This window comes from Erythranthe guttata, chromosome 1 (assembly GCF_056151865.1).
Source record: "Erythranthe guttata isolate IM_541 chromosome 1, IM_541, whole genome shotgun sequence".
Classification (NCBI taxonomy): Eukaryota; Viridiplantae; Streptophyta; class Magnoliopsida; order Lamiales; family Phrymaceae; genus Erythranthe; species Erythranthe guttata.
Window position 1 is genome coordinate 5,280,592 of NC_142533.1, and position 106,335 is coordinate 5,386,926.

General features: G+C 32.9%; 12 protein-coding genes across 17 annotated transcripts; 5 read left to right on the plus strand and 7 right to left on the minus strand.

Annotated features, from left to right (window-relative positions):
• The first annotated feature begins 9,050 nt into the window (after positions 1-9,050).
• On the plus strand, positions 9,051-13,636 carry LOC105965681 (sodium/pyruvate cotransporter BASS2, chloroplastic). 3 transcript variants are annotated; one of them, XM_088818534.1, is made up of 15 exons: positions 9,051-9,222; positions 9,310-9,649; positions 10,171-10,259; positions 10,392-10,682; positions 10,871-10,988; positions 11,084-11,125; positions 11,197-11,310; positions 11,416-11,478; positions 11,567-11,694; positions 12,185-12,266; positions 12,416-12,467; positions 12,609-12,706; positions 12,859-13,017; positions 13,232-13,321; positions 13,437-13,636. In XM_088818534.1, exons 3-15 carry the CDS (start codon positions 10,192-10,194, stop codon positions 13,512-13,514), a joined length of 1,383 nt encoding a protein of 460 aa, XP_088674660.1. In that variant the 5' UTR covers positions 9,051-9,222; positions 9,310-9,649; positions 10,171-10,191; the 3' UTR covers positions 13,515-13,636. The 3 variants fall into 3 exon arrangements, with proteins under 3 accessions (XP_088674660.1, XP_012845705.2, XP_012845704.2); XM_012990251.2 differs by having other exon boundaries at positions 9,055-9,222; positions 10,152-10,259; XM_012990250.2 differs by having other exon boundaries at positions 9,055-9,649.
• Positions 13,637-14,323: 687 nt separating this feature from the next.
• On the plus strand, positions 14,324-17,284 carry LOC105965688 (glycine-rich protein). 3 transcript variants are annotated; one of them, XM_012990259.2, is made up of 8 exons: positions 14,324-14,521; positions 14,916-15,015; positions 15,164-15,683; positions 15,769-15,938; positions 16,042-16,122; positions 16,224-16,299; positions 16,384-16,476; positions 16,908-17,284. In XM_012990259.2, exons 3-8 carry the CDS (start codon positions 15,182-15,184, stop codon positions 17,030-17,032), a joined length of 1,047 nt encoding a protein of 348 aa, XP_012845713.2. In that variant the 5' UTR covers positions 14,324-14,521; positions 14,916-15,015; positions 15,164-15,181; the 3' UTR covers positions 17,033-17,284. The 3 variants fall into 3 exon arrangements, with proteins under 3 accessions (XP_012845713.2, XP_012845712.2, XP_012845714.2); XM_012990260.2 differs by having other exon boundaries at positions 14,368-14,521; positions 14,916-14,995; XM_012990258.2 differs by lacking the exon at positions 14,916-15,015.
• Positions 17,285-18,435: 1,151 nt separating this feature from the next.
• Positions 18,436-19,543, minus strand: LOC105965675 (ankyrin repeat/KH domain protein (DUF1442)). The gene is made up of 2 exons (XM_012990244.2): positions 19,382-19,543; positions 18,436-19,257 (listed from the first exon to the last, which is right to left on the minus strand). Exons 1-2 carry the CDS (start codon positions 19,439-19,441, stop codon positions 18,661-18,663), a joined length of 657 nt encoding a protein of 218 aa, XP_012845698.2. The 5' UTR covers positions 19,442-19,543; the 3' UTR covers positions 18,436-18,660.
• A 6,534-nt stretch (positions 19,544-26,077) lies between these two features.
• On the plus strand, positions 26,078-28,912 carry LOC105965671 (Glycine cleavage T-protein family). The gene is made up of 5 exons (XM_088818563.1): positions 26,078-26,765; positions 27,531-27,787; positions 27,874-27,972; positions 28,244-28,402; positions 28,483-28,912. The coding sequence occupies exons 1-5, from the start codon at positions 26,314-26,316 to the stop codon at positions 28,725-28,727; spliced, it is 1,212 nt and encodes a 403-aa protein (XP_088674689.1). The 5' UTR covers positions 26,078-26,313; the 3' UTR covers positions 28,728-28,912.
• Positions 28,913-28,936: 24 nt separating this feature from the next.
• LOC105965694 (uncharacterized) lies at positions 28,937-33,287 on the minus strand. Its single transcript, XM_088818560.1, has 4 exons — positions 32,443-33,287; positions 31,575-31,835; positions 30,624-31,481; positions 28,937-29,693 (listed from the first exon to the last, which is right to left on the minus strand). Exons 1-4 carry the CDS (start codon positions 32,882-32,884, stop codon positions 29,215-29,217), a joined length of 2,040 nt encoding a protein of 679 aa, XP_088674686.1. The 5' UTR covers positions 32,885-33,287; the 3' UTR covers positions 28,937-29,214.
• A 5,156-nt stretch (positions 33,288-38,443) lies between these two features.
• On the minus strand, positions 38,444-42,408 carry LOC105971427 (uncharacterized). 2 transcript variants are annotated; one of them, XM_088818574.1, is made up of 7 exons: positions 42,228-42,408; positions 42,015-42,177; positions 39,906-40,171; positions 39,592-39,819; positions 39,410-39,502; positions 39,151-39,315; positions 38,444-38,899 (listed from the first exon to the last, which is right to left on the minus strand). In XM_088818574.1, the coding sequence occupies exons 2-7, from the start codon at positions 42,019-42,021 to the stop codon at positions 38,876-38,878; spliced, it is 783 nt and encodes a 260-aa protein (XP_088674700.1). In that variant the 5' UTR covers positions 42,022-42,177; positions 42,228-42,408; the 3' UTR covers positions 38,444-38,875. The 2 variants fall into 2 exon arrangements, with proteins under 2 accessions (XP_088674700.1, XP_088674698.1); XM_088818572.1 differs by having other exon boundaries at positions 41,977-42,177; positions 42,228-42,348.
• On the minus strand, positions 40,001-41,992 carry LOC148772669 (uncharacterized). The gene is made up of 5 exons (XM_088818569.1): positions 41,583-41,992; positions 41,204-41,488; positions 41,021-41,129; positions 40,320-40,943; positions 40,001-40,141 (listed from the first exon to the last, which is right to left on the minus strand). The coding sequence occupies exons 1-4, from the start codon at positions 41,813-41,815 to the stop codon at positions 40,362-40,364; spliced, it is 1,209 nt and encodes a 402-aa protein (XP_088674695.1). The 5' UTR covers positions 41,816-41,992; the 3' UTR covers positions 40,001-40,141; positions 40,320-40,361.
• A 3,355-nt stretch (positions 42,409-45,763) lies between the features above and the next one.
• On the minus strand, positions 45,764-50,544 carry LOC105965690 (alpha/beta-Hydrolases superfamily protein). The gene is made up of 8 exons (XM_012990263.2): positions 50,293-50,544; positions 49,653-49,778; positions 49,060-49,158; positions 48,181-48,323; positions 47,504-47,612; positions 47,267-47,374; positions 46,845-46,985; positions 45,764-46,296 (listed from the first exon to the last, which is right to left on the minus strand). The coding sequence occupies exons 1-8, from the start codon at positions 50,362-50,364 to the stop codon at positions 45,874-45,876; spliced, it is 1,221 nt and encodes a 406-aa protein (XP_012845717.2). The 5' UTR covers positions 50,365-50,544; the 3' UTR covers positions 45,764-45,873.
• A 938-nt stretch (positions 50,545-51,482) lies between these two features.
• Positions 51,483-52,395, minus strand: LOC105965670 (uncharacterized). Its single transcript, XM_012990239.2, has 4 exons — positions 52,270-52,395; positions 52,032-52,107; positions 51,803-51,929; positions 51,483-51,713 (listed from the first exon to the last, which is right to left on the minus strand). Exons 1-4 carry the CDS (start codon positions 52,393-52,395, stop codon positions 51,515-51,517), a joined length of 528 nt encoding a protein of 175 aa, XP_012845693.2. The 3' UTR covers positions 51,483-51,514.
• A 22,885-nt stretch (positions 52,396-75,280) lies between these two features.
• On the minus strand, positions 75,281-77,070 carry GAE5 (UDP-D-glucuronate 4-epimerase 5). The gene has a single exon (XM_012990262.2). It carries the CDS (start codon positions 76,841-76,843, stop codon positions 75,530-75,532), a length of 1,314 nt encoding a protein of 437 aa, XP_012845716.2. The 5' UTR covers positions 76,844-77,070; the 3' UTR covers positions 75,281-75,529.
• An 8,074-nt stretch (positions 77,071-85,144) lies between these two features.
• On the plus strand, positions 85,145-88,747 carry LOC105965680 (amine oxidase [copper-containing] gamma 2). Its single transcript, XM_012990249.2, has 5 exons — positions 85,145-85,999; positions 86,499-87,172; positions 87,271-87,384; positions 87,504-88,048; positions 88,136-88,747. The coding sequence occupies exons 1-5, from the start codon at positions 85,357-85,359 to the stop codon at positions 88,344-88,346; spliced, it is 2,187 nt and encodes a 728-aa protein (XP_012845703.2). The 5' UTR covers positions 85,145-85,356; the 3' UTR covers positions 88,347-88,747.
• A 9,213-nt stretch (positions 88,748-97,960) lies between these two features.
• Positions 97,961-102,859, plus strand: LOC105953368 (amine oxidase [copper-containing] gamma 2). The gene is made up of 5 exons (XM_012977034.2): positions 97,961-98,732; positions 99,370-100,040; positions 100,373-100,486; positions 101,472-102,019; positions 102,276-102,859. Exons 1-5 carry the CDS (start codon positions 98,096-98,098, stop codon positions 102,487-102,489), a joined length of 2,184 nt encoding a protein of 727 aa, XP_012832488.1. The 5' UTR covers positions 97,961-98,095; the 3' UTR covers positions 102,490-102,859.
• Positions 102,860-106,335: the final 3,476 nt, after the last annotated feature.

A 106,335-nucleotide genomic window follows, 5' to 3' on the forward strand; every position in this document is an offset into this window, starting at 1 on the left:
CCATTTGTGAAGTTTGTGCATGTGAACATAATAAATGAAGCAATTGGAAAGAGTTTTTGTTCTTCAAATGTGGTAGACATACGCTCTCATTTCACGCCCACAAATGTTAGGGTTTGCTTGTTAGGGATCACGAGAATGTACGAAAAATTAGAAAATATTCGATACGATTATTTCCAACTTCCAAGTTTATATTTCTCCATCCAAATTTTCGCAAATCCGCAAAACTGTAAGTCGAATTTTTGTGACTTCACATTGTTTAGGCTTTGGAAAACGAGTTTCTATATTTGTTTTTGAAATTGTAATCACTTTCAGTAAGAAAAATTGGTTTCGACCTTAGAATTTGAAATTTCTACTAATTAGACCTTAAATGTTTTTTCGTCATTCTTGGTAACTTTTATTTTTATTTTTTGTAGTATATTACAGTTTTAATATGAATTTACAATTATATTAAGTTGATTTTTACAATAGATCGTGAAATTATGAAAATTTGTAATTTCGTGAAAACATGATAGTAAATTTATGAAATTGGTAATTTTCATAAAATACGGTAATAAACTTACAAAAATTGACACGTACTTTAGAAATTGAATATTTCAATGAAATATGGTTGTAAACTTCAGAAAATTGACAATGAACGTACGATAATTAACTAGCAATAGACGTCTACAATTTGTCTAAATATTGCGAGCGATTTCGGAAAATATCGATGAAAATTTACACTAAACTTCCGAAAATTGACTAAAATTCGTAATAAACTTTTGATAATTCGTGAAGAGTACTTACAAGTTGCAGGCTGGAAAATGATAGTGAATTAACTTTTGAAATTTGGTTGTGGTTTTCACATTAGACTTCTCGTCAATTAAAAGGCGCAGGTATTTTTGTAAAATGAACGAGCGAAGAACTTTTATCGACTCTTCACAAGTTGCAGGCTGGAAAATGATAGTGAGTTAACTTTTGAAATTTGGTTGTGGTTTTCACATTAGACTTCTCGTCAATTAAAAGACGCAGGTATTTTTGTAAAATGAATGAGCGAAGAACTTTTATCGAAGCCAGTGAATCCCTTATTATATATGAATGATTGACTCACTTCCTTAACTTCTATATAGTCCACCAAATACTTTAAAAGTTTAATATGACAATTTATAATATATGTCACATATAATAATTAATAACTTTGTTAAGTATTACTATTTGAGTACGTTTGAGTAGGTGAGCCTGACGTCTAACGACTCAACTTGTTTTAATTATTAACTTATATATTTTTAATATAAATGTATACTAAGATATTTTAATAATAAAGTTAATTTCAAACAGAATTTATCATAAAATCATTTACGCATACAGTTAAACCTCTATAAATTAATATAGTTAGGACCATCAAAATTTCATTAATTTAGCGAAATATTAACTTATTGATAAATTAATAATTATTAATTTATACATTAATTAATAACTTATTAATTTATGAAATTAATTTTATTATTATTTTCAGTAAATACATTTATTTTTTAACTTTCTTACGTGTATATTATTCATTGTATGGTTAGTTCAATGCACTATAGAGCCCGTCACGAACGAAAACTCTTAAAGCAGCAATTGTCTAGAACGATTTTATGTTGAGTTATGAGAAAATTATATCGAAAGTTCTAACTATGTTAAGAAAGGTGAGAGACGAGATTGATGGTAATGTGAACTTCAACAAGGAACAAACGACAATTAAATTATATTTTATTAAGCCTTCATAGGTAGGGGTGGTAAACGAGCCGAGCCGGCTCGCGAACTCGACGAGCCGGCTCGAAAAAAGCTCGAACTCGAGCTCGAGCCCAAAATTAGCTGTTCGACAGCTCGCGAGCCGGCTCGCGAGCTGCCTTCTAATTTTTTTTTTTTTTTTATATATATATATATATATATATATATATATATATATATGTATATATATATATATATATATATTATTAACTAAATAGTAAATAGTCTATAATAATAAATATATCTAGTATTTAAATAGAAACAAATCTATATTACTTAAATAATTCATAATTATATAAAATATAAAATATAATAATAATAATAATAAATTAATAATAATAATAGAAAAAATAAAAAATATATATACCTAGAGTTCATTATTTATTTTATAATTTTTTTTTATTTTCCTATGAATGATTTCTAATAAAAAAATAATTTTAATAAAAAAATTAAATAATAAAAAAAAAAAAAAATTATTCCTGAGCTCGAGCTCGCCAAAATTGGCTCGAGCTCGAGCTCGAGCCAAAAAAAATTGGCTCGATGAGCTCGAGCTCGGGAATCAGGACTCGAGCTCGAGCTCGAGCTGGCCAAAAGAGCCGAGCTCGGCTCGTTCCCACCCCTATTCATAGGTTTATAAAATATGTACTGTACCATGTAATTTAAGAATTATCTTTATGCATTATTAATTTATATATTATATGAGGCTTCTTAACATTTTCGAATGTGTATTATCTTATAAATTTAGCGAATTATTAATTTAGCATGTTGTCCCCGTGTCGGGACCGAAAAAATTTACTATTTAAGCGAGATTATTAATTTATCGGGTATTAATTTATCGAGGTTCTACTGTATATAATAATAATAATAATAATAATAATAATAATAATAATAATAATAATAATAATAATAATAATAATAATAATAATAATAATAATAATAATAATAATAATAATAATAATAATAATAATAATAATAATAATAATAATAATAATAATAATAATAATAATAATAATAATAATAATAATAATAATAATAATAATAATAATAATAATAATAATAATAATAATAATAATAATAATAATAATAATAATAATAATAATAATAATAATAATAATAATAATAATAATAATAATAATAATAATAATAATAATAATTATTATTATTATTATTATTATTATTATTATTATTATTATTATTATTATTATCTATATATAATATTAAAAGAGAATCTATGCCCTCAATGATTGACATGTGGCAAATGATGATGTCATTTGTCAAAATTGCTTAGTTGGAGTTCAATTGATTAGGTGGATTCTTCAATTGATTAGGTGTCATTTTTATTTATGGATGTTTTTAAGTTCTTTCCTATTTTACATTTACACAATCATTTAATAATTACCACATGTATATATATTATTTCCAAAGTTAATATTTTATAAATTCGAAATAAAAAAATATTATTTATATTTTCAGTATTTCAAAATATATTTATTGAAAAAAATTCATGAAACTCAATTTTTTTTACGAATATTCAATAATAATACTTCAGAATTTTTTTTGTTTTTTAATATTCAAATATCAAAATAAAGGAATATAATTTTTTTTTTAATTTCCAATATTTTGGAGTATTCGATTATTCATTCAATAAAAAAAATTATTTTGATATTGTACTGTTTAATGAATATATAATATTTTTTGTTAATAATAATTTGAAATTGTGTATTTCTATTATACGTTCAATCAACTATACTGGATTACTTTATATAAATTTGTTTTTTTAATTTTATTAATCTATATGTATCTAATATATAAAAGATGAATTTCACCCTTATTTGATTGATATTTGGCAATTTCAATTGATGACATGTCCTCAGTTTCATTGGACATTTCATTGGTGAAAATAAATCATAAAAAAACATGTCATCATTAAGTTATTTACATCCCATCATTAATTAAGTTAATTACATTAATTATGGCATATAATATTTTTATAATATAAAAATCTACTACTTTAATATGGAATATATTAAAATAATTTTATTTGATATATTTATCTCCAACTATTAAATATGCAACGTATATCTTTTTAATTATGCAACACATTATTTAATGTCAAATAATTTCAAATTCAAATAAATAGGTCTTTTCCTATTGCTTTTAATGTTATTGATTTTATTTCCATCCTTAATTCATATTTTCTTTTTTCATCATACAAATACAACTATATAACCCCTACAATTTCATTCATCGCACACCATTCTACTTCGTTCAAAAGCTTGATTTTTTTCTCTTCTTTTTTATATATTGCTTCGTCATTGTGTTGTTAGAATCTAGCCATTTCTTTTGTAATAATTATCGTATTTTTGTTTATGTGTATATTTTTTTTTTCAACTCTTGTCTACATTGTTGTTGACCAACAATTAATAATATTATGTTTTTCATTTATGATAAGTGTACTTTTTGTATTTATAACTCTTACTATCTTTATTAAAACACGAGCGTGTATTTTTTACGACCCCATCATTTGGGTCAATTCAGCCCCATTTTTTTATTTTTTCAATTAATCCTGTATTTTTCTGTTTCTGTCTTTTATTGCAGGATAAAAGTGAGAAGATATTCAAGGTGGGATTTAAAGATTAGCGACCTAATGCTCCAGTTTGAATACTTTTATGTATATAATTTCTTATGTGTTCATTTTTTTTATCATGCAAATCTTGGTCTAGCAAGTGGCAACCTATATTTTAGTACCAAAGACTAAAATACTCTTAACATTTAATCCATCTATATCTATATAATATATAAATTGAAACCCTCATACCTTAAAATTACGAAATGTGTCATCCATGTAAGCATCCATGTAGGAATCATATTGATCGCCCATGTGTCAATATAAATTTAATTCATTTGAATTAATTATTAAAAATCTTATATTTTAATATAACTTATTACTATCTTATATCCTAATTTTTACTATTTATTACATCCTATATTTACACCAATACATATCAATTATTTAAGGAAAAATATATTACTCATATATGTAATATATTTTAATATGAAGCTAATTATTAAATAATTAATATAATTAAGGCAATTATTTATTTAAAACATTGACAATATATTCATATACGCCACATTGATTCATTCTCAATTTAATTCGTTGATTTTTATCCATGTATCATTTTTCATTTTTTTTTTCATAATATATGATTTTCACAATGTATTTTTTCATTCGAACCCTATTTTATTTTTAATCTGCAACCTCCTTTTTTCAAAATTCTGACAATTTTTTTTTTTTTATATATATTAATGTTCCGATTTATGGAAATAATTTAATTAACATTTAAGGTACAATTCAATCTATTTTTGTTTAGTATTTTCTCACATTCATTAATTATGGAACATAATTATCCAATTATTTAATATATCTATTTTTAGGAATTTGATGATTATGCCACAACTATCATTGACTATATATTAATTATTACATAAACCACAATTTTTTAATTGATTTGACCATAATCAATCATCAATCAATCAGTAAAAATTCTCCATTAATTACTTAATTATATTAATACCAATAAGAATATAATTGCGTAATTTATCTAAATCTAAAAAATCTTCTTATATTCCATCCGAAACACTATAAATATTCAATCATTTGCATTCATTCACATCACCGACGCACCAAACCACACTATTGTTTACACGTTTTTTTTTCATCGTTGCTATTTTCGTTTGACTTTTTTCTCAGTCTGTTAAATATTTGATCTTCCTTCTAATATTATTATGTTGTTCATGTTGATAATGTTTACAATGTTATTCGTTGTTATTCTATTGTTATTATGTTGTTCTTCTTGATATTTTTAATTCACCATTGTTATTTCCGTTTGATCCTCTTATTCCTGTTAAATATTTGGGTCTTCATTATATTATTATTATATTATTCTTTTTGATAAAAATTTCAATATTATTCGTTGTTATTTATTCGTTTGTTGCACTTTTTTTCCCCTTTTTTGGTTGCTATTTTTGATTGATATTATCATTTGATCTTCGTGTTATATAGATATTGAAATTGTTATTTTGCTAATGCTTCTGTTGTATTGTCTTATTTTTTTTTTTTTTGCAATGTTTTGATACAATTTTTTGTTGTTTGTTGCTTTGATGTTGTAAATATATGGATATCATCAAGGTGTGTGTATGATTACAAGATTGTTTTCAATGAAGAAAAAGTTAATGATGAGTTGATTTATATGGACAGCTGAATCTAACAAATAATGTTATTAAATTGATGAATGTAACAGACACAATGTAATTCAAAAATTATATCTTTTATAATATGGTATTTTTATGTCTTTCGATACATGCCAATTTATTTTGTTAAATCTTATTTTGTTTATAGTGAACATTTGTAAAAACAATTGTGTTAAATTTCTGATTTCATTTTGTTTAGTTTTACATTTTATTATAAATAATTTAATATTACTTACTATGCTTATTCAAAAGTTTTTTTAATCTTTGTTTTTATGAGTAAGTCTTGGCATCATCCCATTACGTATTAATATTTGTTTAGTAATAATGAAAACAATTCAAACTACTTCATTTTTAATAATTTATTTTATTTCTCAAATAATTTATAAATCCTTCTTCAATCTTCCATTATATTGCCTACTTATCTTCTCATATTTGATAATTATTTACTTTCTTCCATTATATTTGACTAATACTACTTGTCTTAGTATTAGTCTTAGTATTAGTTTTAGTATTAGTATTAGTATTAGTATTAGTATTATTAGTATTAGTATTAGTATTAGTATTAGTATTAATATTAGTATTAGTATTAGTATTAGTATTAGTATTGATATTGGTATTAGTATTCGTGTTAGTATTACTATTAGTCTTAGTATTGGTATTAGTGTTAGTATTAGTGTTAGTATTAGTATTAGTATTAATATTAGTATTTTATTAGAAGTAGCATGGACTATTATACTTTGCAATTTGGACAGTTAGGAGTAGAGGTGGCATGGACTATTATTACGTCGCAATATGAAGAATTAAGATTAGATATGGCATAAAAATATCATCAAGCCGGAATAGACGACTAATATTACTTGCAATATTGGCTACTAAGAACTTTTTAAGGGAATATGAATTTACATCATAAAAATTGTATATTGTGATTCAAATACACATCTGTTATTAGTATTAGTATTAGTATTAGTATTAGTATTAACATTAGAATTAATATTAGTATTAGTATTAGTATTAGTATTATTCTTAGTATTAGTCTTAGTATTAGTATTATTATTCGTATTAGTATAAGTATTAGTCTTATTATTGGTATTAGTATTAATGTTAGTATTCGTGTAAATATTAGTATTAGTATTAGTATTAGTATTAGTATTAGTATTAACATTAACATTAATATTAGTATTAGCATTAATATTAGTATTAGTATTACTATTAATATTAGTATTCATATTAGTATTAGTATTAGTCTTAGTATTGGTATTAGTGTTAGTATTAGTATTAGTATTAGTATTATTATTAGTATTAGTATTAGTATTAGTATTAATATTAGTATTAATAGTATTAATATTAGTATTAGTATTAGTATTAGTATTAGTATTAGTATTAGTATTAGTATTAGTATTAGTATTAGTATTAGTATTAGTATTAGTATTAGTATTAGTATTATTATTAGTATTAGTATTGGTATTAGTATTAGTATTAGTATTAGTATTAGTATTAGTATTAGTATTATTAGTATTAATATTAGTATTAGTATTAGTATTAGTATTAGTATTAATATTAGTATTGGTATTAGTATTGATATTGGTATTAGTATTCGTATTAATATTACTATTAGTCTTAGCATTGGTATTAGTGTTACTGTTAGTATTAATATTAGTGTTAGTTTTAGCATTAGTAGTAGTATTAGTATTAGCATTAGTATTAGTATTAGTATTAGTATTAGTATTAGTGTTAGTATTAGTATTAGTATTAGTATTAGTATTAGTATTAGTAATAGTATTAGTATTAGTATTAGTATTAGTATTAGTATTAGTATTAGTATTAGTATTAGTATTAGTATTAGTATTAGTATTAGTATTAGTATTAGTATTAGTATTAGTATTAGTATTAGTATTAGTATTAGTATTAGTATTAGTATTAGTATTAATATTAATGGATGTATCATAAGAAAGAGCGTATTAGTGTTTGTATTGGTATTGGTATTGGTATTAGTATATGTATTGGTATTTATGTTGGTATTAGTATTGCTATAAGTATTTGTATTGATATTGGTATTGGTACTGATATTGGTTTAATAATGATATTAATATTAGTATTGATTTTTTTAATATTAGTATTAATATAGTATTAATAATAATGTTAGTATTAGTATTAGTATTAATATTAATATCTGTATTAGAAGTAGCATGGACTATTATACTTTACAATTTGGACAGTTATGAGTAGAGGTGGCATGTACTACTATACGTCGCAATATGAAGAATTGAGATTAGAGATGGCATAAAGATATCATCAAGGCGGAATAGACGACTAATATTACTTGAAATATTGTCTACTAAGAATTTTTTCAGGGACTATGAATTTACATCATAAAAATTGTATATTGTGATTCAAATACACATCTGTTATTAGTATTAGTATTAGTATTAGTATCACTGATTGCATTTGAACAATGAAAAATATGTATGTTACTCGCAAAGAGAGTTATAGGAGATGTCAATGGATGTGCTGTAAAACAATACTTTGATAATTAAATTTTGATAAAGATCCGAGCGTATTGGACGAGATAGTTGTACCATTTGGATCAGATAATGTATTTTATTTTATATATCACAATTTTTATTTTTTTATATTTTCTTTTATCATTTAGTTTGTTTATATTGGTACTTAGGTAAAATGGAATTGATATATGATTTAAATTTTTTAGATGATATCGTATTATATATCAACTATTGACTATTTAAAGTTTTCGTTCGATTATTTTATCTAAAATATATTTTTATTTTTTTATATTACCCCATGCATCGCATTTAACATCCTCTTTTCATTCATAAATGTGTTTGATTTACCTCATCGGCATGTTTAAGTCATTAAAATTTTGTACTTAAAATTGATCCCCGTGCATCGCACGGGTGAGTTACTAGTTATAATTAAAATAGCAAATAAACAAACCTATGGTTACTGATTTTGGAGAGACGATGGCCAATGGTTAAGGATCACCTTATCCCCTCAACAATGTAAAAAGAACACTCTTCTGACTTCTTCCAGCCCATTTTGTTCCCTCGTTAGATACTGCCAGAACTGAAATTGCTTCTACCAGATCACACTTTTCCATTGACCCCATTTTACCCCTTTGACAAGTTACCGTTGAACTGAAATATTTCGAACTACGAAAAAAATAAATTATTTGCATGCAGAACTTACATCTCACACTACCAGGTACGAAATTCCCCAAATTGGGGGTTTGTAGTGAAATCTCTCCCTCTTCCGATGATTGTCGATTCATCGATTTGCTTTATCGTGTAGGATTTCGATGTGTATTTGATTCGCAGATTGGGAAATTCAAATATTTTCTGTGCGTCTGCTATTATTTCGAGGAATTTCAATGGCCGATTCGTTTGTTCAAGGGACGAAAATGGCGGAAGCAGTGCGAAATTGAGGGAAAGGAGCTTTTTTTTGGGAAATTTTGGTCCGTTAGGGGTAAATCCGTCATTTAGTAGAACTTGACCTGGCGTAATCAATTTTATGCCTTGGAAATGTCGTCAGCATTTTCCCCTTTTTGCTTCAATCAAATCATCACTAGAAGAGAGAGAGAGAGCGCGCGGCTGTGACTGTGGGAGGTATCCATTTGCTTGGCTAATCTGAGGCGAGTTCTTCTTTTGCTCTCTCTTTAGTAATTTAATCCAATAATAGTATTCGTTTTTTAATTTCCTGATTGTTTGATGGATTTCCGGCTGATTAATTTAGTCTTTGGTATTTGTGCATTGCATGAATTTTTGAGATGTGTTTATCTTTTTTTTTTTTTTTTTTTTCTGAGCGCAGTTTATGGTTTTTATTTGTGCATTATGATATAACTTGGTCGTGACTCGTGGGTATAATCGTTATTTAGCATTATTCACCACAAAGATCTGTTTTAATCCTTGATTCGAAATCGAAACAAGCAAGAAAATGTATGACAGAAGGGATGCTGTTTTCGTATTTGTTTCTAAAGGATGATGTGAAGACGATTAGTTTATTAGCTTATGCACGAATAGTTTCGCTCTGTTGTAGTTTTATTTTTGTGACATTCATGTTTATTATGTATTGAATTCACCTGGTAAGCGCTTAATCGAAGATTACGAGTTGAATGATAATAAATATGATTTTAGATATTGGGAATTTCTGCAGTGTGTGCACGGCTTAACTTGGATGAGAGTGGAATTTGGAGCAAGTAGTCGAGCAATGGTGTCTCTCCCTAGTGCTTCTGTACAATCAAGGTAAGACTGCACGAGGAAGATACTGTTTATCGATTTAATTACGCTGACGCATTTTTTTTAAGTGTTGTTATATACTGTATGTGCTATACTGTGTGCAAATTTCGGATAATTGCGTATGTTTTTTTCTGTCAGTTACATGAGATACCCTTTCGGTGGGGAGGCAAATGGGACTCATCTATCTAGAGGTTCTATATATTCCACTGCTTTTACGAGAAAGAGTGTAGAATGGAAGGAATCAAGAACCATCGGGCAACTGAAAACAGTTGCTTCGACTGTGATGCTTATAAAGGAATGCCGATCTTTGAGAACAAATTGCTCCTTAGGACAGTTTGCCCTAACTCACCCACACGATGTCAAGGTTGATAAGGAGGTAAGGAAGCCGGTGGATGCAAAAAGATCCCTCCAAACGTGTAGTTTATTCAGGTAAATTTTCATTGTTTCCGATTTCTGCGGCACAATACGTATAATAACTTGCAAACTTATCGTTTTCAAATCGAGATTGCTTTGTAATTATCACTAGCACCTAGTCAAATATACAATTTTGAAAAGAAACGTTTAAATGGTCCTTAGAAGCAATTCGATTCTCCTTTTTTTCCCCCCTATTGTAAAAGGAATCCTAAAGTTCACTGCAACGCGTCAACCTCTGGAGATCTTTCCGGCAGCACCCCTGGTCAAATGAGCCAATACGAAAAAATAATAGAAACATTGACCACTCTGTTTCCAGTATGGGTATGTCTACACCATTTTATTGCTTGCAGGAATATTTCAAATCGGTAATAATTTTTGTTCACATTTGATATATTTTTTCTTTAATCCAATTGCAGGTCATTTTAGGCACTGTTATTGGCATTTACAAGCCTTCGATGGTAAGTCTTTTTAGTCCCACTTGCTAAAAATTGAATAGTAATTAACTGGTTGCGTTTTCAATCCGTTGCAGGTAACTTGGTTACAGACAGACCTATTTACCGTTGGTTTGGGTTTCCTCATGCTCTCGATGGGATTGACACTCACATTTGAGGATTTCAGACGATGCTTACGTAATCCATGGACTGTAAGTAGTAACTTATCTGTAAACCTCGGTTACAGTTTTGTCGCAAGTAGATAAGGTCTTACTTCTTTTTTCCATTTTCGAGGAAGTAATTTCTTTCTTTTCCAGGTTGGTGTAGGATTTTTGGCTCAATACCTCATCAAACCGATGTTGGGCTTTTTCCTTGCAATGGTATGTCGGGTTTTATTGTACCTCTCCAGTTGTGACACAATGTGTGATATCTGTTTGGTTGTACCTCATGCTTTCCTATGTTGTACAGACACTGAAATTGTCTGCTCCTCTGGCAACTGGACTTATCTTGGTTTCGTGCTGTCCTGGAGGTCAGGCATCGAATGTTGCTACTTATATATCGAAGGGCAACGTTGCACTCTCAGTTCTCATGACAACGTAAGCTTATATTTATGAACTAGTGCATGTTGCAAGGTCTACGTGTGATCTAATGCTTTGTCGTTACGAGTTTATAAGTTTCTTGAATCTCAACACAATGTTGTCTTTTATTAGACAAAAAAGACGATTATGTCGTTCAAATTGTTAGGTATAATGGCCGTTTGAATGTGTTTACTGAACAGTTTACACTTTCTTTATGGCTAAAGTTTAAACAGAATCAAAGGAAAGATAAAGTCGTTTCTGTTATAATTTTGTTAGGATTATATTGTTCATGATAATGTAAGATGTGATTATTTTATGTTTGGGATTTGTGATTATACAATCCTTGTTGTGTAATATTTGGGAATAAGGATTATGTTGGATTGTTTATAACACGTTCAAAATACCCCTAGTTCTTACACTAGTTATTAGCATTATCTTTAAACTTTAAGGCCCACATGGCAATTCAATTTGATAGATAATTGAACCCCGATTTTTTTTGGTGTTGTAGTTGTTCAACCATTGGAGCTATTATCATGACTCCACTCCTGACTAAGCTTCTTGCCGGTCAACTTGTTCCGGTCGATGCTGCGGTAAGTTTGGCCAATGTACATCGTAATTTAGTCCTGCGAGTCTTGTTCAGTTTTTACTGTAATAAAAAAGACATTCATATAACTCACTTGGACTTGCGATTTTCTGCCCTCGTTGCTTAACTTTTTGTGTTATTTTTGTCATTACACAGGGCCTAGCTATTAGCACATTTCAGGTTGTCTTATTGCCAACAATTCTCGGGGGTAAGCTGCAAAATATTGAACTTACAAGAATATCTGTCAGTTCACACACACAAAAAATAAAAAATAAAAAAATATTATACTATTGATTTCTATATTGATCCTAATGTGTTGATGAATGGTATCGTTTTCTTTGCTCTGCAGTTTTGGCAAATGAGTATTTTCCGAAGTTCACCTCGAAAATTATTACTGTTACACCTTTAATTGGAGTCATCCTGACCACTCTGCTATGTGCAAGTCCGGTAAGTCAACAATTTACGAAACAATCAAATAATTCATATTACAGTATAGACACAATATCTCAGTGGTCCCCATTCTTTTTTCTTTCTTTCTTTTTTTGGTTTAAATTTGTTTTTATTTTCTAAATAAAGATACTATGGTTTTATTTCTTCAGATTGGGCAAGTTGCAGATGTCCTGAAAACTCAGGGATTACAGTTGTTATTGCCAGTGGCTATCTTACACGCCGCAGCATTCTTTATCGGTTATTTGATATCAAAAACATCGTTTGGTGAATCGACTTCAAGGACCATTTCTATAGAATGTGGAATGCAGGTATAATATATATATATATATATACATATTAGTTTGCAAGATTGTGATATTTTCATTTCGATATATGTACGCCCTTTGTGAAAATGATCTTAGAAAAGAATTTGCCTGGAAATAAGATGTATTCCGAACTTGTTTACACGCATTTAGATTTAATAATCTAGTTCCAATAGGGACTCGGAAATCAGAAGCTTATCTACATATGTTTGATTTACAGAGTTCTGCACTTGGATTTTTACTAGCACAAAAGCACTTCACAAATCCCCTCGTGGCAGTACCTTCTGCCGTGAGCGTCGTCTGCATGGCGGTAGGTTCTTTAGCTAACTGCATTCGAGTCTTTTTAAAAAAATAAGTCTTTTTATTTATTTATTTAATTTACAAATTGATTTTTGTTTTATTTATATTTTATAATATTTGTGCAGCTGGGAGGAAGTGCTCTAGCAGTGTACTGGAGAAACCAGCCAATTCCAGCTGATGACAAGGATGATTTCAAGGAATAGAAAAATTGAGTTGTTTTTCGGGGTTTTTTTTTTTTTTTTTGAATATTTGTGTTTTGAATTTTGATATAAAACTCCTTAAACCTTTTTTGGGCTATGTATTATTATTCATTCGGAACGATTAATGGTTGCTTTATAAGTTACATTAGCTAATTCTTAGACAATTGTTTTTTTACTTATGGTGAAGGCTATTTGGATTCCATAAAAAAAATTCATTACACCTCACCGTTTTAATTATTTACAATTATACCCTTCAACTACACACTCCATCACGTCAAAAAAAGACCTAAAGTTCAACAATTTTGAGAAGAAAAAATGACTGAAGAAAAGAAAAAAAAAACTCGATGGTAAGAGAAAGATCTAACCAATTTTTTGGCCGCCGCTCGCCCGCCCGTCGTTTGCCCTTGCCATCGAAGACGACCATTTCACGAAGGAGAAAACGCAAAGCAAACGAACCAGGAAAAAATATATGTACTGAATTTTTTAGTGGAATCTTCTAAATTAGTGGAATATTCCCCAGTTTGTACCCATTTTACTCCATTCAACCTCCATATTTTGAATAAGATGATCAGGAGATGAGTCTTCTAGCTTGTACATATCAGATTGTGGTGCATCAGAAACTGTCTTTTCGCACAAAACAAGTACAAACTAGAGAAAATTCCTCTAAATCTAGAAGATTCTGTTGCATTTGACACCATAAAGATAGTAATGTAATAAGATTCATAGTTGAAAGTAGTTGTAATTATCCAAACATAATATTATTTTTTCGTAATTTAATATATGAGCGCCGTAATTTACCCAATAAATAAATCATAATATTAAATTGGATGAAATTGGACCAAAAAAATCTGGACTCAGCGAGGCCCAGCAACCAGAGTACCAGAACCTTCCGAATAATCCTCTCTCTCTCTCTCTCTCTCTCTCTCTCTACATTTGATCGTACTTTTAGTTCTCGTTCATTCCTCTACGCTCTGGTGGTTTATTGTCGATTTCTTCGTCGTCGTTATCAGGTAATAATTCTATTTTCCTCGATCAATTCGAACAATTTAATTCTTACTTATCCGAATTACGATGATATTTGTCTTTATATATTATATATTATCGAAAGTGATATAATTTCTGAGAGATGTTGCTGTTTAAAACCGTAATCGTTCGTGTTAGTGCTTGATAATCAATTTGTTTATGATTTTTAGGGTTTTATTTATTTATTTAATTTTACGGTGTTCCTCGGTGTTTTTGGAGGTGTTGATTGAACATTTGGAAACTCATAATATTGTCCACGATTTAGGGGTATTGTAGGAATTCATGCGTTTGGAAATATTAATTTTGTAGTCGATACTTTGCAATGTACTAAATAAAGCCAATGGTAATGTTTGAAATGAATTGTCACTTTCTTATTGCCAGAGAGGATTCCGAGGTTTCCGTTTTATCATCTTATGTTTGCTGAAAAGTATTAGTGAAAGGAAGCTCGTAGTCTTTTATCGGTAGGGCTAACAAGGAATAGGTATCGTTTGTTTTTGGCCAAGCTCGATTTTTCTAATCCTTTGTTCCGTGTGGTGTACTTTTGTTTTAGGAGCCTCTTTTTTCCCAAGTTTGACGTGATTATTTGCAATGTGCTAACATTTATCCGCTATTTGCACGTGTGTTTCCAGGGTAGAAGCAAATAAGAAATGCAGGGAGGTAGAAACCCGTTTGGTGGTTTTGGCGACCCTTTTGGTGGTTTTGGCGAGCCTTTTGGTGGATTTGGTGCACCTTTTGGCGGTTTTGGTGCCCCTTCTGGCGGTTTTGGTGCCCCTTCTGGTGGTTTTGGAGGTCGAAGGAGTCTAATCCCTAACTTTTTCGGGGGAAGGAATCCATTTGATGATCCCTTTTTCACGAGCCCCTTTGGAAATGTGTTTGAGTCAAGCTTTTTCAGCCCTACTGGAGTTCCATTTATGGGTCCACATACCCCTGGTTTTAATCCGCATACCACTGGTTTTAATCCTCATACTACTGGTTTCGAGCATCAGCCTCCACAACCCAATCAGTCGAGGGGACCGATAATTGAGGAGCTGAACTCTGATGATGAGAAAGACGAAGAGGAAAGTGCGGAGGAGAAAAAAGAGAATCCACGAAAACATGGAAGACCCTCCAAAGAGCCTTACGTGGTTGACCCAGACGATGAGGTTTCTGGTACGTGTTTTTTTTTTTTTTTTTTGTTTTTAATGTCAATATATTTTGTTAATTCGGCTTAACTTATTCCATTTTGTTCTTGTAGAGAAAAGGAGTAGACATATGACTCGCAGAAATGATATGAACCAGATGCATTATGCGAGGTCGCAGCCCCAAACGCGTAGCTTCACCTTTCAAAGCTCGTCGGTATCTTATGGTGGTGCAAATGGTGCGTACTATACTTCTTCTAGTACAAGAAGAACAGGCAGCGATGGGGTAAGTACACAAACTCTTGCTTGAATAAATTGCTTTCCTATCTTTCTTTTGGGCGTCTGTTTTATCCTCGTTCATCTTTTTCTTGTCCACTTGTGTAATCTAGTTGACATTTGAAGAATCTAAAGAAGCCGATTCGTCTACTCGTCAAGCCACTCATAGGGTCTCGAGGGGTATACACGACAAGGTATTGTTTCTACATTCTTTCTATCTCATGCATATGTGCGACAGTCGATTCTTGATTTTGGCACTTCGAAATGTCTGAGAGAATTTTTATTCACGTTTCAGGGTCATTCTTTCACTCGGAAATTGAATTCAGATGGTCATGTGGACACGATGCAGACTCTTCACAATCTTAATGAAGGTAGCCTGATACTTACGTGTTTATATTACCAGTCTTTTTTGATGAACTTGTAAGGTTTGTTTACTAATATATCTTCTTTCTTAGATGAATTGGGCGGTTTTGAGGAAGCGTGGAAAGGGAATGCTAGAAAGCATCTCCCCGGATGGAATGGAGAATTTGCTAGTCAAGATGTTTTAGGTATGTTAGTCTTTCCAATTTCTTGTATTTTTTTCATTTTTTTGTTCAATCATGAAGATACACAAGTTCCAAGTGAGATCTGGGAATTATTGAACTTCATAATCATTAAATTGACATGAGAAGCTAATTTCCTGCATTTGAGATGCCTTTTTTTTTTTTTAAATATTTATCGAGCTTAAAAGTTGTGTTTGAGCTTGGTTTGATACTCGAGCAGGAATGAACTTTAATCAACGAAACATAAATAGAGCTCGAGTAGCTTGATTTGTTGTACTCATTTTATTTTTCTAATCAAGCTCAAGCTCCATAGTTTATCAAGCATAATAAGTATGTTGATTGAATTTCAGTCCTTTATGTCGGTTTCTGTTATCATTGTTGTTGTTTTTTTTTTTTAATTATTTGTTAGAGTGATAGAATCTGTACGGAATTTTCAGGGCATAGAAGCGCCGGTCAGCGGCCTAATAACACAGGGCACCTGGCACTTCCTTCCACTGAAAGATCAACACGTGTTAGAACAAATGGACCTGGTTCGACTAGTCAAGCTAACAGGCGCCAATAATTTGGAGAGAAATTTCTTCGTCTTGAGATCTTACGTACGTAATTAAATTTCGAAATCAAATCTTGAAATAGGACAAGTTTGAGTTGGCATATTATGCAGTATCATCTAATATTTTACCCGTTTGGACACTTTTGTGGTATGAGGCAATTAGTATTTTATGTATATTCTTATTGATTTCAACTTTTGATCTTTTGGGTTTTCTGTATTTGCCACATTTTATTGGTTTAGAAAGAAGCTTATGAAATTAAGAAATGTCTGATTACGCTTTCATCGCTTTCGTTTTATCGTTATCACCAATTGGCTGCGGCTACTGAAATACTCGTTCCACTAAGTTGAAGACCAACTGAAAAGGGAGATTATAAAAGAAACACTATTTTGCTAAGATGAGGACCATGAAATAACAAATATGTCAGATTAATTATATTTCTCTTGTTTTGTTGTTGCAAAACTTAGTAAGTTATTTTTGCAAAACCAAAAAAAAATTAAGAAAATAAAAATGTTGACACAACAAGATCCATCACTGTCGGGCACAATTTGCCGCCAAAGTGCTGTCGGCAATGGTACCGAGCAATCCTTCAGTCACCAGAGCAAACTGTTCAACACCGACCCCCAAGCAAAACCTTCAACAATTATGGTTTTCTAAATCTCAAAAAATTATGAGAAGTCGAAAGGATTTTTTGTAATAATCGATCTTTTTCGAAATTTTTTTGTCAAAATGTCATTAACAATTATTTTTGAGCACATAGTTGTGTCATTATGTAGATGAATCTGTAATAATCGATCTTTTTCGAAGTTTTTTGGTCAAAATGCCATGAAAAATTGTTTTTGAGCACATAGTTGGGTCATTATGTAGATGAATTGACGATTTAAAGATACAATGGATGATTTCTTTTTAAGACTATCGGACCCAGAAAATCGACCTGCAAATGTCGATTTTTCGTATTGAAAATCGACCTGCAAATGTCGATTTTTCGTAAGGTTAGGTCCATTTTGTGGGTAATTTTTTGACATATCGATTTTTCTGTAAAAAAAATTGACATCTTGGTGTCGAATGTTTGCTACTTTCCTAGACATTAACATGTCGATATTTGACTTTTTTCTTTTTCCTTTTTCTTTTGGCAATATAATCGACATGCAGATGTCGACTTTTGCGACAAAAATCGACGTGCAAATGTCGATTCTGGTCTGCGCGGAATTTGTTTTAAAAAAACCAACAAAAACGGTCCTCTAGCTCAAAAACACACCTCAACACATACTCCTGTAGAATCTTTCATTTTGATGTCTTTTAACTTCATATTTGTTCTATTTGTAAGATCTGTTAAGATTTGAGGGTTTTGAATGTCGATTTCGATTGAGGCCTCCGAAATCCGATGATCGACGTTGCTCGTATTTTAAGGAGCATATTTTGTGATCGTGAGATTTTGAGGAGATTTGATTTCGATTGCATCAAACATTGATCGAATGAAAATCATAAATGATTCAAATATATATATACACATATATATATCTACAAGCAAAAAGATTAATATTAAAAAAAAAAAAAGAAAAAAAAAAGAAAAAAAAAAAGAAATAACAAAAATTAATTATACTGCTAGAAAATTAGATTTCATCAAATTGTAATTAATTCCTTATCTCCTGATGACAAACTCTTCACCAGTCTGCCGATTAATATGCTTGAACCACCGGCTCTGTCCTTTTCCGGCGGCGGAGCCACCACCACCACCAGCGGCGCCAACATGAGCAATATCCAACCCCTTCCCCACCGGCAAAAACACCGACCTCACGATCCTCGACTTCCCGTCGAGCACACTCCGCCACCGGAAATCTGAGGCCGCCCTCGAGCTAGCATTCTTGCAAATCAAAACAGCCCCCCTGTGCCCTAATTTCGCCACCCTCAATATCCTCGCGAAATCATTCCGCCGGCAATCCACCACCAGGAAATCGATCTCCTCCACCCCCTTCATAGCTTCCTCCGGCGGCCCCACCACCACCTCGGGCGGCGATTGGCTGGATTTCTCCATGGCCCCGACGTACTCCGACCTGGAATCCTCATCGGGAACCACGCAAATATGCCTGCCACCTGTATGATGAATTGCCACAGAGAGGCCGATGCTGGCGGCGATGGCGCCGCCGCGCGACCACGTCTCCACCACTAATTGAGCGTTCCATCCGGCCGCCATGGCCGAAACAAGCTCCGCTACACTCGATTCATCGAAAACTTCACACTGTCATAAAATCAAGAAACACGAAAAATTTCATCAGTAAGAAACTATATAAATATGGAAAAATTACTTTCAGGGTTTATATTATATATAATCATAATTCATATATACATACATATATACTTACAGATTTGACAGTATCGATATATGCTTTAGAGGCAGTTTCAGGAGACCAAACAAGCTTCATTTTTTTTTTCTTGTTTCTATTTTTTGGGTGTTGTGTTTATCTTTTTGATTTATAATATCAGAGGTGGAAATAAAAGTGGTTTATGATGCAAGAAAAAGGGCGTGTCAAAAATTGCCTTTTAAATAACAAAAGGCAACTTGGATTGGATTTTAGAGAGAGAAAAGAAAGAAGGAAATTGTCAATGTCAAACCCGTTGACTATTCACTCCCACCTTTATCCAACGTGGGTGTAATTTTATGTTATAGACTTATAGCATATCCGGTGAATTTCATCCCGGTAAAATGTTATCGTAAATTTACACATAATGACATGTATCAGACGTGTAAAATAGATCTATTATAGAAACCACGATAGATTAATAACCTCGTGTAAATAAAAAAAATTATCGGTCGATATCTTAAATTAATAATTTGCTAAATTTATGTGGTAATACTTATTTGGAAATTTTAAGAAGCCATATATGATATATAAATTAATAATGCATAAATTTAATTTCTAAATTATATAGTACAATACATATTTTATAGATCTATGTATGAATGCTTAAAGAAATATGATTTGACTGTCGCAATCACCAGCAATTTTTTCCCTTACTTTTCTTAATATGGTTAGAACTTTTGGTATTTCGCATAACACATCAGAATTGTTGCTTTAAGAGTTTCCGTTCGAGAAACGGGCTCTAATGATATATACGTACAAAAAATAAAAATAAAATGCATTTGTTAAAAATTATAATAAAAATAATTTTATAAATTGATAAAAATGAAGAAATATTAATTTATCCATAAATTAATATTTCTATTAAATTAATAGAATCTTAATGGTCTCAATCATATTAATTTATAGAGATTTAATTTTAGAGTTGATATTAGTTATTTTCGGATGCAACTGACGTCTAGTAGATTAATATTTAATTTGATCATTTGAATCGTGTACGGTGTACTTGGACATTGAAATACAAATGAATTAATATTTTTTTTTCTCAAGTGTATATGTAAATAGTGAATACTGAATACTAAACAAATTGTACACGAAAAGGATAAATAATTAAATATTGAGATAATTAAAAATTGAAAATGGACGTATATCAAGTAATTGACTATTAGCCTTACTAAATTACATCAATTTGCAGCCCACAGTTTTTTGATTACATCTCTAAAATTGTGGAAATGGTCCAATAAATTAGCACAGTTAAATAATGCAAAATTTACTATAAACATTAGGGCAAATTATGATGACCCTGAGTTAAGGTAAAATTATTAAACCACGCCTTCTGTTTGGTAATTACGGTCATTCCCTTCAACTATATATTCTCTTACAAAAAGACCCTTCTAGGGGTAAATTTAGGGATGCTAAATATGTAAAACCGAACAGAAATTTCGGTACGCGAACATTTCATATTGTTTCACCGAATTAAATATACGATTTGTTTCGGTAAATAACCGAATTATATAAATTTTATTTAAAAATATTTAAAAGAAAGTGTGGCTGTAATTACCCAAGCAAAAGGGATTTTTTTCGTAATTTGGTCATACCTAAGAGATGGCCGTAATTTGCCCTAAAAATTATAATTGCATGAAGAGAAAAATCTGAATTTTTCTTCTACTATTTTTTTATTTTATCTTTATTAATAGTTAATAGCAACAAATTTGGAATCGGACGTACAATAATTATAATTTTTTTCAAGTGACATGTTGTGATCGTAAATTTTTTTAGAGAATATATATTATAGTTGCAATAAACATGACAACTACTAATTATGCTATTTATATATTCAAAAGTTTAGGGTAGAGATGGCAATAGGGCGGGTTTTGCAATCAAACAAACAAATGTTTAATTATATTACTAATATGTAATTATATAATAAATATTATCATTTGTAGCTAATATTTAATATATTACTACTATTTAATTATTTATATTTAATATAATAATTAATAAATATATATTATATATATAAATAATGCGGAGCGGGTCTATGGACGGGTCCGTCCCTGTACCCGTACCCGATCAAAAACGAAAAAAAATCAATCCCCATGGGGATCCATCGGATCGGTTCAAATTCACATCTCTAGTTTACACTAATAATCAAGGGAAGTAAAAAAAAAAAACCAAATATTGGAATTAAAACTAAAACTCAGGTTTTTTATATTTTTTATGAAATTAAAATTTTAAAATGATAAAACTGATTTGAAATATTATTGAAAGAAAAAAAGTATTCGCACATATTCGGTTAATGATTGAAAGTGAGTTAAAGTTTTAATACTGAATTTATTAATGGACAGAGTGAGTGTGACAATCTCTATATTTTAAGTGTGCAAACTCTATTTAATTCAAAAATAAATTGAAACATATTATATATATGTAATAAATCTAAAGAAAAATCTAACCGAGACCGCGTTGAGTTTAGAACAAATCTAAGGGGTGGTTTGGGTGCCACGTCATATTCACATGGAATATTATCAAGAGTTGACCAACCTGATTACTAGTGTACGGCCCGTGTACAATAATAGTACAAAATATTATACGACCAAAAATTAAATTAAATTAAATAAATAAACAAAACATATATACGAGGCATGCATGATGATAATTGATAGTATTGATTAGGTTTTATTATTTTCTTTATAATATTTCAAGATAAAGTTTTTTATTATTTAATAGAATAAATATCTAAAACCATAAATCAATCAATATCTTGTACAAGAGGGTAACAAGAAATTAACGAGATATACTAATTTTAAAAGTGAGTAGGAGATGATATATGGGCATGTACATATAGTTGACTTTTGTTAACTAGACCAAAAAATTAAAAAATAAAAAGAAATAAAAAAATATTGTATTTAAAGATTAAACTAGTAGAAGTAAAAGTCAATGTAAATGGGCATTAAAAAAGACAATTTGTTCCTTTTAATTGTATTATTACAACTTGGTACACAACAACTTGTCCAGTTCTTATACATTTCTATAGTTAATGTGGATGATAAGGTTAGGTGAAAAATGAGAAAATCTATTCAATTTGTTACAACAAGACAAGCTATATTATTTATATTAAAAATAATAATAAATAAAAAACCAAGATATGCCCTAATATTTCTTTGTTAAAATTTACATTAATTCATGTGATACAATATCTTACTTTTTATTTTATTCTATGATTTAATATATATTTTTAAGTACTTGATAGCAATGAAAAACTTAATTTTGGGTCAATATAATCAATGTGCTAAAAGATTTCAAAAGTAAATTATCTTATTCCAAACATATTAATTGTTACTTAAAACATTAATTGTTACTTTAAACGATCAATTACTTTGATAATTGCTTGAAGTAGTTCATTTTTGACTAAATATAAATATATATACATACATTAAAAATGTAAGACCAATTATCAATTGTCAATTACTCCATTTTTCTCTTTGAATAATCTATATTTTTGCGTAAAACGAGTACAAACTAGAGAACATTCCACATAATCTGGGATATTCTGTTGAATTTGACACCTTAAGGGTGGACTTGTAAGGGCATCTCCTATGTGTTGGGGGAGGGGGTGGGGTGGGGGGGCTGAGGTGTTTAATGAGTAGGGGGGCCATTTGAGCCCAGGAGAAGCCCTGGGCTCTCACTCTCCTAAGCCTCATGTGTCTTTCACGTATGAGGTTTTTCTTCCATTTTTTTTTTCCACATTAGTATTTTCTTTTTTATTTTTTTCTTTTGTTTCTTTGTATATTTTCTTTATTTATTTTAATTTATTTTAATTCTTTCTTTTTTTCCTTTTTTGTTTCTTTCTTTTTTCTTTATTTATTTCATTTTATTATTAATTTCTTTTATTTTACTTTAGTTTGCTCGTTTTTTTTTCTCTAATTCGATCTTTTTAATTGAAAATAGTAATTTTATCGTAAATATTCTATAAATTATATTAACATTACGTGTTATTATTATTATTATTATTATTATTATTATTATTATTATTATTATTATTATTATTATTATTATTATTATATGGTGAGAGTGGTGTTGGAAAAAATTAGATGAAAGAGATTGGTCGGTTGAACGAAAAATGGGTTGGGGTCGGGGGAGCCGCCCCCCATCGACAGGAGATGCCCTAAGAAGATTTATAGTTGGTGGGTGATTGTAATTACCCAAATACGAGGGGTTTTATGGTAATTTAACCTTAATTTACCATTCTTTTATTGAAGTGCGTTTTATACCCTGAAAATAACATAGACTAGCGTACACCCTCGAATTTTGAAATTGGCAAATTGCACCATCAAATTGCATCTCTCTTAGAAAAATGCACCATACACTTGTGTCTTGTGATATTTTAACCAAAAGATCAATATCAATATTCTTGCATTTCAATATATTCTTTCTTGGTGGTATTTTTCTTTTGTAATTTATATTTTTAAATTAATATTTAACTATATTATTAATGAAACACAAAGGAATAAATAATTTTATTTTTGTGACTTTTTCGTATCAAAATCAAAATTATATATGACCTTCAAACAATTTTTTTTGATACAATGATATTTTTTTTAAACAATCAAAATATTATAATTTATGCTCCAAAGAGCATGCACATTATTAACATTAGTATTTATATTACATACTTTATGTGATTTATTCAAATTTTTAAATCTCTATAATTGATTAATTGTTTATTTATTGTTTGTACAAATAAGCTTGTGTTTGTCCTAAATTAAAGTCTCGTAACTTTTGTTAAAAACACTGAAGATTTTAAATGTTAAAATTCGCGATATATTCATCTTTTGGTTAAAATCTCACAAGAAACAATTTTAGGATGCATTTTGCCATGAGATATGCAATTTAAAGGTGCAACTTGCCAATTTCAAAATTTAAGGGTGCAAAACGCCAAACCATGCCATTTTTGCGGTGCAAAATGCAATTCACCCCATTTTTTTGACAGCTAAAAGCTGCTTACTTTTATTATGAGTTGTGTGCTTTTTTTGGGCCAAGGCCCATCATCTGTAATTATAATCTACATTTAGTGGCTATTAATAAATTCTAAAAGGATAAATTACTACTAGTACAAAAATAACTTTTTACTACGACTATAAATCGTAGCCAAAATTTATCAAATTTATAGTAAAAAAGCTTTTGCTATATATTTACTAATGAACTTGTCCCGTAGTATATACGGTTGTAACAAAAACTTTGTACGGTAAATAGTCGTAGCAAATATTTTTTTGCTACGGTAAATCCTAACATTTACCACGATTTCAAGATTGTCCCATAGTAAAAGTATATTTTGCTACAACTTTTTACCGTAGCAAAAAAAATCGTAATAAAAAATCATTTTCTTCTAGAGTACGACCACCCCTTAAGCCAATGTTAAATTTCAAAAAAATCCCTCCTATTTGGGTAATTCCAACCACCCCTCAACTATGAATCGTCTTACACGTTTACTCTTATGGTGTCAAATTTAACAAAATCTTCTATATTCCACGTAATGTTCTCTAGTTTGTACTCGTTTTGTGCAAAAATACAGTTTCTGGTGCACCACAATCTCATATTACAAGACAAGCGACACATATTATGATCATCTTGTTTCAAAATATGGAGCTCAAATGGGGTAAGACAGGTAAAACCTGTAGAATATTCTATATAATCGAGAAGACTACACTAAATTTGACACCATAAGAATAGGCATGTAAAAAGATTCATAATTGATGGAAATAATTGCAATTACCTAAACATGTTGGAGATTTTCTGACGCAGGACGGAAGCACGGTAAACAATTAATTTCTACGAATTAATCCTATAGAACAAAATAACATTCGGAATCCACCGAAAACTCTGGAATCCACCAGAAAAATAGAGAAAACTCTAAAGATTTTATTAAAATTCGAAATTCTTTTTAAAATAAAGTCCTAAGGCAGCTATTTATACTAAAAAACTGAAAACCCTAATTAAAATAAGAAAATACTAAAAATTACCAAAAACGGCAAAAACGAGTTAGAGTCTGATTCTAGTAGATCTCGTAATTTTGGGAACAATCCAATTTACGGAATCCTAATCCGATTTTTCTGTGATTTGATATTAATTTTCTAAAACTTGCCTAAAATAGCAAAAACAAACTTTTAGGAGTTTAAACGACGTTGGATTGCTGAAATTGGACGTGATTCATGAGCTTTGCTCATGAGTTTTGTTCCTTGCGCCGTTTCACTTGAGATAGAGTTCGTTTCGTACTCAAATACAATTTGAGTTCGTCGAAAACCCTTATTTTTCCATAATTTCTTTTCGATATTTCCACCAATGCCCATTAATAACTCTTCTCCTAATTAAATAGTTATTTTGCAACACGAATCCAATTTGACGTTCCTTATCATTTTCATAATTTAATTTTAGCCAAGAGATTGTTATAATTTACCTGTCTTTGAGAAGCTACGCCTGGTGAAATACATCATGTAATTATTAACCGTTGATGTAGTGAAATAACTTCCAACTCATACACATGAGTCTGCATGTAATTATGTGCAGACGAACAATTAATAATCACCCAATAATTTACCCATTCTTAAATGATAAATGTCATATGAATTTTAGTTAGTAAAAGTGGATTTCACAAGATATTACGAAAAGTGCAAGAAAATTAAAATTGATTAAGCTCTCATTAGGGTGTTTCACAAGACAAGACTTTGGCGCACTGAAATTTCTGTGACACATTTCGTCGAACAGTTTGAACACGCGTCCCGACAACGCATCGCCCCTGCAAAACAAACAAAGCCACACGTGTAGCCAGCCCTTCCTTTCTTCCTTCTCATGCACAAACCCATCACCTCCATAAACCCCTACCTCGGCCACGGCCGCCGTTCCCTCCAAACCCTCCTCCGACAAAAAATCTCAACAAAATGTTTGGCTTCAAATCCTACCTCAGATTCCTCAAACCCAATTCCTGCAGCCGCCGTCAGCTCTTCTCCACCACCCAGACGCCGCTCCAATCCGCCGGCCCAATGGCCAGCCTTCTCAAAACCCGATCCGTTATCCGGTTCAAGGGACCCGAAACCATCAAATTCCTCCAGGGTCTGGTCACCAACGACGTTCGGAGTCTAGACGATCCACAACCCGCCGGCGAGAATAACACCACACCCAATATGCCGGCGGTCGTCGCCCCGCCGGTGTACGCCGCAATGTTAACTCCCCAAGGAAGGTTTCTTTACGATTTCTTCCTGTACAGAGCGCCCCGCACCGATGAAAAGCTCGACCGGACCGGGTCAGGACCCGGGCCCGACCCGGGTGAGCTTGAGATTTACGCCGATGTCGAAGGGTCAGTGGTCGATGAACTCTTGGCAACATTAAAGAGGTCAGTATTTTGATCTTTTCTTCAATTTTTTATTTTAGTTTTATTTTAATTTAATTTGCAGATTATTGTAAATTGGAAAGTTAGGGATTTGGGGGAAGTTCAGTTAACGTTTTTAACAGTAGTTGAAGTTGAATGCTGATAAAGATTCTTATAAATTTAGTCGAATTGGAGCTTTTGTTCGGTTTTCGTATGTAAGAAAGAGATTGAGGGATGTTTCTATGGCCTCACACGAACTATATAAACCGGAATAGTTGCGATTCTTGATAAGAAATTGGGATTCTTGTTATAGTTATAGCTAAATGACAGATGTTTTCAATTTTGTTATAGAAAAACGAGCCGTTTTAAGATTTCACCTGTTAGAACCGATGTCTTCGATATTGTTCTGAGCTATAAAAAGTGGAGCCGATATTTTGGATTAGGTGGAGAAATAAGTTTCCTCTCGATAATTAACGATTTGTTTTCAGAGCCACTGAAAACACGGCTTTGAGAAGATGGTTTCGGAACAAAAGCCGTGTAAAAACACGGAAATCGGACTTATTGGCTGGAATTGTATTAACGAAAGACAACTTCGATTAAGTGCTTCGTTATGCGGTTACTATACGAAACCTGTTTCACTTATCTGAGAAGAAAATCAGTGCCGCATCTTTTAATCGGTGGCCTCGTATTTTAGTTAATTTAAACGCGTTTCTCGACTATAGATGTTTCAGCTTGTAAAGTTGTAAGCTATTTTTTAATATTTACGTTGAATTGTGACTTAATTGGCAGATACCGTTTGAGGTCGAAGGTTGATATCGAGAGTGTTGCAGAAGATTTTTCTTGTTGGCAGCGATTTGGTGGGAATATTACGGAAGATTCTTCTTCTTCTCAATACGAATCGGAAGCTAATTCTATTGGCTGGGGTGGTACTGTAGATCAATCAGGTGTTTCGTCTTCACAAGGAAATGGTCTCGGTTGGCATTGGAATAAAGATCCGCGATTGTCTTGCCTTGGTTATAGAGCCATTTTTCCGTCCAATACAACACGTACGTCTAATTAACCTATCTTTTTTTTTTTTTTTTTTTTTATTTTATAAATGTATGTAATAACACTATAATATCATCCGGTGCAGCACCGCTCGTAGAGGCTGATAAAGAAACTGACGAGGGAAATTATCTTTTGTGGAGATTAGAGAAGGGAGTTGCCGAGGGCCCCACCGAGATCGCAAAAGGTTTAGTATCAATCACTCTTGTCATATATATATATAGAGTTAAACATCTATAAATTAATACAATCGGGACTAGGGAAATTCTATTAATTTAGTGAATTATTAAATTATCGAGTTAATAATTTAACACGTTTTCACCGAGTCGGGACCGAGAGAAACTATTATTTAATCAAGGTTATTAATTTATCGAGGTTCTACTATATATATATATACACATATTTTTGGTGCTATCTTGGATTGCTTAAAGCCGTTTTAAAATAAATAAATGAATTAGGTGAGGCAATCCCACTAGAGTACAATCTTGCGGGTCTAAACGCGATAAGCTTCGACAAAGGATGCTATATCGGGCAAGAGCTCATCGCTCGAACTCATCACCGCGGAGTAATACGAAAGCGTTTGATTCCGTTGAGGTTTTTCGATGATAATGGAAAAGGTATACTTCCGTTCGTCATTCGATGACAGCTTTAGTGAATCATAAAATAAACATTTTTTTTTAATAAATATTTATTTCAGAGGTGGAGCAAAAAATATCTCCCGGTTCAGAAGTGATCGAAAGAGAATCCCAGAAGAAAGTCGGGACAGTGACAACTGCACTTGGCTCTCGTGGTTTCGGGCTTTTACGATTGGACGAAGCCTTCAAAGGGAAGGACTCTTTGTCTGTAAAAGGCTGCGATGATGTCAGCGTAGAGACCGTTAGGCCCGAATGGTGGCCTTCTGAGTGGTTCCTTAGTAACGAAGATCAGAGCGCAGCTGCTTAAAACGGTGCAAAATTGCATTTATTTATTTTACTTTTTAAGAAAGTAAAAGAAACATGGGATTTTGCTATCGGAAACTATTTTGTGTTACTTGACTATAAAATTCGAACTCTTGTGTAGTGACTAGTTGTTATAAAGGTGTGACGCTTGACGTTGTTAATGAAAATAAGAGTTTATTGCATTATCAATTGATACCCTTGTGTTATATCGAATTGCTACAAAAAATTCTCGTGTTATAAATATCAGCAAAAAATCTCGTACGATACAATTTCTTTTAGCACCTTATTGATATTAGTAAAACCCTACCTATCATGTTTTTTTAGCACACAACCCCCCTAAGTGGTGCATTTTTAGGGGTAGTTTGCCGAAAAAAATCATCATAGGGGGATTTTTGTTAATATTTATAACAGTAGATTTTTTTTAATAATTAGAGTAGATGCAGGGGGTGCTAAATGCAATAAACTCAGTTAAAATAATTACACCATTACAATCAATCATCGATCGACCCAGTAAGCTCTTGAACAACAGACACCATACTCGGCCGACTCTCCGGAATCTCGTTCGTGCATTCGAGGGCGATTCTCGTCAAACAGGCCGCCCCATTTCGGGAGAATCTGCCCGCGAGTTTCGGGTCGATAAATTCTTCGAGCGAGCCCGTTTCGGCAGCGGTTCTCGTGGGGCCCGAGAGTTTTCTTCTGCCGCAGAGTAGTTGGAGTATGATGACTCCGTACGCATAAACGTCGCTCTTCTCGGTGAAACGGCCCGTGGTTATGTACTCCGGAGCCATGTAACCCAACGCGGCACTCACTTTGAGGGCCGAGTAAACGACGTCGTCGGCTAGAAGCTTCAGAAGACCCGAATCGAGAATTAGGGGTTTGTGGTTTTGGTCCAAGAGAACTTTTTCGACCGAGATGTTTTGGTGAACCATCGGAGGCTTGTTTGCTTCGTCGCGATGCAAATACTCGATACCTGAAAGAATTACATAGTTAAAGAATGCTTTAATCTCAACTAGGTTAAATTACGGCTTTAATCTCGACTAGGTCAAATTACACTACGTCTGGTGAAATATACATCGAGTAGATCTTTACCGTTCATCATCTACATAGGAACATGAATTAATGTATATTTATTTATCTACAAATATTGTGCATTTCCTCAAAAAAAATATCTACAAATATTGTGCAGATCAAAGCAAATATTTATTAATTCATTTGTGGACCAAGGTATTTATAGCAAGAGCCTCTTAGGTCAAGAAACTATATTAATTGCTTTGTCTGAATAAAGCAGATAAAACTATATACATACATACATACATACATACATACCCCTTTTACAAGGCAATTGTTTATGCACACATCGATTTTCAATTTCTGCAGAATTGAACCTTATCAGATGTTGAGAACTAAATTATTTTTCCAAATCGGAAAACTCGTAAACACTAAAGGGATGTAAATCGGACGGATCGAAATTAACTTTTTCGGACAAAAAAATCGATTTATTTCGGGAGTGGAAATACTAAATCCAATTCCATTCCAAAAAAATCAGAAATTGAAATTTCGGAAATTGAAATGAAAAAACTTGTTTCGAAATTGAAATTTTTTGGTTTGGAGTCGGTGGAGTTTGGAAATTTCCAATTTTTGGTCACCTAAATAAAAAATACATAATAATATTGATATTTTAAGTGTAATTATCGGAATTATTTTGAAACTGAAAATCGGATTGGAAATAAGAATCTCATATATACTCCAATCCCGTGTCAAATAATTCCGGGAAATCGGAATGAAAAATATTGTTTCAGAATCGGAAAATTTTGGATCGTAACCAACGGGAATCGAAAATTACGTTCCAATTTTCATCCCTAATTATATATGATCAAAGTAGGATAAAGAATGAACCAACCTTTTGCAATTCCAGTGATGATAGAAACCCTTGTAGGCCAATCAAGAACATCACTGCAATCATCTTCAACGTCGAGATATCGAGACAAATTACCCTTCGTCGCGAATTCGTAAATCAAGAAACACTCACCCCTAGCATTCGACCAACAAAACCCCTTCAACCTAACAAGATTCTCATGCCTCATAGTATCCAACAACCTTAATCCCCTCAAAAACTCGTCCTCCTCCGCTTTGCAGCTCGTCTTATTAATACTTTTAATCGCAACCGTCGTTCCATCTTTCAACATCCCCTTATAAACGGCCGAGAATTTACTCCTCCCCAATAGATTCCCCTCCGAGAAATGCTGAGTCGCCGATTCCACTTCCTCTGAATTAAACCTAAACCCACTATCAAGACTCGGTGGGTCCCACCCCTTGGAGTACTCAAGAGAAACGAGAGGTGACGGACTCCTCTTGTAGAAATCCTTCGCCCCCCGGTCGACGCTAAGAATTTCGTCGCAAGAATCCGATTTGTTGCTAATTTTCTGTTTCCGTCGGCGCCGACGGAAAATAGCGACGAAAACAAACGCGGTTATTATTGTGGCGGCGAGTGCGGCTGCTCCGGCGACTATTCCGATTTGCGGCAACTTCGATGATGACGACTTGGCGCAATGCGATTGGTTGCAAGGTAGCGGGAAAGCGGCTGATTGGGGTATATTTGCAGGGGATGTTTTATTCGTTATAATTACCGACGAATTATTCCGAGTGATGTCATTATTAAGGTTGTCCCAAGGGGTGCAATTTCTCAAAGAAGAGAAGCCATTGCCACATAAACCAGGGTTGTTACCAAAATTGAACCCTTCACTCATCTTCCTCAAACCTTCATTAATTCAAGAAACGTCACTAATTATAATTATTATAATTTTTTTAAAAAAAATTGGAAAAAATCGAGGAAAAGATGAAAAAAGCTAACCGGAAGGGACGACACCGGAAAGTGAGTTGTTTTGGAGATCAAGAACTTGTAATGAAGGAAGATTGGCCAATGTGAGAGGAATTGGACCAGAGAGATAATTGAAGCTTAAATAAAGCCTTTTTAGCAACAACAAATCTCCTAAATTTGTAGGAATTTGGCCAGTTAATTTATTGCTTTCTAATGCAAGAACACTTAGTTTTTTCAAGAAGCCCATTTCTGTTGGTATTGTCCCTGTCAAATGGTTACAACACAGCTGCAACACTGCAAAAAAGTTATATCAAATTCAGTCAATAATTCAACTTTAGAAAAAAAGAATTTTTTTTCAGAAGATCTTGATAACTAATAAATAAATAAATAAAGAAATAAAACCTACGAATATAAGATAGGGTAAGTTACGGTCACCCCTGACGTAAGGTCAAATTACGAAAAAATACCTCATGTTTGAGTAATTACAACCATCCCTTAACTATGAATTTTCTTACACAGTCTACCTGGTGTTAAATCCATCATAATATTTTCGATCCCGTGAAATGTTTTCTAATTTGTATTCATTTTGTGCAAAAATGCAGTTTCAAATGCACCACAATCTGGTATTTAGAACTCAATATACACATCTTATGATCAACTTTTTTCTAAATCTGGAGCTGAAATGGGATACAACGGGGCACAAACTAAAGAATATTTCATATAATCAAGAAGATTCCACTAAATTTGACAATTGACACTGAACGGGCGGGCACGTATGAAGATTCATAGTTGAGGAAAATGATTGTATTTATCCAACAAGAAGGGTATTTTCGTAATTTGAAATCAATCAATCCCATCAATAATACCAAACGAGGACTAAAAGGAATGGGATTAGACAAACCTTGAAGACTAGCCATGCTTCCAATTTGAGAAGGTATAATCCCACTTAAATTATTAACATTCAGATAAAGATCGGTGAGCTCGGTGAGATTAGCAATCTCCTTTGGTATTCCCCCACTCAACGAATTGTAGTGCAAGTAGAGTCCCGACAAGCACTTCAGCTCCGCCACCGCCGCCGGCACTTTTCCGGCGAGCCCTTTCCCCTGCAGGGAGATATTGGCCACTTTCCTGTGCTCGTTGCAGGCCACTCCCTCGAACGCGCCGCCGCAAGGGTCGCCGTCGGCCGTCCACGAGGATAGGTACTTGTTCTCCGGGTCCAGAGAAGACTTGATCTCCATCAACGCCCTCACCTCTGCGTTTCCGAAAGCTGAGTTTATGAAGTAATTTGAACATGAGAGAGTTACCAGGAGGAGAGAGAAGAGAGATTTTTGTGGGTTCTGCATTTCTTTCTTTTTTCAAGAAACAAGAATATTGGTTTTTTTTTTTCAAGAATCAAGACTGGTTTTTTTTTTTCAATTTCTTGATATTTTTTCAAGAATCTAAATTTTTTTTTTTTTGGTAGTATTGAAGAGATGAATTATTGAGGTTTTTTTACTGGAAAATTGGAACTTGTTTTGAAATTTCCATTATTAGTGTGTGTACTGTGTGTTTTAGAGTGAGAGAGAGAGAGAGAATGTCAGTGGGAAAAGGTTGTCAGAATGTAAAGACTTTGGAGCGTATAAACACATGCATGCATACTACTACAGAGACTACAGTTGTATTTAGAATTTTAATTTGGTGTAAATTCGATTTTTTTTTTATTATTATCGTTTTATTTTGATTTTGGGACGATAAAAATAAGAGTAAATTATGAAAAACTCTCTGAGTTTAGGTTAAATTATAAAAAAACCCTACTTAATTATTTGTAATTACCAAAATCTGACATTTCCGTCTTACATCGACCTTCTTATGGTGTGACTCTTCACATAATCTTTTTGAGCCGAGGGACTATTTCCGCAAATGTCGATTTTACTCTTGGAGACGTGACATTTTTTTATGCTACTTATTAAAGATAAAAATTAACCTGTCTTTCGGAAAATGTCACACGAAAGACAGGTTAATTTTATTCTTTAATAAGTAGCATAAATATTCAATAAAAAAGATTCTGTGAAAAATCACACCGTGAGCAAGTCGGTATAAGACTAAAACAAATGTCTGAAGAGTTTTTATAATTACGGATAAATATGGGTATTATTCATTATTTAGCCTAAGTTCGTGGCTTTTCGTAAATTACCCTAAAAACATTAATCCATTCATTATAAATTAAATAAATTAATGGAGTGAGTACTGTAACCAATCAGCCTAGAATTGTACAAACTTCTGAGCACTTGTTCATTTTTAATTTAATTTTTATTTATTTATAATTTTCTTGTGACTGGTGAAGTTTGAAAATTGCATTGTGGAACCTTTGTGCTATTACAAAATGATTAGGCTTGACTTAAGTCATATCAGTGGATTTGTTGAGAGGTTCAAAATTCAAATTTATTTGAGTGCGTGCGCGTGTATTGTAATTTGTAAGGTCGCGTTTGCAAATGCTCTTTGAAAGTGATTATGAGTTTTTTTTTTTTTTTTTTCATAATCTATTTTCAGGTGTTTGCAAAATTAACTTTTGTTTTTACTTCTCTTAAAATGATCTGCTTTAAGCTATTTTTTAAAAGCACCCATAACCCTGCTTTTTCTATTTAATTTCATTTTCCAGAATATTTGCAAACACCCCAAACTTTAAAAAATAAGCACTTAAAACTGACTTAACTCACAATCACTAACTAAGTTATATTACGCAAAATCAATTTAAAAAATAGGGCAAATTCCACTTTCCTCCCTTGTACTTTGGTTCGGTATCAATTTATCCACTTCTACTCTTGATTGCATCGATTTAGCCCCATGTGCTTAAAAAATTGTCTCAATGTGGCCATCACTGTTAGTTGTCAAACATTTGGCATTAACACCGTTAGACCTAAGCTCTGAAATTACAAAAACGCCACATCTCCCAGTTTAAATAATTATAATTTCTTTTAATTTTTTTAATAATTTAAACTGGGAGGGTGACTATTTTGTAATTTTGAGACTTAGATCAAATGGATGTTAATGTCAAATGTCTGAAAACTAATGGCGAGGGCCACATTGAAAAAAAAATTCAAGTACATAGGGTAAATCGATGCAATTAAGAATAGAATGAGGTAAAGTGATATCGAGCCAAAGTACATGGGAAAAGTGGAATTTACCCTAAAAAATATCTTTTGGAGTTTAATTTTAATTAAAAAAATAATTAATTTAACGAAGGGTAAAAATTTAAAATCATCCCTTAGGTTTGCTATCAACTTCAAATCCATCCCTGAAGTTTTATTGAACTTTAATTTCGTCCTCCAAGCCTTTTTCACCGCCAAATGTGAAGGGATTTTCTGAAATACCAAAACTGCCGTTTACTCCTTTAGTCCTTTACCAACTTTATTTTGCTCCATCTTTTTCAAAAGGAAACTGATATTTGTGATTTTTCTTTTCAATTTATGATTTGAACTTTTTAACATGAACTCTTATTAAAATTATATATATATATATATATATATATATATATATATATATATATATATATATATATATATATATATATCGTTTGGTTCAACCAATTTCTTCTTCTTCTTCTTCTTTTAAGTATTTATAAAAAAAATCATAAACTGATTTATATAATAAGAATACATTCAAAATAAAATATCATCATTAAATATCAATCTAAATACTTCAATTCAATTTATCAATCATCCATAAATTTGTTTAAGCATATAAATAATAAAATTAAATATCATAATGTAAAAATACAAAAATCCATTTTTAATTAGATGAAACTTGATTTCATCTAGTCCAACCAATTTTACACTTGGTCCAACGCCAGTCAAATTCAATTTAATACCCAATCTGATTGGTTCAACACAGGTTGTGCATGCACCTCCCCGTTGTTTGCAATTTTCTTTTCATTGAACCATATTGGACCGACAATCGGATTACAGTCGAATCGATCGGACCAACCGATCTAGTCCGAATTTGACAATACTCGATATTCAATTGAATTCGTTAACCAACACATTTGCTCAAACGTTCATAAAAATAATTAGTATTTAAATATTAGTAGAGCATATTCCCTCACATTATATATTTTGAACCGTGTCAAGAAAACTTTAATATTGTTAGTAGCCCAAAATTTGAAACTTTCTATAAATTTAAAAGAAGAACATTTACGTTCATATATCAATTTAAAGGGGATGACTCATCTTGCCAATTTTACACGTGTCACTCATGCAAATGATTTGGGACCATATGATTAATCATACTTCAGATAATAGTGAAATATCAAACCAATCTTGTTCGTGTTGTGTTTGATCATTTTAAGTTTCATTTTATCAAACTTTTTGAATTGTTTCATGTTCTTATCTTATAATATTTTAATTTTTTTAATTATTATTTTTTGCATGTGCAACGTATAATCGATAATGGGCTTTTCTTAAATTCCGTTCGAGGGTTCTAACAACACATTTTTAAACCTCACAATTAATTTGCACGGTGATGATTAATCATTGATAAATTGATTTTTCATATATATATATATATATATATATATATATATATATATATATATATATATATGAACATCTTATTTTCCGACATAGTGGATTTTTTTTTGGAAAACGAAACAATTCCTAAACCGCTATAAATTCAAAACAAAAAGTTCCAATCAAACCATGAAAGAAATAACTTGCCTAACTCTAGCCTTGTGCCCTTGAGCATGTGTGCATCATACTTTTGGTACATTTTGGAATTATATGTTTGTTTTGTTTAGCATCATATACAGCTTCAAATTTAAATTTGGATTCGAATTCGAATTGTTGGCAACACATGGAAATATTCCATTTTAGAACCCTTACAACTACAAGGATAAAATTTTGGGGCGAATGGCAAAAAAGCCCATCACATGAGACTTAAATGCATTTTGGTCCACAAAAAAAACAGTCTCTCAATTAAACCCATCCCCATGTCTTTAGTCTAAAATACCCTCAATAATATAATTCTTATCAATTCCACCCATTATGCTCTAACTTCCTTAATATTACACATTGACCCCGGATTAAAACAAATATATCACATTAACCCCCAAAACTTTTTTTTTTCAGAAAATAATTTTTTTTCTGAAATGTTTTTTTCAGATTCCGGCGTTGACTTTTTTTTTTTTTTTTTTTTTTAACTTTTTTTTTTCCTGAAATTTTTTTCCGGCCGGTCAACCACCGTTGACCGCCGGTCTCCGGCGTTGACTTTTTTTTTTTTTTTTTTCTTATAAAAAAAATATTTTAATTAATATTACTGTTTTGGCTACTAAATTACTGTCTCAGACAGTAATATTACTGTTTGGGACAGTAATATTATGAATATTATTTTCCCGAACAGTATTATTAATATTATTGTCTAAGACAGTTAAATTACTGTTGGAGACAGTAATTTAGCATCCAAGGCAGTAATATTAATTAAAATATTTTTTTTAAGAAAAAAAAAAAAAAAAGTCAATTAACAGTTAAATTACTGTATGCGACATTTAAATAACGGCTGGAGACAGTAATTTAGCAACGAATACATTAATATTAATTAAAAATATTTTTTTAAGAATAAAAAAGTCAATTAACAGTTAAATTACTGTCTCCAACAGTTAAATAACTGCTGGAGACATTAATTTAGCAACGAATACAGTAATATTAATTAAAATATTTTTGAAGAAAAAAAAAATCAATTCACAATTAAATTACTGTCTCCGACAATTAAATAACTGCCGGAGACAGTAATTTAGCAGCCAAGACAGTAATATTAATTAAAATATTTTTTTAAGAAAAAACAAAATTAAAAAAAAAAAAAAAAAAGTCAACGCCGGAGACCGCCGGTCAACGGCGGCGGCCGGTGGTGGCGGGTCAAAATTGGGGTCAAAATTGAAATTATAGTTAAAATTGGTTAATTGATGAAATTGGGCTAAATTGGGTGTAAATCATGAAATTGGAGTTGAATTGAGTTTCAATGAATTTGGGGTAATTTGGTATATATAAAAGGATTTTCTTTATTTGCAAATAAGTTTGAATGGGCTGGATTTATTTGAAAGACAAAAAAGTTGGATGTCCCTATTTTAATTAAGTGCCCTTGTCATGGGCCTATTTGCCATTACCCCTAAAATTTTATAAGTCCGCGTGCTCACGTACGTATTCTTATACATATTTGAATTCAAATTTAAATTCGGGTTTGAATTCGGTTTCTCATAAAATGCTTTCATTATTATAATTTTTTGTTTATAACACTAGTAGAAAACCGGCCACAGGCGACGAAATATTGCGACGAAACGAGGACTTTTGCGACGAAATTAGGACTCCCGCGACGATTCATATTTCGTCGCAATGGGGGTAGTAATTCGTCGCCAATCAACCCGTCGCAAATGCTGCGACGAATTCTATGTTTCGTCGCTACATGGGCGACGAACAACGTTTTCGTCGCAAAAAGTCGATTTTTTATAATAAATTAGATTTTTGTTTTTGCGACGTTTATATCTACGTTATCGTCGCTATTTTCTGCGACGTTTTTCTCACTTTCGTCGCAACATAACAATTTCAACAAAAATAAAATAATATTAGTTTGCGACGAACTATATATATCGTCGCAAAGTATTGCCTCGATATTTCTTGTTCGTCGCCAATGATTGCGACTAATGTTAACTATTCGTCGCAAGATTTAGTCCTGCCAAAATAAGATTTACGACGAAATATAGTACATCGACGCACTTCATTTGCGACGAAAATTATTATATTCGTCGCAAATCTTACTGTACAGTTTTATATATATATTATATATATATATATTATTTTATATATATAATAAATTACCTGTAAATAATTATTAATTTCACTAAAACAATTAAACTACTAAATTAAATTACATAGCAATTTTAAAGTTGAAGTCTACATAAAATTAAATACCAAGTCAACTGTACATATACGAATCTAGAATTACATAAAAACTTAGAAAAATATTGTAGCATTACACAATGAAATTAATCCGAATTGAGTCGTTCTTCGTCGTCATTTGAAGTACCCGAATTTGGAGTATTGGAGACGGGCTGATCGACAATTCCTTTTTGTCTTAAAGTATTAAGTAATGAGTTCAAAGATTCTTTAAGTGAGCTCACCTCATCTCGCGATTCTTGCAATTCTCCTTCTAAGAGCTCGACTTTAGTCTCCAACTCTTCATTTCTAACAGAAGAAAATCTTGATCTTGCAACTTTCTTAGTGGTTGAGCTTTGAATCCCAAGTAATTTTGTCTTACCCAACACTCTTTCACAAGCTATTGAGTCGGCCGTACTTTGATCTTTTCCATCATTAATACACTCTTTCCAAGTCTTCCTGAAAATACAAATAAATAACCATAAATTCATAAATTAAACAAAAAATTGGGCAGCATAACATCTATTGTATGGACATACCAAAAAAATATCAATACATAGAAAACACATCAACAAATTCAACATATATACCAACCAATAGATCAAACACAATTTAACATATATACCAAACAATAGATCAAACACACAATACCAAAACAAAAAAACCACCAACTAATTCAACATAAAAAACAATTAAGGATGAAAACTTACCGCAATAGCACGTTGTTCAGGAGTTCCAATCCCAGTATATGGTTCTGCCCTCTCACCCTCCTCCGTGGATGACCCGGATTCCACGAATGGCATCAATGGGTCGATACGCATATAGCCTTTTTTATATTTATCAACCACGGTAGGAGCTTTACCAAATTTTTGAAGCTGTAATAAAAATTTATAAAAAAAATTAATATAAAATATACATGCATGAATATAATACGAAAAATAACAAAAAAATATATAAGACTAGACTTACATGTTCATGAGACCACCCACTAATACTAGTTCGACCCCAATGGTGGTCGGTAGGGATTTTCATTCGGGATTCTCGGCATTTATCAGATTTGGACTGTGAATATACACATGTTAATAAACTTCGATTAAATTTATTTGAACATGACAAATTAGAAAAAAAAAATCAAAAGAAATATAATTTACCTTGCCATCACCACTAGAATCAGATATAGAAAAAAATTGATCACACAATTCCTCCCATGTAGATGAACTAATCAATCCCTCCGGACGATTTGCCTTAGCAGTGGCAAAATCTGGTGCTCTATCATAAAAATTTTTCAACACTTTAGTTCTATGATCTTTCCAACGAGCATTGGCCGTAGCATTGAACCATTTCTTCGTAGCATCTCCATCAGGAAGTTTCCATTTGTCCTAACAAGAATAAAAAAAATTCATATACAACAAATCAATTTAACTAACTAAGAATTCAACTATAAATTTTTAATAATTTCAAATACCTTGAATCGTAACCACAATTGCTCAACCCGACCGTCTTTTTTGTGCTTAGGCCAAGAAATGCAAGGACTAAAAAGGTCACAATGTGTAACTTGACTAGCAATGGCCCGCACCAATCGGTTCCTCCCACGCCCGACTGGAAGACCTGCATCGTTATAGTCCACGTGTACTACTACATCGTAATCTGTGCTCGAACCTTGCCCTGTGCTCGAACCTTGCCCTGTGCTCGAACCTTGCCCTGACATAGAAAATACACAAATCGGGTTGCCTGAACAAGAAAACAAGATACATTAGCATCAATTTTAAGTTAAGACAACACATATAACATAATATGACGAGTTAAATACATTAATAATTTAAATAAACTTAATGAAAACACTAAGACGACAAATAATTCAAATAAAAGATAAATTTACAAATATGAGTTCCAAAAATATTTGATCAACTAATACAATGAGTTACTCTTCCATAACATCTATAACATTTATGTCATTATTTATCGAAAGTATCTCATAACATCCATCTTCAACTTCAACAAGATCCTCAGATTTTAGAGCAAAGTTGTCCCTTGGTTTAATAACAACAGGCACCACCCATGGCCTATCACGTGGATCTTCGACGTAGAATGCTTGCAATACTTGTGATGGCAGAACAAAAGGATTTGCTTTTGCATCTGGCCTGGATAAATTCACAAGTGTAAAGCCTAGGTTGTCCCTCTTGTTCGTACGAATATTAGCCCAATCACACTCGAACAAGACTACTTTTATTGCACCAACATTGAATGAAAGTTCAATGATGTCTTTTATTACGCCATAGTAGCCTACATCTTCATCTCTTGGAGATTTATCCTTCGAACTCGCGAAACTGGTAGTTGCTGCTTTCACAAAAACACCACTATTTTGAGTAAAATGAGATTCTTCAGACGACTTTGTACGAAACGTAAACCCTTGAACATCAAGTCTCTTAAAAGTCTTCACTCTAAAATCAGGGGAACTAGCCAAGACTCTAAGATTTTCATCTATTCCAACCTTTCTTTGCACCTAGTTGGCCAACAAACAGTTACTTATCTTAAGTAACAAATATGAAAATTAATCAGAATCTAATGGAATACACTTACATATGATTGAAACCAACGACGGAATTCTTTGTCCTGTAACTGTTGAATTCGCCATTGGTAAGCAGGGTCACTCGTTGAGATTTTATTCTTAACGGTCTCTAAATGCTCCCTACGAAAAGGGTATATATTTTAAAGCAGTTCAATGAAAACTATTGACAATTAAAATCCATATAGATAACTTACTCAATGTAAGGTTGAACTTCGTCACAGTTGAAAAGGCAATAGTTGTGTGCCTTCTCCATTAAATCATAATTGAGGACTTTGTACTTAGGATGTACATCACTATCATTTGATACTCCCGAGAATATTGAAAATGCACTTTGTGGTTCATCATCACAAAGTGTAGCTGAGGAGTTTTCGGTGTATAGTGAGCAAAAGTTTAAGCATTCCTCAGTGACGTAACATTCGGCAATAGAGCCTTCAGGACACTTTTTATTCCGGACAAAACTCTTTAAGTGGCCCAAATATCTATGTCAAAGTAAATTTTATAAAGATTAGATTTTATTATAATAAGTTAATGAAAATTAAATATGACATCGGCTCTTGAAAAAATTATAAATACCTCTCTATTGGATACATCCATCGATAATGCACTGGTCCGGCAACCATTGCTTCATGAGCTATGTGAACCGGCAAATGCATCATCACAACAAAGAATGATGGGGGGAACAATTTCTCAAGATTGCATAGTACTTTTACAATATCAGAGTGTAGTTTTTGAAAATCTTCAACTGTGTTGGTTTTGGAACATAAGCCTCGAAAAAAACTACACAACTGAATAATAGTACAAGCCATCTTGTTAGGTAACCCCACATTTCGAATTGCCAATGGAAGCAATTGTTGCACCAATACATGATAGTCGTGGCTCTTCAGTCCCCCTACTTTGTCTTCATTCACACAACGGGCTATATTGGATGCATAGCCGTTAGGAACCTTAATGTTTGATATAACATCACAAAGCGATTTCTTAGACTGGACAGACATCTTGTGATACTTCCCATGTCTTAATAAAAAAGAAACGAAAAATAGGCAATAATGAAGATTATACCTCGACAGTCTGCACAGATGAGGCGGCGGCAAGGCAACGGCAGCTTTCACAGATGAGGCGGCGGCAAGGCAACGGCAGAGGCGGCGGCAAGACACCGGATCAGAGATCCCTAACAGTAGAGAGAGAGTGAGAATGGGGGAGTTTGATGGCGTAGGTTGCAAATTAAGATTAGGGCAGTTTGGTGGCCGGTAATGGTGGAAGCGCGCCGGCAGAACGACGCCGCCACCGGCGACGGTAGAGTCGGAGAGAGAGAGAGAGAGAGAGAGAGAGAGAGTGAGAGTGGAGAAGTGGGCTGAAACGAATTAGGTTTTTAACCCAATTCTTTTATGCGACGAATTCCAACGAATCGACGCGAAAATGAAATAAAAATAAATCTTAAATTAATTAATAGCGTCGATTTAATATAAATCGTCGCAAAAAAATAATAAAAAATTAATTCCATTGCGACGTTTATATATTCGTAGCAATCTGGGCTCCAAAATTTGGGAAAGAGAAAACACTTGCGACGTTTCATATAAATATTCGTCGCAATATTTATTAAAAACTTATAAAAGGAAAATAATTTATTCTAACTGCGACGTTTTTCGAAATCGACGCAACGGGAAAAAAATAAATGCAATTTTTTTGCGTCGTTTAGTCACAATTCGTCGCCGTTAACATAATAAATAAAATAAAAATTATTCTAATTGCAACGACGTACATTTCGTCGCAGGGATTGAAGAAAAAAATATTTTTTTCAAACGCCTGGCGACGATTATCTCCATTTCGTCGCTATAATATAATTTTAAAAAAAAAAAAAATTACTTTGCGCGACGTTTGTCGCTTTTTCGTCTCAAAAATATGTGAAAATTATTTTGTTTTCTACTTGCGACGTTTATGAAATGATTCGACGCAAATCAGCGACGATAATCATTTTTCGTCGCCAAGGTTTTGTGTCAAAAGCGGGATTTAAACTATTGCGACTAATGTAGTAGGAATCGTCGCAATGTTGCGACGATTTTGATTTAGTCGCAAATTTTAACGTCGCCAGAACTGTGTTTTGGCCTAGTATAAACGAGAGTGTTAGTATGCATAAGAAGGGATCAAGTCCATTCAATATTTGTAATATTTATTAGCTAATTTAGTTTTGACTTTGATAAGTTTGTAACAATGATACCTATATTAACCGATCATAGTTGTTCACTGGTTAATGTACTTTTTTTCTAGACTATTTTGGTGTTTCTTCTGTTTTATTGCGCTTAGATCGCCAATAAAAACACCATAAATCACTGTTATCCTACATTCACCTCATTGACGACGTTACAATCAACATTTTGATCAAGGAAAACCATCAAGATCGACGTTAGCCGATTTATTTAATCGATGTACAAAAACGATAATTGGAGTTGTTAGAAATTTGGTACGCCTTCAAGCGCCACAAATCCCAGGCGCCATGCGCCTCATCCGAAGGGACGTCATTATAATTTGGTTAGCAACCACAATTGGTCTATCACCCACTTTTAATTTGAGATGCTATTAATATATAATTATGATTCTCTTATTATAGGGATTTGTTTAAATTATGATATCCAATTAGACTGTAACTAGGTCAATGTTCGTAATTATATATAAGTGCTTCGTATAAGAGACGATTATACAAATCAAATTAATCATGATATAAGTATTCTAATAAAAAGATACAGTCATCATTAAAATATGTACAAAATACAAGTAGTAAAAAAATACTATTATCTAATTTTTTTATTGACCATATTATGTTATTATTAATAGTTTTTAGGTGAAATTTACAAATATTAATTGTTTATGTTCATTTTTCATTATAAGACAAGTATATTTTACTATTCATTAGCAGATCTATGTAGTTAGCTTGTGACATACATTCGTATACTTTATTATTTATTATTTCAAGATTCTCAATTACACAAGTCATAAGTCAAACAAATGAATTAAAAGCTTTCACATTGGATACTAGTGCCAGCAAAACAGTTTGACTTAATATTCCACACAAACTGTACATCATTTTGCACTTTGACCCCCAAAACTTTACAACATTTGCACTTTGACCCCTTATTAAAAAAAATTACACTCACAAGTCACACCAATCTAACATGATTTTGTGGGGCAATTTGGTCATTTCAATTAAAATTAAAAATCATCTTCATGACCTAATTTGTGTTAATTTCCCTCCATTTTCTTTATTTCAATTATTTTTTGCTATTCTCTCATGCTATTTGAGATCGTCTCGTGATCTTATAGATGTTATACCCGATCAAATGTATCGAGCAGTTTTTCACTATTATACGCACATACATATAGATGTATGTATATAAACTGGATAGTTATCTATGCATGTCGCGTGATTAATATTGGTTCAAAGAAAAATCGTTTACCTAACTTTATGAATAAAAATTCAAATTTTGTTTGTAGGATAACCACCAGTAAATAGTATACCATAATCACATAAAATTATTCTTTGTATTGTGACAAAAGATTAGAATAATGAATTTAAACCAAGGTAGTGAATTCGTCTAGATGGTGGTTGTTAATAGAGAAGAAAAATACGAAATAAGACTAAATAAAATAAAAGGACAAAAATATATATATATATATATATATATATATATATATATATATATATATATATATATATATATATATATATATATATATATATATATATATATATATATATATATTAAACAAATAGACGTTTCAAAAATCTTCTCCCACCATTCACGATGTGATTGGGTTAGGCAAAGATAGTTTTCAAGTCAATGACTCAAAATTGATAACCGAAGTGAAAGGTATCCGTGGAAATTGGAACGAAATTTTTGAATTCCAGCAATTTCAATCTAATTTTTTTCAATTTTGAAATAATATATTTTCCTGAATTTTGAAAATTTCGATTTCGCTTTTTTTATTTATAATTGTTTATGATCAAAATTGGAATACATATAAGATTCTAATTTTCGATCAATTTTTAATGTCCCAAAACAATTTTAAAATTTCCGAATTTGTTTTCCAATACTTACACTTGCCTTGCAATATCAATATTATGTATTTTATAATATATGTGAACAAAAAAAAAATCGAATTCCGCCAATTCCAACCCGTAATATTTTTATGTTGAAAAAAAAAATTCATCCCAATTTAGGAAACTCCGGTTCCGGTTCTCCCAAATTTTCTGGATGGGATTGTGATTATTTTTTCACCGATTTTCACCCCTATGTATGTATAACTTAAAAAGAATCCTAGTCATGGGGATTTTTTTCGAAAAATATTTGGGAAAATCAAATTATTTACGATGTTCTACGTATATGTGTGTGTGTGTATATATATATATATATATATATATATATATATATATATATATATATATATATATATATATATGTCCAAACATGGGACATACATATTTGTCATGATGACTACACCATTAAACTGTAATACTGCATCTCCTTTAAGTCATTTTCATGTATAAAGGGTTTTCACTAATATCTTTGCAATCACTTTTCTCATAATTAAAGCAAATCTGCACTTTGGTTAATGGGGGATACTGCTATTGCCCTCAGTCCTACAATCCATTCATCACAGTCAACACCATCTTTTTCGTAAATTCTTTTATTTTTTCCGTTCGAATTTTCAAAACTGGAAAGCAATTCGTATCGTTATACAACACAAGAACAAGTGCACACTTCTCACGCAAAAAAACAAACGAATCATTTCCTTGTAGGAAATAGAAAAAAAATTCACAGACCATAATGTACAAATAATACATCTCAATCGAGTGCTTGAATATTTGAAACTATACGTCCAAATTAACAACGCACAAGGTGCTTAAGTAAACACGGAGCAAATTAAGAAAGGCGTACTCACACATAGCATTCAAAACGGCTTCACAAGCTAACATAGCTATCCCATTCTCCAGTACAGCTGGCAGCATAATAAGACGTACCATGTTTTCGCCGCTGATGTCATCAGAAGATAGATAAGACTTGCCGAGTGTTTGGTTTTCGAAATGATCCGAATCGGAACCTTCCGGGAGTAGAGGTGGTTCATTTGAATTTGTGGGCCCACCACCAAAGTCCTTTTTGTCGTCTTGTGGAGTTTCATCGTCGGTGTTTCCTCGTTTATCGTTTTGGCCGCTTGAACTTCCGCCGGAATCATCCTTTCGGATTCCAGGGACCATGTCTTGCCTGGCTTCAACACCAACTCGTCTTAGGTGTAGCTGTTATATGCAAGTCAAAGTCAATGTTACACTAGTTTTTTGCAGATTTACTATAAGGGAGGGACGTGCTAAATGTCGTTTCAATTTTACCAAATGTCGTTTCAAATTTACTGGTACAGTTCTGACTTCAAATGTGATTTTGACCATTTTTCAGTCCGAATTTGACAAAAGTCGAAACACAAAATTTGTATCGTTGGGTTGGCTTTCTAATCTAACTTGAATCAACTAGATTGGATGTCAGATAAGAAAGTTATGCATAAATGAATGAATACTGCCCTAACCCATAAAAAGTCAACTTTCAGACGCGATTTTGACGATCTTACGGTCCGAATTGACTTGCTGGCCCAAAACATCAAAGTTGTAGACCTTTGAATTGGCTTGCTAGCCCAACTTGAAGCCGCTAAATTGGTGGTTGGATGAGAACGTTATGCATAATCTTGGATTTACGGTATTGGTAAAATTGAAACGACATTTAGCATATCAGTTACTACAAATTGGAACGGAAGCTGAAAGGGGTGAAATTCCACAAAATACCATAAAATGTGTACCTGAAGATGAAGATTTACTTCGTCCGGTCGTGAAAGAAAAGGAAAATCACCGCCAGACTTGAGGCTCGCTTGTCTGGCACCAGGATATCTTTCAGTTACTTGATCTTTCAGTTCTTGGGGAGTTGCACAGTAATCATTCGTCTTCATTCAAGAATAATTGCAACACAAGAAATATTTTATCAGCAAAAAACGAATATTTTAATTTTTATATGGAGCATGTGGGATCAAATGGACAACCATGAGAACGTTATTAGTGTAATGCTAAAGGATATCATAACAGTTGTCGTCTAAGATTTTGTAAAGATGGAAACTTCCTGATTAAGAAACATGTTATAGATTGAGGGGACGTAGAACACTTTGTGACGCGATGTAAAAAAATTTACTCATCTGCACTCGTAATATTAAAAAAAGACTACACTTACATCGATTATAGTAATCAAAGAATCTGAAAGCATAAGATGTCCAACGGATGCTGCATCAACACTTATACTCAATCTAGAGGCTAAATCGTCTTTCGAAAGTGTCTCAACCTGATAATTGAAAATGCCCATTATTGAAGTTATGATTACTGTAGTAGTAGTAGTTGTAGTAGTAGTAGTAGTATTAGTAATAGAAGCCAAGATAACAAGTCAGAAAAGAGTTGATTAGAAGTTTTTTACCTGAGCAACAACAAAGTCCACCGAATCTGCAATAAAAGGTTCGTGAGGACCGTCACGAATTCCACTTAGAACATAACGCTTGAGTAGAAATGAGGGTGTCCAACCTACACTGTCAAAAAATTGACTTCATATAATCAACCATTAAAACCATACTGATTAAAAAAAAAAAAAAAAAAAAAAAAGGTATTACGACCCACAAACAATATCAAACATGCAAAATCAAGATTAATTGATTTTTTTTTATCAAATGTAGGTTCACTAGTATCAAACAAGAAGGCAGTACTGACAACAACTCGGTATAATTTATTCTCCATTTGTCTGCGGATTACATAACCTAGAGTGAATTACAGAGTGGAAGTTTTAGCAAGACGAAAAACGATACTTTTAGTTGAAGAAATATGCTATGGACATACATTTTATTTTTCAGCACTTGTTAATATTTTCGAATGTTCTCATGTCATGTGTTTAGTGCTGTGTGAACCAAACAATATTAACTAGTAAATTCAAAACTTAATTATTTACCTTCATACTTAAGTTTGTTTTGTTACCCTAAATTTACAATTATTAGTCTCTTCGAGAAAAACTTCCGCAGTAGATCCACGATGAGTCGGGGGAAATATTATATCTATATACATATTAAAAAAAAGAAAAAAAAAGGTAAGATGATGAGAACATACATGGGAGACCATGGCATGGCTGCAGAGAAACTAGTCGTCTCCAAAAACGTGTTTGAAAGTACCAAAGATCTAACTCGTCGTGGACGATGCTGAGCAAAAAGTTGTGCTAAGAAGCCCCCAAGTGATGTACCATAAAGATGTATCTGCAAATTTTGTATATATACCACTTTCATTTTAAGATTAATAACAGAGAAATGCATTTTTTTAGCACTGTGACAAAGATCATCATCGAAAATTTGTCAGCCTATTGGCGTATCTACAAAGATTGTGCTACAATATATAGTAAATACTAGATCAAATATAATCAGAAACAACTGATATCGCATGCATGAATCAGGCATTTAAACCAGGGAAAAGCTTAATTTTCATAGACGAGGGACATGCACCTGACATGTGAAAAAAAAATACGAGAACTCCAACTTCCATGATTTTCTATTGTAACAAAATGGCATAATTTCCGTTTTTTTATCCTTCAACGCTTTCGTCTTTCTGTGTTGTTAAAGCATGCAGTGTTGTCCTTTTGCTTTCGCAGAAAATTTGTTTTTTTATTTTTTTATTTTCATATGGGGTATATTCGCCATTACAAACTCTAATTTACATCCATTGAACTAGTACCGCCTCATGAATGTAACTGGTTATTTGCATCATTTTCCATTAGTTAAGTTATTAGTTCACAGAGCACAACTATTTGCACACGGCTATTTTCAGTTAGTTAATTTGCACACAGCACAACTTATTAGTTCGATGTTTGATATAAAAGAGATTTTTAAATAAATTATAAGCATGACCATTAAATAAAAAAGAATGAACAGAGAAAATGGGCACCACAAAATTCAAAGGATACCAGCATGAAGTGCAACGGTCAAAGGGAAATCTTACATGATGAACATCAATAGCATCCAAAAACTTCTCAAATGCCTGAATCCACTCTTGCTGATTCCACACGCGTGGAATATCAACAGAAATTACACGATAACCCTGAAAGTATTAATAAAACCGAATGGGATTTAAAAAAGAAAAAAAAAAAATAGTTATTACTGTCACAAAGCTCGTGACCTTTGATACCAAGATCCATTTATCGTCCTTTGTTAATTATGAAAGGAAAGAACTGAACTGAAGGTCAGTGTTGAAACATGACGGAGATTCTGAGATAGAAAATCATCTTTTTTTTTTTTTTTTTTGTAAAACAGCTTTAAACATAGCACTCCTATCACCTCAAAAATTATGATTTTACAGTTCAATATTCTGCTTCCAACCAAAAATTATTACAAGGAGGCAAAATCCCTAAGGGTTTGAACAAATACGGTGCCTTTTCAAAGTCAACCGACTTTACCACACCTTTTAAGAATAACAAAGAACTTAAATCAAACATCCACCATAACCTAACATTCAAAAACTCAACCAAGTAACTGTAAATATCCGTCGAAAGGGAAAAAATGTAAACTGATCTATAACATCATTAATATCCGTACCTTCATCGAAAGCGACATGATTTGCTTGTAGTAAACATCTGCAGTTCCAGCTATACCAGGAAGACATATTAGTGGGGGCACAACTTTTGGACCAAAATCGTAATATCGCCACTGCTTTGATCCGATCTACAACAATTGTTACGAAAAATGTCATTTACTTATTAGAAATCCACACAGAAAATTATGCTTTGCTTCCCTTGATCATACTTTCGAAACATTCCACATTAAAACTCCTCGCAGAATTTAAATCGAACATAGTAATAACAACCCCTTTCTGATAGTGATAATTCTCAACACAAAATTCATTTCAACTTCCCCATTGTACCAATCCAGTTGAACCCATCATTCACATCAATTGAACTTAAAAGCAAAAATGTAGATATTCAATTATTTAAAAAAAAAAAAAAACAGTAAATGTACAAGATCTCAAATTTACTAAGAAATGAAATCCAAAATGCAATGTATAACAATCAAAACATGAATCCAAAACTGAAACCAGGGGGTGCCCGATAGATAATAAACGTAGCTTAACGAGTAAAAAAAAAAAAACCGATAATCGAGACTCAAAAACCACAACGAACAATCAAAAAATAAAAACCAGAAATTCAATTAAAAGAAATGGAGAGAAAAAAAAACTCACAGGGATTCTGTGAAGAGGGACTTGAGACTTGAAATAGACATAATCACCGGGCGACGAAAAGCCGCCTTTCATTTCTGATTTTGTTCACTCTATATATATTTGTGCGTAATCATCATTGTATAATTAGCAGCGAGGGTTTCTCAATTTTACAGGCAATTGAAATTGGAATTGGAATTGTGAATTTGGGGATTTTCAGAAATTTGGGGAATGTAAATTGTAATTTGTGATGTGAGCTGTTGATCTATGGGGGTTGACGAATTAGATGATGAATAATAGAATATGATTGAGCAACCACGTGGTGGTGGGACCCACTGCTCGCATTTTACAGTCGAGCCTTTTCAAACTAATTTTTTTTTTTTTTTTTCTGATAAGTGAACAAAATTAACTTTAGACCATGAGATAAAAAAGAAAAATTAATAATAATAATCATAACAATAGATTAAAATTAGGGAAAATAGATAGAAATCCTATTTCATTTTCGAATCAAATTAGAGGTGAATTTCATTCTCGAATTTTGTTTGCTCCATTTCAAATTTTCTGTTTGCCGCTCGATTTCTTCTTCTTCTTCTTCTTCTTCTTCGTCGGGAGATATTGATATATAAATGAGGGTGGAGAAGCAGAATCGGCATCGGAGAGGGGTGCGATTTTATAGGGATTGTTTTGGATTCGGTGAGCCCTTCAAAATCCTCTGCGACGCGACTTTTGTGCACCATCTTCTTACAAATGGTTATGGTATCATCAATGCCGATACTGCACTGGGCAAATATTCTCTCGTAGCCACCGTCAAAATCGCTACTGCACTGGGCAAATGTCGTTTGTTTAAACGGTACGGAGATCTTGATAACAGTAAACTTCAGTACCTGGCAGTTGTTGTTAATAGACAGTGAAGAAGCTCTTCAGACTGTGAAAGTTCTTCAACTGTTGCGGTGGCTTGAAGCTATTGGATCGCGAAAAGTTCGCCTCTATGATACAGCAGGTATACGGGGCCACAACATTTAGGATATATTTTGCATGGGTCGGTTCGGCTCGATTTATGGCAAAAACCGAGAGCATGAACCAATGAATCTGCTTTTTATGAAATAAAGAACCAAACCACAAAGACAGTTTTCATGTCTGCAAATAATATTAATATACCATTGCATTATCCATCGGTATCTTAAAATGCCGAAAATCCCGTACATAAACGTATCCCTAAAATCAGTCAGAAAATAGCATGAACGAACTAAGAACAATCATCAGAATCCGAATCGGACTTGGACTCTACATACAAGTGGAGAGGATTTACTCTATTCGTGTTTGCTTCCAAAGGCGCGAGTCCATCTTCATCACCACTAGAAGAATCTTGGTCATCTTTTTGGCAAGTGAGACACTCTAAAGCTTGCTTCGGGTTTTCGTGGGAGGTGGATTTAAAAATCTCTGGCCTAAGTGGAACAAAAATCAATGTCAATTTATAGAAGAAATCAATAAAGTTCAAAATCAACCATAAAAATGGATAGGTTCAGAAATAAACCATTCTAAAGATTTTTGAAGAAGACGAATTTGGTCGTGGTAAAGCACTTGTCGAACAAAGCCGCCCACCTTCCTACCGGATTCTTCCGCCTCGTCTCTCCCACTTTCGTCCACCACTACAAAGTTCCCTATTTAAACATTTAACCATAAATATATAACAAAAGAATAATAAGCATTGCCTCAAGAAGTCGAAAACTATACGAATACATGGACCATGCATACATACATACCTCGTTTAATCCACATGCTTTTGTGGAATTTTGCCGGAAAACATGCTATAAATTTCTCTCCTTTCGAGTCCATTACCTTCGCAAACAGAATCGAATCGACGGATTAAGAATAATAAACCTTCAAATTTAATGGAAAAATTAATAACCTCCTCGATTAAATAACGTGTTAAATTATTAACTAGATAATTTAATAATTCGCTAAATTAATAGAATTTATAGAGGGTTAACAGCATAATACCTCGATAAGATTAGAACCCCTCAATTCAACAACCTGCACAATGGTTTGACCTAGTTCAAGAGTCACCATTTCAGACTCAACTCCCCTCTTTAGATTCTTCCTTCCTCCTCCTCCTCCTCCTCCCATTTTCTTGTTTATATATTACTTCAATTTTTCTTCTTCCTTTGTTTCTTTGCTAAACAACAATAGTAATTATACAATACTAAATTATACAATGCTAAAAAAAAAAAAAAAAAAAAAAAAAAAAAAAAAAAAAACAATAGGAATTACAGATTATGTAGCAACTATACAATACTAAATAAATAAATGCAAAACCAAAGACAAACCAAAGGTCGAACAACTCCAGACTATGAATTCACCAATCGGCGGCACTTGATCTGGCGACGGAGGAAAGGAACAGAAGGGGGCGTAGCTTTTCGGCACGAGGAGAGAGAGAGAGAGAGAGTAGAGAGAGAGAGAGAGAGAGTTGAGAGTGTTTGGTCACTCAATATTGGGCTGACTTCTACGGTGGGCTGCTCAAGTGAGATGGGTTTTGGGCTGGTTATTAATAAAACTACTTGGGCCCCACAAACCACTCGAACTCGAGTTTTTCTTTTTTGTTGTTCTTGAACTCACGAGTCGGCTCGTGAGCCTGTCTTTTATTTATTTTTTTGTTGTTTATATATTATTTTTACTTAAATAATATATAATAATAATAATATAAAAATAACATATAAAAGTTAAAAAAATATATAATTACTGTTCATTATTGATTTTGTAGTTCTTTTGTTATAATATAAATAATTTTTAATAATAAAAAAATAATTAAAGAAGAAAAAAATCAAACTGAGCTTGGACTCGACTCGAACTCGTCAAAATTCGCTCGAACTTGAGCTTGAGTCAAAAAAAAATTACTCGATAAACTCGAGTTCGACAAAATAGACTCGAACTAGAGCTAGAGCTAAAATAGTCGAGCTCGACTCGTTCACATCCCTACCTGAACCAAATGGGTCGTCGGGACATAATTGTAAATTCGGACGCCATCATTGCCGTTTGAAAGTTACTTGCACTCCACACAGAATTAGCACAAATTTTCTTTGCAAAAAATAAATTTGAACTACAGAAGCAATACAAAAATGAAATACACAAAGTAAATTAATCTCTCTGAGTCGAAATTCAAATCTTTTAAAGAAGATCATAATTTCTCAACCGTAGGCACTTGTACCCATATCTACAGGGTTAAATTCAAAGTATAATTATTCATTTTTCAAACTGAAACACGTGAATTAATTTCACAATGTGTTTTTAACTTTTCTTAACTTTAAACTAAATCTTAGTTAGTGGGCTAAGTGGGGTTAAGTAATACTTAGTGGATTTAATTATGGAATTTATCTTAACTTCCAAACTAACCCACTAACCCATTATCTTGAGTGCTCTTGTGGTTGGTTTTCTTGCAGATCATGGGCTGAGAAGTGGAAGCTTGGCAAGTCTATAAATACCCAACTCAAGACTCAAGATTGCAATAGATTTCGAGGAAACAAAAATAGAGCTGAAGTTTTAATCTCGAGAATTTTAGTGTGTTTTCTAGGATCTGTTGTACGTACTCTTTATGAGTACATTCTTTGAAATCTAGAATTTTTAATATTTTTCTTTTAGTATCTAGATTTGGTTGTAAGAGTGATCTTGAAAAAGATTCATTCATAAGGAAGAAGTTTTCGCACTCTTCTGTTTGTATTCTTAGAATACTGTTTTTAATATATTTTTCTGTCCGGTGAAGGGCAAGTTCACAAGTCTTTACTTGTGAACATTTTTAATTCTGAGCATTGTCCTCTAATCTTTATATTTCCGCTGCATGTTGTCTCAAGTGTCATAACATTTTAGATAACACCTCTGCATAATACGAATTCGGGACCATAAATTCTTTCATTTGGTATCAGAGCCAACACTTGACGTATACTAAGTGTTTGTTCCTATTTTTCTTACAGAAACGAATTCGTGATGGATACTCAGATGACTGCTTCTATGCGACCTCCTGTACTTGATGGCACGAACTACACCTACTGGAAAGTCAAGATGAGGGCGTACATCAAAGCCATTGATGAAAGAGCATGGAGATCTATTCTCACTGGATGGAAGCCACCAACTATCACAGATGTGGACGGAGATGTTTTTCCAACTCCAGAATTACGGTGGACACCAGACGATCTATCAAATGCTAACCAAAACTCAAAGGCGTTAAATGCAATTTTTAATTCAGTAGATTTAACAATGTTTAAATTAATCTCTGTATGCACTTCTGCAAAGGATGCTTGGGAAATTCTTCAGCTACATTGTGAGGGATCAGATAGTGTCAAAAGAACCAAGCTCAGATTACTCTCTTCCAAATTTGAGAGACTGAGAATGGAGGAAACTGAAACAATTTCTCAGTACAATGAGAAGTTGATTGATTTGGCTAATGAATTTCAATCCTTAGGTGGTCCCTTGAGCAACGAGACACTAGTGAATAAGGTATTGAGAACTCTTCCAGAAAGGTTCAGCATGACAGTTACTGCTATTGAGGAGGCTAAAGATACATCATCTCTACGGCTGGACGAGTTAATTGGTAGTCTCAAGTCCAGAGAAATGAACTTCGAAGATCAAAGAAAGGAGAAAGGAAAGGCTATCTCAAATGCACTCCAGGCAGAATTAGAAAAGGAAGATGTTGCTCCGGAATTTGATGATGATGCAGAAGAATGCCTTAACAATGTGGCATTTCAGATTCAGAAGTTCAATAGGGCGAACAGACGAAGTGGAATCAAGCCCAGACAGTTATTTCCAGAAGGGTCTCCACAAAATCGACAAACTCAGCCCCGGAACAGATCTATTCCACAGAGAACATTTCCTCAAACACCTTCTCAAAACAATTTAAAAAATTCTTCTTTTATTCGTTCAAATTCTGAACCACCTAACTTAGATCACATTAAATGCAGGGCCTGTTCAGGATTTGGACATTATGCTAATGAATGTGCAAATACCTTGAGAAGGAGAGGAATGAGTTTGATTTGTGCTGTCAGTGATGAGGAGGAAGAACAACCTGAACAGACAGAGGAACAGCAATCCTCTAAACAAGCTCTTTCTGTCAGATATCTCACTGAAAGTTTCTCTGAAACAGAATCCCAAGGAGTCTCTCTGGATGCTGCAACACTTTCTGAAACACTTTCAGTTTGTGAATTAAATACTGATCATTATACATGTTTAAACTCTATTTCTTTAAATACAGCAGAATCCAGCATTGAAGCAGCTAATGATGAGGAAGAAATGTGTAAGAAACTAGCTCTTGACCTGGAGAAGAAGACTCAAGCTCTAGATGCAGCCAACAAGGAAAATTCCTCCCTCAAAGAAACAATCACACATTTGGAGGTTGGAATCACCAAGAAGGATCTTGAACTGGCAAAGGTAAAAGAAGAACTCAAAAAGGCAACTCTAGCAATCAAGAGGATGAACACTGGCACAACTAAACTCGAAGAGATTGTGTCAATGGAAAAGCACTACAAACATGAAGGGCTAGGGTTCAAAAAACAAATGAAGCCAGTAAAGAAGAAAGAAATGGTCTTTGTAAAAGAAAAGGGTGCAAACAGAAAGGATTGCAGGAAGTCCACAGTCACCACTCCAGATTCCAGAATAAGAGGTTATGTTTGTCATTACTGTTTCTCACCAGGGCACATTCGTCCATTTTGTGAAAAACTCAGCAATGACAAAATGTTGTATAAAATAAGCCACATCACTTCAAGGAACACCTCAAAGAAAAAGGTAGAATTTACCAAAAAGGAGTGTAAAATATGGACTCCCAAAGGTAAACTTTTGTGCAAGGCAGTATACACCTCTTTAAATGCTAACATTTCAGGTTCATGGTACTTTGATAGTGGATGCTCTAGACACATGACTGGAACAAAGGAATTTCTATCAAACTACCACACACTTAATGGAGGACGTGTAACCTATGGAGGAGGAGCTAAAGGCAAAGTGGTTGGACGTGGAACACTCAGTATTGAGGGGCTTCCAAAACTCTCAAATGTTTTACACGTTGAAGGATTGGGGTCAAACCTCATCAGTATCAGTCAATTGTGTGATGATGATCTACGTGTAGAATTTGATAAATACTGTTGTTCTGTGTTTGATAATCAAAATCATTGTGTACTTACAGGTTCCAGATCAATGGATAATTGCTATCAAACAGGTGACACCATCTCATGCAAGAGCTCAAGAGTAAGTGAAGTAGAGCTGTGGCACCAGAAACTAGGCCACACAAATTTCAAGAATCTGAAGCTGCTCAACAAGTACAATGCTATAAGAGGAGTACCAGATCTCAAGATCAAGGATATTCCTATATGTGGAATGTGCCAGAAGGGAAAGCAAACCAGAGTACCACACAAAGTGTTGCAACACGTTGGTACCACTATTTGTTTTGAACTTGTACATATGGATCTTATGGGTCCTATAGAGGTAGAAAGCCTAGGTGGTAAAAAATATGTCTTTGTGTGTGTTGATGATTTTTCAAGATATACTTGGGTGTATTTTTTAAGAGAAAAATCAGACACTTTTGATGTATTCAGAAATTTGTATAGGTTTGTTAAAACTCAATTTCAAGTTTCTATTCGTAGGATAAGATCTGATCATGGAAAAGAATTTGAGAATGCTTTATTTGTTGCATTTTGTAATAAAAAGGGTATAAAGCATGAATTTTCTGCTCCAAAAACTCCTCAGCAAAATGGCATTGCTGAAAGAAAAAACAGAACCATCCAGGAAATGGCTAGGGTAATGATGAGTGCAAAAAATCTGTCTAAGAGGTTTTGGGCTGAGGCTGTCAACACAGCCTGTCACATCTCAAACCGTGTGTACCTAAGATTAGGATCTATGATGACTTCATATGAAATTCTTTATGGTAAGAAACCTAATCTAGAATACATGCATGTGTTTGGATGTGTCTGCTATGTTCTAAATGATAGAGATCATCTAGCTAAGTTTGATTCAAAAAGTGATTTGAGTTTATTTATGGGATACTCTAATAACAGTCATGCTTATAGAGTATATAATCTAAGAACTCGAACCATTATTGAATCTGTAAATGTGGTATTTGATGACTTTGCTGATCTCCGCAGTAAAACAGCTGAAGATGAAGTTGATGACTTAATTGCTGAAAGAGAAACAACAGAGGAAGACACTTCTACCACAGAGAGCCCAGACACAAACAGTCCAGTCTTAAGAGAAGAAGGTGTTGAGCCAAGTGTCACCACATCTGACTCAACACATCCTACAGAGACTGAATTGCAGCCAATCTTTGATGTCTGCAGAAAGGAACCCTCAAGTAGAATTCAGAAAAATCACCCGTCTACTCAAGTAGTGGGAGATATCTTTGATGGAATGAGGACAAGGAGAAAAGAGAGAGTAAACTACAGAGATATGGTAAGATTTGCAAATTTATCTTCTGAATGTGCACTAACTGGAACCACTTGTTTTGTGTCTTCAGTGGAACCAAGGAATATTGCAGAAGCTCTGAAGGATGAATTCTGGGTCAATGCAATGCATGAAGAATTGAATCAATTCATCAGGAATGATGTTTGGTACTTAGTTCCCAGACCAATCCATGTAAATGTGATAGGAACTAAGTGGATCTACAAGAACAAAACTGATGAAAAAGGTACAGTTGTTAGAAACAAGGCTAGGTTAGTAGCACAAGGATACACTCAAATTGAGGGTATAGACTTTGATGAGACCTTTGCTCCAGTAGCTAGAATTGAATCTATTAGATTACATCTTGCTATAGCCTGCTTTCTTAAAATCAAACTGTATCAGATGGATATCAAAAGTGCATTTCTGAATGGAGTTTTAAATGAAGAAGCATATGTAGAACAGCCAAAGGGTTTTGAAGATTCTGCCAAACCTAATCATGTGTTCAAGCTTAAGAAGGCACTGTATGGTCTTAAACAAGCCCCTAGAGCTTGGTATCAAAGACTCACTGACTTCTTACTTGAAATACAGTTCAAAAGAGGGGAGGCAGACATAACCTTGTTTGTTAGAAGAACTAATAATCATATCATTATTGTTCAGATATATGTTGATGACATTGTTTTTGGCTCTACTTGTGCTAACCTTTTGCAGTCTTTTGTAGATTCTATGTCTCACACTTTTGAAATGAGTATGGTAGGGGAGTTGAATTACTTCTTAGGACTCCAAATCAAACAAACAGGTGAAGGAATGTTTGTGAATCAAAAGAAGTATGCTCTCAATCTGGTCAGAAGGTTTGAGTTGGAATCAGCCAAGCACATGAAAACTCCAATGGGTTCCAGTCAAAAACTGTCTAAGGATGATGTTGCAGAAGATGTGGACAGCACTCTCTACAGAAGCATGATTGGAAGCCTTCTGTATCTAACAGCAAGCAGACCTGACATTATGTTTAGTGTTTGTGTGTGTGCCAGATATCAAGCTAATCCCAAGGTCACTCATCTTAAAGCTGTGAAGAGGATTATTAGGTATGTTGCAGGTACAGTAGACTTAGGGATTCAGTTTTTCAAAGACACAAATACAAACTTGATAGGCTTTAGTGATTCTGATTGGGCTGGGGATATTAGTGACAGAAAAAGCACCTCAGGTGCATGTTTCTTTCTGGGGAATAATCTAGTTTCTTGGTTTAGTAGAAAGCAAAACTGTGTATCTCTTTCGACAGCTGAATCAGAATATGTAGCTGCTGGAGGGTGTTGTGGTCAACTAATTTGGATGAAACAAATGTTGGGGGATTATGGGTTAACCAGTGATACCCTGACCATATATTGTGATAATTCAAGTGCTATTGACATTTCAAAAAATCCTGTTCAACACTCACGAACTAAACACATAAATATTAAACATCATTTTATTCGTGATATAGTTGAGAAAAATATTGTGTGCTTAAAGTACATTCCTACAGAAGATCAGCTGGCTGACATCTTTACAAAGGCATTAGATTATGGAGTAAATTGCATTTAGTACCCCTGTGAAAATCGCAACTGCGCGATTCCCCCCTATCATAAAAAAATTAGCAAATACCCCCCTGTATTTTGTTTTAGATAGCACACTCAACCCATTTACGTTTTTCCCATTGACCGTGTGTAAAAAGACGAAAATACCCAAGGGAGGCTTTTGCAAGAAGAAAATCCCCAATCCTTAAAATATGTAATTTTTAAAACTAAGTGACCAAATTGAATTTTGAAAAAAGTTGCAGAAACTTAAAAAGGTCAAATTGCAATTTTCCAAAACATAATTTAAAGAAAGTCATCATCATCTTCACAGCAACATGAGTGCGAAGGTGGGGGCTTCACTCCGCCGGTTCTGGACCCATCCCCGCTGCCAGAAGATGAAGTAAAAAACTTATCAAAACTCTAATCGATTCCAATCTATAATATTATACCATCTCGAGTGACCGAATCTGAAATCTTCTTTCTTCGTCATTCCTTTTTGAGAAGTCGGGGAAAAGGGTTTTAAAGGTTACAATCGGCTTCCTTTTGGGTGAAGATTCCGATGATATTATGGAAGCACCGGCGATCGCCAATGCGGCGACTGAGGCTTGGGAAAGATGATACCTGTTGAGCGGTGGGTTGTTGAGCTTAGCAGCAGAAATTGATTTCAAATTTTGGGAGAAAAACCTTCAATTCGAGAGAGATAGAGAAAGAAGGGGCCAAATTCCATATTCAATTTGTTGATTTGGTTTATGATTTGGGATTTAGTATATATACACGTTTTGTCCATTAATGAAGATTTGGAGATAATTTGTTCAGAAAAATAAAAGAAGGGCAGAAAGACGAAGAAGAGAGGAGAGACGAGAGAGGAGGAGATGATGATGGTCTGGGCTTTGGGGGCCATTTTTGTCATTTCACAGGCCAAAAAGAAGAAAGAATCGCACAACCCGCGATTGGAATACACGATCTGCTCTGATGGGGCTTTTTGCCTTTGACTAATAAGCACAGAGGGGTATTTGCTAATTTTTTTATGACAGGGGGGAATTGCACAGTTACGATTTTCACAGGGATAGTAAATGCAATAAACTCTTAGATTATGAGAGGTTTTCAAAACTCAGAAAATCTCTCGGGATGTGTACTCAATAAACATGTCCTGAAACGTGTTGCAGCACCTCATCAAATATCTTAAGCTGCAACACAATTTACTGAAGCATTAGCTTCATTAAATAATGACTTCACTGTGATGTATTATTTCCTAAATCAGTAACTGGAAGTCTTTCACCTTGAAACGTGATCATGCTTCATGTAAACATTTAGCCAATAATTACACTCACATAAGTCAAACTCCTCTATTTTGATAGTCATATCTTAGTAACTGAGGAACCTTCAAACTGAACACTTGATCATGTTCCATGTGAATTGTTTGACTTGAAAATAAGAGTTTATATATATATATATATATATATATATATATATATATATATATATATATATATATATATATATATATTATATAAAAAAATATATATATATATATATATATATATATATATATATATATATATATATATATATATATATATATATATATATATATATATATATATATGTATATAAAGAAATAAAATAAATATATATAATTGTATCTATGCCTGTCAGCAATTTTTTTTCTTTTCTCACTATTAATCATTAATAAATGTGTTTTTCTATTTTTGTGAATATTTCATGAGTGCTACGGTGTTATTTTTATTGAATTATCCCTATTTATATGGGTCATGGGTACATGGGTTATTCCCTTATTTTTCCACTAAGTCCACTCCTCATTGTGCCATGTGTCACGGTTTTTTCTTTAAACTGCCAAGGAAATTTTATTCTCCTTAATCTCACTCTCCCCAAGAAAAACGGACACCACTTCTTCATCTTCTCCACTTCAATTTTTTCTTTCTTCCTTCAGCAAAAATTAGGGCTTATAAATTTAGTGCTTCTTTTCTCAAAAATTCACACTCAAAAATCAAAAGCACAAAGAAGCTATTTTCCTTTATCTACTGTATCATGGCATCCCCACCTAGAAATCCTCCTCCAGCCGCCGATGGTGATGTCCACAACGATGCTGCAGCACCTGTACCAGCAGACCCAAATCTGGCCATCATCGTTCATCCAATCAACTTTGAAGCTGTTCCAATCAGCTACATTGAGCCCGGAGATGAGCTGAACCCGATTGACCCAGATAATTTTGATTTTGTGGGTCCCTCTTCCACCGCCGGAAGGTTTCCAACGCGTCGGTCCAAGCGCACAAACCCCTTCCCAGATCTGAATACTGCGGTGCCACAACGCCGGAGAGGAGAAAACTCTCCCCGGAGAGGAAGCAGAGGTGGAAGAAGAGGAGGCAGAGGTGGCCGCACTCCTGTTAGGTCAAATCCACCAAGAGGTCTTCATTTGGTGGATGAAGAAACTGATGATGAAGAAGGAGACCCTACATTTGCTGCACCACAGGCTCAAGCCTTGTCCTCCAGTTCCTCCGAGTCATCATCCAACAACTCACCTTCCCCAGCATCAACTCAGGGGGAGACATCACAGCCCAGCATGGCAACAGCAGCCTCTCAACATTCTGCTCCAGAAGATGCTGCTGCACCTGTTTCTGAAGGTGTTGCTGCACATGCTCCAGAAGATGCTGCTGTACCTGTTTCTGAAGGTGTTGCTGCACATGCTACAGAAGATGCTGCTGCACCTATTGTTTCAGAAAATGCTCCTCAGAATGCTGGCCCTTATCAGGATGAAGAAATGCCTGATTTCTCTGGAATGTCATCAGCAGAGCATGTAGATATTCCATCTGTGGATGCTCAAGACTTCACCACTACAGAAGAAACTCCATCAGCTCCTCATGGAGATCCTCTGGAAACTCTGGCAGAAGCAGCAGTTCAAGCAGATGCAACTCCTCCTCAGGCTGAAGAATCAGAGAAAAGTGAAGACAGTTGGGAGGTTCCACTAGCTACTTTTCGCAAAAACTTGTCCTCTTCTGATTCTGACAGTGAATCCTCTGAAGATTCTTCTCAGCAGGAAGAAGGTGTTGCCCCACCTGCTGCATCACCTGAACCAGCATATGTCCCTGATGAGCTTGAAGATTCAGAAGATGATGATTTTTCAGAAGAAGAAGAACCAGACTTGGATGGGAAGAATTTGTCAACCCCTTTTGAGGTAACCAATGCCTTCAGTCCTCATTTTTATTTTGAATCTGATTCACTGTTGAGTCCTCAAGTCATGAATTGTCAATTCATTGAGGAAAAGAAAATTTCTAAGGAAGAATTTGATAGGCATAGGATAACTGCATTTCTTCACCAAAGAAAAATTCTTAACCTAGTTGAGATTGCTTGCTCTTATGATCCCTTGGTTGTGAAGGAATTTTATGCAAATTTGCAAACCTCCTTTTTAAACAAAAACTCTCCAAACTTTGGCAAAGTTTTTGTGCGCAATGCCATTTTTTCTTTTTCTCCCAAAATTATCAACTCTCATTTACAAACTCCTACTGTGATTGATGAGGATAATTATGGTGATTTTACTGAGATTTGCAAAGTTATTTCTGGAAACCGTTTAAAAAATTGGCCTGCACACCCAAGAAAATTCCAAGTGTCTCAACTCACTGCTTTCTACTCTGTCCTGTTTAGACTCACAGTGACTAATTGGATTCCATCCAAAAATGTCTCTGTGGTAACTAAGCCTCATGATGTACTCATGTACAAATTGGGGATGGGTTTACCCGTGGATTTTGGCAAACTGTTCTTTGATACTATTGGTCATCTTGCCCAGAAAATTTCACCCTCCACTCACCTCCCCTATCCTTCCCTCATCTATTCCATCTTACTCTCTCAAAAATTGGGCCAAGATGACTCAGAATACCTTCACACTCCACAAGGCATGATCACGGTTTCTCAAAATTTTCTGAGAGCTCCTCATGTTCAAGATCTTCCCTGGAATGGAGATGATTTTCTCTCAACTGAATCAGGTCAAAATAACATTGGTACTGAGGGTGTTGCACCTCATGTTGACAACACTTCTAACCTACTTGTGTCTGTTCCTAGAGATCTTCTATTGCAGCAGCTTACTCATTCTCTAGCTCAGATTACCTATCATCAGTCCATGGTGGAGATGATTCAGAAGGCTCTTTCTGATCAAAAAGGGGGAGAAAAAGATCATGAAACTAAAGCAGGAACATCTCATCCTTTAGATGCTAGAGGCAGAGAGCAAGGAGTCAATGAAGAGGAAGCAAAGAAAGAGGGGGAAGCTCAAGAAGAAAGCAGTGGATCTAGTGATGGAGGAGGAGCAGCAGCCGAAACTGAGGAGACCTTGGAGACTTTGGATATTTTACTTTAGATTGTTTTCATGAACAATATTTTTTTTGTTTGTGTTTTGTTTATTTTCCCTCTGAACTTTTGTTTAGGACTGCACTTTGATTATTTATTTTGTTGGACTATCTTGCTGAATTTGGTTTTAATTTATTGTTTCTATGTTTTTTCAAATGGTATCAAATTCAGGGGGAGTTCAAGTAATATCTCAGGGGGAGTCTTTGACTACGATTTAGTTTTGATCAGAAAGTTAAAAAGGGGGAGTTTGAAACACGTGAATTAATTAATGTGTTTTTAACTTTTCTTAACTTTAAACTAAATCTTAGTTAGTGGGCTAAGTGGGGTTAAGTAATGCTTAGTGGATTTAATTATGGAATTTATCTTAACTTCCAAACTAACCCACTAACCCATTATCTTGAGTGCTCTTGTGGTTGGTTTTCTTGCAGATCATGGGCTGAGAAGTGGAAGCTTGGCAAGTCTATAAATACCCAACTCAAGACTCAAGATTGCAATAGATTTCGAGGAAACAAAAATAGAGCTGAAGTTTTAATCTCGAGAATTTTAGTGTGTTTTCTAGGATCTGTTGTACGTACTCTTTATGAGTACATTCTTTGAAATCTAGAATTTTTAATATTTTTCTTTTAGTATCTAGATTTGGTTGTAAGAGTGATCTTGAAAAAGATTCATTCATAAGGAAGAAGTTTTCGCACTCTTCTGTTTGTATTCTTAGAATACTGTTTTTAATATATTTTTCTGTCCGGTGAAGGGCAAGTTCACAAGTCTTTACTTGTGAACATTTTTAATTCTGAGCATTGTCCTCTAATCTTTATATTTCCGCTGCATGTTGTCTCAAGTGTCATAACATTTTAGATAACACCTCTGCATAATACGAATTCGGGACCATAAATTCTTTCACAAACTATTTCACGAATAAATAGAACTTAACATCTACGTGTTTAGTTATATCGTGAAACACCTAGTTTTTACAAAGTTGAATATCTTATTGGTTGTCCAAATAGATAAATACTTCACCTTCAAGAAAACCAATTTTCGTTAGAAGTTCTTTTAGCCAAATAGCTTCTTTTAAGACCTGAGTTGCAACAATATTTTCCGATTCCATAGTAGATAGAGCTACTATATGTGAAACTGAGATTTCCAAATAATACAGGATCTACACAAAGTGAAAACATATGAAGCAGACGATTTCCTATTATCTCTATCATTAGCATATTTAGAATTCACATATCGAATTAATTCAACACCCTTACTAATTTTGAAAAAAAAAAATTAATCCCAAATTTGTAGCACCCCCTTCTAATCGGGCGATAAATCGAACCGGTTTATAGGAATCACATAAATCCCAAATTTGTAGCACCCAAATTCAACAACACAAGACAATCGGTAAAATCACATAACTCACGAAAACACATCATTCGCACAAAAACACGTACTTATGCAAAATGACAAATGCTTTTTTTATGAAAATCGTGAAAAAAACACATTTTTCGTTTTATCGGATCCGTGAAAGATTAATTTTTGTACCTGAATAATAAACCTGTTACAAGCCCGTTTTTACTAAGTGGGATCAAACCACATCATTTCATCATAGTTGAATATCGACCCTCTAATCCGAGTTGTTTATTACCAGGTATTCCACTAATCTTTCAATTAAAAACCATTAAATGCAAAATTTTTGAAATCATGCTTATGACCCACACATAACATCACAAATATCAATTAAGTGCCACAAAATCACACAAATATCACCATTTACCACATATTTATAACTTGGGCAAAAATCACCAAATTCACACACAATCACACACGGCACATACACACACACATTCAGCACACACACACACACACACACACACACACACACACACACACACACACACACACACACACACACACACACACACACACACACACACTTATTCAGCACACACACATGCAGCCAACACATTAAAACATTACCATTTAATATTCAAACCATGCTTGTAAAGCAAGCACCCCTTTTTCACCTTTCATTTAATGAACTTATTACCACATCTAGGTAATAATCCATTCCAGTAAATTCCAGCAGTAATAAACACATCCATGGAGCCATTTAAGGTACAAAATCCCAAATTTCATCATTCATAGTTATTTAATCAAATACTCCCTCTATTCCATAATATCTGTCTCTTTTGAGAATTTTTTTTGTTCCATATTATCTGTCACTTTACAATTCCAATGCTGCATTAATTGCTTATTTTTCAATTTTACCCTTATTAACTCTATAGCACTCTTCATGCATTAATTAATAAACAAGGGTATTTTAGTCTATCAATACCTATTTTCCTAAAATCAAGACATATTTATTGAGATTCTTAAGATTTGTGCCAAGGTGAAAAACGACACCTATTTAGGAACGGAGGGAGTACATGAAAGTAAAGGCACAAAACATAATAAATGACATGCAAAATGTCCTAATTTCGAAATAATAGCAAACTAATTCCAAAAAGTCACAAATTAAATACTAGGATTTTTAAATTTTCACAAAGTTTCGAATTTTCTTGAAATTAAAAACTAGAAAAAACCCCTTTTAATTTAAAAATCCAAAACCCTAATATAACTTTAATTATTTTGAAAAATTTGTAAATAAAACTTTTTCCTATTTAATACTTGCTGGAAAACAGATTCAAACTTAAGAAATGAGAGATTTTTCAGAAATTACAGTTTTGAAAAAGTTTCAAGATTTACACATGCAACCACACTAAAAGTTCAAAATCCACTTTTTCATGAAAACTCCTAACAATCTGAAACTTTACTTTAATAAATGCAGAAAACCAAGTTAAAAAGTTACTTTATGCAGAAATTTCGATAATTACATATTTTACCCCAAAATCTCTAGATCTATGCATGCAAGACCACTAGAAGTTCAAAAATCACTTTTTTCTTGCAAAACTTCTTTAAATCCGAAATTTTTTGTTCAATAAATGCTGGAAAACAGTTTTGAAAACACATTTAGGACTGACTTCTCAAAATTACAGATTTGACCCAAAACTTCTTAAGATCTACACATGCAACCCCATAAAAGTTCAAAAATTCATTTTTCTTGAAACCCCTTTTTGAAATCCGAAATTTTCAATGCTTTTGGGCAATAAAAGTTGTATCTACCCACTACCAACATAGATGATGCATGCAAGAACAAGAAATCGACATTAAACACATTTTTTCCATTTTTCCCTAAAAAGCCCTAATTTTTTGAAATCACTCCAAATCTTTTAAGAAATTTTGAAAATCTTTTTAATACTATTGATGCCATTTAATTGCAGCAAGAAATAGAAATTTCTTACCTTAAAATCGAAGAGAAGAAAACAACCGAAGGAAGAGAGGCTTTCAAACACCAAACTCTAACCAAGCTACTTTGATTGTGAATGAAATGGTGTGAGCTTCATCAAGGAGGGATGTGTTATTATCTCTCGTAAGGAGGCAAGTAGTTTTGATGGTGTTTTTGGTGTAGTCTATAGCAAAGGTTAAATAGGGGACTTTCATTTTATTTTTGATTTTCTTGTAAATTTGGAGGTTGAGGTGGAAGAAGGAGAAGCCCATGGTGGAGGTGATGGCTTCGGTGGAGAGAAATGAGGGTGTCTTTTGGGTTACTTTGAGTGTGGATTTAGAGAATGATTAGGGTGTGGCAAGTATAAAGGCATGCACACTTAATCACTAATTATTTTATTTAAAAATAAACACAACTTGCACACTACACACACATACATTCGGTCATATATATATATATCAGGAACTGAACTCCGTTATAGACCATTGTTGAAGAAATAATGAGATTCAAGGTGAATGAAAGAAGAGACAGGCGGTAATGGTTATATGGTGGTCGGCTGGTAGCGGACGATGGTGCAAATTCTCGAGCGTGAGATGATGGTGGTAGTGTGATGAAACGTGACATAGAAGATGATTTAGAGCTGGGGAATTGGGAAATGAAAAAGAAACGATTATGATATTTTGGATTTTGTTTAAATTCTTATTATTATTCTTTTTCTTATATACTAGACAGGTGCACGTGCGTGACACGTGACTTAATTATTATATTTTCTATGAATGTAATACTCATTTTAAGTTGTTACATTTGTTTGTGTTTTTTTTTTCTTGAGGAATTTATATTTATTTATTAGTATGATTTTAATATAGCTCGTGCACATGAAATTTGTAATATCTTTGTTTGAATTTTTATATGCACTTAATAAAATCATTGTTTATTAAAATAATTGATAATTATATCACATATTAAATATCCCTTAATCGATATTCTATTAAGACATGTTGATTCTCTACGATGTGCATGTATAAACGTGTCATTGAAAATTAATATAGTAGAAGAATAAATGAAGTTCATAGTTGGATACATGTATCACATGGATATTATATTATTTTTTTCTCAATATGAAAATATAATGTAGATCAATAGATAAAAGGCCTAACTAACTTAATACATAGATAGAAAATGAAACTTTCTTCATATATTAAAGATAGTTATATAATTAACTATTTTAAAATCAAAGAATAAGAATAAAAAGTTATAAAAATGAAAACAAAAGTGAGATAGAGAGACATAAATTACCGAGAGACTAGAAAAACACGAAAGTTAATAAGCGTTCATCATCAATGAATAAGCCTTTATCGAATAAGCTCTTTAACTCATTCGTTATCAGTAGACATGTGATAATTTATAATCATCTCAATACAAGAAAAATGTAGAAGAATCTAGCAACAAATTAAACGTGTTCCCAACTTCTCATCGAAAATTTATAATTTATGTTTCCTCCTAATCTAGTGTAAACCTTGTGTTTCGATATTAGGTCTTCAGTGGTTGAACAACCTCAAATGACAACACTTGCCACATCTTTGAAATCTTTGAAAATAGTCTTTTTAATAATATAATTGTTCACACGTTTAAATCTACAACATTGAATATATTATTCAATATTTATATAAATAAAACTAATGTAGTGTACAAAAAGAGTTCGATTGAGAATCACCTGCTTTGATGGGGACTTTGCTTCAGTATCCATAGCCACAAGCCCACAAGTGGTGATGTAGCTACAAATTTCAGTATCAAAATAATCCCAATATGTTTTCATAATTTACGATTTTTTTTTTCTTCTTAAATTGAAAGTTTATATAAAAATTGCAAATTCATAGTCTCGAAGACTACACCCGTGCCATTTTCGCCCAACCAATAGTGTTGTCGTTATTTCCCTTTTCAGGAGGCTTAGAGTCAATTCAAGATTTTCATTTTTTGAGCACAAAGGATAATATTGAACACTTATGAAAAGCATGTACTATGTATAATGATGATATTAAGATTTATAATATTAAGTATATGCATTTTGTTTGGTTGATCTTCCAATTATCCTTGAGCTTTTTGTGTTGCCAATTTCGTTGCATTGTATGAATATATATTACTCATCTAATATTGGTTCACTGTGATCCTTCATATTTCTTCGTAAGTGGATATGAAATATCGAGCATATTGAATTGAGTAAATTAATGTTTCGCGTATGAATAATGGGCGATTATTTTGTCGTTTATTATCCTCTCAAATCATCGTTTATTATACAATTTGCGCCCTTTCAGTATATGGGTTGTAACACTTACTCACTTTGAGGTATATACATATGAAATATAACATTTACATCCTTCCTTAATAAATCTAATAATACAACCTTTAAATTTAATGACATGAATTATTTTTCTCATAATCATTAAATAAATGATGAATACAAAAAATCTTAAATTTAGTTCAATTTCAATATTTTTCTTTTTACATTCTCTTCATTGTTAGTATAAATATATGAATATATAAATCATATGATATGTTCATTGCAATCATGATATATATTCCTCCAAAAAATTTACTACATCTCACTTGCATAAATCTATAATTTAATACATGTTTAATTCCAAATCTATTGTTATTAATTATTAATAGAGATAAAATAAAAATATTGGAAGAAAAATTCGAAAATATTTACATGAAATTTGAATTTTTTTATTTTATAATAATATTGAAATTTTGAAAGCTTTTTTGAAAAATATTATTAAATATTCATGTTTATAAAAGTCGAAAACCATCCAACACATACACCAGAATCAATAATTCCTATACCATAAGGGGGTCATGAGCAAATTGTCAAAACCATAAGGGTATTATGTGCCTAATTTCATACCATAAGGAAGTCATGTACAAAATATCCAAATTACAAGGGAATTATGTGCCTAATTTCATACCATAAGGCGGTCATATGCTTAAGTGTTCAAACCACGGGGATTAAGTGTTATTTACCCTCTTTTTTTTTCTTTTTTTTTTTCTTACTAGGCTTTTCGTCTCTCTCGCTGGGCACACAAAGTTGGCTTCTAAAATATAAATAAATATTAACACAGTATTATTATAATTAGTGTCAACTATGATTCAAGTATTTTAGTTTTTTTTTAATTGGTTTTAAATTAAAATTTAAATGTAATGATAATATCATTTTAATTGTGTGCCACTAAGCTAATAATTGCTTCTAAAATATAAATATAAATATAAAACACAGGCATTGTTTTAATTAGTTTTAATTATGATTCCAGTATTGTAGTTTTTTTATTTTGTTTTTAAATTAAAATTTAAATGTAATGATAATATCATTTTTTATTTGAGAATTATAAATAAAAAATTAGTATATTTTTCATTTTGTATTAAAAAATAGCAAGGTTGTAAAAATCGGTAATCGGGTCCGACTCGGTCAGGCACCGACTCACGATTAATCGGTGCGGCGGTGATTAATCGGTGATAAATCGGAAATAAATCGGTTTTTAAAATTTAATATAATATATTTGTAGATATTATTTATAAATACTCAAACATAGATAAAAAAATATTTAAACATAGTTATATCTCCATCATGTATATATTCTAATAACATAATAAAAGTTTAATAATAATAAGATCATAATACATAATATCCTTATAAAATATAAATAAAAAGGCAATTTTTTTTGAATTTACATACATTCTTGGCATACATCATTAGTTCTTTAACAATAATAATTAACATAAACAAAATAAAGCATAAACTCCTTTTTTTTTTTTAAATTCCAACTTTTATTTTGATTAAAAAAAAAAAAAAAAAAAAAAAAAAAAAAAAAAAAAAAAAAAACCCGATTTTTGACCGATTTTTTGCCGATTTTTTCCACCGAAGTTTGACCCGCCTTAAAGGTTTGACCGCCTCAGACCGCCTCGGACCGCCTAAAACCGCCTCACAGGCCAAAAACCCGATTTTTCAAACCTTTACACTAAAATCGTAAAGGTTTTGGACCGCCTCCGCCTAGGCGACCGATTAATCGGCCCCCTCGACCGATTTTTAGAACACTGAAAAATAGTAAACAAATTAATACACGATTCATTTTATTCAAACTACTTAGGTTTTTTAATTTTTAGAATATTTTTTTTAAACTATATCTTCTTATAATTCATTTTACTTTGTGGCATGGGTTTTCATTTTAATTAAAGTCAACATGTGTCCATTTTGGTCAACATGTTATATACTACACGAGAATTTAGACACAAAGTAGGGACAAGTAGTGACTTGGTAAAAATGAAATTACAATCTTGGCAGGGGGTGATGTGGTCTTTTTCTTATTTCTGTTAACAGACTTAACATTTGCTACCGTATCAAAACCTCAACGGGTTATATGCCTAATTTGAAACCATAAGGGGTAATGTGTCAAATTGTCAACCCACAAAGGGATGAAGTGTTATTTACCTTTATTTTAATTTGAATGCCGTTTGTACACGGTAGAACTGTAGAAGTTCAATCAGTTTTTATTTATTACTTTTGCATTTTCAATCAACAATTGATAAATATTACTTTTCTTTCTCAAAAGAAATAAAATAAAAATTTGAACTTTTGAAATAAGTAATTTTTTCAAGCTCTACTTATAATTACTAAATTCTAATTTTCCATTGTTGAATGATTTTAATGATGTAAATTATTTAATATTTATATTTCCAACTAAACCGTTCATGTGAGGAAGAATATTTTGAAAATACAATTGATCGGTTTTGAGATAGACCATTCATTTAACTTTTATTTTGATACCATGCATATAGAATTACCATCTCATATAAAAATTTAAACTTCAACTCCAATTTTGAAATTGTGTAGCATCTTTTAATATTGAATTATCCATATTTGTTCTGTCAAAAAATATATATATATTTCAGTGTTCTAAAAATCGGCCGAGGCGGCCAATTAATTGGTCGCCGAGGCGGAGGCGGTCCAAAACCTTTACGATTTTAGTGTAAAGGTTTGAAAAATCGGTTTTTTGCCGTGAGGCGGTTTGAGGCGGTCCGAGGCGGTCTGAAGCGGTCCGAGGCGGTCAAACCTTTAAGGCGGGTCAAACTTCGGTGGAAAAAATCGGCAAAAAATCGGTCAAAAATCGGTTTTTTTTTTTTTTATTTGAATCAAAATAAAAGTTGGGATTTTAATAAAAAAAATGAGTTTATACTTTATTTTGTTTATGTTAATTATTATTGTTAAAGAACTAATGATGTATGCCAAGAATGTATGTAAATTAAAAAAAAATGTCTTTTTATTTATATTTTATAAGGATATTTATGTATTATGATCTTATTATTATTAAACTTTTATTATGTTATTAGAATATATACATGATCGAGATATAACTATGTTTAATTATTTTTTATCTATGTTTTGAGTATTTATAAATAATATCTACAAATATATTATATTAAATTTTAAAAACCTATTTATTTCCGATTTATCACCGATTAATCACCGGCGCACCGATTAATCGTGAGTCGGTGCCTGACCGACTCGGACCCGATTACCGATTTTTACAACCTTGATATATTTTTACTTCTACAACAAATTTTGCAAACACCGTCTCAAAAATTTGCTAAAGAAAAGGGGATTTGTATTAAGCTTATGTTGGCTCAATTTTTATTTTGTTCTAGTAAGATGCATATATATATATATATATATATATATATATATATATATATATATATATATATATATATATATATATATATATATATATATATATATATATATATATATATATATATATTGCATCAATTAGTAAACAAGGGTATTTTGGTTTATCTATATATATTTTCCTAAAATCAAGACATATTTAATAACGGAGAGAGTATATATATATATTAAAATTGGGCCCTGGGCGAGGGCCCCACTTGCCCCGGGTGAGCCTATTTTGCACGAGTTATTGGGGCTTTTTTTATGCAAGAGTTTTTTATTTGGAACATTTTGGTATTTTTCCCTAATAATTGTGTGCAAACAAAATATGTATTATTTTAACATGATTGGTAGATATGTCACACGTATGATATCTTCTGAGGAAGCATTTTTCGTATTTTGAAATATTCCATCGATGTTTGGAGTTTTTATATCTTCTAATGTTCGTTTCTTTATAATATGAATGAAGTACTAAAGTGTGGTAATTTGATATTTTATTGCAAGAAAAAACTTAAATAAACATTCTATTACATGTAATATATGGTGCAAAACGAAAACTATTGCTTAAGGATATCAGTTCAGTTCAATTCACGCCGTTCAGTTGTATGCTTGGAAGCCATACATGAACCAAAACTTCGGGTTTTTTTTTTTCTAAAAAGAAAAACCAACCCTATGGTTTGTGTATCGGTTCGATTCATAATGGTCTAGTTTGTCGATTTTCGATTCGATTTTTCGATTTTTTTTCTCACCCCTTAGATGCGCAGAGCACAATCCGAGGACAAAGATATACATAAATTGAGCTCGTGTTCGACTCCCGACCAAAAGCAGGAAGCGTTACATCATATCATATACAAATTATTATTTATCTTAGCTCACAAATGTGACAATTCATTATTTTATTTAGTAATATGTCATATAATAAAATAAGATATTGGTCATCAATAGGCGCACTCGGTGCGGGTCTTTGACGTGCACATATAGACTATATAGTTAACAAATGTTAAAAATAATAATAATAATAATAATAATATAAGTTTTAAAGAATGGTTCAATTTGGGTTGGAAATGGAAACTGAAATGAAATTTTCTAATTCCGTCAATTTCGATTTGTATTATACTTTTCATTTAGAAAATTCGATTTCCAACTTTCTTTAACAAAATTGAAATGCAAATTACATTTCGATCTCCGGTCCATTTTTTGTTTCCATTCCATTTTTCTAAAATATATTTATAATATCCTATGTGTTATAATATATTGTAAGTGACTTAAAATTGAAAATTTTCAAATTTCTCCGATTTTGATTTTGATTTTGAACGGGATTGTTCATTACAATTTTCAAAAATCCAAATTTTCGTACTTTTTGAATGAAATTGATATTAGTTGTCTAACCTAAAAAGGGAATTCCAAAATTCTATCTAAATGAATATTTGGATTTGTTTTCAGTTTCACAAAACATTTTAAAATTTAAACACTCCTTTTCTCAAAATAAAATTAAACATATATCTCAATTTTCAACGACTTCTTCTCATTCATATCAAATTCAGTCAACGTTACCAATTTCACTTTGTTCAACCCATCTTAATTGAAATTCCAATATAGACCCTAGCCTCAGATTTAGGCTTACGCATTAAATATTTCCAGGTTTTGAATGTTCAAACTTCAAATTTTGAACAAGTCAAAACTATTTAATGTTTTACAATAAAAAATTAATTTATCCAAATCCTAAATTAAAATACAGATAATGTAAAAGAACAACACAAATAGCACATAAATATATAGTCCAATAAATAAATAAATAATAATTAGCATTTAGCACATGAAAAAAACATGTCACATTCATCCAAGAATTTCACCTAGGAATAACAACGTGTGTTAAAATGCAATTTATGATTAGTACAAATGTGCATCATTTTAACTATGCAAATTACAGCCAACCCCTAAGATAAGGTCAAATTACGAAAAAAATCCCTCCTATCTGGGTAATTACATCTATCCCCTCCCCTCAAGTATGTATTGTCTTATGAAAAAACTCTTCATTCGGTAGGTAAATTTGACAAAATCTGTAAGGGCGAACTTGTAAGACAATACATAGTTGAGGAGGTGATTGTAATTACCTAAACATAAGGGTTTTTTCGTAATTTGACCTTACCTTATAGGCTGCCGTAATTTGCCCTTTTAACTAAGAAACACCCTAGAAGTAGTTGATAATAATACTTCCAATACCCCAAATGAAACAAGAGCAAAGCTATATCATTGTTTTGCACTAATACAAGTTCCATTGGATCACAAGATTAAAATAAAACGGTCACCGAATCGGCCGATTGGACGATAATACAACAAACTACAACTTTCGAGTGTATATACATACATATAAACATACTTACAAAAATTTACGATGAACAATCCGAATGCCGGCCTACAAAACAAGAACAAGAATCCCTATATTTCGATTGGTAAAAGAATTATTAAGTTGGTTTTACCTAACAAACAAGGATGCAAAAGATTCTCAATGGAACACCGAATAGCTATAAATCAAGAATCCATATTCTCAATGGACCATTCGCGCGAAATGCTCGTCTATTAACACCCCAAGAAGTGTCAACAAATGAGCACATATCTATACTAATTATTAACAATGTACAATCTTTTACCTACAAAGACGAAAAAACAAAAAACGAACGAAATGTGGTAAATTCAATTAATAGAAATTATTTACTCTGTCCACAAAACACATAGATCATCATCTAAACCAAATGCAGAGCTACACTAGTTCTCATAGTTAAGCAACGACTATACGGAGAATAGCGAGAAAAAACAACGCAAAACATTTCAAAAACCACCCAATTTTTCGAAACAAATAAAATAAAATGTAAATATCATCATCTAAAATTGAGAAAATTCACCGTTTTTTTTTTCGTTTTTTTTTTCACCACGCGCTCTTCTTCTTCGAACCGTAGTAACTAATGTACCACTTGACAAACTTCTTCAACCCCGTCTCCAAATCGGTGGTCGGCTTATAACCGAGCTCCTTCCTCGCCAAAGTAATGTTCGCGTGTGTGAACACGACGTCACCATTCCGAGGCATCGGCAATAATTTCTTCTTCGCCTTAACTTTCAACAACTTCTCCAATATACTCACGAGCTTCGAAACGGGGACAGGGCTGGTATTTCCCAAATTGTAAACCCTCAATTGAGCCGGGCCCGCCTTCTTCCCGCCGCTCCCCGTGCTCTTCTTCGCCGTATCCAAAGCCGACAAGCAACCCTTCACCACGTCGTCGATGTAGGTGAAATCGCGAGCCACAGTGGCATGATCGGCCCCTTCGAAGATCTTGATTTCTTTGCCACGTAATATATCTTTAGTGAAGAAATAGTAGGCCATGTCGGGCCGGCCCCAAGGCCCGTAAACCGTGAAGAAGCGGAGCCCGGTTATCGAGAGCCCGTATATGTGATTGTAACTGTGGGCGATTTCTTCGCCGGCTTTTTTCGTGGCGGCGTACAGGCTGGCGGGCTGATCGGTTCGGTCCTTTTCGGAGAAGGGCACTTTGGAATTGAGCCCGTAAACGGAGCTCGACGAGGCCCATACAATTGCGGGCTGAGGGTTCGAGTTCTTGCAGGCTTCGAGTAAGGTGACGAAGCCGTTGACATTGCTGTGGATGTAGGAGCTAGGGTTTTGCATTGCGTACCGGACTCCGGCCTGCGCGGCGAGGTGCATGACGTGGCTGAACCGGACGATCTCGAACAGCTTGCTCAGCAGAACAGCGTCGTTTATATCGGCGTCGATGATGTAGACGCCCTGGCGGTCGAGGAGGGTTTTGCGGGCTTTCTTCAGGCCCGTCTCGTAGTAGCTGTTGAAGTTGTCGAGGCCCACGACGCCGTCGCCGCGGTTCTTGAGGGCGAGGGCGGCGTGGCTCCCGACGAAGCCCGCGGCGCCGGTGACGAGGACGGTGAGGCCCGATTTGGAGACGGGCCGGGCCGAATTTCGGGCTTTGGCCTCCCAGTTGGCGGGCAGGCGGGAGTGGCCGGTGGTCTGGAGGCTGCGGCGCTTGCCGGCCGGGGAGGCGGCGGGAGGGGAGCAGATGACGAAGAGGAGGAGGAAGAAGAGGAAGAGGAAGGACCAGAGGGTGAGCCGGGGGTGGAAACGGAGGCGGTGGAAGGCGTACGGCGGCGGCGATTTGAACTTTCCGGTGGAGGAGGGGATGATCGGGTCCAAGTGTGAGAGTATCGGCTTCAGCTGCGTCATCGGAAAGTTCGATCCAAAGACTTGATTTTTTTCCTCCGTGTAAAAATGCTTCTGCAAAATTCTTTCGCCCCTTTGTTTTTCTTTTATGTTTGCAGAGAGCAAATTTGCAGAGTGTGATTTTTTTTGATTTTTGGGGGAAGAGAGAGAAAGGAAGAAGAGAGAGAGAGAGAAGAGAGAGAGAGGGGTTGGCGTTTTTATATAGGAAGCAACGGTGGTGGTGTGCTGGCGCCTTGTGGGAAAGCAAAAAGTGACATTTCTTTATTCCAAAAATTAATCCTATATATTTTTTTTTGCCTCGATATTTGGTTTTTTTATTTTTTCTCCTATTTTTTGACTTTATATTTATTAGGGTAAATTATGAAAAGTTAAATTACGAAAAAAACCAGTCTTGTTTGGTAAATTACAATCGCTTCTCAACTATGAATTTTCTTACATGTACACTTTTATGGTGTCGAATTCAACATAATATTCTAGATTCCGTAGAATGTTCTCTAGTTTGTACTCTTTTTTTGCAAAATTACAGTTTCTGATGCACCACGACCTGATATTTAAAAGCTAAGAAACACATCTTATGATTATCTTGTTTTAAAATAAAACATGTACAAACCGGAGAATATTCCACATAATCTAGAAAATTCAACTAAATTTAACACTAGAAAGATGGACGTGTAAGAAAATTCATAGTTGATGGATGATTGTAATTTTCCAAACGTGATAGATTTTTTTCGTAATTTAATAATTTACACTATTTATTAAGGTTTAGTGAATTTCAAGATTTCTTCTTAATGGGGCCGTTTGCTTTTCCTTTTCCTTTTCTTTTTTGTTTTTTTTTGTTTTTTACATTTTTTATATATTTGGGTTAAATTATTTTATTAATTTCTTAAGGACAAAAAAGGACTAGTGAATATAATTTTGTGTATAAGATCACATTTCTATATGAAATTGCTTGAGAATATAGTAATTTTATAGCTAGATTTCAATAATTAAAGAAAAGATTGATAGAAGATCTCAAAATAATATTTATCTTTTTCAAATTCTATGTTGTTAATTGTTTTGACTATATAGTTTGACCATGTAGTTTGACCGTAAAATTGCATTCCTTTACATTCCATTTGTCTTTTGGGATTTTCCATTTTCGAACAATTCTATGGGTTTCTTGTAATTTCCATCTTCGTTATGTATTTATTTTTTTCTTAAATAAAAATGTGCACATAGTCAACAGAGGCGGTCAACGGCAGGTCTAAGCAAAATTGTTGTGATTTGGGAGATTATTTGTAATACAGTAGTAGCACTTATCTTCTTTGCGGCTAATTTAGTAATCTCAAAAGAAAATTCATTAATAATATTATAGTATTTATCCACAATGGATAGAGTTAGTCGTACAATAAGCTTTTGTAAAGTATTTGGTAGATCTTTTTATCAACAAAATCTTAAAAATTCAAAAAATAAGTTGTGGGAAAAAAAATTATGATCGTTTTAAGAAAATACATTTGCTCCATATTTTTATTAAAATTTTTAATGAGTAAAAATAGCTTATGAGCTCATTATTCAAACACTTTAGATATTAATTTTAAAATTAAAACCTAACAACATATAATTTCTTTAAATAACCTATCAGATTCAAGAGCTTATTAGTTGTTTAAAATAATTTTAGCCAAACAACACTTAAAAATCATGAAAATTTATCCACATTAGAAGGCATAAATTCCTTGCTTTCAAAATTAACATAATATTTTATTATTATTATTATTATTATTATTATTATTATTATTATTATTATTATTATTATTATTATTATTATTATTATTATTCCTTGCACTATGTAACACCCGTCCCATGCAATATTCATGAAGCATCTATAAAGCTTATGGATTTTATTAATATTAATTCATTATAATCACTTCATTATATTAATTATTATTTTTATTGATTTTTTTGAATTTTAGGTGTTTCTCTTTCTTTCGCCCTTAACTATGGCACTTCCCAATTGTATAACCAAATCATAGGGTTTGATTGAGATTGATAATAATGCCTTATTAAGATTAATTACAGCATTAATTATTATTTTTTTATAATATTGGCCCTTGAGTTGAATAAGAAAGGCAAATATGGTGCTAGTTGCTACTAATTATTAATTAAATGATTAAAGAATTTATTCAGACCAATAAGCATGTTATAGTTTCAATTTAACTGTCATGCATTATTATTAGATTCAAATATATTTTTAATTGAATTAAAGAATAATCATTACATAAATGTAGGGCTGTGCATGGATCGGTTTTAACCATCAACCAACCCATTTTCGACCCACAATTTGTGATGGTTAATCAACCATCAACCGACCCATTTAAGTTGGGTCGATAATGTCAACCAACCCATGTATAGTTGGGTCGATAATGGTTTCTAATATGCTAAAAAGTTGGTTAGTCGGTTAATATCGGCCAACCAACTTTATTCATTAATTTATTATTTATTAATTTTCATTAAAATATTTAATAGTTTTAATTTCAAATTTCTATTTTATATCACATTTATTAAATTGTTTAATATTGACTAAAATCCTAAAAGCAATAAATCTAACCTAATTATCTAATTTTAACTATTTTAATTTTAAGATATACAGTCTAAATATTTGGACGATTATTATTTGTTGAACCATTTATGTTTAATTGCAATATATATGCCCGTAATGTTTTTTGAATCTTTTATTTGAATATTATTGAACTAGTCGCATTTAATTTATAAAAGATATAGCGTTGTAACAAGTAATAAAATATTAAAAAAAATTAAAAAAATATTTAGATGGATGAACCATCAACCAAACCACCAACCAACCCATTAAATTGGTTTTCAACCATCACCCAACCCATGTAAGTTGGGTCGATAACGGTTTCCAATATTTGCCAAAGTTGGTTGGATGGGTTGGGTTGGTTTTATGCCCGGTTTTTAACCAAACCAACCAACGCACAGCCCTACATAAATGGATTTGTTTAGGAATATGAATATTTATGTTACTTTTATTAGCTATTCAATTTGGTTTTGACATGGGTTATTGTTAGTGTACCCTCTAGGTTCAGTTTTGTTTTTGTACGCTACACCCGATGAAAGGTACACTGGTTATATTTTTATCTCTGATCTACACACACCGAAATTGATGTATGTATTTGTGTATATATGAATGATAAAAATCTACCCGATGTATTTATCGGTGCAACACGATATAAATCGTTGAAAATTGATATATCAAATTATTTTTTGACATAAAAATGAATTATAATTTGCAATTTTGATAACCCTTTAATTTTAGGGAGAACAAATTGAATTTTCGTAATTACTTTCGAAAATTATATGAATCAAAATTGTATATCATATTGACTCCAATTTTGATCCATTAGTAACAAAAATTATTATTTCATAATAATATAAAATAAAAAAAAACTCTGAATCGAAATCGGGGAAAATAGATTCCGTTCCAATTTGCACGACTACAAAAACCATTTAAGTTGAATCCAAGCCCAACAAAAATCCTATAAATAATCAAAATGGGCCTGTTTAAGTTATTGGGAATTAGGAGTGGGCTAGGAGGGGCCCTGTCCCCCAAATTTCCTTTTTCTTAACTTTTGCTAATATGTTTTTAAGTTTTTATTAGCATATAAGCTTTTTTATTTTTTATTTTTTTTACATGTATATTTTAATACAAACATATTCAAAATAAATTTTACCATTAACATCAATTTTCAATTGAACATTAAATCATGTAAATAGTTAGAGAAGCAACAAAAATATTTAAAAATTTGTTATTTAAAAATATTTCTACTTTTTCAGAAATTGCAAAATGAGTTATAAGGTGTCTGGCGGCAAGTATCTTCGAAGTTTCCGACATCAGTAAATAAAATTAACCTTTTATTGATTCGGGAAGGGAAATAAATACAATGAATCAATTAGACTAATTCGAGGCGAGGAGGGCCCACGTAATTGGGCCGTAACTAATTGAACATTGACATTTTATTAGAACTAATTGCATCATTTATTGCCCGTACCAAATTTGTCATAGAAAATGGCATCGAACAAACTGAATTCGTATGTACCTCAGCTTCTTTCATTTGCCTCTGATTGGTTGGTTGGAGTTGTTCCGATGAACGATGAAATGCACTTGCACCCATTCATATCATCTCTGAATGAATGAAGCACATTTTTTTTGCTCAATTATATATATATATATATATATATATATATATATATATATATATATGAAGCGATAAAGAGAATATGAAAATTGTGTTCTTGATGTTTGCTTGTTCCCTCCTGAATTAATGTCTGAAAAATATGTACTTCAAACTCGTTGGTTTATGTTCAATTATTTACTGAAAGTGATTAAATTCTGAGCGGATCAGCTGATATTTAATATAAATCGGATTTCACTAATTTTTTTGACATGTGGCACTCTTAAGTCTTAATTCTTAATAAATCACGCTGATTATAATTAGAGTTATAGGGGTTACGGGTTATGATGGTTTTTTTTTTTTTTCCAATTATTAGAATCCTAACTATATTTTTATTTAAACTATTCACGTGTCAATCATCCCATGACATCCGATTTTCCTATTAAAATAGGTCATCCGGTCTAAATTTGCACCCTTACTGAAATGAACAATTGGTTTATTTATTATTTAAATATGAATTTTAAACACGTAAAAGTAATATTAATAATATAAATGTTACATACTGATTTTATTTTTTGATAAAAGATATATGTATAAAAAAAAATTGTTATAAAAGAAATTTGATATGTAGAAAAAAATAATATTGGAAATAATTAGTTGATACCCCTGAATTTTATTATATTTTCTGATAAAATATTTATATTGGGAAAGATTGTTTGGTACTACAAATTTTTTAGAATTCGGTGTTTGCTGAAACTTTTCCAAAGTGATGATGAGCTTTTTTTGGTTCAAGATCAATTTTTCTTAAACATTAAAAACACTCATAATTACTTTGAAGAAACGTTTGCAAACACCACCTAAGGAGTAAATATCATTAAGTATCGAGCTTCATCACCTTGAAAAATAGTCTTTTGACATTTTGCATCATCGAAAATAATTAATAGCACTTTGCATCCTGAAAATACAATAGATCATGCACACCACACCCCCAAATGAATTTTTAAATGTAATGTTTGTAATTTTATATTTTAGTGGTATTTTTTAAGAATATGTTAAATCAAAATTTGTATATTCATCAATCCTTTCAAAACCGCAAAGTGCAAAATAAAAATCCTCCAACTATTCTGTAATTATCAAGTCATTTGGAAACATATTTTCTTCCAAATTAAAGATTACTACCAAATATTTTCAGCAAATACAACAAAAGATCACTCAATCGAATAACTTAGTTACAAATTTTTTTTAATAAGAAAATATAGTTTTTTTAGTAATTCGGTGTAATGTTTTATTTTTTTCCAGTAAAAAATTATGTTGGAGATAGAAGAAAATAACAATTTAATTTCTTAGCTTATATCCCGAAAAAAAGAAAAAAAAAAACCCAATAAAAACCGAAATTTCCCTCATAAAATTTTAAATATAGAATGGGTACAAAGTACAACACCTAATTCACGTGTATAAATAAAAGATTTTACTACCACACAATATAATTTTGTCAAAAAAATGTTGAATTGGAATTTTCTTACAAAATCCCCAAACCGCCCTCGGCCAGATTTATATATACTTTTCAACACCAAGAATCGGCAAATGCACGTGCTTTCTCAACATTAAGCTGGTAGTTGAGATACGTATATATTCTTTCTCCTCTAATAAGTAATATAATAATAATAGTAACAATAATAAACTATTCTTTTGAAAATGATACTAGTAATAACGAATATAATAATCCTTTCTTCAAAAATAAGAAAATTTGTTGAATTTTAAATAAAAATCAATTGAACTGGGCAAAATAATTTATAATATTGCCAGTTATTAAGATTTACATTTTTTTCAAATCTGCTATTATTTCATTAAATTAATAGCATAGCACCCCTCGTCATAAGATTAATTTAATAGGGGCACTAAAAGAAAAAAAAAAGAATAATTTTATTCTTAAAATCATATCTTATTATTGTAAATTAAGTGGTTTTGTAGACAATTCATATATAGTAACAGAATTTAACAAAATTAATAGAAGATCTAATCAAAGAAACCGAACATGCTAATAGCTAAATAATTAATTAGTCAGTCTGGGGTTAATCCAATCTCATATATTCCAAAATAATTCGATATAGGTAGCCGAGCGAGCCTCGTTTGCTTAATTCAACTAAGTTCTATTTACTAAATAATAAGGGTGTAAGATGTTTGGTTGATAAGATTCCTGTTTAGTTAAGGCTGTTCTTATAGTTAAAACACGTAATTAAATACTACTGTATTTGGTTAAATTAGTGGCCTTCTTCGTCCGCGATTAATTGTATAGGAAAAAAGAATAATTTTATCCTTGAGACAATATATTAATTTTGTTAATTAAAAAGAACTTTTAATTTCATATTTAATGTCACAATATAACAAATTTAATCTAAAGAATCAAACATATTACTAACTAAATAATTAGTTAATCGATAGAATATTAATCAAATCTTACTTAATCCAATTTATTACTAAATAAGCATTAATCATACAAGGAATTTGTAATTGTTAGCCAAAATTGTTGGCGGGTGGAGCCGTGGAGGGCCGGGCCCTCCTACTACATTTTTCATCCCCATTTGTCAAAAAAATACAATTAATTGCATTTAATATAATATTACATGAATAAATAATAAGATTTTTAACTAATTTACTACACCTTATAGCATTGGTGGACACACTAGAATCATAGACTCATAGTTCAATTCATTTACGTAATTCAAAGCAATATTCATCAATTTTTAAAATTTTCGTATTTAGTTTTTTGGAATATTTCTGCTCGTAGCTCATTTTTTTGCTCTTGATTGTTCATAAAATGCAATATATAACTTTACGCGCATTGCACTCTCGGAGATGCTCTAACAATTACGACTGAAATATCTCAATAATGGTTTCTCCTAATTTACATCATATTATATATGTGCATGAGATCCATGCATATTTTACTTATATATATAAACACTTATATTTACTAATTATATATAAATTAAATATGAAAATAAACTATGTAATATAATATATATTTTTATTTTTTTGTTTTTTTAAATTCTAAAATTAGTAACACCCACTACCCCACAGCATTCACTAATGTCCAAACACCAATGTTCATCCCCATCTGTATGCACGAGCTTGATTACTACCCACTCACCTACCCCCGCTCATATCTACATAATATATTATTATAATAAATTAAAAAATAAAATAAAAAATATAGGGTAAATTATGAAAAACCCCTGAACTTAAGTTAAATTACAAAAAACACCTCAATCTAGTCGTAATTACCAAAATCACCCTAATGATTGTTTTCATCTTACACCGACCCCCTGTGGTGTTATTTTTTTAGGTTTTTTTTTCAGGGAATATTTCCCAAAAAATACCGATCTTATTCCTACCGAAGTGGCATTTTCTTTATGTTACTTTTTGAAGACAAATTACTCTGGGCTAATGGTAATACTAGGGGTGGTAAACGAGTCGAGCCGACACATGAGCTCGATGAGCCGGCTCGAAAAAAGCTTGAACTCAGACTCGAGTTTTTCGAGCTTGGGTTTTCTGACGAGTCGAGCTCGAGCCAGTTTTTAGTTGTTCATGAGCTCACGAGCCTGCTCGCGAGCCTTATTTAATTTATTATATTTTTTTATATATTATAGTTTATTTAAATAATGTATAATAATATAAAATATAATAGAAATAAATAAAATTAAAATATACATATTAAAAAATATAAATAATTATAATTTATTGCTATCTGTAATTTTTTTAATTAATTTTTAATAATAATAAAATAATAATTAAAATGTATTAAAAAAAACAAAATGAGCTTGGACTTGAGCTCGAACCTTCCAAAATAGGCGAGCTGGGCTCGTTCACACCCGTAGGTGATACTAAAAATATGTGAAATTGTTATATTTAAGAAGAATAAATATTATGTGTAAAGGCCTCGTGAGGGTAATTTTTGTCTTTAAAAAGTAGCATAAAGAAATGTCACTTCTGTATGAATGAAATCGGCATTTTTGGAAAATAGTCTAAGTAATCAAAAAAATTCCATGAAAAATACCACCATAAGGGTGTCGGTATAAGATAGAAACAAACGTAAAGGGAAAATTGGTAATTACGGATAGATGATGGCGTTTTTTGTAATTTAGCATATGTTAAGGGGCTTTTTTGTAATTTAACCAAAAATATATGATTAAATTATTACAAGTAAAAGATTTTCCAATGTGCGGGCACTCCAGATTTCCTTCTTACAACTAAACAACTCTTTCACCTACTCATTTGCAACGACCACTACTTCTATATATACACACACACTAAACACACACACAAAACACACACACAAACACACACACAATGGAGGGAAAGAACATCCGACTGTGTTTTTTCCTCATCTTCAGCGTCGTGTTGGTCACGCTCTTCACCGTCTTCAACTTCCCCACCGAAATCTCCGACAAGTCCGACATGCTAATGTGCGCCACCAACTCCGCCTGGTGCAGCTCCTCCAAGAACCGCATCCTCCGCCCCCCCACCACCACCACCACCACCGCCGCCGCCCCACTCCTCCGCAACAACCACACGGAGGACGTCCCCCACCACCCGCTGGACCCGCTCACCGTGTCGGAGATGAACAAGGTTCAGAAGGTCATCAAATCCAAGTTCGATGGCTCCGTCTACTCCGTCCACTCGCTGGTGCTCGAGGACCCCGACAAGAGCGTGGTCCGCGCGTGGGCGAAGGGCGACGCGCTCCCCACCAGGAAGGCGTCCGTCATGGCACGCTCCGCCGGGACGAACTACCTGCTGACGGTGGACGTCGAGAGCGGCGACGTGGTGGAGCACGACACCAGCGGAATCTCCGGCTTCCCTCTTGTCACGCTCGAGGATATGCAGAACGTGATGAGCGTGCCGTTCACGAACGCCCATTTCAACCGTACGATCGTCGAGAGAGGCGTTGATCTGAACGAGGTTGCCTGCTTGCCCTTCTCCCCCGGCTGGTTTGGTAATAATCTCAATTATTGCAATTATTTTTTGGAATTTTAAATTAATTTCTTTTTTTTTTCAATTATTTATTTATTTTTTAAATTAAAATTATGTTTTGTGGCCACTCCAATTTTGACTTTTGGGCCATCCCAATGGGTGGTTTTTGTCTTGTTCGGCTAGAGATAACTTTATCTTTTTCAATTTTTTTATTTAAATTTTTATCGAGTTTTCAAAGTTGTGTTTCTGGTTTTGTTTGAATCGAGCTCGAACGAGTTTTAATCGAGCTCAAGCAGTTCGATTTTTCGTACCTTATTATACTAAAATATATGCTCTAATTTGTTGACAATTGGGTATTCAAGTACACTAATTTGACTTGTGGCCTTCAATTAATTGTGAATTGACACTATCTAATTTAGGACTAATTAATAGTATACAGAATTGTTTTTATTTTTATTTGAACAATAATCATCAAATACTTAATTATGTATCTTGTTGCAATTTATGTAACTATATATTAGGCAAGAACGAGGATGGAAGAAGATTGGTGAAATTAGAATGCTTCACAACAAAGGACACTGCAAATTTCTACATGAGGCCAATCGAAGGAATAATCATCGTCACCGATTTGGACGCAATGGAAGTCGTCGAAATCGTCGACAAGGGCAAGCACATTCCGATCCCTAAAGCCGCCGGTTCGGACTACCGACTAAACGCCGAGAACTCGGCAACCATCAAGCTCGCGAGCCCGATATCCATGGAGCAGCCGAACGGGCCGAACTTCGTGATCGAAAACGATCATTTGGTGAAATGGGCAAATTGGGAATTTCACCTTAGGCCCGACCCGAGATCAGGAGTCATGATTTCTGAGGCCAAGATGCGGGACCCGGATACCGGAGTGTTGAGGGATATTATGTACCAAGGGTTCGCGTCGGAGCTATTTGTACCGTATATGGATCCCGAAGAAGCTTGGTACTTCAAGACTTACATGGATGCCGGTGAATACGGGTTCGGGCTTCAGGCTTTGGCCCTCGACCCGCTCAATGATTGTCCGAGAAATGCGGAATATATGGACGCGGTTTTCGCGGCTTCTGACGGTACACCGTATGTTAGGGAGAATATGGTTTGCATTTTCGAGCGCTATTCGGGTGACGCCGCGTGGCGACACACTGAGAGCCCAATTACCGGAAAATTGGTATAAAAAAAAAAAAAACTAAACTAACTTTTTTTTTTATAAATATGTTTCGATGATTTTGTTACATTAACTTTTTATTTTTTTCGTTTGTGTTGTAGATTCGGGAGGCAAGGCCGAAGGTTACACTCGTTGCGAGATATGTTGCGTCGCTTGCGAATTACGACTATGTTATGGATTGGGAGTTCCATGCCGATGGACTAATTCATATCAAGGTTAGTATTTTCCAAGTTCCAATATTCCAATTTTGTGACAATAGCTGCCGTTGTTCCGTTTTATACAGAAATTTGTTATTTTTCGAATATTATTTCTGATGTAACAATACACTCATTAGGTATCGCTTACCGGGATAGTGATAGTGAAGGGGACTTCTTACGTCAACATGAACCAAGTGAACGCAGACGAAGAGTTGTACGGGACCCTCTTATCCGACAACATAATCGGAGTAGTCCACGATCACTACGTCAATTTCTACCTCGACATGGATATCGACGGTTCCGACAACTCCTTCGTAAACGTGCACCTCCAAAGGGAGTACACCAAAGGAAAATCCCCAAGAATGAGCTACATGAAAGTCAACAAAACCGTGGCGAAGACCGAGAAGGAGGCCCAAATCAAGTTGAAGTTGAGCGACCCGTCGGAATTCCACGTCGTCAACCCTAACAAGCACACAAAAGTGGGCAACCCCGTCGGGTACAAGGTGGTCCCCGCAGGAACGGCCGCTAGCTTGCTCGACCCCGCGGACCCCCCTCAGAAGAGAAGCGCGTTCACCAACAACCAAATATGGGTGACACAATACAACAAATCGGAGAAATGGTCCGGAGGATTGTTCGCCTACCAAAGCCACGGTGAAGACACTCTTCAAGTTTGGTCCGATAGGTAAAAACCGAAAAACACCCCGGACAACTTTTTTTTGTATTGATACATATTTTTTAGTGGTGCTAATTATATTTTAAATTTGTGTAGGGATCGATCGATCGAGAACAAGGATATCGTGTTGTGGTACACATTGGGATTCCATCACGTACCGTGCCAAGAGGATTACCCAATCATGCCAACGGTCTCGGCCGGTTTCGACCTAAAGCCCGTAAATTTCTTCGAGAGGAATCCGGTCTTGAGGATTGCGCCGTATGTTGAAAGTGACCTACCGGTTTGTAAAGCGGCTGCTGCAGCTTGAGAACGACGGGATTTTTTGAAGGATTCGAAATTCTTCGCTCGAACGAGAAGTGATCAACCGGTTCCTCTGACTCGGACTTGATCTTGCAATGAAGGGACAGAGGAATAGGGAAAATGTTAGTTAGAATTTGTTTCTTGAATGTTTCATGTCGGAGATTTGTAATTTTTGATTGGCAGAAGTGTTGAAACTGTGGCTTCCACGTTAATGATTGCTACTTTTAATTTCACTCTATTATATAGCATTGCATTTTTTAAGTATAGCTTTTAATCAATAAAATTGGAAATGCAGAAAATTGAATAATGTAATATATTGTTCAATTATGTTTGCCTAGAGTTATTTATTACTCTTTTGTACTAGTTTGTCTGTGTATACTACGAAAGGTTCCATTGTTTAAGGTATTACCTTTTGGTTTTTTTTTTTTATTATTTTTTTAATTTTTTTTAACTTTTTTTTAATTTTATTATATATTTAGGGATAAATTTTTTAATGAAAGAAAAATAACCATGTGACAAGTAACACTATAAAATTAATTTTTTCATGATTTAGTGTGCCAAATGCCCGTGGGCACATATGATCTAAATCTTAATTTGTACTCAAGTTGATATCATGTCACGTGACTTATAAAAAAAAAAGGGTTAACCGCAAAAAATCCCCTAAACTTTGGACGTTTTTGTGCTATATCCCCTGAACGGAAAAAAGTTGCACGAGCACACCTGAACTTCACTTTTCTTAGCACCGGCAGCCAAAATTTACCGGAATTCAAATCACGTGCCTCACACGTGAATATAGTTGGGTAAATTAGTCTTTTCCGTTTATACCCATTTTCTTCATTTTTTTTTTAATAAATATAAATAAAATGAAAAAACTAAAAAGAAAAATGAAAGAAAGAAGAAAAGAAAAAAGAAAAAAAGAAAAAAAAGAATATTGCTGCACCAGTGCACACCCATCGTCTTCGACCCACCTCCACACACAAATCAGACACCACCCACCGGCCACCACAACCTCTGATCCGCCGCCGCACCACCACCACCGAACCAATTTCAATCCATTCCCCATTCACCATCACAAGGCAAAAAAATTGGAGTTTTTCGCTGGTGCTCCGGTCTCAAAATTTGACCGCCGGCTGGTGGCTCTTTCTTTGCCGCAATCATCAACGGATGGCGGCGACGGCGAATTCCAGCGGTGGAAGAACCCAATTTGGTGGAAATATGACACGGTAGCATGGGATAAACCTTCCACCATTGAAACCTCTGGCGGCTGGTGGTGACGGGAAGAATGGTTGGGGATGATGGTGAAGGAAGAAGATTTTTTTTTTTCTTCTTAAAATTTATTTATATTTATTAAAAAGAAAAGGAAGAAAATGGGTGTAAAATGGAAATGACCAATTTACCCCCACGTGTAAGGCACGTGATTTGAATTCCGGTCAATTTTGGCCAAAAATAGACATTTTGGATGCCGGTGCTAAGAAAAGTGAAGTTCAGGTATGCCCGTGCAACTTTTTTTCCGGTTACGGGTAAAGCACAAAAAAGTCTAAAGTTTAGGGGATTTTTGCAGTTAACTCAAAAAAAAAAGGGCAAATGGCAAAAAGGCCCATCACATGGGACTTAAATGCATTTTAGTCCACAAAAAAAACAGTCTCTCAATTAAGCCCATCCTCATGTCTTTAGTCTAAAATACCCTCAATAATATAATTCTTAACAATTCCACCCATTATGCTCTAACTTCCTTAATATTACACATTGACCCCGGATTTAAACAAATATATCACATTTACCCCCAAAACTTTTTTTTTTTCAGAAAATAATTTTTTTTCTGAAATATTTTTTTCCGGCCAGATTCCGGCGTTGACCGCCGGAGACCGCCGGTCTCCGGCGTTGACCTTTTTTTTTTTTTTTTTTTTTTTTTTTTTTTTTTTGAAATTTTTTTTTTTCCTGAATTTTTTTTCCGGTCGGTCAACCACCGTTGACCGCTGGTCTCCGGCGTTGACTTTTTTTTTTTTTTTTTTTTTTTTTTTTTTTTTTGAATTGTTTTTTCTTAGAAAAAAAATATTTTAATTAATATTACTGTCTTGACTACTAAATTACTGTCTCAGACAGTAATATTACTGTTTGGGACAGTAATATTATGAATATTATTTTTTCGAACAGTAATATTATTAATATTATTGTCTAAGACAATTAAATTACTGTTGAAGACAGTAATTTAACATCCAAGACAGTAATATTAATTAAAACAAATTTTTTAGTAAGGAAAAAAATTAAAAAAAAAAAAAGAAAAGTCAATTAACAGTTAAATTACTGTCTCCGACAGTTAAATAACTGTTGGAGACAGTAATTTAGCAACGAATACAGTAATATTAATTAAAAATATTTTTTTTAAGAATAAAAAAGTCAATTAACAGTTAAATTACTGTCTCCGACAGTTAAATAACTGCTGGAGACAGTAATTTAGCAACGAATACAGTAATATTAATTAAAAATATTTTTTTTAAGAATAAAAAAGTCAATTAACAGTTAAATTACTGTCTCCGACAGTTAAATAACTGCTGGAGACAGTAATTTAGCAACGAATACAGTAATATTAATTAAAAATATTTTTTTTAAGAATAAAAAAGTCAATTAACAGTTAAATAAGTGTCTCCGACAGTTAAATAACTGCTGGAGACAGTAATTTAGCAACGAATACAGTAATATTAATTAAAAATATTTTTGAAGAAAAAAAAAACAGTCAATTAACAGTTAAATTTCAGTCTCCGACAGTTAAATAGCTGCCGGAGACAGTAATTTAGCAGCCAAGACAGTAAAATTAATTAAAATATTTTTTTTAAGAAAAAACAAAATTATTAAAAAAAAAAAAAAAAAAAAAAAAAGTCAACGCCGGAGACCCGGCGGTCAACGGCCGTTGACCGGCCGGAAAAAAATTCGGGAAAACGAAAATTCAAAAAAAAAAAAAAAAAAAAAAAAAAAAAAAAGTCAACGCCGGAGACCGGCGGTCTCCGGCGGTCAACGCCGGAATCTGGCCGGAAAAAAATATTTCAGAAAAAAAATTTATTTTCTAAAAAAAAAAAGTTTTGGGGGTTAATGTGATATATTTGTTTAAATCCGGGGTCAATGTGTAATATTTAAGAAGTTAGAGCATAATGGGTGGAATTGATAAGAATTAGGGTTAAAATTGGGGTCAAAATTGAAATTAGGGTTAAAATTGGTTAATTGATGAAATTGGGCAAAATTGGGGTGTAAATCATGAAATTGGAGTTGAATTGGGTTTCAATGAATTGGGGGTAATTTTGGTATATATAAAGGGATTTTCCTTATTTGCAAATAAGTTTGAATGGGGTGGGTTTATTTGAGAAACAAAAAAGTTGGATGTCCCTTTTTTAATTAAGTGCCCTTGTCATGGGCCTATTTGCCATTACCCAAAAAAAAATATCATGTCACGTGACGGGGTGCATCAGCGTCTTGTTGTGCGTGATGAATTAGAAAAAATGTTACAATATTCATTGTTACTATGATTTAATTAGAGTTGTGATATTTCCACCACCAAATCATCTCATTTCACCACTCAATTTTAAAAATTTAAAATAATTATGTATAAAATATCCTAAATGCCCTTAATTAATATTCTTTTATTTTACATAATTTCTAATCCACCACCATCACTTCGGCTCTCTCCATCTTCATCTTCTTCTGCTTTATTAAAACCCTAGAGCATAAAAAACAAATTTCTTCAACCCAATAATCCTTTACGAGAAACTCACTTTAGGTAGACCGATAATCTATCAAATAAATTATCATGTTTCAATCCAGAAGAAGAAAAAAAAAAAAAAACCCAATCCTATAAACCAATTTTAATAGATAAAGTGAAGAATTAAGTCTTATTAAAGCATTCTTCTATGGCTGCAATAGAGATCGTTATAAGAAAAGTAAGCAACCCTAAAAGTGCAATTCAATCATAAATTAATTACAGGTATAAGTTATAATTACTGAAAAAAGATGAAAAGTAAAAAAGTTACAGTGATATTTAAAAGCCTAAATATTTGAACAAAGATTTTGATAGTATAAAATTATGAAATAAGTTGTTTATGTTGATTTTCGAGTGAAAGAAGGCAACGCAAAGACATGGAAATCTCTCATACACTGTACATAGACTTTTTGTTATAGGTATTTGGGGGAGATGAAATATGTAGAAGATGCAAAATATTGGGACGGTGGTGGATTAATTTTAAAATGATGATATAAAAAATATAAATTATTAAGGGTATTTATGATATTTTGTATACCATTTATTTATATTTTTAAAATAAGGTGGTGAAATGAGAAAATTTGAGGGTGGAAATAGCACAACTCTTTAATTATCAAGAATAGACAGAAAGAAACAAACAAAGAATTAAATAAGTTGGTTCTCATCACGAGAGACTCACATGGAACCCATCGGAGTTGGTATTTTCGGAAATTATCTAAAAACTTTCAAATTCCAAATATTTTTTTACTAGTTCCAATTTCGTTTCCAAAAAAAATTGGAAGCTACAATTTTAGAAATCAAAATAAAAAAACTTGTTCCAAATATCAAACCTTTTGGATCGGAAGTAGTACCCCTTCATAATTGGTTGCAATAATTAGAGAATTCATCACTGGTACAATAATTATCAAATAAATTCCATATCAATTCTATCACGTATCTTATACAAGTAGAAAAAGTCGAATTTATTAAATTATATAAGTTTGGCCTTTTTAAGGATTTTGGAGTTTAATTGGGATTAGTCATCAGCTACTGTTTGTCAATATTTATAGTTATTGAGGGGCGGAATCAGAATTAAAATGAAGGGGGCTAACTAAATTTTTTAGGTTCAGGGCAGCGCCCCGAAAAAAAATTTAGGTGCACAAAACATTGCAAAAAATAAGTTTATATAACTAATTTTTAATTAAAATATCATATATATATATATATATATATATATATATATATATATATATATATATATATATATATATATATATATATATATATATATATATCATATTTTAATCATCACAAAAAATTCTAAATTAATTCAAATTTTTCTAATAATATACTGCACTTAATATTTCGGAGACCATGGCACGATCTCATCTATTTTTCAAGGCGTTAGATAAAAAAAATTCAAAAATAAGTAATATTCATAAATTTTAGGCCAAATCTCATTGTTAGTCCCTCATGTCTAGGTTTTATCCCACTATAGTCCCTCGTCTCTCGAATGTACCGTCAAAGTCCCTCATCTTTTATGAGTGTATCATTGTTGTCCTTGGTTTCATACTTCCGTCAAATACTAACGGAAAGTCACAATAAATAATTAATAATATGTATAATATATTTTACTTTTCCATTGCACTGCAAGATAAACCATCATTTTTTCAACTCCATGCATTGTTGGCAAAACCTTCTTTTAAATTCAATACACCCCTCTATATAGTCAATATTTTTCTAGATAATTGTGTAATGAAAATTTCCAAAACACTCAATTGTGGTGAACTTTGATTGTAATTATATAAGCAATTGATTTCTATTTTTTCCTTTCCAAAAAAAGTAAATATTACTTTCTTTGGCTCAAAATATATTTTAGCAAAACAAAATGAAAATAAACTTCAATCTTCCATCTTAATTTATAATAGGGTAAATTTCACTTTACCCCCTTGTACTTTGGCTGGATATCACTTTACCCCCTTGTACTCTCAATTGCATCGATTTGCCCCATTGTACTTTGGTTCGATATCACTTTACCCTCTTCTACTCTCAATTCATCGATTTGTCCCCTTGTACTTTGGCTCGATATCACTTTACCCCCTTCTACTCTCAATTGCATCGATTTGCCCCCCTGTACTTGAAAAATGTCTCAATGTGGCCCTCGCCGTTAGTTTTCAGACATTTAACCTTAACACCGTTTGATTATATTTAAGTCTGAAAATTACTAAAAGGTCACCCTCCAATTTAAATAATTATTAAAAAAATTAAAAACAAAAAAAAATAATAAAAAATTCAAGACAGCGAAAAAACATAGTCCACGACGTCAGCCACATTTTTTTTTTAATTTTATTTGATTAAAAATTATTTAAACTGGGAGGGGTGGCTTTTTTGTAATTTTTAAACTTTGATCAAACGGTGTTAAGGTCAAATTTCTGAAATCTAACAGTGAGGGCCACATTGAGACAATTTTTCAAGTACATGGGGGCAAATCGATGCAATTGAGAGTAGAATGGGGTAAAGTGATATCGAGCCAAAGTACAAGGGGGCAAATCGATGAATTGAGAGTAGAAGGGGGTAAAGTGATATTGAACCAAAGTATAAGGGGGCAAATCGATGCAATTGAGAGTACAAGGGGGTAAAGTGATATCCAGCCAAAGTACAAGGAGGTAAAGTCGAATTTACCCTTTATAATATTTAGCACGCATTTAATACAAATATATAAAATTTATATTTAGCTTTTCTCATATAAAATATGTAAAAACAAAAATCAACTAAATAATGTTACTTGAAAAATCAAAAGAAATTAAAAAACAAGATAACAAAGTTCAGGAAAAACTTAATATAAGCAAGTTTAAAAATCCAAGTTTTGCTACACAAATTAAGAGGTTCGAAATTGTTTTCAAATCTTAAAAAAATAAAAATAAAAAATTTGAAAACCCAATTCTTTAACTTGAATTGGAGGAAAATTATGAATTTTGGTGGATCAGTGAGTTTTTTCTTTTTATTCTCAATTGTTTTACCATTAAGAATAAACAGACAAATAACCATAATAGTAATTTGCCAATTTTATTTTTATTTTATTTATTTTTGGATAAAAAGTAACTTGCCTACATTGATCTTCTTTAGTGGAAAATGTCATTCATTGTTGTTAATTTCCGTCAATACTTAACGGAAGTGTCAATACAAAGGATGACACTGAGATGGGTTTGAGAGATGGGGGACTATAGTGGTGCATTTAAGAGATGAGGGACTATAGTGGAATAAAACCTAGACATGAGGGACTAAGAATGAGATTTGGCCTAAATTTTATTTAAAATAATACAAGTTTTAACCATCATATTTTATATTTTATATTAAATATGATATATTTATCTATAATTTATATAAGATTTTGGAGAAAAAACAAAAAAATTAATGGGTCAAGATAAATATTTACAAAAACTTTGGGAGGACCAAAAGTAATATCCAAATATCTAAAAAAAATAAAAAATTCTTGGGGGTTCAACGGCCCCCCATGCCCCTATCAAGTTCCGCCAGTGTAGTTAGGGGTGGGCATTCGGGTCGGGTTATTCGGGTATAACCCGACCCGATCGGGTATTACCCGACCGGATCGGGTAATTTTTGACGTAACCGGGTTTTTCCCGGGTTCGGGTACCCGGTGATCCCAAACCGGGTCGGGTCCGGGTAGTAGAAATTCTACCCGGGTACCCGATCGGGTACCCGGTTTAAAATTTTTTTTTTTTTTTTTTTATATATATAAAGATATATATATATATATATATATATATATATATATATATATATATATATATATATATATATATATATATATATATATATATATATATATATATGTCTGTAATACAGACTGTGTATATATATATATGTCTATGTTTGTATGTATATATATGTATATGTCTGTGTATATATATATATATATATATATATATATATATATATATATATATATATATCAGTATATGTATATGTATATGTCTATATATATATATAATATATATATGTATATCAGTATATGTATATGTCTATATATATATTAATATATATAATATATATGTATATCAGTATATGTATATGTATATTTCTATATATATATGTCTGTATATATATGTATATCTTAAGTAAATTTAGTTACTATTTATTTTTCAAAAAAAAAAAAAAAAAAAAAAAAAGGAAAATAGCAAAACCCGAACCCGACCCGAAATAACCGGGTACCCGGTTGCCGGGTACCCGGTTATCTCGGGTCGGGTTCGGGTAATTTTTTTGTTGCAAAAAACCCGAATAACCCGACCCGAATAACCCGAATAACCCGACCCGACCCGAATGCCCACCCCTAAGTGTAGTTATTGCACAATAAAATCTCGATAAATTTATACTCGATAAATTGATAATCTCACGGTCAGTAAATTAATAGAATTTTGTTAGTCCGAGTGTATTAATTTATTTAGGATTTTAATGCTTTCATTCATAACAAAATTCTAGAGAATTTTCTCTATTGTATTTTTTCTTTAAATTCTGAATTATTTATGATTATTATTATTATTAATTCTTTTTAATGTACTTTCCCTTTTTCCTTTGGATCCAAACAGAGGTGAGATTAGTTGTTTGTTGACCACATAGCAACATATGCTTACACCTCCAAATACATACATTGGTTCACATATCAACTTCATCTTTATATAGTTGCCCACCCCCAAACTTATTTCTTTTTTCTCCCAATCAATTTATTCTCAAAATAATGTTTAGATTCCTTTTTTTATACATATAATTATTTTCATTAGAATTTCGATTTTGACATTTGCGGAACATTGCAATGTTTGGTACCGTTTTGATTTTGTTTCATCTGTTTTCCCAAAAAATAAATTCATGTTTGTTAAGTCGTTAATTCCAATAATTTTATAGGTTTATATTCGAAAAATATTGAAACTTTCCGAAAACAATTTCAAAAATTAAAAGACCTAAATTCTAATAATTTTGTTTATACTTTCTATTCCAATTCAAAACGAACTGAAATCGAAACGTGAAAAGTTTGTAATTTTAAACTTTTCAAATCAAAATTGATAAAAGTTGAAACTGTCCTCCCCACTTTCACCCCTAACTCAGAATTAAAGGTTGAATTGGAACGGAATTTTCAATTTCCGCCTATGTTTTTTGCTATTATAAAACAATATTTTTTTTTATTCTGATTACCGATTGTTTTTGGATTGGAATGGGAATAAATTTGAGATTCGATAATCGAGCCGATTTCAAATTTTAAAAATTCCAATTTTACACGAAAATTAATACTTATAATATCAATATAATTTGTATTTTGTATCTTAGGAGGCTAAAAAATGGGAATTTTCCGAATCCCGCCGATTCCTCTACGAAATTTTCTGTTTTGGTGCAAGTTTTTTCATTTGATTTCCCATTTTTCCATTTTTTTCTCGGAATTGGATTGATCATAATAGTTATTAACTTCGCAAAACAAAAAAGAATTGAAATATTTCCGAAAGTGCTAATTTAGGTAAGATCCGTTCGATTATTTTTTACTATTCTCGTTTAATTCGATTAAGGTGGTGTTTGCAAATGTTTTTAGAAATAGATTATGCGTTTTTTTGTTGCAAATAATCTGTTTTTATGTGTTTGCGAAACAAACTTTTGCTTTTGCTTCTCTTAAAATAAGGTGTTTTAAGCTATAATTTTAAAAGCACCTATGTATCTGCTTTTTCTATTTTAGTTGATTTTCTAGTTAATTTGCAAACACCCTCAACTTTTAGTAATAATCACTTAATTCCAACTTAACTCAAAATCACTAACTTCTACTTTTAAATAAACTTTTATAAACACCATCTAAGAGAAGTAAAATCAAAAGTTGATTTAACAAACACAAAAATAGATATTGAGAAAAAAAAAAAGGAAAATTCATAATCTATTTTTCAAAGCTTTTGTAAACACCACCTAAATAAAAGTTGTAAGAGCTTATTATATATATGTGTGTGTGAAGAGAAGTACTAATTCGAACAACAAAAATGGAAGGAAGAAATCTTCTCCGCTACACTTTTCTTCTCTTCTTCACACTCTTACTCTTACTCTTCACTCTCTCCAACCTCCCATCTCTGCCTTCCAACAAGGCGGCGCTGCTAGACTGCGCCGCCTACTCCCCCTGGTGCACCTCCAAGAACCGTATCCAGTCAAAAAAACCCGACTCTCTCCACAACCCCACGCGCCGCCGCCGCCACTCCGCCGACGTGCCCCGCCACCCACTCGACCCCCTCACCGTAACAGAGCTGAACAAGGTCCAATCGATCATCAAGAAGTATGATTTGTTCAAGAACACGGCCTACGCGCTCCACTCCGTAGTTCTGGAAGAGCCGGAGAAGAAGGTGGTGCTCGGCTGGAAGAAGGGCGACGCGCTGCCGCCGAGGAAGGCCGCCGTCGTGGCGCGTGCGGGCGGGGCGTCGCACGTGCTGACCGTCGACTTGGGCTCCGGTGAGGTGACGCGCCACGAGGAGAGTCGGACCTCGGGTTACCCGACCATGACGCTGGAGGAGATGACATCTGTCACGTGGGCCCCGCTTGCGAGCGCTGATTTCAATCGGACGGTGGTGGACCGCGGCGTTGATCTGGCGGACCTTGCTTGCTTGCCCATTTCAACCGGATGGTTCGGTAAGATACTCTCTTTTGGTCAAATTTACGGTCAACTTAAAATTAGCAATTATTCATTATTTTTACGGTAATTACGGCCACACCCTTGAGGTAAGCCAAATTACGAAAACCCCCTCTCATGTTTGGGTAATTACAATCACTCCCTTTAACTATGAATTGCTGTGTCAAATTTAGTGGAATCTTTTAGATTATATGGAATATTCTCCAATATCTACCCGTTTTACCTCAAATCACTCCCTTTAACTATTAATTGCAGTGTCAAATTTAGTGAAATCTTTTAGATTATATGGAATATTCTCCAATATGTACTTGTTTTACCTCATTCGACCTCCACATTTTGAAATAAGATGATCATAAGCTGTGTCTTCTAACCTGTAAATATCAATTATGGCGCATCAGAAACTGTATTTTTGCATAAAACGAGTACAAATTAGAGAACATTTCGCGGAATCTAGAAGATTATATATATTTTGAATTTGACACCATCAGGGTGGACGTATAAAAAAAAATCACAGTGAGGGAGGTGGTCGTAATTACCCAAACATAAAGGTCTTTTTCGTAATTTGACTTTATTTCTTCAGGGGTGTATGTTATTTACCCTTATTTTTAATCTCATCGGTTAATCTATTTTTACCAGGCAAGAGTGAGGAGAAGAGAAGGTTGATCAAAGTGCAATGCTACTCCACGAAAGACACCGCGAACTTCTACATGAGGCCGATCGAAGGGCTGACAGTGCTCGTCGATTTGGACACGAAACAAGTGGTGGAGATCACCGATCAAGGCAAGAACATACCGATACCGAACGCTGCCAACACGGACTACCGCTTCTCCGCCCAAAACTCCTACCAAAGGCTAATCAACCCCATCTCAATCGAGCAACCAAAGGGACCAAGTTTCACAATAGAGGACGACCATTTGGTCAAGTGGGCGAATTGGGAATTTCACCTCAAACCCGACCCGCGGGCAGGGGTGGTCGTCTCCCAGGTCAGGGCCGTGGATCCGGGTACGGGCGAGATGAGGGATGTGATGTATAAAGGGCTGACTTCCGAGCTGTTTGTGCCGTATATGGACCCTACGGATGCATGGTATTTTAAGACGTACATGGATGCGGGCGAATACGGGTTCGGGCTGCAGGCTATGCCGCTTGACCCGCTTAACGATTGCCCGAGGAATGCCTATTATATGGACGGAGTTTTTGCGGCCGGTGATGGAACACCGTACGTTAGATCCGACATGGTTTGTGTTTTCGAGAGTTACGGTGGTGATATTGGGTGGCGGCACTCCGAGAGTCCGATCACCGGAATGGAGGTACAATATTTATTTATTTATTGATTCTCGTATAATATGCGACGGATAAAGTAGTTTCAGAAACATCTCACTTATCTTTTATTATTTATTAAAGGGTTTATACTATGCCACACCGGGTGAAAAACACTGCGTAAATCTTTACCTTCTTGAACGGTAAAAGTTCACCCAGTGTAATATAGAAATAACTTTATTGAAGTTAGCTTAAAAAATCGGCTTTATTAGGATATTTAAGCTATTTTACGAAAATAAGTGAAATTAAAAAATATTTATTTACAAAAACGACAACGTTTTAGTTGTTGTTTCATGAGTTGGATTGTATTGATGAATGGCAGATTCGAGAGGTTCGGCCGAAAGTGACACTTGTGGTGAGGATGGCAGCATCTGTAGCCAACTATGATTACATTGTTGATTGGGAGTTCCAAACTGATGGCCTTATCAGAATCAAGGTAATTATTAATTCACTATGCCTTCCTATTTATTTTATTATTATTTTTAATTTTAATTTTATTTTTTCTCTAGTTGGTTTTCTCTATCAATCATTTTCTACAGGCTGGAAAGTATATATATATATATATATATATATATATATATATATATATATATATATATATATATATATATATATATATATGTGTCATTTTCATGCATTTTATTTATTTTTGGTCTTTCAATAACATGCCAAAAAAGATTCTACTTTGCCAATGGGAGTGGTCCCTTGTGAATATACTTTTAACTAAGGGGTGCCAATGTGGATCTTGGATCCTTGGATTTGGTCCGATCCACGTGGATCGGATTCATGTTGGATCCAACTAAAATTTACTCAATTGATTGAAATCTATTACGTAAACCATACGAGGTTAATCATGTGTGACTATTCGAACCTGGTCAATTTACAGAGGCTCTCTTGCTCCAACTGCTAAAGCCCACTCTTTTATTTCAAATTCACACTAATAACTTAAAAGATTAGTTCAAATTAAGACATAGTAATTTAAAATTGAAAATAAAATATTTTTACAAATTTGAAATCCATGTCTTCAAATTCTTGTACCAAAATGCTATAGATTAGTCCACTAACTCCTCTTTTTATCAAGTGGGATTTTTTTTTAATTTGTATGGTGGAAAATGATTTAAAATATAAGTTTTAGTCATTTTCCTAGTAAAGGAAACTCCACCAATTTCATATGACAAATGCTGATATATTATTCTTGGTGTATATATATAGTTAAACCTTTATAAATTAATACGGTCGGGATTAGGGAAATTTTATTAATTTAGCGAATTATTAAATTATCGAGTTAATAATTTAACACGTTTTCACCGAGTCGGGACCGAGAAAAACTATTATTTAATCGAAATTATTAATTTATCGAGTATTAATTGATCGAGGTTCTACTGTATATATATGAATTAATTTTAATTAATAATTACCAGGTTGGCCTAAGTGGAATATTGATGGTGAAAGGCACTCCCTACTCCAACATGGACCAAATCAACACTCAAGAAACCCTATACGGAACCCTTTTGTCCGAAAACGTGATCGGCGTGATCCACGACCACTACATCACGTTCTACCTCGACATGGAAATCGACGGCTCCGATAACTCCTTCGTCAAAGTGAATCTCGAGAGGGAATATACCTCGCCCGGGGAATCTCCTCGAATGAGCTACTTGAAAGCCGTGAGAGAAGTGGCCAAGACCGAAAAAGATGCGCAAATTAAGCTCAAGCTCTACGATCCGTCGGAATTCCACGTCATCAATCCCGCCAAGAAGACCAGGGTCGGAAACCCCGTCGGTTACAAGGTGGTCCCCGGCGGCACCGCCGCTAGTTTAATTGACGTGAATGACCCACCGCAGAAACGGGGCGCTTTTACGAATAATCAAATTTGGGTCACTCCTTATAATGACACGGAGCAATGGGCCGGTGGATTGTTCGTTTATCAGAGTCACGGTGAAGATACATTGCAAGAGTGGTCTAACAGGTAAGAAATTTTCCACTTTGGGATTCTCCTATTTTTGTTTTATGTTTAATTCCTTATGTTTTAAGGTACCTGCGAGCAGTAGCGAAACCAGGATTTTATTTTTATATTTTTTTAAGTTATTCATAGAAAAATAGTAGAAAATAAGTAAAAATTTATAGACACTAATTAAATATCTCCGTTTCTATAGAAAATGATGCATTATGATCACCGTTTCTCTTTGTTCTTACGGCTCGGATAAAATTGCGTGGTTTTTTAGGGATAGAGAGATCGAGAACAAGGATATCGTTGTGTGGTACACGTTGGGATTCCATCACATTCCATGTCAAGAGGACTTCCCGATTATGCCGACTGTGTCATCGAGCTTCGATCTTAAGCCGGTGAATTTCTTCGAGAGGAATCCCATTCTTAAGATTCCTCCGAATTTCGAGAACGATCTTCCGATTTGCAAAGCTGATTCTGCTGCAGCTTGAAAAATATATATATCTTGCTACTAGTTATGTATTTTCTTCTTCTTCTTCATTTGTGCATATATTGCAGATGTTAATGAACTCAAACTCACATTATTGTATATATGTATTATTCCATCTGGATTTAGAAATAAAAGAACTCCCAAGTTGACTACTATAGGAAAAAACTCAAATATATTCAATTAGATCTTGACAAAGCCAGAAATTGGTTGCATAGTATAAGCAATAATATTTTTCGTTTATTTCTTAAATTTAAGATCTTAATTTTCTGTCTCAGAAAATATATATATTCTTGAAATACTTTATGTAACAAGTCTTTGGTACACCCATTAATTTATTGATGACTAATTATTTAAAATTAGAGTTATATAAATTCATTTTTGTTGTAAAAGCTACTTCTTTTTTAATTCAAACTAGTACTTCACCCGATACACGGGGACTAAATAGGAACGAAAAGGCATTCAAAAATATAAACTTTATCTTTACGTAACCGCGTTATGAATCTATATGATACCATTTAAAATAGATTATTCAACTATTTCATAGAATGCAATATATACCATCTGAATCTTATCCAAAGTAGCTGACTTATGGCAATGGCGCAATAATAGAGAAGTCAAGCAATAGAGATTCAATGAACCTGCAAGATTATCATTTCCCAATGGAATAAAATATATTTGAACACAACTGTCGTAATATTTGTGATGTGAGGGCATATTGATATAAAAGGGAAAATTTGCATTCCCATTAAGGTGCATCGCTATATTTCTTTATGCACATATATAGAATAAGAATACATAAGTTATCGACAAATAAATAAATATCTTTAAACACCAAACATATGTAAAATAATATTGAAATATACTTAGTAGATAATGTGGTTGAGCCTCAATGCCTCATGATAGAGAAGGTGGTCGAGCCTCATGGCAGAGCTTAATATGTACAGTTTGAATTTGAAACAATAATAATTAGACTCGCCCATATATTGCGCCTGCAAGAAAACAATACACTGGACATTGATATAAAAGACTAGCTTTTTTCCTACAACAAACTTACAATTGTATTAGATGCTTTGAACCACATTGTTTTAATAAGCAAATTTTAGTATAAACTATAAAGTACAAACCTCTGTCATCATAGCGTTAAGTCAGGATTTTGAACAATAACCACATCAACATCCATAATTGCTTGTGCAAACATCATATTAGCCTCAAATACAGATCGGAAATTATCTCAGGTATATGTCACAACATTGTTATTACTCGTAAAGATAAAAAAAAAAGAATAGAATACAATTTGTGTAGAAAAATGAAAACTAAACCTAATTAGAACATCTTGACAAACTGCACACATATTTGCGACACACCAAAACACAAATGGCCATTTTTTCAATAAAAACAAACATCTGGTCAAAATCCAATACTCCTTGAACCACTACACGATTAATATAGGTTCAACAAAAATAATTCTATTAATACTCCTTGAACCACTACACAATTAATAAAGGTTCAACAAAAATAATTCTATTACTCCATATAAATTCGCTCAGAGTACACAAAGACCAAAATATTTATCATGTAAAATTGCGTGAAATCAAAAAACTACATCTAAACATAAAATGGAGTAATTGAAAAAATAAAAAAAAGGGGGAAAAACGTGAAGATTATATAATACCTTTGCATAAAATAAAAAAAACTTTGTTTTTGCAAAATACATTGGACATTTAAAATTAATGGAACACATGTATGTTGCAAAAGATGTAGAAAAATGGAACTCTGTTTTCTCAAAACTACAGTTTCAAACATTACTGTGCCCAGACGAATTCAATAGTTAAAGGATTTATGGGTGGCGCTTCAATTATCGGCGAATCAATATTTTTTTATAGATTTATGGGTGCGATTCTTTCAAGCGAACGAAATACTAAATTATAATTCGGGTTGGTATACATATGTGATTTGCAATTTGAATTTGAGAAGTTATAAGAAGAAGTTTAGAGAAACTGATGAAAAGAATTAACGGGAAAAAAATTGTGAAAGATTACAGATGCAGTTGGAACAAAGTTATACGAACGTGTTTTATTTTTTGCAAAATAGTCCTATGACTATAAAAAAATTATAAAAATTGCCCTGTAATTTTGAAACCCTAAAGCACCACGTGTCAACATATTATAACATGATTGTATTAGATTATGTGTTACAATATGACAAAACAATTATCACAATAAACGATCGTATCCACTAAACTTTGGTCATAGATACCAAGTATCCATCATTGAACTGTGTTAACTATTGCACACAGTAAATTGAAGTTAATACTTAAATCATCTAAGAACAACTATTTTGCTTTATTAAATATTATAATAATATATACACATCAAACAACTGTTCCCACACACAAAACAAATCGCACTAACGCGCATAGCAGCACATTGTTGCTACAAACTAATAGACACACATATCACCTTGCTGCTTCACAATTATGAAACCATTAAGTATAAAAATTTAAATTAGTCTACATATATATAATCTGAAAATACATACCTTAAGTTTGGAAGAGCGATGTCCAGTATTGGTCTTGCTAGGAACTCTCCAACGACGCATGACCCAAACTACCAATTTCCAGTTTATTCGCTACGGCGATATATGAATTAGACTTACTCCTGGCCATTTACGCGTGAAGTCTGTAAAACGAAAATCAGTGTAATATTTTATTATAAATAAAATAAATATAAACGTCATTACCTAGGGTTGAACACGTTTAGGAATATACAAAACACTGATGAAGATGTAAAATTAAATTAGAAAAATTATAGAGATTTACATGAACAACACGATTAGGAATTAGTAACAGAAGAACCGAAGAAAAAGGAGAGAAGAAGTAATATTAGTGGAAGACGAAGTTGAGAAATAAATAACCGTGGAAGAAGTTGAGGCGAGAAGATGCCAATAGCAGTTATACGAACGTGCAGATTGAAAACGTTGTCTGAGTTGGTTGTGTTTTTAATCTTAAAATAGTCCTAAGGTTATTAAATAATTAAAAAAAATGCCCTTAGAATTTTGACCCCCTAAAAAGTACCACGTGTCGCAATATTATGACATGAATTGTCTTTATTTATATATATATATATATATATATATATATATATATATATATATATATATATATATATATATATATATATATATATATACTGTTCACTTTTCGTTAACTTCATCTATGCTTACTCTACTTTAACGGAAAACCAAGATGTCAACCTTGGCGGTGGCGACACTAATGGAGACCGGGATCCGGGGAAGCTTTCCATTTCTTCACCTCTTGCTATCACTATGACGGTTAGAATTTACTTTTTTTTTTGTTTCTTGTATTTTTCGCAGGTGATCATGTTAAACACGGCCAAGGGCCGACTCGAACTAGCCTGTTGACCTCTGAACCGGTACCAGAACCTTGAACTAGAACCGTGAATCGGTCCGTGTCACTCGGGACGGGCCCGACTCTGGAATTATGTGAATTGTGAACCACCGAGCCGGCCCAGCGGTTCACCTGAATTAAAAAAAAAAATTAAAAAAAAGAAAGAAAAAAACTGAACCGGCCGTTATTTGCTCTTTTTTGAATTCCCCCCCCAATTTTTCCTATAAATACCCTCACACCCCGTTTTTTCTATAAAATTAAATTGAAGTCTTATCATTTATTTCCTTTGTTTTTTCCTATTTAAAAGTACTTCTTTTAATTTATTTATCCATCAAGTATTTAATATATATATATATATATATATATATATATATATATATATATATATATATATATATATATATATATATATATATATATATATATATATATATATATATA

What these genes read in the sequence shown, in the direction of transcription:
- LOC105965681 (XM_088818534.1), top strand. Translation starts at nt 10,192, where the DNA reads ATGAGAGTGGAATTTGGAGCAAGTAGTCGAGCAATGGTGTCTCTCCCT. An exon ending in TTGTTCCGGTCGATGCTGCG is followed by an intron (nt 12,267 to 12,415) that starts GTAAGTTTGGCC and finishes GTCATTACACAG; the next exon opens with GGCCTAGCTATTAGCACATT. An exon ending in CTCTGCTATGTGCAAGTCCG is followed by an intron (nt 12,707 to 12,858) that starts GTAAGTCAACAA and finishes TTATTTCTTCAG; the next exon opens with ATTGGGCAAGTTGCAGATGT.
- LOC105965688 (XM_012990259.2), top strand. Translation starts at nt 15,182, where the DNA reads ATGCAGGGAGGTAGAAACCCGTTTGGTGGTTTTGGCGACCCTTTTGGT. An exon ending in CGAGGGGTATACACGACAAG is followed by an intron (nt 16,123 to 16,223) that starts GTATTGTTTCTA and finishes TTCACGTTTCAG; the next exon opens with GGTCATTCTTTCACTCGGAA. An exon ending in TCTTCACAATCTTAATGAAG is followed by an intron (nt 16,300 to 16,383) that starts GTAGCCTGATAC and finishes CTTCTTTCTTAG; the next exon opens with ATGAATTGGGCGGTTTTGAG.
- LOC105965675 (XM_012990244.2), bottom strand. Translation starts at nt 19,441, where the DNA reads ATGAAGCTTGTTTGGTCTCCTGAAACTGCCTCTAAAGCATATATCGAT. An exon ending in ATATCGATACTGTCAAATCT is followed by an intron (nt 19,258 to 19,381) that starts GTAAGTATATAT and finishes ATTTTATGACAG; the next exon opens with TGTGAAGTTTTCGATGAATC.
- LOC105965671 (XM_088818563.1), top strand. Translation starts at nt 26,314, where the DNA reads ATGTTTGGCTTCAAATCCTACCTCAGATTCCTCAAACCCAATTCCTGC. An exon ending in TTTTCCGTCCAATACAACAC is followed by an intron (nt 27,788 to 27,873) that starts GTACGTCTAATT and finishes CATCCGGTGCAG; the next exon opens with CACCGCTCGTAGAGGCTGAT. An exon ending in TTTCGATGATAATGGAAAAG is followed by an intron (nt 28,403 to 28,482) that starts GTATACTTCCGT and finishes TATTTATTTCAG; the next exon opens with AGGTGGAGCAAAAAATATCT.
- LOC105965694 (XM_088818560.1), bottom strand. Translation starts at nt 32,884, where the DNA reads ATGCAGAACCCACAAAAATCTCTCTTCTCTCTCCTCCTGGTAACTCTC. An exon ending in TTCCGGTGTCGTCCCTTCCG is followed by an intron (nt 31,482 to 31,574) that starts GTTAGCTTTTTT and finishes GAATTAATGAAG; the next exon opens with GTTTGAGGAAGATGAGTGAA. An exon ending in CATCACTGGAATTGCAAAAG is followed by an intron (nt 29,694 to 30,623) that starts GTTGGTTCATTC and finishes TAATTCTTTCAG; the next exon opens with GTATCGAGTATTTGCATCGC.
- LOC148772669 (XM_088818569.1), bottom strand. Translation starts at nt 41,815, where the DNA reads ATGGCTTGTACTATTATTCAGTTGTGTAGTTTTTTTCGAGGCTTATGT. An exon ending in GAAGTTCAACCTTACATTGA is followed by an intron (nt 41,130 to 41,203) that starts GTAAGTTATCTA and finishes CCCTTTTCGTAG; the next exon opens with GGAGCATTTAGAGACCGTTA. An exon ending in GTCGTTGGTTTCAATCATAT is followed by an intron (nt 40,944 to 41,020) that starts GTAAGTGTATTC and finishes TTGGCCAACTAG; the next exon opens with GTGCAAAGAAAGGTTGGAAT.
- LOC105971427 (XM_088818572.1), bottom strand. Translation starts at nt 42,004, where the DNA reads ATGTCTGTCCAGTCTAAGAAATCGCTTT. An exon ending in GTGGGTGGTCTCATGAACAT is followed by an intron (nt 39,316 to 39,409) that starts GTAAGTCTAGTC and finishes TTTTTATTACAG; the next exon opens with CTTCAAAAATTTGGTAAAGC. An exon ending in CTGAACAACGTGCTATTGCG is followed by an intron (nt 38,900 to 39,150) that starts GTAAGTTTTCAT and finishes TTGTATTTTCAG; the next exon opens with GAAGACTTGGAAAGAGTGTA.
- LOC105965690 (XM_012990263.2), bottom strand. Translation starts at nt 50,364, where the DNA reads ATGAAAGGCGGCTTTTCGTCGCCCGGTGATTATGTCTATTTCAAGTCT. An exon ending in GCCATGCCATGGTCTCCCAT is followed by an intron (nt 47,613 to 48,180) that starts GTATGTTCTCAT and finishes ATTTTTTGACAG; the next exon opens with TGTAGGTTGGACACCCTCAT. An exon ending in TGGACTTTGTTGTTGCTCAG is followed by an intron (nt 47,375 to 47,503) that starts GTAAAAAACTTC and finishes TTCAATTATCAG; the next exon opens with GTTGAGACACTTTCGAAAGA.
- LOC105965670 (XM_012990239.2), bottom strand. Translation starts at nt 52,395, where the DNA reads ATGGGAGGAGGAGGAGGAGGAGGAAGGAAGAATCTAAAGAGGGGAGTT. An exon ending in AAGCATGTGGATTAAACGAG is followed by an intron (nt 51,930 to 52,031) that starts GTATGTATGTAT and finishes ATGTTTAAATAG; the next exon opens with GGAACTTTGTAGTGGTGGAC. An exon ending in CTTCAAAAATCTTTAGAATG is followed by an intron (nt 51,714 to 51,802) that starts GTTTATTTCTGA and finishes TGTTCCACTTAG; the next exon opens with GCCAGAGATTTTTAAATCCA.
- GAE5 (XM_012990262.2), bottom strand. Translation starts at nt 76,843, where the DNA reads ATGACGCAGCTGAAGCCGATACTCTCACACTTGGACCCGATCATCCCC.
- LOC105965680 (XM_012990249.2), top strand. Translation starts at nt 85,357, where the DNA reads ATGGAGGGAAAGAACATCCGACTGTGTTTTTTCCTCATCTTCAGCGTC. An exon ending in CTTCTCCCCCGGCTGGTTTG is followed by an intron (nt 86,000 to 86,498) that starts GTAATAATCTCA and finishes ACTATATATTAG; the next exon opens with GCAAGAACGAGGATGGAAGA. An exon ending in ATGGACTAATTCATATCAAG is followed by an intron (nt 87,385 to 87,503) that starts GTTAGTATTTTC and finishes TACACTCATTAG; the next exon opens with GTATCGCTTACCGGGATAGT.
- LOC105953368 (XM_012977034.2), top strand. Translation starts at nt 98,096, where the DNA reads ATGGAAGGAAGAAATCTTCTCCGCTACACTTTTCTTCTCTTCTTCACA. An exon ending in CATTTCAACCGGATGGTTCG is followed by an intron (nt 98,733 to 99,369) that starts GTAAGATACTCT and finishes TATTTTTACCAG; the next exon opens with GCAAGAGTGAGGAGAAGAGA. An exon ending in ATGGCCTTATCAGAATCAAG is followed by an intron (nt 100,487 to 101,471) that starts GTAATTATTAAT and finishes AATAATTACCAG; the next exon opens with GTTGGCCTAAGTGGAATATT.